Source organism: Oncorhynchus nerka, linkage group LG2 (assembly GCF_034236695.1).
Source record: "Oncorhynchus nerka isolate Pitt River linkage group LG2, Oner_Uvic_2.0, whole genome shotgun sequence".
Classification (NCBI taxonomy): domain Eukaryota; kingdom Metazoa; phylum Chordata; class Actinopteri; order Salmoniformes; family Salmonidae; genus Oncorhynchus; species Oncorhynchus nerka.
In genome coordinates, this window is record NC_088397.1 from 80,749,343 (window position 1) to 80,893,521 (window position 144,179).

General features: G+C 42.2%; 3 protein-coding genes and 1 long non-coding RNA gene across 8 annotated transcripts; 3 read left to right on the forward strand and 1 right to left on the reverse strand.

Moving 5' to 3' along the window:
• The first annotated feature begins 30,788 nt into the window (after positions 1–30,788).
• Positions 30,789–52,632, forward strand: LOC115146255 (uncharacterized). Its single transcript, XR_003866112.2, has 7 exons — positions 30,789–31,014; positions 41,188–41,242; positions 46,529–46,568; positions 46,680–46,821; positions 46,908–47,004; positions 47,093–50,610; positions 50,752–52,632. It is a non-coding gene; the product is annotated as an uncharacterized LOC115146255 (long non-coding RNA).
• Positions 52,633–54,283: 1,651 nt separating this feature from the next.
• zbtb49 (zinc finger and BTB domain containing 49) lies at positions 54,284–60,165 on the forward strand. Of its 3 annotated transcripts, none has more exons than XM_065003380.1 (7): positions 54,284–55,300; positions 55,547–56,724; positions 56,824–56,885; positions 56,990–57,063; positions 57,444–57,526; positions 58,674–58,835; positions 59,060–60,165. In XM_065003380.1, the coding sequence occupies exons 1-7, from the start codon at positions 55,086–55,088 to the stop codon at positions 59,803–59,805; spliced, it is 2,520 nt and encodes an 839-aa protein (XP_064859452.1). In that variant the 5' UTR covers positions 54,284–55,085; the 3' UTR covers positions 59,806–60,165. The 3 variants fall into 3 exon arrangements, with proteins under 3 accessions (XP_064859452.1, XP_064859459.1, XP_029539634.1); XM_065003387.1 differs by having other exon boundaries at positions 56,839–56,885; XM_029683774.2 differs by having other exon boundaries at positions 54,285–55,300; positions 55,550–56,724; positions 56,839–56,885.
• An 855-nt stretch (positions 60,166–61,020) lies between these two features.
• LOC115143404 (neuronal vesicle trafficking-associated protein 1-like) lies at positions 61,021–65,311 on the forward strand. The gene is made up of 5 exons (XM_029683806.2): positions 61,021–61,218; positions 61,553–61,712; positions 62,035–62,151; positions 63,306–63,416; positions 63,721–65,311. The coding sequence occupies exons 2-5, from the start codon at positions 61,584–61,586 to the stop codon at positions 63,910–63,912; spliced, it is 549 nt and encodes a 182-aa protein (XP_029539666.1). The 5' UTR covers positions 61,021–61,218; positions 61,553–61,583; the 3' UTR covers positions 63,913–65,311.
• Positions 65,312–67,807: 2,496 nt separating this feature from the next.
• On the reverse strand, positions 67,808–105,288 carry LOC115143412 (syntaxin-18-like). Of its 3 annotated transcripts, none has more exons than XM_029683820.2 (11): positions 104,772–105,288; positions 81,421–81,488; positions 72,569–72,684; positions 72,375–72,452; positions 72,199–72,265; positions 71,693–71,802; positions 71,330–71,427; positions 69,262–69,320; positions 69,091–69,160; positions 68,915–68,995; positions 67,808–68,645 (listed from the first exon to the last, which is right to left on the reverse strand). In XM_029683820.2, the coding sequence occupies exons 1-11, from the start codon at positions 104,922–104,924 to the stop codon at positions 68,550–68,552; spliced, it is 996 nt and encodes a 331-aa protein (XP_029539680.1). In that variant the 5' UTR covers positions 104,925–105,288; the 3' UTR covers positions 67,808–68,549. The 3 variants fall into 3 exon arrangements, with proteins under 3 accessions (XP_029539680.1, XP_064859489.1, XP_064859488.1); XM_065003417.1 differs by lacking the exon at positions 104,772–105,288 and adding an exon at positions 103,037–103,048; XM_065003416.1 differs by lacking the exon at positions 81,421–81,488 and having other exon boundaries at positions 104,772–104,922.
• Positions 105,289–144,179: the final 38,891 nt, after the last annotated feature.

A 144,179-nucleotide genomic window follows, 5' to 3' on the forward strand; every position in this document is an offset into this window, starting at 1 on the left:
TCAGACCACTCCCAGACAGTCCTAGCAAAGGTTTTGCTTGTGAAATGCCAAAAAGTTTCTTGCCAAAAATCTATTTTTGTTTCTTTTGACGACTTGAATAGAAAACAATTAGAGGAAAGTATTTAATTGTTACCTGGAAATGATTTAATATTGAAATAAAAACAGCTGCATTGGGCTTTTGAAAGGGTTGAAGGTGCTGCCTCTGGTGGCCAGTTCACTAAATTGTATTAATAACCCTAACCCCATTAGAGAAAACCAATGCAATTGCCTACTTGTAATCATATTTGTCCAAAGCTGTCATCAAGGCAAAGGGTGGCTACTTTTAAGAATCTCAAATATAAAGTATATTTAGATTTTTTAATACTTTTTTGGTTACTACATGATTCTGGGGGCTCCCGAGTGACGCAGCGGTCTAAGGCACTGCATCTCAGTGCAAGAGTTGTCACTACAGTCCCCGTTTCAAATCCAGGCTGTATCCCAACCGTCTGTAATTGGGAGTCCCATAGGGCGGCGCACAATTCGCCCAGCGTCGTCCAGGTTTGGCCGGGGTAGGCCGTCATCGTAAATACAAGTGTGTTCTTAACTGACTTGCCTTATTTAAATAAAGGACCAATTTCAAATTTAAAAAATGTAACATTTCCATATTTGTTATTTCATAGTGTTGATGTCTTAAAATAGTCCAAATAAAGAAAAACCCTTGAATGAGTAGCTGTGTCCAAACTTTTGACTGGTACTGTATGTCCCCCTCAAGTTTAAGGTCCACCCTCTAACATCAACTGAACTGTCGTTTTAATATGGTAAAACTATTCCTTAAAGAAATGTAATAGTAAAATCATAGCATAAAAGCAGATGAGCTGGTTCTACTCTTTTTGGTCATTTTCAACACGTCAACCCTGTTACCCATAGATCAAACCTCGTGAGATGGGAAAACATGTTTGTTATGAAGTTATACAGGTGCTCTTTATGACAGAATGTTAAAATTAGGTTAAATAGAATTTGACAAAATTACACTACCCAAAAGGCACACTATTTGTGGAATTACACTTCTGCTTTGGTGAGTATTCTGTGGGGCCTGCACTGAAACAGAATGAAATGGAGCCCTTATACAGGCCAGAAAACACTGTACTTGGAAACTTGAGTAATATCTTTGCTAATACCAAAAATATGCAATGTATAATTATAGGTAAGCACGGCGATTAATGAGAATCAGTGTTAAACTCGGCGGGATTAGCAGGAGCTTCGTAAAACTGGGGAGATTTCCTCCAGCATCTCCCAGTGACTGTGTGTGTGTGTGTCTGCCCACGGTGCAGCACAGGAGTTTGCTGAGGGTTCTACGGCTCATAATAATGGCTGGAATGGTATCAAACATGGAAACCAGGTGTTTGATCAGTTCCATACCATTCCATTTATTCTGTTCCAGCCATTACTATGAGCTCAACCTCCCCAATTAAGGTGCCACCAACCTCCTGTGCTGTGTAGTGAGTGCGTGTGTGTGTAGGTAACAGGCTGCTCATTCGAACAGTGGTAATCAGACAGCATTCAAACTTAACCTGAGGCTGACACCAATGTCTTGATTCTATGGAGCTTCTGTGTACCCAGCCAAGTGAACCCTGTTCTAGGAGCCAAAAATGTGCATTAACCCAGTCCTGTGTGAGTCAAATTCACCTCAGGTACCCTCTCCCCTTGCCCCCCCCCCTCCTTCCACATCCAGTCCCAGAGATAAGTACCGTTTCCCAGCTGTACTGTGGGTTGGGAATGTGAAAAAGAGGCAGTATCCTCCACTGCCATTATTATCCTTAAGTCATATGAAAAAATGTTGGTAAATTCTTCTTGCTCTTGTACCCAAGTAACAGGGAGCGAACAATTAAACAAACAGCCTGCCACAAAACAGTGTTATGCCTGCTGAGCTAAAGCATTAGCTTGGGGTAAGTTCAGGTAGGCCTCCACACTACAGCAAACAAAGGAAAATAGGAGGGGTGCTTGACAACAATGACAGAAATCCATCAAAGGGGCTTACAGTGCCTTGCCGAAGTATTCGGCCCCCTTGAACTTTGCGACCTTTTGCCACATTTCAGTCTTCAAACATAAAGATATAACACTGTATTTTTTTGTGAAGAATCAACAACAAGTGGGACACAATCATGAAGTGGAACGACATTTATTGGATATTTCAAACTTTTTTAACAAATCAAAAACTGAGAAATTGGGCGTGCAAAATTATTCAGCCCCCTTAAGTTAATACTTTGTAGCGCCACCTTTTGCTGCAATTACAGATGTAAGTCGCTTGGGGTATGTCTCTATCAGTTTTGCACATCGAGAGACTGACATTTTTTCCCATTCCTCCTTGCAAAACAGCTCGAGCTCAGTGAGGTTGGATGGAGAGCATTTGTGAACAGCAGTTTTCAGTTCTTTCCACAGATTCTCGATTGGATTCAGGTCTGGACTTTGACTTGGCCATTCTAACACCTGGATATGTTTATTTTTGAACCATTCCATTGTAGATTTTGCTTTATGTTTTGGATCATTGTCTTGTTGGAAGACAAATCTCCGTCCCAGTCTCAGGTCTTTTGCAGACTCCATCAGGTTTTCTTCCAGAATGGTCCTGTATTTGGCTCCATCCATCTTCCCATCAATTTTAACCATCTTCCCTGTCCCTGCTGAAGAAAAGCAGGCCCAAACCATGATGCTGCCACCACCTTGTTTGACAGTGGGGATGGTGTGTTCAGGGTGATGAGCTGTGTTGCTTTTACGCCAAACATAACGTTTTGCATTGTTGCCAAAAAGTTCCATTTTGGTTTCATCTGACCAGAGCACCTTCTTCCACATGTTTGGTGTGTCTCCCAGGTGGCTTGTGGCAAACTTTAAACTACACTTTTTATGGATATCTTCAAGAAATGGCTTTCTTCTTGCCACACTTCCATAAAGGCCAGATTTGTGCAATATACGACTGATTGTTGTCCTATGGACAGAGTCTCCCACCTCAGCTGTAGATCTCTGCAGTTCATCCAGAGTGATCATGGGCCTCTTGGCTGCATCTCTGATCAGTCTTCTCCTTGTATGAGCTGAAAGTTTAGAGGGACGGCCAGGTCTTGGTAGATTTGCAGTGTTCTGATACTCCTTCCATTTCAATATTATTGCTTGCACAGTGCTCCTTGGGATGTTTAAAACTTGGGAAATCTTTTTGTATCCAAATCCGGCTTTAAACTTCTTCACAACAGTATCTCGGACCTGCCTGGTGTGTTCCTTGTTCTTCATGATGCTCTCTGCGCTTTTAACGGACCTCTGAGACTATCACAGTGCAGGTGCATTTATACGGAGACTTGATTACACACAGGTGGATTGTATTTATCATCATTAGTCATTTAGGTCAACATTGGATCATTCAGAGATCCTCATTGAACTTCTGGAGAGAGTTTGCTGCACTGAAAGTAAAGGGGCTGAATAAATTTGCACGCCCAATTTTTCAGTTTTTGATTTGTTAAAAAAGTTTGAAATATCCACTAAATGTCGTTCCACTTCATGATTGTGTCCCACTTGTTGTTGATTCTTCACAAAAAAATACAGTTTTATATCTTTATGTTTGAAGCCTGAAATGTGGCAAAAGGTCGCAAAGTTCAAGGGGGCCGAATACTTTCGCAAGGCACTGTACCAGGAAAAACGTACAAAAGGACTAACTCGACTAATTCATCTCCCTTAAGACGTTTCTCTTGGTAAGCGCTTTTAATGAATAAGCTTGGGATGTTAACACAAGTTTTTCAACATCAGGCAAGGGTTCTTATCATGTGGGAGTGGTTCTAAACCACCTCCGTTTGTCAGTCTTGCTTTTACAGAACACTAGGTCCGTCCACACCAATCATTAAATAAGGGTCTTTATTCAAATTAACTAATTTGGAAAACAGGTTGACTAATGCCTGCACTCCTCCTAGTCTTTAAGAAACAAGACAACATTTGTGTCCAATCAAGAGTCAGTAAAGGGTCATAATTTGGTGTTAAAGATGATTTAATCTTCAATTTAAAGATTACGTTACCTTTACAAAAATGATACGCGTACCATGGAGGACGACGGTGAGTTGTGGTATTAAAATGACCATGTTGGAATTCATGCACGTGTGAAAGTTTTGCATCTACTTTACAAATCTAAATTAATTCTGTCTTTCAATTCTCCAAACTTGGGGTTTCCTTTAATCTTCTTCTTGAAGAGTAATAGCAGCTCCTCTTCTGATTAGACATTTCCCTCTCCACTGAATGAGAAGTCAGCTGACAATACTTTGAAGGAAAATGAATGGTGCCATTGTCACGTTCTGACCTTTATTTCCTTTGTTTTGTCTTTATTTAGTATGGTCAGGGCGTGAGTTGGGGTGGGCAGTCTGTGTGTTTTTCTATGTTGGGGTTTTGAGTTCAGCCTAGTATGGTTCTCAATCAGAGGCAGGTGTCTCTGATTGAGAATCAAACTTAGGTAGCCTGGGTTTCACTTTTGAGTTGTGGGTGTTTGTTTTCCGTGTGTGTGTTTGTTGCCACACGGTACTGTTTTGGTTTCGTTTGTTTCACGTTTATTGTTTTGTAGTGTTCAGTTTATGTCTTTAAATAAACGTTATGGACACTTACCACGCTGCACATTGGTCCTCCGATCCTTCTCGCCTCTCCTCCTCAGAAGAGGAGGAGGAATGCCGTTACAGAAACACCCACCACAAAAGGACCAAGCAGCGGGGTAACGGGCAGCAGCAGCGATCGCAGGACTCCTGGACATGGGAGCGAGATCTGGACTATGTCATTACTTGGGAGGAGACCCAGGGAGAGTGCCGGAGCCTGCCTGGGATTCTCTGGAGCAGTGTGAGGAGGGATACCGGCGAATGGAGTCAGCACGGCGGCGCGGAAGGAAGCCCGAGAGGCAGACCCAAAAATGTCTTGGGGGGAGGCACACGGGGAGTGTGGCGAAGTCAGGTAGGAGACCTGCGCCAACGTCCCGTGCTTACCGGAGAGAGAGAGAGGGACCGGGCAGGCACCGTGTTATGCGATGGAGCGCACAGTTTCCCCAGTGCGTGTGCATAGCCTGGTGCTGTACATTCCAGCTCCTCGTATCGGCCGGGCTAGAGTGGGCATCGAGCCAGGTGCCATGAAGCCGGGTCTATGCATCTGGTCTCCAGTGCGTCTCCTCGGGCCGGCGTACATGGCATGGTGTCCCCGGTTCGCCAGCACAGCCCAGTGTGGGCTATTCCACCTCGCCGCACTGGCCTGGCTATGGGGAGCATTCAACCAGGTAAGGTTGGGCAGGCTCGGTGCTCAAGAGCTCCAGTGCGCCTGCACGGTCCGGTCTACCCAGTGCCACCTCCACGCACCAGCCCTCCGGTAGCAGCCCCCCGCACCAGGCTGTCTCTCAGTCTTCTGCCTACAGGTGTTCCCGCCTGTCCAGCGCTGCTAGAGCCTTCCTCCTCTCCAGCGCTGCCAGAGTCTCCCGTCTGTCCTGAGCTGCCAGAGTTGCCAGAGCCGCCGGTCTGTCCTGAGCCGCCAGAGCCGCCGGTCTTACCTGAGCCGCCAGAGCCGCCGATCTGTCCTAAGCCGCCAGAGCCGCCGGTCAGCCAGGAGCCGCCAGAGCCGTCGGCCAGCCAGGAGCCACCAGAGCCGTCGGCCAGCCAGGAGCCGCCAGAGCCGTCGGCCTGCCAGAAGCCTCCAGAGCCGTCGGTCAGCCAGGAGCTTCCAGAGCCGTCAGTCAGCCAGGAGCTGCCAGAGCCGTCAGCCAGCCAGGAGCTGCCAGAGCCGTAGGCCAGCCAGGAGCTGCCAGAGCCGTCAGCCAGCCAGGAGCTGCCAGAGCCGTCAGTCAGCCAGGTGATGCCAGAATCGCCCTTCACTCCGGAGCTGCCGGAGTCTCCCGCCTGTCCGGCGCTGCCAGAGTCTCCCGCCTGTCCGGCGCTGCCAGAGTCTCCCGCTTGTCCGGCGCTGCCGGAGTCTCCCGTCCATTCGGGACCCATTTCTAGCTTTTTTACATGGCACCTATTGCACATTTACTTTCTTCTCCAAAACTGTGTTTTGCATTATTTAAACCAAATTGAACATGTTTCATTTTATTTATGTATTATATTAAGTTAAAATAAAAGTGTTCATTTTTCATTCAGTATTGTTGTAATTGTCATTATTACAAATATATACATAAAATCGGCCGATGTAATCAGTATCGGCTTTTTTTGGTCCTCCAATAATCGGTATCGGTGTTGAAGAATCATAATCGGTCGACCTCTACTTGGAACCTCTAACCCTGGCAATTTGACTGGTAAACCCATGGGTACACTCGTAATGGTTGTGACTAGAGGTAGTACAGCTACGACCGGAAGTAGCAGGTTAGGAGAGTATTTTTACCTAACCCTTTTCCTAACCTTAACCTAAGTCTTCTAACCTGCCACGTTAATAATACAAACCTGCTGCATGTTTTCCTAACCTGCTACGAAAAACTCACTTCCATACGTAGCTGTACTCCCTCTAGTCAGAACCACTCTGCCTGGAATTGTGTTGCAATCATTTCCATTTTAATCTAGAATATTAATTGAAATTATGTTAACTGATGTGGCTCATTCAATGGGATGTATTTTTTGTAATATCAGTTGAGTTGATATACAGTTGAAGTCGGAAGTTTACATACACTTAGGTTGGAGTCATTAAAACTCATTTTTCAACCACTCCACAAATTTCTTGTTAACAAACTATAGTTTTGGCAAGTTGGTTAGGACATCTACTTTGTGCATGACACAAGTAGTCTTTCCAACAATTGTTTACAGACAGATTATTTCACTTATAAATTCACAATTCCAGTGGGACAGAAGTTTACATACACTAAGTTGACTGTGCCTTTAAACAGCTTGGAAAATTCCAGAAAATGATGTCATGGCATTAGAAGCTTCTGATAGGCTATTTGACATAATTTGGTCAATGGGAGGTGTAGCTGTGGATGTATTTCAAGGCCTACGTTCAAACTAAGTGCCTCTTTGCTTGGCATCATAGGAAAATCAAAAGAAATCAGCCAAGACCTCAGAAAATAATTGTAGACATCCACACATCTGGTTCATCATTGGGAGCAATTTCCAAACACCTGAAGGTACCACGTTCATCTGTACAAACAATAGTACGCAAGTATAAACAGCATGGGACCACACAGCCGTCATACCTCTCAGGAAGGAGACGTGTTCTGTCTCCTAGAGATGAACGTACTTTGGTGCGAAAAGTGCAAATCAATCCCAGAACAACAGCAAAGGACCTTGTGAAGATGCTGGAGGAAACAGGTACAAAAGTATCTATATCCACAGTAAAACGAGTCCTATATCGACATAACTTGAAAGGCCGCTCAGTAAGGAAGAAGCCACTGCTCCAAAACCGCCATAAAAAAGCCAGACTACGGTTTGCTACTGCATATGGGGACAAAGATGGTACTTTTTGGAGAAATGTCCTCTGGACTGCACCGGATTTGCAGCATCATGTTGTGGGGGTGCTTTGCTGCAGTGGGGACTGGTGCACTTCAGAAAATAGATGGCATCATGAGGTTGGAAAACTATGTGGATATTTTGGAGCAACATCTCAAGACATTAGTCAGGAAATTTAAGCTTGGTCGCAAATGGGTCTTCCAAATGGACAATGACACCCAAGCATACTTCCAAAGTTGTGGCAGAATGGCTTAAGGACAGCAAAGTCAAGGTATTGGAGTGGCCATCACAAAGCCCTGACCTCAATCCTATGGAAAATGTGTGGTCTGGAACTAAAAAAGCGTGTGCGAACAAGGAGGCTTACAAACCTGACTCAGATACACCAGCTCTGTCAGGAGGAATGGGCCAAAATTCACCCAACCTATTGTGGGAAGCTTGTGGAACGCTACCCGAAACATTTGACCCAGGTTAATCAATTTAAAGGCAATGCTACCAAATACTAATTGAGTGTATGTAAACGTTTGACCCACTGGGAATGTGATGAAAGAAATAAAAGCTGAAATAAATATTCTCTCTACTATTATTCTGACATTTCACATTCTTGAAATAAACTGGTGATCTGAACTGACCTAAGACAGGGAATTTTTACTAGGATTAAATGTCAGAAATTGTGAAAATCTGAGTTTAAATGTATTTGGCTAAGGTGTATGTAAACTTCCGACATCAACTGTATTCATACAAATTTATATTTGGCAGTTTAAGTAAATCAAACTACTTTTCTGTTAAAAAGAAAACAAATCTGATCCCTACACAGGCTTAAGGGGAGCCTGGGCGGGCGTGGTGACTTTCGACACTAGTACCCCTTGCATGTCGTCCGATATAAACTCTCAGAAGTCCCAAAAACGTTTCTGATGTGGTGACAAAAATGTCCAGTTTCTTTGACTTGTTTGACACTTGAGCCATACAGTTTATGACTATGGCAATGAAAGCCACAAAATCCACATTTTTAACACACAGGGTATTGTCACTTGTTTTCAACTCTTTTAATCGCCTCCACATAGAGAGGTCAATTGAATCTCCTAACTTTTGCCACCCCAATCTCCTTTACCCTTACAGGACACTCTAGGGGCCTCATATATCAATCATACATAGGCACACATCTGTGTGTAAACCATGCGTGGAATCATTCCTGATCATGCTCTTCACTTGTCAGTGTCTTTTTACCTGCACATGGAAACACCATGAGAGAATACATATAAATAAGTGCAGTGGGTTAGTAAGATTTGATTCAATATAACATAACAGATGACTTGGAATGTCATTCACTATCACGGGATGAGTTGCCAAAAATAACTAACTGAAAGCAACACCCCCAACAAACCACGAATATGACTGCATTGAGGCATATGTCACTGTGCTTCTATGGCTATACGTACCATGCCACTGCCCATTTCATTTGTTAATTTAGCGAACAAGATTGCTCATAATCCAGTGCATTTATCACAGTCAGCACACCTCTATTTTAGCTTTAAAAATGCAAAATTTTCACTCAGCCTTATGACAAAATGTGTGGAATAGCATGAGATTGTTGCAGGAAGATAGTTAATTTCTGCAAATCCACCCACCAATGAATTACGCCCACTGGTTGATCCCCATAGAAAAAGTGTGATTTGTCAAACAATCCTATGAGCATCATATGTACACAGGAAAGAGATAATTATTGAAAAAGACCTATTATTCTCAGCCTCAGTGCTATTGCATTTCGTAACACCCCTAATTAACCATATATGGTCAAAATCATCCCTTTAAAGCCTCCGGAATATACAATGCTGTACCATGAAATAGCATACTGCACAACCAAAAACAATGTTGAAACTGAAATTGAAGTGCTAGTGTCAGAGATTTAGTACAAGCAAAATTATTTATTTGGCTTGCTCAATTGTGGTTTGACCAATCAAAATTAAAACATAGATACAAAGAGGACCATTAGGACAATTCGTGTTGCCTTAGCAATGGCAAATATACTTCAAATGAGTAGGCAACACTCACCAATAAGCCATCCGTCCTCAACAACTCGCTCCTGTAGGAGGGACAACGATATACGACAACATTGCTGTTCGGCAGAATGAACAAGGTGTGCGTTCCACCTGGCCACTTTGCCACCACATTCAGCAGTGTTTCTTTGTGCCTAACATCAACTGCATATTAAGAGTGCAAATCTTTTATGTTCACATAGTTGAACTCATTTAGGGATGGCACTTTTATGGCGATGGGGTGCCGTCTATTGCTCTGTTCGTATTTTGTAACCCATTGATGGCAAAGAAACCCCTCTTGACTTCAACCGGTTATCCGATGTTGTAAGCCTAAGGAAATTGTATGTTACAGTTCATTTTTGCTTATGATCCAAAACATTAGCTCATTGAGGGATGTGAGATGCCGATCGGCAAGCTCCCGATGAAAAGTGCCCGTTGCCAAAAACCCAAGAATGTTTTGTATGCTCAGTGTAATATATATGTATATATATATATATATTTTTAAATTAATTCTAAGTGTATATACTGCATAATGAAAACACAGTTAAGGACATTTTTTAAACCTTAGTTACATAGACCTTTCTTGGTTGTAGCTAGGGTTGCAAAACTACTGGTTATTTACCAAAGCTAACCGTAATTTTGGTAATCTGTGGCAATCTATGGAATCCTTGATAATTTATACTTGAATAACTTATATGCTTATACAAGGAACGTTTTAGCTATAATTTTATTCCAAGTAAAAATGTAAGACTACAAAAATCTATAGGACAAGTAGTGCAAGCTAATAGTCATCAAGGCGGGACCCACTAATTTCATTCATACTGACAAATAAGAAATGCCACAATATCCCTGTCAATAGTTGGAGTAGGATGATTGCAGAGCACCCTGCAGAGACTGTCAGGATGTTCCTTTTCTAGCTCACAAACTACATTACTTTGCTGTGATGATTTATTTGATTTATTCCTGTCTCTCACTTTTGTCTCACATGATCTTTCAGGTCTCCTGTGTCCTGCTTCCAGAGATCAACCAAGTGCTATTCACCTAGCATGAGCCGATTCACTCACCTGTGAGGATAACCATCCTACTTCAGTTTGAACTTGCCCTGCTGTCACTATTTAGACTTTGGGACCACATATGCATTTGCCTGTTGTTTTTTCTTTGTGGGTTCTGTCTTACACAGTCTAGTGCATTTGAGTTGAAGAACACCAACTGCAGACAAACATGCTTGTTTGAGCATCTCAGACTAAATTCAATGTAGAATCAGTTGAACGGGTGACAAACAGATTATTTTCCTATTGTAACATGCAGTGGTAATAATTATATTGTTCCCGTCAAGAGGACTGACTTTTGCCATAGATGGTAGTTCTCGTCTCTGGACAACACAAGCTTTAGACCACACAATAATTCTGCTAAGGGGTTTGTTGCTCTCTACATTGGTCAGCTACATTGGTGACCAGGGTGGGATCCTGATGATATGCCAATGGGGCCTGGGCACACCAATGCTCCTAGAGAGAAGGGGGAATACTGAAGCATGCGTTGATGACAGTTCAACAGTCTCCATCAGAGGTACAGGCTTTTGGCATAGATGTTAAAGCTCTCATTTCTGGACTGCAACGTTTTAAGATTGTGCCCTCCACGGCTCAGTCACACAAAATATTGCCAATCCGTTCTTATTCTACTAACTATGACTGAGCCATGGAGGGCAAAATCTACGTTAGTAGAATAAGAACGGATTGGCAATATTTTGGCATCAACTTTTAAATCAAATTTCAGATGACCTGGCCTCCACAATCACCCGACCTCAATCCAATTGAGATGGTTTGGGAGGAGTTGGACCGCAAGGTGAAGGAAAATCAGTCAACAAGTGCTCAGCATATGTGGGAACTCCTTCAAGACTGTTGGCAAAGCATTCCAGGTGAAGCTGGTTGAGAGAATGCCAAAAGCTGTCATCAAGGCAAAGGGTGGCAACTTTGATGAATGTCAAATATAAAATATATTTGTTTAAACCTTTCTTTGGTTAATACATGATTCCATGTGTTATTTCATAGTTTTGAATTGATTCACTACTATTCTACAATGTAGAAAATAGTCCAAATAATGAAAACCCCTTGAATGAGTAGGTGTGTCCAAACTTTTGACTGGTACTGTAAACCGTTTTTTTTTGTTGTTCAAACTCATTAAAAAAAGTATGGTTGGGTTCAGAATTAAATGATTGGAAAATAACTTCAGTTCTAGCCCGTTTACATTTTTTCTGGGCTCAGTGTCTGGTTTCTACACTATTGTGCTCTGGTTTTTCATTGTTGTACTTCATTGTTTGTAATGTTAAATCTTCTTCATATAATATCACGACAGGCCTCCATGCAAAGCTCCAGTGTCTTCCTAAAACCCTGATTCTTTTCTCTTCTGTACAGTGTGCTCAATCTACGGTACCTGCTCTTTGAAAACTCTCTGGAGGCCGTCTTTCGTTTACATTCACCTACTGGTTCTTTTGAGAGTAATTCACCACAAACAATCTGGGGAGTAGAACAATGGCCTAAAAACAGGGAGGCACGCAAACATTTTCAAAAGTGACCTGTCAGTAACCCTACCTGGTTCCCAGGGAATCAGAAATCTAAGCAGTCAAAACAGCATTAATAAAGACAGTGGTGTCATAGCAAGTGTGGTAACTTCAATGTCACAACATTATGTAGGCCCCACTTAGTGCCTACTGTCTACTAGGTATTTTCCTCAGACATAGTTCTCAACCTGTGATTTATGTTCTTCTGTATGTTTTATGTCAATTGGTGTTGTTTTGTTCTATCCCCCTCCTCTCATAGGACAATCCAGTGAAGCTGATCTATGCCTATGGGAAAACTGATGACATCATTGTAGCATTAGTTACAGTGCCTTGCGAAAGTATTCGGCCCCCTTGAACTTTGCAACCTTTTGCCACATTTCAGGCTTCAAACATAAAGATATAAAACTGTATTTTTTTGTGAAGAATCAACAACAAGTGGGACACAATCATGAAGTGGAACGACATTTATTGGATATTTCAAACTTTTTTAACAAATCAAAAACTGAAAAATTGGGTGTGCAAATTTATTCAGCCCCCTTAAGTTAATACTTTGTAGTGCCACCTTTTGCTGCGATTACAGCTGTAAGTCGCTTGGGGTATGTCTCTATCAGTTTTGCACATCGAGAGACTGAAATTCTTTCCCATTCCTCCTTGCAAAACAGCTCGTGCTCAGTGAGGTTGGATGGAGAGCATTTGTGAACAGCAGTTTTCAGTTCTTTCCACAGATTCTCGATTGGATTCAGGTCTGGACTTTGACTTGGCCATTCTAACACCTGGATATGTTTATTTTTGAACCATTCCATTGTAGATTTTGCTTTATGTTTTGGATCATTGTCTTGTTGGAAAACAAATCTCCGTCCCAGTCTCAGGTCTTTTGCAGACTCCATCAGGTTTTCTTCCAGAATGGTCCTGTATTTGGCTCCATCCATCTTCCCATCAATTTTAACCATCTTCCCTGTCCCTGCTGAAGAAAAGCAGGCCCAAACCATGATGCTGCCACCACCATGTTTGACAGTGGGGATGGTGTGTTCAGGGTGATGAGCTGTGTTGCTTTTACGCCAAACATAACGTTTTGCATTGTTGCCAAAAAGTTCAATTTTGGTTTCATCTGACCAGAGCACCTTCTTCCACATGTTTGGTATGTCTCCCAGGTGGCTTGTGGCAAACTTTAAACAACACTTTTTATGGATATCTTTAAGAAATGGCTTTCTTCTTGCCACTCTTCCATAAAGGCCAGATTTGTGCAATATACGACTGATTGTTGTCCTATGGACAGAGTGTCCCACCTCAGCTGTAGATCTCTGCAGTTCATCCAGAGTGATCATGGGCCTATTGGCTGCATCTCTGATCAGTCTTCTCCTTGTATGAGCTGAAAGTTTAGAGGGACGGCCAGGTCTTGGTAGATTTGCAGTGGTCTGATACTCCTTCCATTTCAATATTATCGCTTGCACAGTGCTCCTTGGGATGTTTAAAGCTTGGGAAATCTTTTTTTATCCAAATCTTGCTTTAAACTTCTTTACAACAGTATCAGGTGAAAGCACCAGGTGAAAGCACCAATCTGTAAGTCGCTCTGGATAAGAGCGTCTGCTAAATGACTTAAATGTAAATGTAAATCTTGGACCTGCCTGGTGTGTTCCTTGTTCTTCATGATGCTCTCTGCGCTTTTAACGGACCTCTGAGACTATCACAGTGCAGGTGCATTTATACGGAGACTTGATTACACACAGGTGGATTGTATTTATCATCATTAGTCATTTAGGTCAACATTGGATCATTCAGAGATCCTCACTGAACTTCTGGAGAGAGTTTGCTGCACTGAAAGTAAAGGGGCTGAATCATTTTGCACGCCCAATTTTTCAGTTTTTGATTTGTTAAAAAAGTTTGAAATATCCAATAAATGTCGTTCCACTTCATGATTGTGTCCCACTTGTTGTTGATTCTTCACAAAAAAATACAGTTTTATATCTTTATGTTTGAAGCCTGAAATGTGGCAAAAGGTCGCAAAGTTCAAGGGGGCCGAATACTTTCGCAAGGCACTGTATATTGTCAGCCTTGGTCTTAGAAGTAGGCTACATAGCTGTAGAGTGAAATTAGTAATTGTAATCATAATTTAGTCATCTGGAGTTGTAGGTACTGTATATTGGTTTTCAACACCTCCAAAACCTGTGGAAGATCATATGACTCTAAGTTATGCATCTCCTTGGTGCCAACAGAGATGGTCGCCTTGCTTCGAGTTCTTAGGAATCTATGCAGTATTTTGTTTTTTAATTTATTGTTTCTTACATTGTTACCCCTTGGAATCTTAAGTCTTATTATATACAGCCGTGAAGAACTATTGGATATAAGAGCAACGTCAACTTACAAACATTACAACCAGGAATACAACTTTCCCAAAGCGGATTCTCTGTTCGGACTACCACCCAAGACAATGGATTGAATTCCAGTAGTTGACCCAAAACAACGATGCCGCAGAAGGGGCAGATGAAGCGGTCACCTGGCCAGGCTCCGTAGACATGCACATTGCCCACCGCTCCAGAGTTTACTACTAGACAATGTCCAGTCTCTTGACAACAAGGTAGCTGAAATTCGAGCACGGCTTGCTTTCCAGAGAGACATCAGAGATTGTATCATTCTTTGTTTCACGGAAACATGACTCTCTCTGGATATATTATAGGAATCGGTCCAGCCACCGGGCTTCTCCATGCATTGTGCCGACAGAGATACTCACGTCTCTGGGAAGAGGAAGGGCGGGGGTGTATGCTTTATGATTACCGACTCAAGGTGTAATCATAACAACATACAGGAACTCAAGTCCTTCTGCTCACCTGATCAAGAATTCCTTACAATCAAATGCCGGCCATTTTACCTACCAAGAGAATTCACGTCAGTTATAGTCACAGCTGTGTACATTCCCCCTCAAGCAGACACCAAGATGGCCATCAAGGAACTTCACTGGACTACATGCAAACCCTACATCCTGAGGCGGCATTTATTGTAGCTGGGTAATTTAACAAAGCAAATTTGAGAACAAAGCTACCTAAATTATACCAGCATATTGATTGTGCTACGCGCATGCGCAATACCCTCGACCACTGCTACTCTAACTTCCGAGATGCATAGAAAGTCCTCCCCCGCCCTCCCTTCGGCAAGTCGGACCACGACGCCACCTTGCTCCTTCCGTCTTATAGGCAGAAACTCAAACAGGACGTACCAGTGACAAGAACCATTCAACGCTGGTCCGACCAGTTGGAGCCATGCTTCAATTTTGTTTTGATCACGCGGCCTGGAATTTGTTCCGGTCAGCCTCTGAGAACAACATCGACCAATACGCTGACGTGGTGAGTGTGTTTAAAAATAAGTGCATTGGAGATGTTGAACCCACTGTGACTATTAAAACCTACCCTAATCAGAAACAGTGGATGGTTGGCGACAAACTGAAAGCGCGATTCACCACATTTAACCATGGAAAGAGGTCTGGGGATATGTCTGAATATGAACAGTGTAGTTATTCCCTTCTCAACGCAATCAAGCAAGCGAAATGCCAGTACAGGGACAAGGTGGAGTCGCAATTCAACTGCTCAGACACGAGACGTATGTGGCAGGGTCTACAGGAAATCAAGGACTACAAAAAGAAATCCAGCCACGTAACGGACACCAACGTCACGCTTCCACACATATTCAATCACTCCCTATCCCAGTCTGTTGTCCCCACATGCTTCAAGGTGGCTACCATTGTTCCTGTACCCAAGAAGGCAAAGATAACTGAAATAAATGACTACCGCCCCGTAGCACTCGCTTCTGTCATCATGAAGTGCTTTGAGAGAATAGTCAAGGATCATATCACCTCCACCTTACCGGCCACCCTAGACCCACTTCAGTTTGCATACCGCTTCAACAGGTCCACAGATGACGCAATCGACATTACACTGCCCTATTCCATCTTGACAAAAGGAATACCTATGTAAGATTACTGTTCATTGAATACAGCTCAGCCTTCAACACCATAGTACCCAGATGGTGAAGGTAGGAAACAACATCTTCACTTCGCTGACCCTCAACACTGGGGCCCCACAAGTGTGCATGTCATATATATCCTTGCCACTCCTATCATTTGCCAAAGAGACTGGCCTTTCAATTGTTTATTTTTCCTTTATTTAACTAGGCAAGTCAGTTAAGAACAAATTCTTATTTTCAATGACAGCCTAGAAACAGTGAGTTAACTGCCTTGTTCAGGGGCAGAACAACAGATTTTTACCTTGTCAGCTCGGGGATTCAATCTTACAACCTTTCGGTTACTAGTCCAATGCTCTAACCACTAGGCTACCTGCCGCCCCAATCTTTAAATGTGAACATTAATGAGCTCGAGGAGATCAGAGCATTTAATCCTGATTCGATAACCCTCATAGTTATCCTCCAGGTTATGCAAATATTGGAACTATTTCTACCATTTCTCTTCTTAAAATCAGATTTTAAGCCTAACCCTAAACTTAAATTAAGTCTAAAGCACATTTTGGTTTTCATGAATTTTTAAGAAATAGCCAATTTTGACTTTGTGGATGTGGTAACTAGTGGAAACCACAGCTAGTGGAAACCACAGCATTGTCTCATGTCAAATAGCGTGATGGCTGTCTGCACTGATAACTCGCAAACACTCATGGGGAAGCTAAAAAGATGTTAGGCTACAATATGCTGTCCTAACATTTGAAAATGTTACCAAGTTAACATCATCCACTGAACCACCTTTCATTCTCAATTGAGTCAGAGTTAATCTTACCAAAAACTATAAACCTGTAGATAATATTGACTTTTTTTCACGACCAAGTCTTCACTACCTAATTCTACATCTAGCTAAGGTGTTTTGCAGTGCCCAAAAATTTGCTAGCTGACGCATTCTGCTTGCTGGCTGAACCAGTCACAATTCAATCCATATGAAATAAAAGGCAAGGATGCTGACAATAACAGTTCACACACTCCAGCTAGCTAGCTAGCTAGCTAGCTAGTGTAGCGAAGTTGTAGCTAATGCACAAATGAGTTTTCATGATATCTGTGATTAGTGAGCCGAGTTCTACAAGTGTTACAAAGTAGCGAGGCACAGTGCCAGCTGTCAGAGTCAGTGTTACACACTTCTAGGAGTAGTGGGTGCGAAGTCAGGCGCAGAGAGCAGAGGGTAAAAGACAATCATGTTTATTCCAGCACAGGAAAACGGTCACGCCAAATCACCAGGCGCAAACAAAAATGACCGGCCCAAAAACAGGACCCAAACAGTCTGGAGAAAACAAGAATATAGCTCAACCACAAACATGAACAGAGGAACAAGCCCACACAAAAGCAGGCGGGTATAACCGGCTTAAATAGCCCTAACTAAAACCTAAATAAGAAACAGGTGTAACTAATAAGATAAAACCAACAGAAAAGGAAAAGGGGATCGGTGGCTGCTAGTAGACCGGTGACGACGACATGCCGAGTGTCGCCCAAACAGGAAGAGGAGCCACCTTCGGTGGGAGTCCTGACAGTCATAGAACAGTCCCATAATTTTGGTGCAATACAAATTCCTCCACAAGCTGGAAAACTAGGTAGCTACTATACCCTATGGCAATTCAAACTAGCCTGCTAGCTGGAGTAAGTTTGTTCAGCTGATCGTGCATGGTTTGCCGTAGTAGCCAGTGCTTCATAGCTACTGAGAGTGGAGTGATTTTCAGAATTAGAATCTAGAGTCAGGCGAATGAGCAATTTTTAGAGACGAGTTCCACATCCTTACAAGACAGATCGGTTGAGGGACGAGGATCACATAAGAATGACACTATCTGACATGAGACATTGGCAGTGTTCGAGAGGATCAAAACCATAATGTATCATGAGTAAATTGTGACTGACTGACTGATCTACAAATAATAATGAGTCGTTATTTATGATGGAAGGTGATTTGTAGATCAGTCAGTAGGCAGTCGCCTGCACTGTCAGCTACAATGTCAAACAAGCCCAGTGGCCATGTTAGAGAGGGTCAAAACCGTAATGTATCATGGGTAAATTGTGACTGATTGATCTACAAATAATACTACGTTGTTATTTTTTATTCAAGACTCTTTGTAAATCATTCTGTCCGCAGTCGCCCGCACCTTTGGCTGCAATTTTCCTAAATGTAGTTTTGTAATTGACAAACAAGCAGACAAGAAAATTGCGATTGAAAACCTAGGTAACCACAGGTTGAACAAATCTAATGTTTTCCACAGATCAAGTTGGTGTCTGGTTTCTAAGCAACCGTTTTTTGTTGTCCATACAAAAACCTGTCTGGCAAAAGTTGCTAGGTCACTTCTAAATTCTCAATTTTAATACATACTGTAATTCCAACCACAATATGTCTTAGCTTCAATTTTAAGCTTCAAAATAAAACAAATTGCCAAAACGTTTGCTTTTGACTTTGTTATAATTACAGGGCTGTCAACTCTTACGCACTGGGCGTGAGACACATAGTCTGGTTGCCTTCTCTGTTCAGCTATTACATTCCACTCCTTGCCAAAGAGACTTGTCTTTCAATAGTCCCAGTCAGTATTAGATAGGACTCACGGCCCTGCTGCCTGCCTGTGGGGAAAACAACCTGTGGTTACCTAGGTTACCCTATTGGCTCACAGCAAAAACACGTCAATCGGCATTTTCTTGCTTTCTTGCTGTCTGCTTGTTTTAGCCGAATAGCCTGAAACCAAGGCACAGGGCTCTTCTCCCATGCTCTTTTTCCCTACATGAGAGCATTGCGAACAGTAGGTAGGTATTTTTTTTACCTGGTTACATGTAAATTGAACAACACAGCAGCTTTCCGACATGTTTTGTTATTTCTGTATAATTAAAACTTGACAACGAAGTTGGCTCTTTTACAATTGGGGTCAATGGGAAAGAATGTTTTCCCCAATTTGTGGGCGTGGTTGAGGGGAATTCCTTATTATGACTTGACTATTGACTTGGAGTGTCTACAAATATGAACATTCTATCATTAATGAGCTTGAGCAGATCAAAGGATTTCATCCTGATTTGATAACGCTCATAGCTCATTTATGCACACCTTTGTTATTGAAAAATATATAACTAACTTTTATTTCTCAACAGATATCTGGTTGCCAAGCAACCATGTTTTGTAATCCAGGGGCCAGATTCACAAAACCTTAAGAGTAAATGTATTCTTAAATGACATTATTTCCTTAACTATAGACATGAAGAAAGTTAAGCAAAGTTGCTATTCCTCAATAAAGTTATTGGAAATATTCTACTTTTTTCCCCCTTTGTTTCTTCCTAAGAAAAATAAGATTCTTGAAAATAATGTTCTAGGATTTCTCCTTGTAAATGTACTTAACTTTAGGTTAGCCAAACGATTGTCTTGTGATGAATGGAATGGACTTTTGTAACCATGAAGGTTTTCCTTCATTTTGCGAAGAAGAACTTGGCTAACTTAGCTAACGTTAACGTGGTTAGCTATGTTGGCTATAATGTCATTACGCGTTAGCTAGCTAACTTAACGGTCACGCAGTCCCTCTACCACCATCTCTCCTATCATGGACAACACCTTCTCCTCCAGCTGGTCCACATGAATGGTCTCTCAGCTCCCTTCTTCTTAGCAGTCGACTTGATGTTGGACCACTATCTTTTTGTTTTTTATAAAAATTTGTACCCCTTTTTCTCCTCAATTTCGCGGTATCCAATTGTCTCATTGCTGCAACTCCCATACGGTCTCGGGAGAGGCACTGTGCCCGGCCCGCCACAGGAGTCACTAGTGCGCAATGGGACAAGGACATCTCTGCCGCCCAAACCCTCCCCTAACCAATTGTGCTCCACCCCATGGGTCTCTCGGTCACGGTCCGTTGCAACAGACTCGAACCCAGAATCACTAGTAGCATAGCTAGCCCTGCAATGCAGTGCCTTAGACCACTGCGCCACTCGGGATGCCCTGGACCACTATTTTTTACTGCGGCATCACTGTCCCTTGCCATTGCGCTGACGGCAGAGACAGATTTGCCCAGTCTCGCCCATCCTCTCTTTTTGGTCTTTGCAGTGACCCCACAGTTTTCCAGTCTCCCCAAAAACTTTTTCCAGGGTGCTATTTCCCCCACCATCACTTCAAGCTCTTGTTTGCTGAAGTTTTTTTTTTGCTTTCCTTGGTTATCCATCATTGTTTTTGATATAGCTAGTCTGATGGCTTTAATGTGTGAAAAAAATGACGTTTTGTTTTTGTGCATAAAGGGTTCGCAAGCCAACAAAAAAAGTATAATTTCGAGACATAAAGCAGATAAATAAATGCAATAAAATGGAAATATCAACACTTTATTATAGTTGACCAAATCCTATCATCCCTGTCACATAGGCTTATTTATTGGTTTCAAGAACGTCACTAAAGTCAATGCACATAAGAAGATATTTACAAAGTTCCTAAGAAAACTATGAATTTCTAAGGACATAGAGGAATTGCACTTACAAACTAATTATCTTATGAACTTCTTATTTTTTTCTTTAAGACACTTCTTAAGTTTATTCGTAAGTAATGTTTTGTGAATCCAGCCCCAGAAGATAACCAGTCTGTCAAAAGTTGATAAGTCATGTCTGAATTTCTCAAACTAAATACATACAGCAATTCCAAGCACAAAATGTCTTAGCTTTGATTTTAAGTCTCAAAATACAAATACTTGCCTAAACATCTAGCTAAATGTTTGTTTTTGACTTTGTTATAATTACAGGGCTGCCAACTATTACGCATTGGGCATGAGACACATAGTCTGGTTACCATCTCTTTTCAGCTATTACATTCCACTCCATGCCACTCCTGTCATTTGCCAAAGAGACTGGCCTTTCAATAGTCCCAGTCAGTATTAGATAAGATGTCACGGCCCCGCCTGCCTGTGGGGAAAACAACCTCTCGTTACCTAGGTTACTCCTTTGGCCCACAGCAAACCCTTGACCTTTTTCAACCACAATTTTCTTGTCATCTGCTTGTTTTAGTCAATTACAAAACTACATTTAAGAGAAGTACAACAAAATGTCTAAAGATTACTTTTCAAACTGGCCTGCTCCTGAGCGTTCTAACTATACTAAACAAGTTAAATGTCTTACTTGTGATAAAATGTTTTCCACACACATAGCTACGTGTAGCCTACTTTCACACAGAGTTCCCAAATTACCCACTCTCGAATAGCCTGAAGCCACAGCACAGGGCTCCTTAGACCCTGGGTCCCTACATCTCTTACCTGTGATTAAATATTTTCCACACAAAAAGCTAGATGTAGCCTACTTGGACACTGGGCACCCACATTTCAAATGCCAAATAGCCTGAATCCACAGCACAGGACTCTTATTTCAGGCTCTCTATCCCTACATGGGAGCATTGCGAAGGGCGGTATTTTTGACCTGGTTACATGTAAATTGAACAACACAGCAGCTTTTTGGCATGTTTTGTTATTTCTGTATAACAAAGAAATCTACAATGATGTTGGCTCTTTTACAATGGGGTCACTGGGAAAGATTGTTTCCCCCAATTTGTGGGCGTGGTCGAGGGGAATTCCTTCTTATGATGTGAATATCTACTCAGAGTATCGTCATTAATAACCTTGAGCAGATCAGAGGATTTGATCCTGAATCAATAACCCTCATAGCTATCCTCCAAACACAAAGGTTATGCAAATATTACAACTATCACTTATATCTCCACAGATTGATTTAGTATCTAGTTGCTAAGCAAGCACTTTTTGTTGTCCAGACGAAAACCAGTATGTCAAAAGTTGACGGCTCATGTCTAAATTCTCTAACTAAATACATACTGCAATTCCACCACGAAACGTCTTAGCTTTGATTTTAAGCCTCAAAATATATAAACTTGCCTAAACATCTAGCTAAATGTTTGTTTTTGACTTTGTATAATTACAGGGCTGCCAACTCTCACACATTGGGCAGTGAGACAAATAGTCAATCAATCAAATGTATTTATAAAGCCCTTTTTACATAAGCACTTGTCACAAAGTGCTTATACAGAAACCGAGCCGAAAACCCTGAAAAGTAAGTCTGGTTGCCTTCTACAGTATGTTCAGCTATGACACTACTTGCCACTCCTGTCATTTGCCAAAGAGACTGGCCTTTCAATAGTCCCAGTCTGTATTAGATAGAATGTATTGGCCCCACCTGCCTGTGGGGAAAACAACCTCTGGTTACCTAGGTTACCCCATTGGCTCACAGAAAAAACTTGTCAATTTTCAAATGCAATTTTCTTGTCGACTTGTTTTAGTGAATTTCAGCATGACAATGATCCCAAACACACCGCCCGGGCAACGAAGGAGTGGCTTCGTAAGAAGCATTTCAAGGTCCTGGAGTGGCCTAGCCAGTCTCCAGATCTCAACACCATAGAAAATCTTTGGAGGGAGTTGAAAGTCCGTGTTGCCCAGCAACAGCCCCAAAACATCACTGCTCTAGAGGAGATCTGCATGGAGGAATGGGCCAAAATACCGGCAACAGTGTGTGAAAATGTTTTGAAGACTTACAGAAAATGTTTGACCTCTGTCATTGCCAACAAAGGGTATATAACAAAGTATTGAGAGAAACTTTTGTTATTGACCAAATACTTATTTTCCATCATAATTTGCAAATAAATTCATTAAAAATCCTACAATGTGATTTTCTGGAATTTTTTTTCTCATTTTGTCTGTCATAGGTGAATTGTACCTATGATGAAAATTACAGGCCTCTCTCATATTTTTAAGTGGGAGAACATGCACAATTGGTGGCTGACTAAATACTTTTTTGCCTCACTGTATATAGTAAAAACAATAGTGGTCCTAAAACGGAACCTTGAGGAACACCGAAATTTACAGTTGATTTGTCAGAGGACAAACTATCCACAGAGACAGACTATCTTTCCGACAGATAAGATCTAAACCAGGCCAGAACTTGTCCGTGTAGACCAATTTGGGTTTCTAATCTCTCCAAAAGAATGTGGTGATCGATGGTATCAAAAGCAGCACTAAGGTCTAGGAGCACGAGGACAGATGCAGAGCCTTAGTCTGATGCCATTAAAAGGTAATTTACCACCTTCACGAGTGCAGTCTCAGTGCTATGATGGGGTCTAAAACCAGACTGAAGCGGTTCTTATACATTGTTTGTCTTCAGGAAGGCAGTGAGTTGCTGTGCAACAGCTTTTTCAACAAACTTTGAGAGGAATGGGAGATTCAATAGAGGCCAATAGTTTTTTATGTTTTGGGGTTAAGGTTAGGATTTTTCAAGAGAGGCTTTATTACTGCCACTTTTAGTGAGATTGGTACACATCTGGTGGATAGGGAGATGTTTATTATGTTAAACATAGGAGGACCAAGCACAGGAAGCAGCTCTTTAAGTAGATTAGTTGGAATAGGGCCCAGTATGCAACTTGAAGGTTTAGAGGCCATGAATATTTTCATCAATGTCTCAAGAGATATAGTATTGAAAAACGTCAGGATAACTGAGCTTTGGAGAAATACGCAGATTTAAAGAGGAGTCCATAATTTGCTTTCTAATGATCATGATCTTTTCGTCAAAGAAGTTCATGAATTTATCACTGCTGAAATGAAAGCCATCCTCTCTTGGGGAATGCTGCTTTTTAGTTAGCTTTGCAACAACATCAAAAATAAATTGTTCTTAAGTCTCCTCGATTAAGTTGGCAAAAATAGGATGATCGTGCAGCAGTGAGAACTATTCGATACTGCACGGTACTGTCTTTCCAAGCTAATCGGAAGACTTCCAGCTTGGTGTTGTGCCATTTGCGTTCCAATTTTCTGGAAGCTTGCTTCAGGCTCGGGCATTTTCTGTATAACAGAGAGCTAGTTTCTTATGACAAATGTTTTTTGTTTTTATGGGTGCGACTCCATGTAGGGTATTACGCAAAGTTAAATTGAGTTCCTCATGTGGTTAAGTGATTTTGAACTCTGGCGTCCTTGGGTAGGTGGAGGGAGTCTGGAAGGGCATCTATGAATCTTTGAGTTGTCCGAGAATTTATAGCACGGCTTTTGATGATCCTTGGTTGGGGTCTGGGCAGATTATTTGTTGTGATTGCAAACGTAATAAAATGGTGGTCTGATAGTCCAGGATTATGTGGAAAAACATTAAGATCCACAATATTTATTCCACGGGACAAAACTAGGTCCAGAGTATGAATATGGCAGTGAGTAGGTCCAGAGACATGTTGAACAAAACCCACTGAGTTGATGATGACTTCGAAAGCCTTTTGGAGTGGGCCTGTGGACTTTTCCATGTGAATATTGAAGTCACCAAAAATGTGAATATTATCTGCTATGACTACAAGGTCCGATAGGAATTCAGGGAACTCAGTGAGGAACACTGTATACAGCCCAGGAGGCCTGTAAACAGTAGCTATAAAAAGTGATTGAGTAGGCTGCATAGATTTCATGACTAGAAGCTCAATAGATGAAAATGCAATCATTTTTTTTCGTTCAGTATATTTTTTAATTAATGTTAAAAATATTTTTAGATATCTGTAATTTACATATGCGTAAATATATGTACAATGTTGTGAAAAGTATTTGCCCGTTTCTAATTTTCTCTACTTTTGCATATTTTTTATACTGAATGTTATCAGATCTTCAACCAAAACCTAATATGAGATAAAGGGAACCTGAGTGAACAAATAACACAACAATTATATACTTATTTCATTTATTTCATAAACAAAGCTATGCAATGCCCAATACCCCTGTATGTAAAAGTAATTGCCCACTTACATTCAATAACTGGTTGTGCCTCCTTTTTCTGCAATGACTCCAACCAAAGCTGTCCTGTAATTGTTGATCAGTCTCTCATGTTGCTGTGGAGGGATTTTGGCCTACTCTTCTATGAAGAACTGCTTTAACTCAGCAACATTTGTGGGTTTTCAAACATGGACTGCTTGTTTCAAGTTCTGCAACAAGTTATGCCACAACATCTCAATTGGGATTATCTCTGGACTTCAACTTGGCCATTCCAAAACATTAAATGTGTTGCTTTTTAGCCATTTTCATGTAGACTTCATTGTGTGTTTTGGATCATTTTCTTACTGGATGACCCAGCTGCGCTTCAGCTTCAGCTCACAGACGGATGGCCTGATACAGAGCAGAATTCATGGTTCATTCTCGTCGCCTAGGTCCTGAGGCAGCAAAGCATCCCCAAACCATCACCACCATGCTTGACCATTGGTATAAGGTTCTTACTGTGGAATGCAGTGTTTGGTTTTTCGCCAGGCATAATGGGACCCATGTTGGCCAAAAAGTTATACTTTTGATTGATTTGTCCATAGAACATTCTTCCAAGAATCTTGATGATCATCCAGTTGCTTCCAGTGGATTTTTTGACAAACTTGAGTCAACTTTTTGGATGAGATGGGTCCCATTATGCCTGGGGAAAACCAAACACTGCATTCCACAGTAAGAACCTTATACCAACGGTCAAGCATGGTGGTGCTAGTGTGATGGTTTGGGGATGAACAACATTATCTTACAAGATCTTACATTGACACTGCCTTCCCACAAAAGAATGACCGCAGCAGGTCGTAACGGTATTGTTTATTGATGTTCTTCAAATTATATAATGTGCCAAATAATAATTTATTAATTCTGTGTGTATTCATTGTGTTTTCAATTGTTTCACCAAATCTTTTGAAAACGGAGCATATGCACCTGCATTTCTACAACATGAGCGTTGTAACCCCGGCAGCTTCACCCAGGAGATCTGTCATTTTCCTGCCACCACACTGATCCGTGGCATTTTGAAGCTTGAGATTGGTTTCATAAGGGTCCGGAACCAAGGTGATTGGATAACCATTTGTAAAGAAATGCCTCTCACGGGTCCTCCCGGGTGGCGCATTGGTCTGTGCCACCATAGATTCTGGGTTCGAGCCCAGGCCCTGTCGCAGCCGGCCCGACCGGGAGGTCCATGTGGTGATGCACAATTGGCCCAGTATCGTCCGGGTTAGGGAGGGTTTGGCCAGCAGGGATATCCTTGTCTCATCGCGCACTAGCGACTCCTGTGGCGGGCTGGGCGCGGTGCACGCTGACCAGGTCGCCAGCTGTACGGTGTTTCCTCAGACACATTGGTGCGGCTGGCTTCCGGGTTGGATGTGCATTGTGTCAAGAAGCAGTGCGGCTAGGATGGGTTGTTTTTCGGATCTTCGCCTCTCCCGAGTCCGTATGGGAGTTCCAGCGATGAGACAAGACTGTAACTACTACCAATTGGATACCTCGAATTTGGGGAGAAAAAAGGGGTAAAAAAAAAAAATGCCCCTCACGTCTAGAGTGGCGTGCAGCCACGGCAGACTGGACAGGCAAGTTCATTCTCTCCTGATAAATGTTTATGAACTCAATTGTCAAAAGAGCAGCACGGCAACTTGTAGCGCTGTTTTGTTCATAATAATTGTAACCAAAATAAATGTGCTGTCCCTGTTGCAGAACGCTTTCTTATACCTTATACCTTATACCCCCCAAAAAGTACATGTGAAATATAAAGAATTACAAATACATTTACAAATGTATGTCAGGCACTAAAATACATTTCAAAATGCATAAAAAATGACGTATCCTAAAATGCATCCCAAAAGTATATTTCAAATATATACAGTGGCTTGCGAATCTATTCACCCGCCTTGGCATTTTTCCTATTTTGTTGCCTTACAACCTGGAATTAAAATGTATTTTTTTGTCACGTCCTGACCTTAGTTCCTTTTTTATGTCACTATTTTGGTTTGGTCATGGCGTGAGTTGGGGTGGGCATTCTATGTTTTGTTCTGTGTGTTATAGTTCTACGTGTTTGGCCTGGTATGGATCCCAATCAGAGGCAGCTGTCAATCGTTGTCTCTGACTGAGAACCATACATAGGCAGCCTGTTTTTCCACTATGGGTTGTGGGTAGTTTTCTTTTCTGTGTCTGTGTTTTCACCATACAGAACTGTTTCCATTTTCATTTCTTTCCCCTGCATTGTTATTTTGTATTTTTCGTGTTCTGATATAATAAATTATCATGGACACTTATAACACTGCATTTTAGTCCGATCCTTTCTACTCCTCATCAGACGAAGAAGTTTGTTACATTTTGGGGGAGGGTTGTATCATTTGATTTACAAAACGTGCCTACCACTTTGAAGATGCTAAATATGTTTTATTGTGAAACAAACAAGAAATAAGACAAAAAACAGAACATGAGTGTGCACAACTATTCACCCCCCAAAGTCAATACTTTCTAGAGCAACCTTTGCAGCAATTACAGCTGCAGGTCTCTTAGGGTCTAGTAGCAGTATGCTTAGGGTCATTGTCCTGCTGGAAGGTGAACCTCTGTCCCAGTCTCAAATCTCTAGAAGACAAACAGGTTTCCCTCAAGAATTTCCCTGTATTTAGTGCCATCCATCATTCCTTAAATTCTGACCAGTTTCCTTGCTGATGAAAAACATCCCCACAGCATAATGCTGCCATCACCATGCTTCACTGTTGGGATGGTGATGAGAGGTGTTGGGTTTGCGCCAGACATAGTGATTTCCTTGATGGCCAAAAAGTTCAATTTTAGTCTCATCTGACCAGAGTACCTTCTTCCATATGTTTGGGGTGTCTCTCACATGCCTTTTGGCGAACACCAAATGTGCCGCTTGCTTGGTGGTGCCCCTTGCATAGTGGTGTTGCAGACTCTGGGGCCTTTCAGTACAGGTATACTGAGATCATGTGACAGATCATATGACACCTAGATTGCACACAGGTGGACTTTATTTAACTAATTATGTGACTTCTGAAGGTAATTGGTTGCACCAGATCTTATTTAGCAAAGGGGGTGAATATATATGCATGCACCACTTTTCAGTTTTTAATTTTTTTAATTTCTTTTTAACAAGTCATTTTTTTTCATTTCACTTCACCAAACTGGACTATTTTGTATGTCCATTACATGAAATCCAAATAAAAATAAATTGAAATTCCAGGCTGTAATTGAACAAAATAGGAAAAACTCCAAGGGGGATGAATACTTTTGCAAGGCACTGTATACACTACCGTTCAAAAGTTTGGGGTCACTTAGAAATGTCCTTGTTTCCATGAAAACATACATGAAATGAGTTGCAAAGGGAATAGGAAATATAGTCAAGATGTTGACAAGGTTATAAATTATGATTTTTCATTGAAATAGTAATTGTGTCCTTCTGACTTTGCTTTCGCCAAATAATCCTCAATTTGTAGCAATTACAGCCTTGCAGACCTTTGGCATTCTAGTTGTCAATTTGTTGAGATAATCTGAAGAAATGTCACCCCATGCTTCCTGAAGCACCTCCCACAAGTTGGATTGGCTTGATGGGCACTCTTACATACCATACGGTCAAGCTGCTCCCGCAACAGCTCAATAAGATTGCGATCCGGTGACTGTGATGGTCACTCCATTATAGAAAGAATACCAGCAGACTTATTGACTTACCAGCAGACTTACCAGCTTCTTCCCTAAATAGTTATTGCATAGTTTGGAGCTGTGCTTTGGGTCATTGTCCTGTTGTAGGAGGAAATTGGCTCCAATTAAGCACCATCGACAGGGTATGGCATAGCATTGCAAAATGGAGAGATAGCCTTCCTTCTTCAAGATCCCTTTTACCCTGTACAAATCTCTCACTTTACCACCACCAAAGCACCCGCAAATCATCACATTGCCTCCACCATGCTTGACAGATGGCATCAAGCACTCCTCCAGCATCTTTTCATTTTATTCTGCGTCTCACGAATGTTCTTCTTTGTGATCCGAACTCTTCAAACTTAGATTTGTCTGTCCATAACTCTTTTTCCCAATCTTCCTCTGTCCATTGTCTGTGTTCTTTTGCCCATCTTGATATCTTCTTTTATTGGCCAGTATCAGATGACGTCAACAGTGCAGTTAGATTGACAATAATTTAATCTTTCAACCGATATAAGACACCTATATTTACCTAAATATTTAATATCCATAATTGTTATTATTGTTTATTTGAATTGCGCGCCCTCCAATTCAAATAAAGGTGAATTGTGTCCCGCCCACTAGCGGGACACCTAGCCCTAAGAAGTAAAAAAAACAAAAAAACACTTGCTATTAAAATAGCAGAGCAATCAGCCAAGGCTGCCATAAGGGTGCCATGGCAACTATGTATCATAATGTCATGCATTGTCTTTCATCCGATGGCGTCATTCCTACGTGATGCTAGTCCCTCAACCGATCTGTCTTGTAGGACTTGTAACGTATATGAAAATGTTTATATTCCAGAGCATCCACCATTCAAAAATGAAAACATAGTTCCTAATTGTCCCCCACAATGAAATCAGGGAGGGAACTTTGGATCTGTCTCCGTACGTTAGTACGTTTGTATGTTCATTCATCACACAATATCTCAGACAGCATTGGCACAATTTTGATGAAACTTGGGTGAATGAGGCATCTTGCCATGGAGATCCGGCATTTACAAAATTACTGATTGGGCCAAGGGGGGCACTGCATCATCCATGACATTTTTACTGTTGCCTTGTTTATAATATCACTGCACTCGCGCATACCTCTACACAAATTAAACAGAATAACTAGCTAAATTGTTTTAATCGTTTGCAATTGTGAGAAAATACAAGCAAAGCGGTGGATTTGAAATTCATGCCAGCTCTCGTGCCCATTGTCAAACTTCAGAAATAAGGCTCATTGAAGCACACAACTCCTTAGCAAAATGTGAAAAGGTGCAACTAAGACTTCACTAACCAAAACAAGTTAACATTATATCATTGCTTCAGGTACTGAGCTAGAGGCAGTTAGATTTGGGAGTCAGATGTCATTTTAGGCAGAAATTGAAAAAAGGGTCTGATCCTTAACCACAACCCTGACAAATAGGATCTGCTCCTATTAACATTCCTGGGTTTCAATGCCTAGTTGAAAGTGTGTTACCCTTTTCTCTGGGCTCAATGCCAGGTTTCTATGCTATTGTGCTCTGGTTTTTCATTGTTGTACTTCATTGTTTGTAATGTTAAATCTTCTTCTCATATTCTCACTACATGCCTCCATGCAAAGCTCTAGTATCTTGGAGTAGAATAATGGCCTGAACACAGGGAGACAGGCATATATCTTCAAAAGTGACCTGTCCATAACCCTATATCAGGGCTGCCCAACCCTCTTCCTGGAGATCTACTGTCCTGTGGGTTTTCAGTCCAACCCTAAATTAACACACCTGATTCTACTAATTAGCTGCTCAACAAGACCTTAACTAGCTGAATCAGATATGAAATTAGAAATTAGGGTTGGACTAAAAGCCTACAGGATAGTAGATCTCCAGGAAGAGGGTTGCGCAGCCCTGCCCTACATGTTGCCCAGGGATTCCGAAATCTAAGCAGACAAAAGATCATTCATAAATAATTAACGGTGTCATAACAAGTGTCATAATTTCAATGTTACAATATTATGTACGCCACACTTAGGGCCTACTGCCTACTAGGCCTTTTCTTCACACATAGTCCTCAACCTGAGATTTTTGTTATTTTGTGCTCTTGTGTGTTTTATGTCAATTTCTGTTGTTTTGTTCTATCCCACCTCCTCTCATAGGTCAGCCCAGCTGATCTATACCTATGGGAAAATGTATGATATTATTGTAGGAGTAGCAGTAGTTATAATGTAGATCTAGGCTACTGTAATAGTAAAGTGGTATTAGTCGTCTAGTCGTCTGGAGTTGTAGGTGTATTGGTTCTCAACACCTCCAAAACCTTTGGAAGATCAAATTACTATTTAAAGGTTCATGTGTCGCTCCTCCTCAAGTTTTAGAGAAGATATCTCCACAACATTGAAGTGTATTAACACAGAACTCTAGAAGGCTTTATAGATACTCATGATAACATCAGTCTGTGTTGTCTCTCCTTCAGGATCATCATATCACAAATAACTGGATTACCCTGGTGGATAAGAAACTGAGCTGCACCATCCTGTCCCTGGCTGAGGCAGACGGTCAAACCACCATAACCTTCTGGAGATCCATGCAATCATGTGATGAGGATGACTTACACATCACCGTGAGTCAACTTTTTCCCACAGAGACACAAACTACAAGTAATGTGTAATGGAAGTCTTAAAAGGGTTGAAGAGGACAACCATGTTTGTTTACAAATATCTTAGCAACCTAAAGCCTGTTTTGAGAGTTGTTCCCCTTTTCCCTAAATAGATGTATTCTGTAGAATAAAGTTAGAGATGAGTTGAGGGTGGCAGGTAGCCTAGCTGTTAAAGAGCATTGGGCCAGTAACCGAAAGGTCGCCGGTTTGAATACCTGTGCCGACGAGGGGGAAAATCTGTCGATGTGCAAGGCACTTGCTCAAATGTAAGAGTTATCTCACGCACATGTCCTGTAACAGGAACCAAATTGTCCAACGTGGATCAGGCACTTCGTCTTTTAATTTATTATTGGCGTTGAACAGGTCAAATATGATTGAATTCAATGAAATTTAATTTATATTGTGATACATGTTATATGGAAGGTTGTATCCTTAGCCTACAACAGGTGACTGTGGAACAGACCCATATGGAAAAATAATCATGAAAATGAAATAAGAATCTTGTATGGCAGAAGAATATTATTTGTACAGAAATCTAATAAATAATCTGGTAGGATCTGGTAAGATTGTGTATGTTTTTCCATGTGTTAACTTAACTAGCTAGCTATATGCCTTACATGACATCTATATTATAATATGCTAAGGAATTCAAAGCTGCTGAAAGATCTCCTACTATTTTGGGATGATTTTCTTCATTTTAGGCTCAAAAGAGGCATGTCTTCCCCGCACATGGGATTATCTACTTTATATTCCGCTGTGTTTTGCATTTGTGTTAATTTTCCTGTTTTTGTGTTTGGAATGGCATGGTTACTATTGCATCATCCTGACAATACTAGGCTACAATGACGTAACTGAAGACAGGAGTTTTTCAAATTCAAACTGTCATAATTATTGCATCATATAATTTATACCATGATGATGTCACTCGGCCTATTAATTCACTATGCTCATTGACTGGAAATGATTTCAAATTACCATGGCAATTATGCTTCACAATAGTTCTATTATTTGTGCAACATGCAGCAATCCACATATAGTAGTAGTATTAACTGTGCAGCTGTGCTTATATTTTGTGGTGGGCCCGTGCATAAAATCTTCAACAAATCTCATGACCCGCTGCCCTGTTTTCACCAATTCTTAGATTATCCCTCAAAATCCTATCAAATAATGCTGTTAAATAAAGCAAGGTGTATAATGTGTCAGATAAGCACTAGGCCTAAAACATAGGAAATAAACGTGAGCTGGTAGATAAACTGGAGAGATGGAAATTAGGCCTACTCCAACGCTTGGATGTGATCGCATCAGTGTGAGCTACAAATTATAGCTGGTCACTTCACTCAAAATGTTCTATTTTTGGGGCAGCTAAAACTATGATTTGGTTAAACAGTAGCATCCTGATTCCTGAATGAAAGTGTTTGCTCTGCCCCTGTTTCTCTCTGTGCGCTCAGGGGGTAGCCTATGTGGAGAGAAGGGTAGAAAGAGAAAAAAATTCAATAATTGTGCAACATTTGAAAATGTTATGATTTTAGTTTCCAGTTTCCCCTTCCTAATTAATAAGATGGCACCGACAGATATGGTAGCTCTGCTTCTAGCTCCTAAGCAACTTTGCAATTCTAAGATAAAAAATAAATAAAATAAATGTTAACTAGGCAAGTCAGATAAGAACACATTCTTATTTACAATGACAGCCTACTGGGGAGAAGTGATTAACTGCCTTGCAGAATGACAGATTTTTTACCTTGTCAGCTTGGGGATTTGAGCCAGCAACCTTTCGGTTACTGGCCCACCACTCTAATCACTAGGCTACCTGCGGACCCAAATACTACTGCACTGTTGTTAGATACGACTGCACTGTTGGAGCTAGGAACACAAGCAAGTTGCCTATCTGTTTGTATACACTATATATACAAACGTATGCGGACACCCTTTCAAATTTGTGGATTCAACTATTTCAGCCACACCCGTTGCTGACAGGTGTATAAAATCTAGCACACAGCCATGCAATTTCCATAGACAAACATTGGCAGTAGAATGGCCTTACTGAAGAGCTCAGTGACTTTCAACATGGCATCGTCATCAGAGGCCTCCTTTCCAACAATTCAGTTCGTCAAATTTCTGCCCTGCTAGAGCTGCCCTAGTCAACTGTAAGTGCTGTTATTGTGAAGTGGAAACGTCTAGGAGCAACAACGGCTCAGCCGTAAAGTGGTAAGCCAGACAAGCGCACAGAACGAGACCACCGATGCTGAAACATATAATGCGTAAAAATCAACTGTCCTCGGTTTCAACACTCACTACCGAGTTCCAACCTGCCTGTGGAAGTAACGTCAGCACAAGTACTGTTCGTTGGGAGCTTCATGAAATGGGTTTCCATGGCCGAGCAGCCGCACACAAGCATAAGATCATCATGCTCAATGCTAAGCATCGGCTGGAGTTGTGTAAAGGACTCTGGAGCAGTGGCAACCCGTTCTCTGGAGTGATGATTCCCTGCAACAATGTTCCAACATCTAGTTTAAAGCTTTTCCAGAAGAGTGGATGCTGTTATAGCAGCAAAGGGGTGACCGACTACATATTAATGCCCATGATTTTGGAATGAGATGTTCGATATCATTTGATGTACACAACATGTCTACAGTTTGAAGAGTTTGAAACAAGCAAGAAATAAGAAAAGAATAACAGAAAACTTGAGCGCGTGCATAACTATTCACCCCACCAAAGTCAATACTTTGTAGAGACACCTTTTGCAGCAATTACAGGTGCAAGTCTCTTGGGGTATGCCTCTATAAGCTTGGCACATCTAGCCACTGGGATTTTTGCCAATTCTTCAAGGCATAACTGCTCCAGCTCCTTCAAGTTGGATGGATTCCGCTGGTCTACAGCAGTCTTTAAGTCATACTACAGATTCTCAATTGGATTGAGGTCTGGGCTTTGACTAGGCCATTCCAAGACATTTAAATGTCTCCCTTTAAACCACTCAAGAGTTGCTTTAGCAGTATGCTTAGGGTCATTGTCCTGCTGGATGTTGAACCTCCGTCCCAGTCTCAAATCTCTGGAAGACTGAAGCAGGTTTCCCTCAAGAATTTCCCTTTATTTAGCACCATCATTCCTTCAATTCTGACCAGTTTCCAAGTCCCTGCCGATGAAAAATATCCCCACAGAATGATGCTGCCATCACCAAGCTTCACTGTGGATGGTGTTCCAGGGTGATGAGTATTGTTGGGTTTGCGCCAGACATAGTGTTTTCCTTGATGGCCAAAAAGCTACATTTTAGTCTCTTCTGACCAGAGTACCTTCTTCCATATGTTTGGGGAGTCTCCCACATGCCTTTTGGTGAACACCAAACGTGCTTGCTTATTTGTTTCTTTAAGCAATGTCTTTTTTTCTGGCCACCTTTCTGTAAAGCCCAGCTCGGTGTAGTGTACGGCTTAAAGTGGTCCTATGGACAGATACTCCAATCTCCGCTGTGGAGCATTGCAGCTCCTTCAGGGTTATCTTTGGAATCTTTGTTGCCTCTCTGATTAATGCCCTCCTTGCCTGGTCTGTGAGTTTTGGTGGGTGGCCCTCTCTTGGCAGATTTGTTGTGGTGTCATATTCTTTCCATTTTTTATAATGGATTTAATGGTTCTCTGTGGAATGTTTAAAGTTTCAGATATTTTTTTATAACCCAACCCTGATCTGTACTTCTCCACAACTTTGTCCCTGACCTGTTTGGATAGGTCCTTGGTCTTCATGGTGCCGCTTGGTTGGTGGTGCCCCTTGCTTAGTAGTGTTGCAGACTCTGGGGCCTTTCAGAACAGTTGTATATTTACTGAGATCATGTGACAGATCATGTGACACTTAGATTGCACACAGGTGGACCTTATTTAACTAATTATGTGACTTTTGAAGGTAATTGGTTGCACCAGATCTTATTTAGGGGCTTCATAGCAAAGGGGGTGAATACATATGCACACATCACTTTTCAGTTTAAATATATATATTTTTTTTTAAACAAGTAATTTTTTTCATTTCACTTCACCAATTTGGAATATTTTGTGTATGTCCATTCCATGAAATCCCAATAAAAATCTATTTAAATTACATTTTGTAATGCAACAAAATAGGAAAAACGCCAAGGGGAATGAATACTTTTGCAAGGCACTGTATTCTGTAAAACAAAGCTGGAGATCAGTTGGTTTCTCAAGGAAGTGTGAGCCAAAACATTCTTCCTCAGGAGACCATCAGTGCAACGGTAACAATGGCATGGCTTTTAGGACTCAAATGAGCTCACACCCCTGAGAAATAGGACATTACTGAGGTTTAGTTCCTAGTTTAAAGTGTGTTACATTTTCTCTGGGCTCAGGGCCAGGTTTCTACGCTATTGTGCTGTGTTTTTTCATTGTTGTACTTCATTGTTTGTAATGTTTAATATTCTTCTCATAATATAACTACAGGCCTACATTACAAAGCTCCAGTTTCTTACTAAAATCCAGATTATTTTATTTTATGAACAGTTAGTTCAATCCATATCCGCAGGAAGCAGGGGTTCTTTAAACATTTTGTATTTAATATATATTGTGCACTATGCCTTTATTCCGCATGTATGAGTGGAGATAAATACTAATCAGCAGAGCACAGATAAAAAATACCCCTCCCCCGACATAAATGTTCCTCTCCTCCTCCTTCCCCCGCTCCTCCACTACCCGCCTCATGTCCTTCTCCTCTTCTCCTGTCCGCTATTCTATCTTGCCAAAGCAGCGTAAACCCTGCCAGCTGTATGTTATTCATGTCGTCGTTCAGCCACGACTCTGTGAAACATAAGATATTACAGTTTTTAATCACCCGTTGGTAAGATATTTGTGATCGTAGCTTGTCTATTTTGTTATCCAATGATTGTACGTTGGCTAATAGGACTGATGGTAGAGGCAGATTACCCACTCGGATCCTTACAAGGCACCCTGACCTACGTCCTCAATATCTCCATCTCTTTCTCATGCGAATCACAGGGATTTTGGCCTTGTCGGGTGTCTGAAGTAAATCCTTCATGTCTGACTCGTTAAAGAAAAAATCTTTGTCCAGGACAAGGTGAGTAATTGCTGTCCTGATATCTAGAAGCTCTTTTCGGTCATAAGAGATGGTGACAGAAACATTATGTACAAAATAAACTAAAATAACGTGAAGAAACACACACAATTGGTTAGGAGGCCGTAAAAAGGCAGGCATCTCATCTGGCACCATTTACTTCATTTTACTCTCAAAGGAAGTGCGTTGTCCTCCCACCACATGGTGTTGTCCACTTTATATTTAGGAATCCAGAGTGGCACAGCGGTCTAAGGCACTGCATCGCAGTGCTAGAGGCACCACTACAGACCATGATTCGCTTCAGAAAGACAGCAGAGAGTGGAAAGGCAGTTTGCCAGTTACATCAGCGTGTCCCCTGAACGATAATGAAGAGTTAGGTGAGAAGCCTGTCGCCCGCGACGGGGGTCAGAAGGTGAAGAAGCGTACTTCATGTAACCTAAAAACAACTGACATTTGGAAAGTTTGAGGTGAGGGAGCAAGTGTGGTGGAACAAGAATTGTTAGCATTGTTAAGTATCTTGCTAGCTGGATCAAATTCTCTGTTAGATAGCCATAGAAATGTTGAGCAACATTAGCCAACTTAGCTTATCAAATAATTGAGTTTATGGTGTGAAAATTTGCTGGCTAGTAAAGTCAGACAGCTAGCAAGCTAATGTTATAATGCCAGATGAGCTAACGTTAGTAACCTAACCAATTCGCTATAGTATTAACTTGGCTACGACTCCTTGCCGTTCCTCAAATTATAACATTAGTTGTTTACTGGACCCTGGCTGTCCACACAAAATGTGTGAAATGTTAACTAGTTAACTAGCTAACAAACTAACTGCTATCTATGAACTAATACTTTCCCTTTACAATATGTGGTTAATTTTCAGAATGAGAGAATTAGGTGAAAATGAGGCATTGCTTGTTAAACAAGTGGATTTGTATTTGTATTTATTATGGATCCCCATTAGCTGCTACTCTTCCTGGGGTCCAGCAAAATTAAGGCAGTTATACAATTTTAAAAACATTACAATACATTCATTACAGAATTCACAACACACTAAGTGTGTGCCCTCAGGCCCATACTTGCACAAGCATACTACCACATATATACAACGCAAAATTGTGTACGTGTGTGTATAGTACATATGTTATCATGTGTGTATACATGTGTCTGTGCCTATGTTTGTGTTAGTTCACAGTCCCCGCTGTTCCACAAGGTGTATTTTTTTACCTGTTTTTAAAATCTGATTCTACTGCTTGCATCAGTTACCTAATGTGGAATAGAGTTCCGTAGGACTTTGCGCCTCCCATTTTCTGATCCGGACTTGGTGAAGAGACCTCTGGTGGCATGTCTTGTGGGGTATGCATGGGTGTCCGAGCTGTGTCTAGTATTTTAAAAAGACACCTCGGTACCTTCAGCTTGTCAACACCTCTTAAAAAAAAACAAGTAATGAGGAAGTCAATCTCTCTTCCACTTTGGAAGAGGGATGAAGTGTTGCTGGAGCAGGGCCTGGCTTAAGCTGGATGGCACTATAGAGGTGAAAGGAACACCACCCACGTTTCCTCTTTCTCACTTGTTCAATACAGTGGATAAAAGGGGTTTGCCAGGTGTACTCTGCCTGAGAGATCAATTATGCCAACAAAGGGTCTCATGCTCTGCTGCTGGCACATTGTAGAACAGATGTCCACAGGCAGAAAGTGTACAATGTAATACTGTGCAGTGAAGCCCAAAGTTATTGTTTTTGTTGTGTTGAACATGACAGTAACACTTGTGAGTGAGGGGGGATTATAAAAAATGTACTCAGTGAACCTTATTTTTGCCCACATGTAGCCTTGTGCACTTGATCGATGTCTACTATAGTGGCCACTATAATAGAGAAAAAATAGAATGACTGTGTGTTTCATTCTATTTTAACTATAAGATGGGGTTTTTTCCCCCACGTGCAATATTCAGACGTGTGTGATCACAAGTGTTCTATTATAAAGGCTGCCATGGCTAACTGCAATATTAATGTATTGTTTTTTTCTCTGGACTTGAGTGTAATTTGCAGTCAAGTCTAGGCAACAAATAACATTGGATGACTTTCCTTACATTTTCTAGCTGTGAGTTAGGTTCACATGAATCACTTTTTATTTTACACACAGAGACTGATCATGTAGATCATATGATGTGTTGTTTAATTAGTTAGAACCTGCATTTCAAGATGGGATCCAGCCTAAATCACTAGAAATTAGCATTTTAAAGCTGATATTTTTTATTTATTTTTATCCCCCCTAGCAGGGATTTTTTTTGGCATGTTTCAGTGTCACCTTTTTGAGCCCTAACCAGTTTACATCCCTGTTCATTACAAAACCAGAGAGCTACATCTGTTGTTGTGTTGGTCTGGTGAAGTCCACAAAACATATTGCATGACTTACAGCATGGTCAAGCAAGATAATGTATCCAACATTTTCGGACTACTAAACAACTATTGATTTAGAACTATGGAGAGTTAGCACAAGTCACAAAGGAAACCGAGATGTCTCCACTATTCCAGCACCATTTCAACATCATCTAATCACCTATGCTTAGTCTAATACAGTGACAACCAAATTATAAAAACGATTTGGTCCAATCAACGGAAGCTAAATATTTGGCTGTCCATGATACTGATTTCTATATCACAATAGTTATATAAACATGCAACATGCGATCCGTTATATCCAAGATAGGCTACTGTATGCCTATCAACTGCACTACTGCGCTTTAGTTTGTGTAACATCTTTAATAGCTTCCCATGATGACGGGCTGCCCTGTTTTCTTAAACTAACCCTCAAATTCTTTCAAATAATGTTGTCAATTAAAGCAAGGTATATAGGCCTATTGAGTCAAATAAACACGGGCTCTAAAACATATAGGTGTAACGTTCTGTATTTATTTTCTTGGTCAACCTTGCGTTCTGTTTTGTTGTGTTCTCGAACGTAGCCCTGTCTTTCATTTTTGTTCATTATTTTCACCTGTGTTAGTTACTCACCTGGTCTCATCAGCTCCTTATTTAGTTCAGTTCATTCTGTTTGTGCCTTTGTGAGGTATTGTTCGTTTTGACTCTACAAAGCCTTTTCCTAGCTCGTCTGTGAGAACCAGTTCTAGCCTTCAGTCCTAGATTTAATTCACCTGCCTGTTTGCTCACCTGTGTATGACCATTGCCTGCCTGTGACCACAATTCCTGCCTTATGTGAAGGCAAAATAAACACGTGCCGCGCTCTGTGCGTGAATCTACACCTTTTCTCCTTGAGTATTCGTTACAATAGGAAACAAGATTCAGCTGGTAGATATACGGGAGAGGTGGAAATTATACTTCCACGCGTGGATGTGATCGCATCCGTTCGAGCCACAAATTCTAACGGTTCACTTCACTCAACTTTTTATTTTTGGAGCAGCTAAAACCATGATTTAGTCAAACAGTAGCATCCTGATTCCTGCACGAAAATATTTCACCTTCCCCTGTTTCCCACTGTGCTCACAGAATAGCCTAGATGCAGTGGTGGAAAAAGTACCCAAATCTCATACTTGAGTAAAAGTAAAAATACCTTAATAGAAAATGACTCAAGTAAAAGTGAAAGTCACCCAGTAGAATACTACTTGAGTAAAATTCTAAAAGTAATACCTCACAACACTTAAGTATAAAAAGTAAAAGTATAAATCATTTCAAATTCCTTATATTAAGCAAACCAGACGGCACCATTTTCTTATTTTTCTAATTTACGGATAGCCAGGGGCACAACATTCAGACATAATTTACAAACGAAGCATGTGTGTGTAATGAGTCCACTAGATGACCAAGGATGTTCTATTGATAAGTGTGTGAATTGTACCATTTTCCTGACCTGCTAAGCATTCCAAATGTAATGAGTACTTTTGGATGACATGGAAATTGTATAGAGTAGACATACAATATTTTCTTAAGGAATGTTGTGAAGTAAAAGTTGTCAAAATTATAAATAGTACAGTACAGATACTCCCCAAAACGACTTAAGTAAAAATACTTTAAAGTACTACTTAAAGTACTTTACACCACTGCCTAGATGGAGAGAAGCAGAGGAAGAGAAAAATGCAATCGTGGGAAAAACAGTAGGGTACTGTAATGGTTTTGGTTTCGAGTTTCCCATTCCCCGTCAATTAGCCCCAAGTGAATTAGCTTATATGATTACCTATTTTTACACAAAGTTGAGTTGAGAATATTGGTATATCCAGAGACCAAAAAGCTGAACAGATGAACACATTTTTGATTTGCAGGAGGGGGAAATTGCATTAAATAAAAGTATTATTGTTCAATGATTTACTCTAGACAGGTGCCACTAGTTGTTTATTATAAATCAACATATTAAAAAATGACAATTATAAGAAAAAATACCATATTTGTATGTAAATGTTCAGGTATGAGTTTCCAAAGTTCCGGCTGCGCAGCACCTCATACTGGACAGTTACGCCTGCTTATCTTTGATTTTGTCACTGACTACTTCTAACGTGCTATCATGAGAATTATTGTTGAGAGATCTCCAATTAATAACTAAATAGATTCACTGCTGCTATCAGTCATTCCTTCTCCTCCTGTCCTCTTGTCCTCCTACTACTCTTCCACCTCCTCTCCTCCCCGTTCTTCTGCTTTGTCCCCTTCTTCTTCCTGCTCCTCCTCACGGCACACTTTGCTTCCTTATTCAATGTGTCACATTGCATGCATCAATAACGTCAGACAGTGGTATGCAACTGCTTTGAAATGTGTTTGTCCCATGTATGTGAGACCTTAGAAGGCTTAGCTTACATGCCTCTTGTATGTTTTTTATATAATACATGTAACATTTCTGTTATGGCTAAATGTTAACCACCCATATAAGTCAGTGTATTCACTGCCATATGTATTAGTGACATCTTCCAGGTAGACCATATAAGACTCTTAAATTATTCTCAATTTTTTTCCATATGATTTTTCCATTCCATTTTTCCTTATAATACAGACAGTATTAATAATAACAATACATTTCTATAGCGCTTCTTACAGAATCTCAAAGCGCTTCAAGAGCAAAAAAACTAACAAGCAATATCTCATGACAGGTCAAACAATAGAGGTCAAGACTTTAGAAAGCTGCATCCCACGAAGATGGAGACGGTAAGTTTGTGGCTTGAGCGAAGGGAGCTGGACAGATGATGATGTTGATGGAGTCTGTTCATGATCTTGTAGAGGGTAAGTCTGGGAACCAGGAGTCTTATAGCCACTGGACTTCTCCTCTTCCTCTCTGTGTAGCACCCATCAGGGTGATGTCTCTACAGCTCTGGGTGGCAGAAAGCTCACCACACAAAGTTCAGAATGGTAGCCTGTCGTCTTCTCTACGAATCGTCTGCCCTCAGCACTGCTGTACTCCTCTATCTCCTATTCCTCTCACACCTCAGGTGACTCTTCAAATTATGTTCTCAAAGATCAGGTATTGGCAGCCAGGTAAAACAAAAAAGATGGCACTGTGTCCAGATGCATTTTTTCAAACAATCACAAGCTAGCCAAGCCAAAAGGTGTTAACCTGTCAGTCAATCTGACAAATGAACACAGTAGTTCCTCTTCCATTGCAGATTACTGTCCCTGTAGAGCATGTACTGTATGTACCACTGCAAGGTCATGAAGGTGCCAAAGCTCAAAACCCTATCACTCGGGTGATATGGTGTCTCATCAGCAACAATAAGAAAGTACTGCCAGACGCATCACCATCTGGCAATCCGACTGACAATCTGGGTTTTGCGGATATCAGAATGCTACCTGCCCGAATGTATAGTTGCAACCGTAAAGTTCGGTGGAGGAGGAAAAATGGTCTGGGGCTATTTTTCATGGTTCAGTTTAGGCCCCTTAGTTCCAGTTAAGGGAAATCTTAACACTACAGCATACAATGATATTCTAGACAATGCTGTGCTTCCAACTTTGTGGCAACAGTTTAGGGAAGGCCCTTTCCTCTTTCAACATGACAATGCCCGGTGCACAAAGCGAGGTCCGTACAGAAATGGTTTACTCGAGATCTGTGTGGAAGAACTTGACTGGCCTGCACAGAGCCCTGACCTCACCCCCATCAAACACATTTTGGGATGAATTGGAACGCCAACTGCGAGCCAGGCCTATTCACCCAACATCAGTGCTCGACCTCACTAATGCTATTGTGGCTGACTGGAAGCAAGTCCCTGCAGCAATGTTCCAACATCTAGTTTAAAGCTTTTCCAGAAGAGTGGATGCTGTTATAGCAGCAAAGAGGTGACCAACTACATATTAATGCCCATGATTTTGGAATTAGATGTTCGACAAGCAGGTGTCCACATACTTTGTTAATGTAGTGTATGTGATTCTCTTATGTGATGAGTCCAAAAAGGGGCGGCAGGCTAGCCTTGTGGTTAGAGCATTGGACTAATAAGGTTGCAAGTTCAAATCCCCGAGCTGACAAGGTACCTAGTTAAATAAAGGTCAAATAAAAAAATAGTATACAAATAAAGCAAGGTTTGAAGTGATTATGTTTTAGTCAAATGGTATATCTGTTTGGGCTGGTAGCGGTCTAAAATTTTAATAAATGTCCCACAGCTGAATCTAGTTGATGATCCCAACTATAGAAGCTACTGATGACCGTGAACCAGACATACAAGCAGAAATGTCACACGAGACGACCAGCGAATGAATACCAGTGTCTCATCAGCAACAATAAGAAAGTACTTCAAGGTCAAAAGGTTATTTCTCACATGCTTCACAAACAACGGGTCTAAAGGGCCCTGAGAAATTGCCATGAAAAAAAGTCAGAATTGCTGCAGCAAAATTAAGGATATCTGCCTACAGATATCACCAAAATATTGGTGAGAAGCCCTGGAGGGGTTGTAAAATGGGGAGACTAGATACTATATGGTACAAACATTCAGAAAGGTTTATTGACAAATATCAACCTACGCCCGTTTTGAGATTTGCTCCCCTGTACCTAAATATACTGTCACAGGCATACTAGACACCCCCGCAACCCTGCAAGGCTGAGGGCCCACGAGCTTTGGGGGCCCATGTGCCTATCATCATATGAAGGTTATTCCTCACATGCTTCACAAACAATGGGTGTAGACTAACAGTGAAATGCTTAGAAACGGGCCCTTCCCAACAATGCAGAGAGAAAGAAAATAGAGAAATAAGAGAAAAGTAAAGCGTGTAATAATAAAAGTAATAAATACACAATGAGTAATGATAACTTGGCTATATACACGGGGTACCAGTACCGAGTCGGTGTGCAGGGGTACAACGTAATTGAGGCAGATACGCACATATGGTATATATACAAAAGTATGTGGACGCCCCTTCAAATTAGTGTATTTAGCTATTTCAGCAACACCCGTTGCTCACAGGTGTATAAAATCAAGCAAACAGTCATGCAATCTCCACATACAAACATGGGCAGTAGAATGGCCTTACTGAAGAGCTCAGTGACTTTCAACTTGGCTCAGTCATAGGATGTCACCTTTCCAACAAGTTAGTTCGTCAAATTTCTGCCCTGCTAGAGTTGTCCAGGGCAACTGTAAGTGCTGTTATTGTGAAGTGGAAACGTCTAGGAGCAACAATGGCTCAGCCGCAAAGTGGTAGGCCACACAAGCTCACAGAACGGGACCGCCGAGTGTTGAAGCGCGAAGTGTAAAAATTGTCTGTCCTCGGTTGCAGCACTCACTATCGAGTTCCAAACTTCCACTGGAAGCAACATCAGCACAAGAACGGTTCATCAGGAGCTTCATGAAATGGGTTTCCATGTCCGAGCAGCCGCACACAAGCCTAAAATACCATGCACAATGCCAAGGGTCAGCTGGAGTGGTGTAAAGCTGGCCGCCATTGGACTCTGGAGCAACGGAAACGCATTCTCTGGAGTGATGAATCTGGCAGTCCGACGGTCGAATCTGGGTTTGGTGGATGCCAGGAGAACGCTGCCTGCCCCAATGCATAGTGCCAACTGTGAAGTTTGATGGAGGAATAATGGTCTGTGGCTGTTTCTCATGGTACATGCACCTTAGTTCCAGTGAAGGGAAATCTTAATGCTACAGCATACAATGACATTGCAGACGATTCTGTGCTTCCAACTGTGTGGCAACAGTTTGAGGAAGGCCCTTTCCTGTTTCAGCAAGACAATGCCGTGGTGCACAAAGCAAGGCCCATACATAAATGTTTTTTCGAGATCGGTGTTGAAGAACTTCTGTGTTGAAGAACTGGCCTGCACAGAGCCCTGACCACAACCACATTGACCATCTTTGGCATGAATTGGAACTCCAACTGTGAGCCAGGCCTAATTGCCCAACATCAGTGCCCGACCTCACTAATGATCTTGTGGCTGGCTGAATGGAAGAAAGTCCCGCAGAAATATTCCAACATCTAGTGGAAAGCCTTCCCAGAAGAGTGGAGGCTGTTATAGCAGCAAAGGTGGGACCAAGTCCATATTGGGGCGGCAGCGTAGCCTAGTGGTTAGAGCGTTGGACTAGTAACCGGAAGGTTGCGAGTTCAAACCCCCGAGCTGACAAGGTACAAATCTGTCGTTCTGCCCCTGAACAGGCAGTTAACCCACTGTTCCCAGGCCGTCATTGAAAATAAGAATGTGTTCTTAACTGACTTGCTTGGTTAAATAAAGGTAAAATTTTAAAAAAAAATTAATGCCCATGATTTTGGAATGAGATGTTTGATGAGCAGGTGTCCACATACACCTGGTAATGTAGTGTGTACAACTAGAAATAAAGTGACAGATTATAATCAGTAGCAGCAGTTTATGTGATGAGTCCAAAAAGTTTGTGCAAAAAGAGTCAATGCAGATAGTTAAATAGTTAACCAAATAGCTTTCCGGACTAACAGTCTTATGGCTTGGGGTTAGAAGCTGTTGGTTCTAGACTTGGTGCATCGGTACCGCTTGCCTTGCGGTAGCAGAGAGAACAGTCTATGACTTGGGTGGCTGGAGTCTTTAACCATTTCTAGGGCCTTCCTCTGACACCATCTGGTATAGAGTTACTGGATGGCAGGGAGCTCGGCCACAATGATGTACTGGGCTGTATGCACTACCCTATGTAACGCCTTGCAGTTGGATGCCAAGCAGTCAATTGTGGTTGCGGTTGTTATCTCTATATATTTCGTTTGAATCATTTTGTAAGTAACTCCCCAAAACTCATTCATAAAACGTTTTAATTTCCAAATGTACTACACTCTAAAAATTAGGGATTCAACTGGAGTTCTTCTAAGATCCTTAAAGATCCCCGAAGAACATTAGGGTTCTTGACAATGAATAACAACCCCAAAAGGCTATTCAAAGAACTTCTTAGGTGGTGGGGTTCATCGAGGAACCCCCATTGTTGCTGGAGTTCTTCAGGGAACTGAAAACGCTCATGCCAAGTTTGAATGCGACAACAGTTTGGTTGATGTTTGGCTCTGAATATGTATTGAAATCATTTATATAATAATATAAAATACTAATGAATAACGAAGACAATTATGGTCTTCTGTGAATATCTTCCATAACGTTACTATAGCTATAGTTCAGAAGAATTAACGTAAATATTAGAAAGCCGGGTTTGACCTTTGCCATTGTATGAGCTACAGTACAGTAACTTTAGCTAGCTAGCTAATGTTATGTCCTAACTAGGCAGAACTAGATTTGTATTATTTCCTGAAGTATATTCTCTCCCATATATTGTATATCGTTTCCATAAAGCCAACATGGCTTTACACTCATTAAAGTAAGTTTCCAATCTAGAGCAGTTCTCACTTTTGTGAGAATTAACTAGCTAACGTTAGCTTCGTTGACGTTAGCTAGCTAGCTAACCAACTAATTAAACTAACTAACTAAAGATGGTGACATGTCCAGACAAGATGTTACAACGAACTGAATCGTCAATGGAGGTCTTCCTCTTTATATAGCCTGGTACAGCATTCAATATTATTAACTCACAAGGAGGCATAACGTTTCATGTACAATACTATCCCATTTTGGAAACATTACATGTATGCCCCCTTGTGAAGAGAAAATGAATAGTTTAGGTGGTAGCTGTAGTTGGGATTAAAATGTATAATGGTATTAATACAGTGACTAGACTACCTCTTTTGTATATATGCATGCCCTTCTTAATCCAAACACGGTATTGGCATGCAGAAAAATGTTGCGTATAATCTTTCAAGTCAGCCTGATAAAATACTGAAGAATTTGTGTACAAAGATAGCTTGAAATTTGACATTATACCTGTATGGCAGTAGTTATACTGTATGGCAGTGCTGTATTAGCAAGTGCTTTCTCCAATATGTTCTTATATTTTGCATTCAATTGTATGTCGATGCAATTTATCTTTCAATATTTATTTAATATATATATATTTTTTTATGCTTGTAAGACTATTCTTTGACACATTTTCTCTTCCTTTGAAATTATTATAGGAAAGACCATGGACACAATGCATCTGGGATCAAGAAGAAGGTATCGATATGTTGTAGGACTGCTGCATTTGAAGTGTACATTTAACCCACAAAGCAGTCAATACAAACTGAACACTATTAGCATACAAATGTGTGCAAATGATCTTTTCAGATCTTCGCAGAAATTAATCAAATCCATGTAATGGATATAGACAAAAAGATAATTCAAGGACTATCAGAGGTAGAGAGGTGAGGCAGGGGTGAGGACATCATCCTTGCTATTTTGACAGTCCCTGGAGGACAATACAGAAGAGGTATTTGCTCTTATTTGTTCCATTTCTCTAATGTATTTTGTAATAAAATGAGCAAGTGTAGTAAGATCATTGCTTTACCTTACTAGGACTCGAGACCACAGCAGCGATCCTGCTCTTGCCCTACTTCTTCAAAGAGGACCAGAGTGGCCTTTGCACAAATGATCTGTTTCTTCATAAACATAGGTGTGTATGCTTTTAAAGAAAACTACAGCTGAACATTTGTTATGTTCTTTGTATGTGTATTCATCTTTTCTTACTTTTGTTGACACAGGTTTCACCGCTCTTCACTCCTTTACTGCACATTGGCGGAAATCCATTTCACCATGAGAGTGAAATCTCGCTGGCCTTTGATGGAGAGAACATCCACGCCCTAGAGGACGTCCCCATGGGACTTGGGGCTCTGTTAGGGCTGTATTTAAAAAAAAAATTCCCTTAAAATTCCCAAAAATGTCAGAAAAACACTTATGTTCTTAAGTTACTGTGTTCTGGGTTAAGACAATTTGGGGTGAAGTTACCAGGGCCGGTCATAAAGATGACAAACTTCCTAACATAACTAAGTGGTTGTTGGGCAAGTGGTTGTTACACACACACACACACACACACACTAAAGCTAAAAAATCTGTATTTAGCAAGTCTACAAACATAATAAATAATACATTAACTTTGTATAGTGCTTTTCATTACATTTAAAATGTTTTTTTAATAATGATGTACAATAAAAACAACATACATTAAAAATGAATCATAGGTACACTAACAACTAGTCAACTAGCAATTTCGTAGTGTGTTTTCTTTGGTAAAGTGTTTTGTAAATATTATTTCACATTTGTGGTGCCACTAAATAAACAATTAATTATTTAATATTATTATTATTAAAATATGCAGATGCAGATGAATTAGCTACCTGACCCATGAAAAAAGTCACAGCGGGGCTGATGGAAACAGGATGTGCCGATAGAATTGTAAAAATACCGACAGACAATTTGTTCGTTCGACATGGTGGGATCTTTTTGTGTCGGCAAAAGTAATAATGCGTGAAATTTCGGTGGAAACGGATTTATGCGCAAATATTGATACAGTATAATAGGCTATACCTATCACGCGATGATATGTCGTTTGGTCCTGCCTCTACGACTCCGGAAACTATACAGTTTATTAGGTTACAGATGAAATAAATGATGATGAACTTTACAGTGGTGTAAAAGTGCACGTGATGAGCTTGATGCTCCAATAAATAAATCCAATAAATATCTGTGCCACGGTAACAATGGCGTGGCCTCCAGGACACAAAGGATCTCACACCCCTGAGAAATCGGACATTACTTTTAAAAGAGTGTTACCTTTTTTTCTGGGCTCAGAGCCAGGTCTCTAGGCTATTGTGCTTTGGTTTTTCATTGTTGTACTTCATTGTTTGTAATGTTACATCTTCTCATAATATCACTACAGGCCTACATGCAAAGCTCCAGTTTCTTCCTAAAACCCTGATTATTTATGTCTTATGTACAGTTTGTTCACCCATAGCCACAGGAAATAGGGGTGTTTTAAACATGTCTTTCTATCCTATCTATTTTTTTTTAAAGTGTGCACTAGGCCTTTATTATTCAAGTATGAGTGGAAATAAATACTAATCAGCAGAGCAAGGAGGAAAATATCCTTTCCTCCTCCTCCCCCTCATCTTCTTGTCCTGCTTCTCTCCGATCCTCCTGTCATCCTCTCTCCTCCTCCTGTCCTCCTCTCTCCTCGACCTTCATCCGCTCCTCACTACCCTCCTTCTGTCCTCCTCCTCCTCCACCTACTCCTACTGTCCTCCTCCACCTACCCCTCCTCCTTCTGTCCTCCTCCCCCCTCCTCTCCTCCACCTTCTGCTTTCCCCCTTCCTCCTCCAGCTCCTTGTCCTTGAGGCGGACTTTGCTTATTTTTTCAATACGTGTCACTTTGCATGCATCAATGACTTTAGACAGTGGTATGCAAGTGCCTTTAAATGTGTATGTTCTATGTTCAGTTGAAGTCGGAAGTTTACATGCACCTTAGCCAAATACATTTAAACTCAGTTTTTCACAATTCCTGACATTTAATCCTTGTAAAAATCCCCTGTCTTAGGTCAGTTAGGATAACCACTTTATTTTAAGAATTTGAAAAGTCAGAATAATAGTAGAGAGAATTATTTATTTAAGCTTTTATTTCTTTCATCACATTCCCTGTGGGTCAGAAGTTTACATACATTCAATTAGTATTTGGTAGCATTGCCTTGGGTTCAACTTTTCGGGTAGCCTTCCACAAGCTTCCCACAATAAGTGAATTTTGGCCCATTCCTCCTGACAGAGCTGGTGTAACCGAGTCAGGTTTGTAGGCCTCCTTGCTAACACACTTTTTCAGTTCAAACCCACACATTTTCCATCGGATTGAGGTCAGGGCTTTGTGATGGCCACTCCAATACCTTGACTTTGTTGTCCTTAAGCCATTTTGCCACAACTTTGGAAGCATGCTTGGAGTCATTGTCCATTTGGAAGACCCATTTGCAACCAAGCTTTAACTTTCTGACTGATGTCTTGAAATGTTGCTTCAATACATCCACATAATTTTTCAGCCTCATGATGCCATCTATTTTGTGAAGTGCACCAGTCCCTCCTGCAGCAAAGCACCCCCACAACATGGTGCTGCCACCTTCATGCTTCATGGTTGGGATGGTGTTCTTCGGCTTGCAAGCGTCCTCCTTTTTCCTCCAAACATAACAATGGTCATTATGGTCAAACAGTTCTATTTTTGTTTCATCAGACCGGAGGACATTTCTCCATTTGCAGTTGCAAACCGTAGTCTGTCTTTTTTATGGTGGTTTTGGAGCAGTGGCTTCTTCCTTGCTGAGCGGCCTTTCAGGTTATGTCGATATAGGACTCATTTTACTGTGGATATAGATACTTTTGTACCTGTTTCCTCCAGCATCTTCACAACATCCTTTGCTGTTGTTATGGGATTGATTTGCACTTTTCGCACCAAAGTACATTCATCTCTAGGAAACAAAATGAGTCTCCTTCCTGAGCGGTATGACAGCTGCATGGTCCGATGGTGTTTATACTTTCGTACTATTGTTTGAACAGAAGGTACCACGTTCTTCAGGTGTTTGGAAATTGCTCCCAAGGATGAACCAGACTTGTGGAGGTCTACATTTTTTAAATGATTTCTTTTGATTTTCCCATGATGTCAAGCAAACAGGCACTGCGTTTGAAGGTAGGCATTGAAATACATCCACAGGTACACCTCCAATTGACTCAAATGATGTCAATTAGCCTATCAGAAGCTTCTAGCCATGACATCATTTTCTGGAATTTTCCAAGCTGTTTAAAGGCACAGTCAACTTAGTGTATGTAAACTTCTGACCCACTGGAAGTGTGATACAGTGAATTATAAGTGAAATAATCTGTCTGTAAACAATTGTTGGAAACATTACTTGTGTCATGGACAAAGTAGATGTCCTAACCGACTTGCCAAAACTATAGTTTGTTAACACAAGAAATTTGTGGAGTGGTTAAAAAACGAGTTTTAATGACTCCAACCTAAGTGTATTTAAACTTCCGACTTCAACTGTATATGAGACCTTAGAAGGCTTAGCTTACATGCCTCTTGTTTATATTTTTAAATAATACATGCAACATTTCTGTTATGTCTAAATGTTAACCACCCATATAAGTCAGTGTATTTGTATATACACAGATAATATTAACAGAACCTGCATATTACCACTGCAAGGTCGTGAAGGTGCCAAAGCTCAACAGGAAAAATCATATCACTCTGGTAAAGGACCCCTTTCTCTTTTCATGGTCTAAACCTTTTACAATTATGACATACGTTTGTTAGAGTCCATAGAGGTTTCTGACGTCTCTTCCCTTCGCTGCTCCTTCTTTCTCTGCCTCCCTCTCTCTCTGCCGGTCTTAGATGGAGCTGGCGATCGATCAACTGGACCTGGTCCATCACATGGTGGTCTATGGCTGCAAATTGTCTGTAAACCAGACCTATGAGCAGAAATGCCACATGGGAGAACCAGCTGATGAATACATCTGTGTAGTCTGCCTGTGGTGTAAGAGGGGTGACAGACTGCCCCCTTCTGGAGACTTTAATACATACACACATGCATGCACGAATTAACACCCACACACATTAGTCTGCACTCTGTCTCTTCATTATCGATTAGTCTTCTCTGGCTTTTTAGCTTCTAGAAAACACTGGCATCCCTATTGGAGGACAGGATAATGATGAGTTCTACAAGCTGGAAATTCACTACAACAACACGGTCCAAGAAGCAGAAAACATTTTACTAGCTACAAGCTAGTATAACCATTTTCCAAACTACTGATAATGGATCAACAGGCTTTCCATGCTCCAATCTTAATTATTGTGTGTGACATGCAAATTGTGTGTAGGTATGTATTATGTGTATAATGAGGGAGGAGTTTTTGTTGTGTGCTTCGTCTTGGCTTGTTAGTTTCAATCCATTTCTTTCTCTTGCACTGACATCCCTCCCCGCATATCTTCTGTCCTGCTACAGGCAATCAGGACCAGAGATAGTGAAATATAGGACACAACCGGCATCAGCTGTGAATTTGGAAACTAGAGGTGTAATATATATGTTCAATATGTCAGAATCTAACTGGTTTTCCACAGATAAATGACCACAAAATTCACAGCAACATGTAAACCAGAGGAGGCTGGTGGGAGGAGCTATATGAGGACGTGTTCATTGCAATGGCTGGAATGGAATCAATAGCATGGTATCAAACACATGGAAACAACGTGTTTGACTCCATTCCAGCCTCCTCTGGTGTAAACTCTGTGGATTTGGAAACTGGAGGTGCTCCTGAGAAGAATGGGCCCTCATTTACTGTGACACATTGTACAGGAAATTGTGTACAGTGCAATATGAATGACAGAACGTTGTGTGCAGTGTAATACAAATGGGCTAAATAACAAACAAAAAATAGATGTGCTTTCTAAAGTTGAATATTCTAATGATATTATTATTATTGTTATTACTATTATTATTATGAATAATAGCAATATAAATCATGTTTTGTTATTTTGTATTACTGTTGTTACTATAATAACTATCTAGCAATTTGTATTTATTTTATTGAACCTTTATTTAAGTAGGCAAGTCAGTTCAGAACCAATTCTTATTTACAATGATGGCCAAACTGCGCCGCCCTATGAGACTCCCAATCACGGCCGGTTGTGATACAGCTCAGGATCGGACCAGGGACTGATCACTGAGATGCAGTGCCTTAGACCGCTGCGCCACTTGGGAGCTGTAATCATTACTGTTGATGCTGTTAACAATATTGTCAATGCCATATTATAATTTGTGCTATTTAAAAAAAAATGTATTGCTAAACAATATTCGAAGTATGCTAACATTTACAAATAAAATGTTAAGAGTTTCAACCATTAGTGTTTTTTTGATCATCTTCATTGGGGGACTAAAATAAAATAAAAAATGTCACATGCGCCGAATACAACAGGTATAGATAGACCTTGCTGTCACGCCCTGACCATAGAGAGCCTTTTGTTCTCTATGTTGGTTTGGTCGGGGTGTGACTAGGGTGGGTGCTCTAGTTTTTCTATTTCTATTTCGGCATGGTATGGTTCCCAATCAGAGGCAGCTGTCTATCGTTGTCTCTGATTGGGGATCATATTTAGGCAGCCTTTTCCCACTGGGTTTTTGTGGGATCTTGTTTGTGTGTAGTGGCCTGTGAGCACTTCATGACGTTTCGGTTTGCTCTTTATTGTTTTTGTGAGTTTAATTTCAATTAAACATGTGGAACTCTACGTACGCTGCACCTTGGTCCATTTATTCCAACGTTCGTGACACTTGCAGTGAAATGCTTACTTGCAAGCCCTTAACCAACAATACATGTTTAAGAAAAGTGCTAAGTCAAATAAATGTGCAAAAATAAATACAAAATATTACAAATAACTAATAATTAAAGAGCAGCAGTAAAATAACAGTAGCGAGGCTATATATGTAACTTCTGCTTCTAACTCACACCCTCAAACACTGTTCTCAATTGGCCTACCTGGTTAAATAAATAATAAAACAATAGTGATGAGCTTTGAGGGCGCTATGATGTTGAACGCTGAGCTATAGTCAATGAATATCATTCTCACATAGATGTTCCTTTTGTCCAGGTGGGAAAGGGCAGGGTGGAGTGCAATGGAGATTGGCATCATCTGTGGATCTGTTGGGGCGGTATGCAAATTGGAGTGGGTCTAGGGTTTCTGGGATAATGCTTTTTATGTGAGTCATGACCAGCCTTTCAAAGCCCTTCATGGCTACAGACGTGAGTGCTACGGGTCGGTCGTCATTTGGGCAGGTTACCTTAGTGTTTGGGCACAGGGACTATGACGGTCTGCTTGAAACATGTTGGTATTACAGATTCAGGTTGAAAATATCAGTGAAGACACTTGCTAGTTGGTCTGTGCATGCTCAAGAGTACATGTACTGGTAATCCGTCTGCCCTGCGGCCTTGTGAATGTTGACCTGTTTAAAGGTCTTACTCACATTGGCTGCGGAAAGTGTGATCACACAGTCATCCGGAACAGCTGATGCTCTCATAAATGCTTCAGTGTAGCTTGCCTCAAGCGAGCATAGAAGTCATTTAGCTCGTCTGGTAGGCTCATGTCACTGAGCAGCTCGCGGCTGGATGTCCCGTTGTAGTCTGTAATAGTTTGCAAGACACTTCTATTTTTAACAGAAATTGTTGAGGTCACGACCTTCATGTTAGTTTTTGCTTACCCTGCGTTCATAACCAGTGAAAAGGTTATGTTTATAGTGCGTTCAGGACAGCTGCGAATTAAAAAAAATACGAGATCAAATCATGACGTCGGTGATCGTCAGGTCAGAAATACAGAGCTCCAGAAAGAGACCAGAGTTCCCGAGTTAGAATTGTTTTTTAAACAATATAATTTGTTTACAAATGTGATATCTGTAATTTTAGTTCATGGGTTATGCAGCTCGTTGGTCATTATCCAATCGGCATTTCTCATCGAGTTCCAAGCACCGGAATGCATTCAACTGATATTTACGGCTTTACACTGGTACATTCCCACCTCCCACTTCGTGACGAACGCAGCATAACCGGTCAACGCACACGTGACTTATTTTTAGACAGGAAGTGTTACATTATTTACATTCCGAAAATACAGCAGATGGTTTGAGGGGTTCCAGTTTATGAATCTTAAAGACGTTCAAAAAAATGCTACTTTAGTGTGTAAGTGTTTACCCAGAGATGAACATAGTATAATGGTCGTTCCTACATAAAGTAGAGGTAATCTTGTCTCGTAAGAGTTGGTATTACGCATATTCTCTTTGGCTAAGTGTGGAAAGTCACACCGGAAGTTATGTAACATGTTTGAAAGGGACCAATCATCCAAATGAAATATAAATTATAGAGGTAAGTCAGCGAAAGAAGTATTACATAGTTATGTCGTGGCTGAATAACATCAGTATATGTTGTAATTAGGACCATGTCTATTAGTACAGTTTCAGGGGTGGGTTTAATTCGTGGAACGTTCCAACAGGAATCTGTTCCAATAACTTCGTAAATAATAAGGTTGCCAACAAACAACGCGTACAAAGTTGTATAGCAACATAATAAAATACAGGGTAGGGAGTGAGCTATTTTATTATGTTTTTCACTCATGTTTATTCCGAAAAATGTCTACTCTGGTAGGCTATTGACAAACATTCAAAATAAATTACATGGTGAGTTGATGCCTATTCGGCAGCTAGTTAGCTAGGTGGCTTGATCGTGTTACTTTGTATGTGTCGTTTGTTGGCAACCTTGTACTTCAAAGGTTTTGGAACAGATTCCTGTTGGAACGTTCCACAAATTATACCCATCCCAGTTTCAGGTCGCTTAATGTAACTTGTTTTCGATGTGGCACATCGGCAAAGGACAGATAGTCCCGTATTGGTAAAATGTTCTCGTGGTTGCTCTCAAAACAGTAATAGGTGTTTGCGCTGTCCATACAATGTTATCTTCCTAAATTAATTATGTTGCCTAAATATTCTGCACTTGTCCATCCCCATATAATTGAGTTGTAGTTTCATAAATAGGCCTACTGCTGTCATGTTTTCCCGCTGTCTAAATAACTCGAATTCTATCCAGGGGGCCCATGGTAATACATTTCAACAATTAAGTGGTACCATTTCAATGAGAGGCAGTACATTGCTTGTTTGTAAATAATATATGCTCAGTTCTTCTGTTTTATGAATGTTTTCTAGTTGTTTTGATGGTCATACTTCCCTGGATCACCTGAAGACTGCTCTTAAAAGCATGGAAACGTTGTCCAGTCACAGTGCTTACCTTCTCCAGCAGTTACAGGAGCAGAGGATACAGGGGCTACTCTGTGACTGCATGCTAGTAGTCAAAGGAGTATGCTTCAAAGCCCACAAAAATGTACTTGCTGCATTTAGCTCCTATTTCAGGTGTGTCATTAATATTAATCATCCACAAGTCATGTAGTGTATATATTCAAGAATATATACTAGATGAATACCTTGATTCTTAGGATTTTGTTTTTCCCTTACTACTACTGCTGCTATTAAACAAAACAGACATGAAATGGAGATTCAACATGCTTTGTGTTCTCATATTATTGCCTGATAGAGCTCCACAGGGATAAATTAGCAATGTGTCGACATTGTAAAATAACCTTTTTACTTTTGTCCCAGCAGGTCTTTGTTCCAAAATTCGCCAAGTCAAAAAAATGATGTTTTTCAACTGGTCATTCAGGATGTGGGAGGTATAGGCCAGATACTGGACTACATGTACACTTCCCATCTAGATGTCAACCAGGACAATGTACAAGCACTGTTGGACATCGCCCAGTGCTTACAGGTCCCAAATGTACAGAGCATGTGCAACACTTTCCTGAAACCCAGCGCTCCTGCTGTGGAGGCCCCTTCTTTCTCATTGTCTGGTGTCTTGACCTCGGAACACGACTACCTCCTCGGGACTGGCCTTGCCCAAGACGTGGACCTTCCTTGCCCTTCTTCGGTAGGCCAGAGGTCTGCCTTTGGCAGTGGGGCACCAATGTCTCATGGTGGGAACGCTACCTCTGAGACTACAGCCATTACCCAGCCAGTCCCAGAGAAGCAGCTAGTACACGGCTACAAGCTACGCAACTTCTACAGCAAGCAGTACTTCAAGCAGAGTGCTGCTGCTGAGACTAGCAATGCAGCATTAAACCAAGGCCCAAGTCCCCTGGTGCTGGTTGAAGAGCAGCAGTTCCAATTTGGGGTCACACAACCATGCGCAAATGCCCCTGTATGTTCAGGCAATGCGATTCAGTCAAACCCACCCTGTCCCCAGGCTATACCAGCTGAGAAGGAGTTTGGTTCAACGTTGCCTGCTGAAGACTTGTCAACCACAGCCAACCCAGGAGGAAAAGTCTCTCCTGTCAACAAGCCCATGCGGCCAAAGAAAGCCGTCTACCTGAAGAAATACAACTACCTACGCCCTCAGAAGGCTCTAGAAGAGATGTGCCTGGAACAGAGCAGCGAACCAGTCAACCACTGCCCAAAGGAGACTCACCAAGAGGAGGTAGTGGTCCAGAGTGAGACACCTGAAGCTCCCGTAGACTGCCTACCTCCCATAGACTGCCTACCTCCCATAGACTGCCTACCTCCCATAGACTGCCTGGCCAGAGACAGGGAAGTGGTGTTGGAGACCGCAATGGATTCTCAACTTCCAAGTCCACCTCCTGTTGACCAAGAGGAGGAACCGGACCCACCAACCATCAGTGATCCAACAGAACCAACTGGGCATAAGGTGCAGTACTGCTGTGAGATGTGCGGGAAGACCTTTAAACACCCAAGCAACCTGGAACTTCACAAGCGCTCACACACTGGTAGTTTGTTAATTTCACTATTGTGTCATTACTGAATTTTGGAGCCTTAAAATGTGTGGGAAAAATGCTGACTTTTTGTAAGGTGAAAAATTGTTTTAGTTTTTTTTCTCACAGGGGAGAAACCATTCCAGTGTAATGTTTGCAGGAAAAACTTTTCACAGGTAAAGGTGCACAATTATCCTTTGTTCAATCAATTTATGAAAGTAATTTAGTGTGTCTACTAGGAAAATAAGGAGGTTTACATGGACACTGTTTTTTTTGACAGGCGGGTAATTTGCAGACCCATTTACGACGCCATTCTGGAGAAAAACCTTACATTTGTGAACTCTGTGGGAAAAGGTATACATTTATTTTTTTTACAATTTAGAAAAGTTTTCCATATTGGGTGATCTGTCACCATACTGCTTGAATGGACAGCTCTAAATCAGTTGTCTCCAACTCTGGTCCTGGTCAATTACTTGGTGGGCAAGGCTTTTGATCTAGTTAACATTTGTAGACCCTTGCTCCAGATAGCACTGTGGAGGGCACTACATATACATAACACATTTACAAACAATACATTAGACCTTCATAAGCAGTAACATAACATCATGAATGTGCATGTGCCACAGCTGTCTAGATAACAATGGATGTGAGTCATAACATGGACTCAGCTATCTAATGTGGTGTATTTGTGTTATGCTGACTACTTCTCCTTCCGTCACTGTGGCATTTCCCAGCTTTGCTGCCTCGGGGGATGTTCAGCGTCACATTGTGATCCACACGGGAGAGCGGCCACACCTGTGTGACATATGTGGACGCGGTGAGTGCTACAACCAACAAATGACTTGTCCCAGTATGGATTCCTGGCACAATATAAACATGGATTCTTAGATATTAGTGTTCCTATGTGCGTTTTAAGGTGGGCAGTATATAATGTTTGAGAAATCAAACATCAATGAATAATTCTAACATTCTCATAACATTACAAGCCCTGCTATATATAAGCATTTAAAAATGTAAAGAAACAACAATTAAACGTGTTTATAATGGTGATGGAAAGTTTGGCTCATTTTTACTAATCTTTGACTTGTTCAGTCAAAAGAACAAATCTTTAGACCCATTTGGTTCATTTGAGTCAATGGCCAGAGCACGCTGGACCCCCTACTGGCGGAAGGTGAACTGAAAACTTGAAAGAGTCATGAGTCTTCAAGCCTGTCTCTTTCACATGTCGTTCACCATAGCGGGCTTAGCGTAATTTGTGACTGAGACTTATAAATGTGTTCTTTATACAATTGATTGCTAGGCACACAAATAAGATTATTTATTGATCTATTTGAAACAAGGTCTAGTTGTGGCAACAACCGGACTAGATTGTGAACGACTCTTGGCGGAATGCATTGCTTGACTGCCGTGAGGCTCAAGCACAATGTCGCTTGCAAACCGTACCTCCTGAACACATTTTTTTTCTCAAGTTCGAATTTGTTGACCAGGGGCTGTGTATGTTTTGGTTCTTCAAAGCTGTGTCCATCATAAAATTCAATAATAAATTAATTGCATTAATTCTTGCACCATGCAATCTATTATCAGTTCTAAACATGTATTTTTCTTCTCTGTGCTCATGATGTATTTTCCTGCATGCGTATATGACAGCCAGTTAGTGGTCGAAGCACGTCTCTGGAGCCGCTGAGCTGGAGGAGCGTGTATTAATCCTGCTGAAAGACTCATTGCTACCAGCACTAGCAGGTCAAATGAACGACTAAAACGAATGAGTCACTCAGAAAAACAAATCGTGACTCTCGAGTCAGTTACAAGAGTCGTTCAAAAAAGACTAATTGTTTGCAAACTGCACATCACTAGTTTTATAAACATGCATTTATTAAGGATGATTCATGTCGATCTATCTATCCATTATTATTAAGTGTTACCAAGTCCTCTTTTGAATGCATGTTGTATCCTTCCTTACTCAGGGTTCAGTAACATCAGCAACCTGAAGGAGCACAAGAAGACTCACACTACAGACAGAGAGTTCACCTGTGACCAGTGTGGCAAGTCCTTCAACATGCACAGGAAACTGCTGAAGCACAAGATCAGACACTCTGGGGAGAAACCTCACACCTGCCAGACCTGTGGTGCGTATCAACCTGTATTAGGACAGCTTCTGAGGGGACAGACCCTGAGGCTGTCCGAATATGGATACTGTGTTTTATAGATACAGACATGAAGACCACAAGAAAAGTTTGGTAGAAAAAAGTGTCTATGAATGTAGTTTTTTTTTGTTGAGAGCACAATGTCAATGGATGGTTGATTGTGTTGGTTGGGTACATATCATGACTCATATCAAACCGTACCGCAGGGAAGAGCTTTGCAGGGTCGGGCGACCTGCGTCGCCACGTGAGAACGCACACGGGGGAGAGACCCTACCTCTGCAACACCTGCGGCAAGAGCTTCACCCGCTCGGCTGTCCTTAGGAGACACTGCAGCATGCACTGCAAGGCCACGCCTGACGACTCCAGCCCTGACGTAGAGGACCCAGAGCAGCCTGGCAGTAGCAGTACTGACGGAGGAGGAGGAGGCCCATTCCACAAGCCTGTCAGCCACAGTAAAGCACCTGAGCCCAGGCAACCACCACCAACCTCCAATACTGTGATGGAGCTCGATAAGCCTTCGCCCCCACCAGCACATACTGAAGCCCCGTCGACTAGCATCCACCTCATTCCGTCTACCTCAACGTCCTTCCCCGAGCTGCGCTCCATCGTGCCCCAGCACCTCCCCTCCGCCCCCTCCCAGCAGCAGGAGAAGTGCCCTCTAGCAGACTCCCTGAAACTGGGCAAAGCTCACCTACCTCAAGAGGCCCTTGTGTTTGGCCCCTATGTGGAGAATGGGCCGGTGGGTGTGGAGATACAACAGCAGGGGTCTGGGGCCTCGGTGGTGGCCCGGCCGTACCTCTCAGCCCCAGACAGTTACTGTGGGGCCCTCCCAGGGGCTAGCCGCCCCAGTGGTACCCCCTACAGGGCAAGTGAGGGACCCTTCTTTTCCAGTGTAACACTATGGGGGCTGGCCATGAAAACACTGCAGAATGACAATGACCTGGAGCAGTGAAAACTGGAGCAAGTAGTGCGTCTAATGTGGCTTCCTTTCCTCATCTTTTGTCAGCACTGATTTGAAGACACACATGATGATCCCTACTGTTGATCATCATTTGTCTGTTCATTTCTTTCACATCATTGTAGATGACGGGAAGGAGATGAGGAAAGGAGGTCACTAGTCTATTCAGAACTAGCCATAGAGTTCCCTTATGATGGAAGACTGATTAGCACTATGATATTATCTAACTTCAATGAATAGAATGTAACACTCAGGTTTTTCCTTTTATAGGATATTGTTATTAAGATGGCAAAAAATGTATATTCTTTCTGGATAAGTATGCACTGTTTTGAAATAAAATATGCCAAAAATATATTTCTTTAGTTTAAAATATATTGTATTTTCATGCAGTAATGTTACAATGGTGTATTGTGTAAGCCTGCTCTGTCAACCACACAATAGAGGAAATTTATTTCTGGTTCATTATGGCTTCAATAAATGTCTCCTTTAGTTGCTCCAAGCCAGTGGCTAAATTCTGTCTTCAGAACAGGGATTTAGTCTGCAGTCTGAGGTCTCTGACCCCCATGAAGATAACATTAGGCATGAACGTGAAGTCATGAGAATGATCACAGTTAAAGTCTATGGAATGAGAATAGGCACAGACGATGTTGCAGCAGTGCATAGAATATATCAAAAAGTCTGAAATATTGCTATTATAATGTAATATTTACTATAAATTCACAATAAAGTGGAATGGGAACAATGGCAAAGCATAGCAAAATGTCTATCCCGCAGCCACTGCCCTAAAACAGGTTCATGTGAGCTGGGCTCGGCGCTGTTCAGCAGCTATGGAGCTGAAATTGGAGATCAGTCCTCCACTTCGCGTTGATCGCAGTACTGTTTTTGGTGCTTGACACAAGGACTATATATTTCTCAAACTGATCACAACTATTCACTTTTGGGCTGAAGAACTATAGCTAATTGTAACTAAACGGCCACCTACACATTATGATAAAGTTGTTTATTTCCATAACAGGAGTAATTTTTGTATAATTCTAAATATTGTGTAATAGACTAACCCTAAAAAAGTCACAATAGGGAAAACGGCAATCCAAGTTGGTGAGAATAATAACACAAAATGTTTGTTTTGTTAATGTAACAATTTTCTTGCCCTGGACCTGCTCTCAAGAGTTCATGTCTTGTGTTGCCTATGTATGGGATGTAATGTTGTTACATCACTTACGCTGCCAACAGCAGCATCCATAGCTCGAAGGGACGCCTTTGAGGAGCATCAACGAGAGCTTGGCCATATTGTGCACCCAGCTTGTCGTAAATCGTCTGCGTCACACCTACACCGGCGTTCTCAGTTAATAAAGCAATAAAATAGGACAACAAAATAAATACGGACTACAAGTAAAAACGTTACAGGTAAGTGCTGATGTATTAGTCAATAGCATATACAGGTTTATCGTTCGTATCATTAAAATTGTGCTTATTGCAGCCGTAACATTCATAGGATACAATGGATGTGTTATTTTCGAGCGCTCCTTGGTGTATTTTTAATGAAATCAACGAAAAATAATCCACCTTGCATACAGTGTATTTTATCAATTGCAATGTGATATGTAGGTCTGATTTTGCTTAATCTCAGGGGTGATTCGCTACGTTAAAATAAAAGAAACAATCACATGCCATTCAATTTTGACGACGCATACATGTATTTCTCAGACAATCACTGAACGATTTGTATCTCTCCGAGCAGGTTATACATTTACAGCCTTTCGTCTGGGAAAATGGTTAAATTGGGGAATAATTTCAGTGACAAAAACAACGCTAAAGCCGTCTCAGAAGATGGTTTCGACACCATTCCCCTTATAACACCCTTAGATGCCAGTCAACTGCAGTTCCCTGCACTCGACAAGGTAAGATTTATTCAAGTGACTTGAATGCCTATTGATGCAATAGATCTACGCTACCCATTGTCAAATATTGTCATGGGGTCCGTTTTCTTTATAGTCTGAAATAATATGAATGTGGTCAAATAAGGACCCAAAAGGAAATAAACGTGTCTAGAGATAATATAATCACTGTTTGGTCAATAGCCTCAAATAAACATATGTAAACCTATTCTCCATTACACACATGAAGGAAATAGCCCACAATTTATTCTACTTGAATAAACACCTTCATGCAGGCCTATGAGCTCATTGTTTATACATATTGGTATTTTTCCTTGTGTTTCAGGTGGTGGTAAAGACCAAAACAGACTATGATGGGGGGAACAAGAAGAGCAGACTGCGGTCGCCAAAAATAGCAGAATTCTCAATAAGCATAATTGAAGGGGTATCTGAACGACTCAAAGTAAGACATGTTACATTCTTCTTCACCCCATCACCTCAACCTCATGATTATTAAAACTGCTGCCATGGCAATGGCCTTTTAATGGTTTTGTCACACTCAGTACACTCAGGCAAATTCGTATCCTCTTTCACTAATTGGTCTTTTGACCAATCAGATAAGCTCTGATGTGATTTGTCAAAAGACCAATTTTGTAGCAAAAATCCGAATTGGGCTGCCTGTCTAAACACAACCATAGAGGTCTTTGAGAAGCAAATTGTTCGATTGCTACAGATCATCATCTTAAAAAGCCATATCTGCTCTGATTTGCAAGCTATCAAAGTGTCGGCCATCAACACCAGTGGAGCAAATGAATCCCATGACATCCCATAGCACTTGATTTCTATTACTGTAGTGCTCTTCGTGGTGTTTCCCAGCTTAATAAGGCGAATGTTATCATTTGTAAGACATGCACTGTAGATGAAAGGGACATTAATTACATGGGTTCTTCTCTGACGCCAAGACTGGTTTTGCATAGCATCCCCTCATTTACATTTTTTTTAAATTATTTTTGCAAGATGTTTCTAACTCTGAGAAATATGACATCTATATCCTGGAAATCAGAAGAACTTTTCTTAAACCTCTGTCAAATAAAATTCACTATGTTTTGCCCCCCGACCAAGACAAGATCAGGGTCTATATTCATAAAGTGTCTGAGAGTAGGAGAGCTGATCTAGGACCAGTTTTGCATTTGATTATAATGATCCTAGATCAGCACTGCTACCGAGACTTTTAATGAATATGGCCCAGGCCTCATCACTGAGTGATTTCTCCAACACCTCTCTCCCACTCCCCGCCTCCTCAGTTCCTCAAAGTGCCAGTAGTCATTGCGTAACACCCTAGGGATGTCAGTGCAATGTTCTTGTGCAGACTCTTTTAAAGACGTCATGTTTCTCACTCTGTTCAGTTTAATATCAAATTCATATTCCCTAATCAAACCCTCAGCCACGTCTTGATGAGCTCTTGTAGATCTGAACAATAGAATAGGTGCAATAAGAAATATGGTAATAACTCCACCTAGCCTTCTGGCCCTGTATCCATAAAGCACCACAGAGTAGTATCGAGGGGCTAGGCACCTTCAGTAACCCAGAGGTGATGTTTGTGTCTCATCTTCCCAGGTCACTCTGCTGGTGATTTGTGCTTTGGCGTTTCTGGTTTGTGTGGTGTTTCTGGTGGTCTATAAAGTCTACCAGTATGAGCAGCCCTGTCCAGATGGCTTCGTGTATGTGGTAAGCAACTAAGCATGCCTCTTTTTTTCCCTCTTAAGTATTCAATGTACCAATGAAGACCGACATCTTTAAGAAATCCACTAATCATATCAATGGCAGCATACAATTGCATCTGCGAGATAGAACTTGCTGTGGTAAATCAATTCTCTCTCTGTTATTGGCAACTTGATGTTTGGTAATTTTGGAAATGACAGGTTTTCACAGGCACTTCCTAGACTCCAAGTCTTGCTTCTCTTCACATTTTTATAGTTATTCCCTTTGTTCCTCTGTTAAATCTCTCTCCCTCTCTTTCCCTGTCTTGCAGCAAGGTCGGTGCATGCCGACGGGGATGTACGGTTACTACCCCCCTGGCGGGCGCGGGCGTCTCTTCACCATCATCAACCACTACAACATGGCCAAGCAGACCATCACCCGGTCCGTGTCCCCGTGGATGACCGTCATGTCTGAGGAGAAGGTCACCCAGCAAGAGACAGAGACCCACCAGAAGCTGGCCTAACGCACTGGGCTGTATGTAGGTGAAATGTTACAAATAGAACTACAATAAATAGAGCTCACCTGATGCCCAATTCAACATGAGCGATAATCACATCTGTTCTACAAAATGTATTTTGTAACGTTGCACCCTTCTGAACAGACCCTAGGATCACCATCCAGCCGTGTGAAAAATAGTATACACGGTGCCGTTCAAGCAAACCCAAAATCTGGAAAAACGTTCTTTAGCTAAAATGGTTGTTCTTGAGCTACGCCAGTTTTAACCGATATGATATAACTGCAATGTGTTTTAATCAGTGAAATTATTTGACAAATGCATTTGTGTAAGCACAGACAGGAACTGTGGTTGGATGGGTATCTGGTTTGTTTGAATACATACACAAACAAGTCTTGCCACACAGACAGACACTTGTTGACAAAACATCTTTGTACATAAACATAATGGGGAATAAAATCTCACTTCAGTATCCCACATATAAACTGACAACCATTCTAGTGTCTACAGCGCTGGTTTAAACACATGCACGGTTCATTTTGTAAGGCTTCTGTATTTCACACAACCATACTTTGTCTTCATTACTACAAAACATTTGAATTACTGTCAGAGCATGTGCCATTTAACCCTTGAGATACAGAAATTTATAACTTTTTGCTCCTAGACTGTTTTGCCTCTCCCATTTGTGGATGAATGGGTGTGTGTGACTAACTTGAAGATGTATTTTAAATGACTTTAATTGACTCCTCCATTTGTGTAGAGGACTTTTTTAATTCTGACTCTTGTCCAATAGGAAAAAAGGGCGGTACTACCTAAACTAGTCCAATAAGAAATGCTCATTTTTGTTTTCCATTTCAAAAGGCCTGAATTCGACACAGGTATGATGTTCTTTATATTTATCGTGCATAATTGAACCCTCTGTAGTTTATCCGTCTCCACATGCAGCACTTAGAGCTCTTCTTTATTCGGAACTACACTATATTTGATCAGGCACTATGTCAATGCCTTCATAAAGCATGGGAATGCTTATTGTCACTGAATAGCATATCCTGTTTTCTTCTCATTGCTATTGAATGTAAACGTGTAATGCTATATGAATAGGATTCTGTAGCTGTCAGTCACCATAGAACGCAGTCAAGTCATAAAGTGATATGTAGTAGAACTCAAGAACTCTAAAAAAGAAACCTCTGAAAGGAGTGATTAATACATCGCTTTTCTTTTCAACATGTCATTTAAGAGTAATGCCTTCTGTTCTCACTGATTTTTTTATACAATGACGTAAACAGAAGTACATTTGATGCTGTTTTTTTTGTTGGGACAAATGAGTAATAGGCTTTGAGCTGTAAACCAATGTAAACAAATATCTATTAAAATGCACACATTTCAAAAACGTTTGAGTAATCCATCATATCTCAACACGATGAAGTTCATTCATGTATTTACGAGCATGGTGTAATAATGCTTAATCTTGTATCAGTTCAGTAGTGTTCAATTAAAGGAAATCATGGCTTTTAACAGTATTTTCCCCAGGGCCTTGATCAAAGTGAGATATTGGAGTGATAATCCTTTTGCTGGGATATAGGATCATCCAAATGAACAGATTTTCAGAAGCATAAATCTGAGAATGAAATCTCTAAAGCTCATTGTTCCAAAGGCCATTTTCTGGATTGAGTTTCATGCCGTTGGCCCAGAGTTCTACATCTGGGTACTGTTGGTTTGTCATACACTAGACTGGAGAATAGCTATAGTACAATTTGTATAATATACAGGTAACTGCCAAAATAATGTAAACACTTGAGTAAATGAGGGATACAAAGTGTATTGAAAGCAGGTGCTTCCACACAGGTGTGGTTCCCTAGTTAATTAAGCAATTATCATGCTTCAGGTCATGTATGAAAATGCTGGGCAGGCCATTATTTTGGCTAACATGGCTATGGATCACAATGACCCTATCCACAGGGCACAAGTGGTCACTGAATGGTTTGATGAGCTTAAAAACTTTGTAAATAATCTGCCATGGCCATCTCAGTCACCAGATCGCAACCCCTTGGAACACTTATGGGAGATTCTGGAGTGGCGCTTGACAGCCTTTCCCACCACCATCAACAAAACACCAAATAATGGAATTTCTTGTGGATGAATGGTTTTGCACAGTGGTGTGTATTTGTGGATGCCAAGGGAAGCCATGCTTCCCACAAAAACATACCCCTCAAATATTTATTTTTCATCATTTTCCTTCAATTTGCAAGAAGCTGATGACTGTATCACACAGGATAACATCAGAGCGAGCGAAACAGTGCCCCTCTGTCTCTCTACGTGTAGGCCATCTATCTGATACTGTCTGGTCCAAACGAGTATGACGTTGTTGCCGCCCGTAGCATTGAATGCAAGGGAAGCCAGCAAGCATTTGGCCTCCCTTGACAAAAAAAGCTTAACGAAATTGCCAATCAGTGTTAAGCTAAACTGAGCGAGCTCAACTGTTAATGTTCCTGGCGGGGGAAAAAAAGTGTCAAGGGAAGACAGCTTGGATTTGGCATCTCTCCTATCAAATCGCTTTGAGGACATAAGTCATAAACAGAAGCAACTTGAATTGTTGCATCGTGTGTTGTTGTCCACCGGTGGCTAGATAACTAGCTAGCTAAAATGATCCCTTTCCTAAATTAGACATGAGAGGAGATAAGGATTTGGACTTGTGGTTTTACCTAATTCTCCGTACTGGCCAATGATTATAACGGCAATTCTGAGCCAACCATTAATTAATACATTGTTGTGCCCCTGGCCTGAGAGGATGGAAGTCCAATATGTAGCTAGATGTAGAAGGCTAATGTTAACTAGCTAACGTTGCCCATGAAGGGAAGTTTGTCTAGCGAGCAAGTATTTTAGCCAGGTTGCCTAGGACAACAAAAAATAAGTGTGTACTGTATGACAGAGTGATAGACCATTTTGTCAACATGAAAGAGAGGGGGATGGCATTGGCGTTTCTCTACAAGTAGGGCGAGTCAACATGTTTTTCTACTTGCGCGAACGCAAACAGAAATCAGAATGAAGGACATCATATTTAGCTTCTGTTGACTGGACTAAATTGTTTTTGGTATCTTTTAGATGTCACTGTATTAGACTAAGCAGAGGTGATTTGAGGATGTTGAAGTTGAAATGGTGCTGGAACAGAGGAGGCAGTTCCTGTTTTCTTTGTTCCTGTGGTTCTAAACAAATAGTTGTTTAGTGGTCCGAAAATGTTGGAAACATTTACTTACTTAACCAGGTTGTAGGTCATGCAATATGCTATCTGGTTTTGTGATAAAACAAAGGTGTGGTTGAAGTTATTCTGTCACTGTCTTCTTATTGTCTTGGCCTTTAGATCTATATAACACAGTCTCAAGGCATATGAATTAGCAGCAAACAACGCAATTATCACAACACATACAGTGTAGGTTGTAATATGGCTTTTTTTGGAGGGGGGGCTTGACTTCCCCAGTGATCTTACCCACACACCGCTGCTGGTGTCTCATCCATCCAATAGAGTTCCAGACACTTGTAGAATCTATGCCAAGGTGCATTGAAGCTGTTCTGGCTCATGGTGGCCCAATGCCCTATTTATGACACTATGTTGGCATTTCCTTTATTTTGGCAGTTACATGTATCAACTAGTACAGTATTTCTCAATGCCAATCCTCGAGTACCACCAAGAGTACACATTTTTGTTGTAGCCCCAGACAAAAAACTCCTGATTCAACTCATTGAGGGCCTGATGATTAGTTAACAAGTTGAATCAGGTGTTTCACCAGGGCTACAATAAAAAGGTTTACTCTTGGGGGTACTCGAGGACTGGTGTTGCGAACCACTGAACTAGTGAATGTGTGGATCTCTTGCTGTAATTTGGAGAAATAAGAGAAAATAGTCACAATTTCTTTCACAAGCAGTGCTTCAATTTATTTGTCTTAGGACTAGGTTTCAACACAAGCAGCAAGTGCCAAGTGGAGTTATACCAACAAAAATAGTCTCATTGATTGATCATAACTACCATATTTACACAAACAAAAGGCTTACATGGTCTGTGTAACTCATAACCCTTTTTTGAAAATAACCCATCTTCAAGAGACATGGTATGTGGTTCTCTCATATCTTTTCCCTTGAACGACAAAAATAAATACATATGAAAGAAAAATCATTTTCTTCATCTCAACAAAGCGTAAGTCTACAATGTGTATGGTCAAGACCTCAATACAAACAAAGAATGATGAATCGCTCAAAAACCACTTACTTCCTTTGAGAAAGACGGCAGAGGACAGTTGCTGTTGATGCAATAACAAGCATTGTGGTCAGTATGTGATACTGATCGCCCATATATGCACACAGTACATGTGGACGACAGCACTTTGCATTCAGCCAACTGTGTACTTTACTGCATTTGTAAACATGCGTTTACACTGTCCTCTTGTGGATCGAGTACGGTTGACAGTAGTGAAGTCGTCCTCAAAGCACATGTCTGGGGTCAGTTCTCTTCGGAGTAGGACAAGCTGGTCCTAAACCCAACATTTCGTCCATCCAACCATATACTTCAATGTGATAACCACTTAAGCCCAGGCTGATGTCACTTCCTGCTGATGGAAGTCACTTACTTCCTGGTTCTGCCATGTTTAAGGGGTTTAGCTGTCATACCAATCCAGGAAGAGCAGAGAGAAGGAGCACATGACGAGGAAGAAGAGAATCCAGACACGGAATCCAGCATTGTTTTGGATGGCCTGGAAACGCAAGGCAAGCATACGATGAAACCACAGAGTTAAAAGACATCACTGGCTGTGCTAAGCACCTCAAGAGTCAGTCACAAATATTTGGTACATTTGTTTTTCTAAAAGTTACATCCACCAAAGGAAACATATGGACACCCTCATAATAAAAAATATTTAGATAAATATTTCAAAATATGTTTAATATCTACATACAATAATATACTGTACAGTATAAAGAGCAGGGGAAACTACTGGGGTTGTTTAGCATAACCTTCCATTACCTCTCGGATGTCCTCGTTTCCCTCTTTGACGTTTTCAGTGGCTCCCACGACTAGCTGATGGATACTGTCTATCTCAGTTTCCTGTGAAGAACACAAAACAGGAAATAATAACACATCAATAACACTTCATTAAGTGGGATGGGCATTGGACCAGGGGGAATAAGGAAGTCGCTCACTTGCATTAGCACCTTCTCTGCAAAAATCTCCTGGAGACGTGAAATTTCGACAACCTTGCCTTCGATTTGCCTGAAAAACATTGGGAGGAGATGAATTAATCTTTGCGTCACCTCAGTCATATTTAGGAATGTAGTGGTAAGAATGGTCTGAAGGGCTGATTAAACACTAACCTGACTTCATCTACTAGGTTGCTCATCTCACTCACCAGCCTCTGGTTCTCCTGTTCAAACTAGACAGAGTGAAACCCAATCAAATCAATATTTATTTTTCATTTGCAAAGGATACAACATGTGTAAACAGTACAGCTAAATGCTTACTTACAAGCTCTTCCTCAACAATGCAATGTCTAATATCAAAATACGAAAATAGAAAATCAGAATAGGATTTTAAAGAGCACGGAATCAATACTAGGTCAGATATCTACAAATAAAAACAGGGGAAGTAAAACACATGAGAATGTACACAATATACACAAGGTCAGTACCAGTATCATATCAATATGCAGTTGGTAGATAGTGCATTCGGACCCCTAGACTTGTTCCACATTTTGTTACGTTAAAGCCTTATTCTAAAATGTATTAAAACATTTTTTCTCCCTCAATCTACACACAATAGCCTATAATGACAAAGCAAAAACAGGTTTTTAGAAATGTTTGCAAATGTATTCAAACTAAAATACTTAAATATCAAATTGACATTGGTATTCAGACCCTTTACTCAGTACATTGTTGAAGGAGCTTTGGCAGCGATTACAGCCTTGAGGCTTCTTGGGTATGACTCTACAAGCTTAGCACACCTGTATTTGGGGAGTTTCTCCCATTCTTATCTGCAGATCCTCTCAAGATCTGTCAGGTTGGATGGGGAGCTTCGCTGCACAGCTATTTTCAGGTCTCTCCAGAGATGTTTGATTGGGTTAAAGACCAGACTCTGGCTGGGCCACTCAAGGACATTCAGAGACTTGTGCCAAAGCCACTCCTGTGTTGTTTTGGAAGTGTGCTTAGGGTCATTGTTCTGTTGGAAGGTGAACCGTCACCCAAGTCTGAGGTCCTGAGCGCTCTGGAGCAGGTTTTCATCAAGGATTTCTCTGTCCTTTGCTCTGTTATTCTTTTCCTCTATCCTGACTAGTCTTCCAGTCCCTGCCACTGGAAAAACATCCCCACAGCATGATGCTTCCACCACCATATGGATGGTGCCAGGTTTCCTCCGGATGTGACGCTTGGCATTCAGGCCAAAGTTCAATCTTGGTTTCATCAGACCCGAGAATCTTGTTTCTCATGGTCGGAGAGTCCTTTAGGTGCCTTTTGGCAAACTCCAAGTGGGCTGTCATGAGACTTTTACTGAGGAGTGTCTTCAGTCTGGCCACTCTACCATACATGCCTGATTGGTGGAGTGCTGCAGAGATGGGAGAACCTTTCAGAAGGACAACCATCTCAACAGAAGAACTCTGGAGCTCTGTCAAAGTGACCATCGGGTTCTTGATCTCCTTCCTGAACATGGCCCTTCTCCCCCGATTGCTCAGTTTGGCCATCCGGCCAGCTCTATGAAGAGTCTTGATGGTTCCAAACTTCTTCTATTTAAGATTGACGGAGGCCACTGTGTTCTTGGGGACCTTCAATGCTGCATAAATGTTTTAGTACCCTTCCCCAGATCTGTGCCTCCACACAATCCTGTCTCGGAGCTCTACGGACAATTTCTTCGACCTCACGGCTTGTTTTTTTTGTATGACATGCACTGTCAACTAAGGGACCTTAAATAGACAGGTGTGTGCCTTTCCAAAGCATGTCCTATCACTTGAATTTACCACAGGTGGACTACAATCAAGTTGTAGAAACATCTCAAGAATTATCAATAGAAACAGGATGCACCAGAGCTCAATTTCGAGTCTCATAGCAAAGGGTCTGAATACTTACGTAAATAAGGTATTTCTGTTTTTATTTTAAAGTAATTATCCCCCCAAAAAATGTAAACTGTTTTCGCTTTGTCATTATGGGGTATTGTGTGTAGATTGATGAGGAACAACATAATTTAATACATTTTAGAATAAGGTTGTAACATAACAACATTTGGAAAAAGTCAAGGGGTCTGAATACTTTCTGAATGCACTGTACATGTAGGCAGGGGTAAAAGTGACTTGAATCACATGAGATCAGACAACAACGTAGATACAATAATAGAAAAGTGCATTGAGGAAAGAGAGAGCAAGCACATGTTAACATACACAACATTTCTGTTCCATACCATCTGCATCTCCTCAGGTGAGAGCTCGTCATCCACACGACCCTGGCCCTCTTCCCACAGGCTCACAGTGTTATCCGGGACCTCCATCACGCTCCGCTCTTCAGGGAGAAAACAAGGAGATGTACATTTCACTTCACTGTAAATAGACTTTTTCTAATGTATGTTTGTTTATTCCATGTGTAACTCTGTGTTGTTGTTTGTGTCGCACTGCTTTGCTTTATCTTGGCCAGGTCGCAGTTGTAAATGAGAACTTGTTCTCAACTAGCCTACCTGGTTAAATAAAGGTGAACAAAAATAGTCAGCTGTTCTCAAAATAGATTTTCTTTCCACTCAATGGGATCACCTCTTGGTCTCTGTACTCACCAACGCTGCTGCTCTCCTCCTTGGATGTTTTCTCCTCGCTGTGCTGTTCCACCTGTGGGCTCTTCTCCACCACCATCCTACTGTGGTGGTGCTCTGGCTCTAGTCGGGACCTAGAAAAATATCAAAACGCCAAAGGCAAGCTCAGTCTTCTTAAATGTCAAGAAAAACACTAAAGGGATAGTCCGTGTGTTTGGCAGTGTGTTTGGGATATAAAAATGGTATTGACGAGTTCATCTGACTCCGGGGAAGTAGATAAAATCTCAAACTATCCCTTTAAGGCTAGGTCACAACGTGTTTTATGGAGATAGATTACTGTCATAATGTTGTAAATGAATGAAGAATAATGCACAAATAAATTACATTTAAAAATACAGACTAATAATACACATTTGTCAGAATTCAGCTCAAGCGTCCCTAAAATCAAGAATTTCTAACAATAAATGAATAATTCAAGGTATTTTTTGTTTTATCCTTCCATCGAGAATAATAGCTGCTCGAACACTCACAGTCTCTTCTTGTCTACCACTCTCTTCACTCGTATAGCCCTCTGCTCGGAATAAAGCTTGCATACTCCTGCAAACAATGATTGACACAAATCATATATTGTCAACATTACTACAAAGTACAGTACTTACAATACGCACCGACATCAAATATATACCGGCATCACTAACGAGCCCACCTTTCAAATACATCTCGATTAGGTCGAGGACCGCCCCCCTGTGTTCTTTAATCTGGGTCGATATGACCCGTTTCTCAGCTGGAAGGGCGACAGAAAATTAGAAAAAAAGTGTTATTAATATTGTGTATTTAAGCAGTACACACACACACACGCACACACACGCACACACACACACACACACACACACACACAACCTTCAGAGCGGAGCTGCTTGATGGCTTCAGAGCAGGTTCTCATGAAGATCTGGGCGTCCTGGTCGATCTGGTCTCGCTCATTGTCTGTCATCCGGGTTAGATCTGATGAGATGAGACTGTAAACACACAAAGCAATAAAATAAAAAAGACATATTTCAAATACAAGTTTTTTATTACATTCATATAGTCAATACAATCCATGAGCATACAACATATCATAAATGCAAGTAATTTAATTAAACAAAACCAATATTAAAAGTGTCAGGATAGATAGTCGCGAGATGGTATCGAGAGCTAGATAGTATTGATCCCAGATCTGCTATAAACCAGATCTGCTGATTCTGTGCAGTTAAATTAAATCAGTTACTCTGCTGACTGACACACACACACACACACACACACACAGTTATCTTCATTTTCTGTCAAAGAAACATGAAAAGGGCGCCCAGACCTTTGCCGTGTTTAATAAAGAAACAATATACGTACATATTATACAAGTCTATGGGAAGATAATGTCATAGAATGTACTTCTTCCCATTTAAACTAATAATATGTTTCATTCACAGCATTTTTATGTAATATTCTCCATTGGACACAGGTTTAAAATAAATCATATTAACAATTTGGCTAATGGATCTAAATTGCTGGCTCATACTGAATTTCGGCGTAGGCCCATACTACATTTTATTCCGCTGCTCTATCGCTACATACAGGTAACTACCAAAATAAAAGGAGACACTTGAGTAAATGAGGGATCAAATTAAATAAAATTATATTTATCACATGCACCGAATACAACAGGTGTAGAACTTACAAGCCTTTAATTAACCAACAAAGCAGTTAAAGAAAGAGTTAAGAAAATATATACTAAATTAAACTAAAGTAAAAAATAATATTAAAAAGTAACAAGAAAATGACATAATAACGAATAAATAATATGACATTGAAGGCAATATGTTTCAACAAGTAAAAAAGAAAGTAAACCTAGACTATAGACGTGCCAGCATTCAGTCATAACTTCCCTAAGCTAGGGAAAGCATACATACACTGTACAGCGAAACAGGCTACAGTAACCTAACCACAATACATCCATGAACGTAACACAGTAGCCTGTGTGACACAGCACAGGCAATGACAAATATCATTAGCGCCATTAGTACCAGCATTACAAGTTAATACAATCATATTTTTTTATTTAACCAGGTAGGCCAGTTGAGAACAAGTTTTAATTTACAACTGCGACCTGGCCAAGATAAAGCAAAGCAGTGTGACAAAAACAACACAGAGTTACACATGGGATAAGAGTTACACAGGTCAGAAAGAGGAGGCAAGTCATGGAACGTGCGATTGATGTAGTTAAAGTTACTGGTAAATGTGGGCTTAGCTACAGAGGACACAGACATGAAGCTGCATATAACTTGGTAAACATGGCCGACAATCATGGCTAGTTTCTTGAGCTTATGTTGATCCTAGTGGTAATTACTTACTGGTTACTCTGAAGTAGCTATGACTCTTCCTTAACAGGCTGACAAGGGTGAAAGAACATTTGCTGTGATTTAAAGCTTTTGTGCGGAGGCCTGTTTTTTGGACTTTCGTATTATACTTGCAGTTATGTAGCCAATGCTCAATTTCATTGACTCAGTGTATAGATGTGTTTATTTTTGTGCTGTTTGCTTTATGGACAACAGTGAGTGAACATTGTAATATACACTGCTCAAAAAAATAAAGGGAACACTAAAATAACACATCCTAGATCTGAATGAATGAAATATTCTTATTAAATACTTTTTTCTTTACATAGTTGAATGTGCTGACAACAAAATCACAATTTTTTTTCAATGGAAATAAAATATCAACCCATGTGTTACGTTCCCCAGTTTATGTGTTGTATTTGCATGTGTTTATTTCAGGAAATGGCTTCCTGAAATCCCTCAAGCAGCTGATTCGTCGACTCCATGGCTAATTGGAGAGCTGACCCCGCCCCCTCATCAAGACGCAGCTGTCTCCAGTTACACATTCATTCTGAAGCTATATAAAAGCCAGTGTTCTGTTCAGGAGAGATTCATTGCTGGGGATCATTGCTGGGAGGTCATTGCAGAGAGATTGAATGTGATAGAGAATCATTGCTGAGAGAGGAGGCTGATGGCTGTGGATAATTTACTATGTTAGTTGTTGGTGGCACTTGGTATGTTCTGTGAGTTTGTTGCTCAGAGCTTATTTGATGTCCTTTGTTTCTTAGTTTGTTTGAGAAATTATTTGTTCTCCTGTTTCATTTGTTCCCAGGGGGGAAGGCACCTAGGGAGTGCTTAGGCAAGAGGCCCGCGGGCATACATACCCGTAGTATATTCATTGTCTAGGCACAATAGTTAAGACCTGGGCGGACCACCCCCTGTATTTTGGTTAGGGCACCAGGTGGTGCTAAATTAGGTAAGTATTGGTTAGGCAGGTAAGATAGAGGGGGCTTTGAGATTTACTTTCTTTGCTTTGGTTCTGTCCAGCCCCTTTTCCCCATATTACCGTGTAAAGGAATAAAGTCCTTGTAAACGGTACCACATTCTACCTGTTGTCATCCTTGCTTACGTCTACAGTCCATACCTTTTTCACTTCACGGAGAGTTTAGTTGTAGCAGGGTGTTGCGTTCCCTCTTCATAGAGGTGTGCGTAACACCATGGAGGTCTGGATTTGGAGTCACACTCAAAATTAAAGTGGAGAACCACACTACAGACTGATCCAACTTTGATATAATGTCCATAAAACAAGTCAAAATGAGGCTCAGTAGTGTGTGTGGCCTCCACATGCCTGTATGACCTCCCTACAACGCCTGGGCATGCTCCTGATGAGGTGGCGGATGGTCTCCTGAGGGATCTCCTCCCAGACCTGGACTAAAGCATCCACCAACTCCTGGACAGTCTGTGGTGCAACGTAGCGTTGGTGGATGGAGCGAGACATGATGTCCCAGATGTGCTCAATTGGATTCAGAACGGGCGGGCCAGTCCATAGCATCAATGCCTTCCTCTTGCAGGAACTTCTGACACACTCCAGCCACATGAGGTCTTGCATTAGGAGGAACCCAGGGCCAACCGCACCAGCATATGGTCTCACAAGGGGTCTGAGGATCTCATTTCGGTACCAAATGGCAGTCAGGCTACCTCTGGCGAGCACATGGAGGGCTGTGTGGCCCCCCAAATAATTGCCACCCCACACCATGACTGACCCACCGCCAAACTGGTCATGCTGGAGGATGTTGCAGGCAGCAGAACGTTCTCCACGGCGTCTCCAGACTCTGTTACGTCTGTCACATGTGCTCAGTGTGAACCTGCTTTCATCTGTGAAGAGCACGGTGCCAGTGGCGAATTTGCCAATGTTGGTGTTCTCTGGCAAATGCCAAACGTCCTGCACGGTGTTGGGCTGTAAGCACAACCCCCACCTGTGGACGTCGGGCCCTCATACCACCCTCATGGAGTCTGTTTCTGACCGTTTGAGCAGACACATGCACATTTGTGGCCTGCTGGAGGTCATTTTGCAGGGCTCTGGCAGTGCTCCTCCTGCTCCTCCTTGCACAAAGGCGGGGGTAGCGGTCCTGCTGCTGGGTTGTTGCCCTCCTACGGCCTCTTCCACGTCTCCTGATGTACTGGCCTGTCTCCTGGTAGCGCCTCCATGCTCTGGACACTACGCTGACAGACACAGCAAACCTTCTTGCCACAGCTCGCATTGATGTTCCATCCTGGATGAGCTGCTCTACCTGAGCCACTTGTGTGGGTTGTAGACTCGGTCTCATGCTACCACTAGAGTGAAAGCACCGCCAGCATTCAAAAATGAACAAAACATCAGCCAGGAAGCATAGGAACTGAGAAGTGGTCTGTGGTTATCACCTGCAGAACCACTCCTTTATTGGGGGTGTCTTCCTAATTGCCTATAATTTCCACCTGTTGTCTATTCCATTTGCACAGCATGTGAAATTTATTGTCAATCAGTGTTGTTTCCTAAGTGGACAGTTTGATTTCACAGAAGTGTGATTGACTTGGATTTACATTGTGTTGTTTAAGTGTTCACTTTATTTTTTTGAGCAGTGTGTGTGTATATGTATATATATATATATAGCATGAGTATATATAGCATGTGTGTGTGTGTATGTATATATAAATAAAACACACGTACGTATGTGGATACCCCTTCGAATTACTGGATTCAGCTATTTCAGCCCCACCCGTTGCTGACAGCTGTATAAAATCGAGCACACCGCCATGCAATCTCCATAGGAAAACATTGGCAGTAGAATGGCCTTACTGAAGAGCTCAGTGACTTTCAACATGGCACCATCATAGGATGCCACCTTTCCAACAAGTCAGTTTTGTCACATTTCTGCCCTGCTAGAGCTGCCCCAGTCAACTGTAAGTGCTGTTATTGTGAAGTGGAAACGTCTAAGAGCAACAACGGCTCAGCCACAAAGTGGTAGGCCACCTAAGCTCACAAAACGGGACCGCTGTTCTCGGTTGCAACACTCACTACAGAGTTCCAAATGGTCCCTGGAAGCAACGTCAGCACAATTAATGTTCTTTGGGAGCTTCATGAAATGGCTAAGCAGCCACACATATGCCTATGCCAAGCCAGCACCCAATGTCACAGGAAGGCCAAAAAGATCATCAAGGACATCAACCACCCGAACCACTGCCTGTTCACCCCGCTATCATCTAGAAGGTGAGGTCAGTACACGTGCATCAAAGCTGGGATCGAGAGACTGAAAAATAGCTTCTATCAAGGCCATCAGACTGTTAAACAGCCATCACTAGCACATTAGAGGCTGCTCCTATAGCCATAGACTAGAAATCACTGGCCACTTTAAGAAATGGAACACTGGTCACTTTGATAATGTTTACATAGCTTGCATTACTCATCTCATATATATGTATACTGTATTTGATACTATTCTACTGTATCTTAGTCCATGCCGCTCTGACATTGCTCGTTCATATATGTACAGTTGAAGTTGGACGTTTACATACACCTTAGCCAAGTACATTTAAACTCAGTTTTTCACAATTCCTGACATTTAATCATTGTAAAAATTCACTGTCTTAGGATCACCACTTTATTTTAAGAATGTGAAATGTCAGAATAATAGCAGAGATAATTATTTAGTTCAGCTTTTATTTCTTTCATCACATTCCCAGTGGGTCAGAAGTTTACATACACTCAATTAGTATTTGGTAGCATTGCCTTTAAATTGTTTAACTTGGGTCAAACATTCTGGGTAGCCTTCCACAAGCTTCCAAAAATAAGTTGGGTGAATTTTTCCCACAGTTGAGATGGTGTTCTTCGGCTTGCAAGCCTCCCCCTTTTTCCTCCAAACATAACGATGGTCATTATGGCCAAACAGTTATTTTTGTTTCAACAGACCAGAGGACATTTCTCCAAAAACTACAATCTTTGTCACCATGTGCGACTAGCTTGGAAAGACAGTACCGAAGAGCCCTTACTGCTGCTCGATCATCCTATTTTTCAAACTTAATTGAGGAAAATAAGGAAATTCCTTTTTGATACTGTCGCCAAGCTAACTAAAAAGCAGCATTCCCCAAGAGAGGATGACTTTCACTTTAGCAGTGCTAAATTCATGAACTTCTTTGAGGAAAAGATTATGATTATTAGAAAGCAAATTACGGACTCCTCTTTAAATCTGCGTATTCCTTCAAAGCTCAGTTGTCCTGAGTCTGCACAACTCTCCCAGGACCTAGGATCAAGAGATACGCTCAAGTGTTTTAGTACTATATCTCTTGACACAATGATGAAAATAATCATGGCCTCTAAACCTTCAAGCTGCATACTGGACCCTATTCCAACTAAACTACTGAAAGAGCTGCTTCCTGTGCTTGGCCCTCCTATGTTGAACATAATAAACGGCTCTTTATCCACCGGATGTGTACCAAACTCACTAAAAGTGGCAGTAATGAAGCCTCTCTTGAAAAAGACAAACCTTGACCCAGAAAATATAAAAAACTATCAGCCTATATCGAATCTTCCATTCCTCTCAACATTTTCAGAAAAGGCTGTTGCGCAGCAACTTACTGCCTTCCTGAAGACAAACAATGTATACGAAATGCTTCAGTCTGGTTTTAGACCCCATCATAGCACTGAGACGGCACTTGTGAAGGTGGTAAATGACATTTTAATGGCATCGGACCGAGGCTCTGCATCTGTCCTCGTGCTCCTAGACCTTAGTGCTGCTTTTGATACCATCGATCACCGCATTCTTTTGGAGAGATTGGAAACCCAAATTGGTCTACACGGACAAGTTCTGGCCTGGTTTAGATCTTATCTGTCGGAAAGATATCAGTTTGTCTCTGTGAATGGTTTGTCCTCTGACAAATCAACTGTAAATTTCGGTGTTCCTCAAGGTTCCGTTTTAGGACCACTACTTGTTTTCACTATATATTTGACCTCTTGGGGATGTTATTCGAAAACAAAATGTTAACTTTCACTGCTATGCGGATGACACACAGCTGTACATTTCAATGAAACATGGTGAAGCCCCAAAATTTCCCTTGCTAGAAGCATGTGTTTCAGACATAAGAAAGTGGATGGCTGCAAACTTTCTACTTTTAAACTCGGACAAAACAGAGATGCTTGTTCTAGGTCCCAAGAAACAAAGAGATCTTCTGTTGAATCTGACAATTAATCTTAATGGTTGTGCAGTCGTCTCAAATAAAACTGTGAAGGACCTCGGCGTTACTCTGGACCCTGATCTCTCTTTTGAAGAACATATCAAGACCATTTCAAGGACAGCTTTTTCCCATCTACGTAACATTGCAAAAATCAGAAACTTTCTGTCCAAAAATGATGCAGAAAAATTAATCCATGCTTTTGTCACTTCTAGGTTAGACTACTGCAATGCTCTACTTTCCGGCTACCCGGATAAAGCACTAAATAAACTTCAGTTGGTGCTAAATACGGCTGCTAGAATCCTGACTAGAACCAAAAACTTTTATCATATTACTCCAGTGCTAGCCTCTCTACACTGGCTTCCTGTCAAAGCGAGGGCTGATTTCAAGGTTTTACTGCTAACCTACAAAGCATTACATGGGCTTGCTCCTACCTATCTCTCTGATTTGGTCCTGCCATACATACCTACACGTACGCTACGGTCACAAGACGCAGGCCTCCTAATTGTCCCTAGAATTTCTAAGCAAACAGCTGGAGGCAGGGCTTTCTCCTATAGAGCTCCATTTTTATGGAACGGTCTGCTTACCCATGTCAGAGACGCAAACTCGGTCTCAACCTTTAAGTCTTTACTGAAGACTCATCTCTTCAGTGGGTTATATGATTGAGTGTAGTCTGGCCCAGGAGTGGGAAGGTGAACGGAAAGGCTCTGGAGCAACGAACCGCCCTTGCTGTCTCTGCCTGGCCGGTTCCCCTCTTTCCACTGGGATTCTCTGCCTCTAACCCTATTACAGGGGCTGAGTCACTGGCTTACTGGGGCTCTCTCATGCCGTCCCTGGAAGGGGTGCGTCACCTGAGTGGGTTGATTCACTGACGTGGTCATCCTGTATGGGTTGGCGCCCCCCCTTGGGTTGTGCCATGGCGGAGATCTTTGTGGGCTATACTCAGCCTTGTCTCAGGATGGTAAGTTGGTGGTTGAAGATATCCCTCTAGTGGTGTGGGGGCTGTGCTTTGGCAAAGTGGGTGGGGTTATATCCTTCCTGTTTGGCCCTGTCCGGGGGTGTCCTCGGATGGGGCCACAGTGTCTCCTGACCCCTCCTGTCTCAGCCTCCAGTATTTATGCTGCAGTAGTTTGTGTCGGGGGGCTAGGGTCAGTTTGTTATATCTGGAGTACTTCTCCTGTCCTATTCGGTGTCCTGTGTGAATCTAAGTGTGCGTTCTCTAATTCTCTCCTTCTCTCTTTCTTTCTCTCTCTCGGAGGACCTGAGCCCTAGGACCATGCCCCAGGACTACTTGACATGATGACTCCTTGCTGTCCCCAGTCCACCTGGCCGTGCTGCTGCTCCAGTTTCAACTGTTCTGCCTTATTTCGACCATACTGGTCATTTATGAACATTTTAACATCTTGGCCATGTTCTGTTATAATCTCCACCCGGCACAGCCAGAAGAGGACTGGCCACCCCACATAGCCTGGTTCCTCTCTAGGTTTCTTCCTAGGTTTTGGCCTTTCTAGGGAGTTTTTCCTAGCCACCGTGCTTCTACACCTGCATTGCTTGCTGTTTGGGGTTTTAGGCTGGGTTTCTGTACAGCACATTGAGATATCAGCTGATGTACGAAGGGCTATATAAATACATTTTATTTGATTTTGATTTGAGTTGCAAACCTTAGTCTGGCTTTTTTTATGGCGGTTTTGGAGCAGTGGCTTCTTCCTTGCTGATAGGACTCGTTTTACTGTGGATATAGATAATTTTGTACTTGTTTCCTCCAGCAGCTTCACAAGGTCCTTTGCTGTTGTTCTGGGATTTATGTGCACTTTTCGCAAAAAACATTACATCCACAGGTACACCTCTAATTGGCTCAAATGATGTCAATTAGCCTTAGGAAAAATTACGTGTGTCATGCACAAAGTAGATGTCCTAATGACTTGCCAAAACTATAGTTGACAAGAAATTTGTGGAGTGGTTGAAAAACGACTTTTAATGACTCCAACCTAAGTATGTAAACTTCCCGAAACATCAATTACTTTGTCAACGGTTAAATATATCACAATCCACACGAAGGCCGAGCTGAAACCTTGGTGGGGGCATTTTTGGGGTCAAACGTGAAAATGGATTAGCCACATGAAAGTCATACAGTTGAAATGGACAGAAAACAGACAGTAAACAGGACATGGTTCGGTAACCTGATAGGAGGCTTACCTTCCAGCATTGACATAGTCCTTCCTGTGCTGCAGTAGAAAGTCTTTCAGCTTGGTGATGTTAGAGATCTGTCAATATGAATAGAAAATAAATAACATGAACATTTATCAATTTCTTCATGTCTCCTTCTCCATTTGTTGACTACATCACAGTTCCTCTTCATGATTTTGGCCATCATTGTGGACTTTCATTGGTAAGATGTACCTGGAACCCCTTTGTTTTTTATTTTTACCAAACCAGTGTAAACATCTAAAGGGCTTATGAGATAACGATGCGGTATCTTGAGAAGTAGGCCTCTCTCTCAACGATGTCTCGCACACCATGTCTCGCACAACCAAATGCTGGTAAGAAGTCAGAGGTTGGTGGATTTCATTCCTTCACTGGTGGACCAAAGAGTTAATTTCAGGCCTTGCTCACACGTCTCAAGTTAGGCCAAAAAAACAACACAACTTTGCTTTCATTGACTGACAGGCAAACCTTGTCCATGTGTCTCTCTATCCATTCGGAATGTTTACCAATTACTATTAGTTAACGGCAGGACATAGCAAATTCAAACGGGCAATTTCCTTGTTAAATAGTACCAGTAAATAAAATGATACGCTTCTATATAGCTGCCCTGACAGAAAACATTCAAATATGCCTAATCTGTCAACTATTTATCACAGATAAAATGTCAGAGTAAAGATGTGCGCAGGAAAACCAGAGGAAACTCGGTGGAATCCAATATTTAATCCTGTAATACAGGCAACATCGAAAAAGACCTAATTGTTCCCCATCCACAGAGTGGAGCGCGGGAAGGACAGAAGTGTGTGTGAGTCCACACACAGCAGGCTCTGTTTGAGAAAAGAAAGAAAAAACGGAAAATAATCCAGACAAGCGAAGTATTGAAAATGACACAATGACTTTGACTGTGACAGAAGCCCATGGTGAGCTGGATTGTTTTGGTAAAGCCAAAGCCCACTGTCTTCGATCCAATCTTTTTCTTTTAGTGACCAAATCGCTGTGTTAACAGGGTTTTCTGAGAATATTTTTTTACTTTTCATACAGAGCTACAATTTGCTTGAAACCCATCTCCTCTCCCAGAAAACAAATAGGCCTAGACGTCTTGTATTTGTATTTATTATGGCTCCCCATTAGTTCCTGCCAAGGCAGCAGCTGCTCTTCCTGGGGTCTGGCAAAATTAAGGCAGTTATACCATTTTAAAAACATTATAATACATGAATTAATGAATTCAGAACACACTAAGTGTGTGCCCTCAGGCCCATACTCCACTACCACATATCTACAACGCAAAATCCATGTGTACAGTCGTGGCCAAAAGTTTTGAGAATGACACAAATATTACATTTCCACAAAGTTTGCTGCTTCAGTGTCTTTATATATTTTTGTCAGATGTTACGGAATATTGAAGTATAATTACAAGCATTTCATAAATGTCAAAGGCTTTTATTGACAATTACATGAAGTTGATGCAGAGTCAATATTTGCAGTGTTGACCTTTCTTTTTCAAGACCTCTGCAATCCACCCTGGCATGCTGTCAATTAACTTCTGGGCCACACTGATGGCAGCCCATTCTTGCATAATCAATGCTTGGAGTTTGTCCTATTTGTGGGGTTATGTTTGTCCACCCGCCTCTTGTGGATTGACCACAAGTTCTCAATGGGATTAAGGTCTGGGGAGTTTCCTGGCCATGGACCCAAAATATCGATGTTTTGTTCCACGAGCCACTTAGTTATCACTTCTGCCTTATGGCAAGGTGCTCCACCATGCTGGGAGAGGCGTTGTTCGTCACCAAACTGTTCCTGGATGGTTGTGAGAAGTTGCTCTCGGAGGATGTGTGGGTACCATTCTTTATTAATGGGTGTGTTCCTACGTAAAATTGTGAGTGAGCCCACTCCCTTGGCTGAGAAGCAACCCCACACGTGAATGGTCTCAGGATGCTGTAATGTTGGCATGACACAGGACTGATGGTAGCGCTCACATTGTCTTCTCCGGACAAGCTTTTTTCCGGATGCCCCAAACAATCGGATTGGGGATTCACCAGAGAAAATGACTTTATCCCAGTCCTCAGCAGTCCAATCCCTGTACCTTTTGCAGAATATCAGTCTGTCCCTGATGTTTTTCCTGGAGAGAAGTGGCTTCTTTGCTGCCCTTCTTGACACCAGGCCATCCTCCAAAAGTCTTCGCCTCACTGTGCATGCAGATGCACTCACACCTGCCTGCTGCCATTCCTGAGCAAGCTCTGTACTGGTGGTGCCCCGATCCCGCAGCTGAATCAACTTTAGGAGACGGTCCTGGCGCTTGCTGGTCTTTCTTGGAAGCCCTGAAGCCTTTTTCACAACAATTGAACCGGTCTCCTTGAAGTTCTTGATGATCCGATAAATGGTTGATTTAGGTGCAATCTTACTGGCAGCAATATCCTTGCCTGTGAAGCCCTTTTTGTGCAAAGCAATGATGACGGCACATGTTTCCTTGCAGGTAACCATGGTTGACAGAGGAAGAACAATGATTCCAAGCACCACCCTCCTTTTGAAGCTTCCAGTCTGTTATTCGAACTCAATCAGCATGTCAGAGTGATCTCCAGCCTTGTCCACGTCAACACTCACACCTGTGCTAACGAGAGAATCACTGACATGAGGTCAGCTGGTCCTTTTGTGGCAGGGTTGAAATGCGGTGGACATGTTTTTGGGGGATTCAGTTCATTTGCATGGCAAAGAGGGACTTTGCAATTAATTGCAATTCATCTGATCACTCTTCATAACATTCCGGAGTATATGCAAATTGCCATCATATAAACTGAGACAGCAGACTTAGTGAAAATTAATATTTGTGTCATTCTCAACTTTTGGCCATGACTGTACATACATTACATTTACATTTAAGTCATTTAGCAGACGCTCTTATCCAGAGCGACTTACAAATTGGTGCTTTCACCTTATGACATCCAGTGGAACAGCCACTTTACAATAGTGCATCTAGGTCTTTTAAGGGGGGAGAAGGATTACTTTATCCTATCCTAGGTATTCCTTAAAGAGGTGGGGTTTCAGGTGTCTCCGGAAGGTGGTGATTGACTCCGCTGTCCTGGCGTCGTGAGGGAGTTTGTTCCACCATTGGGGGGCCAGAGCAGCGAACAGTTTTGACTGGGCTGAGCGGGAACTGTACTTCCTCAGTGGTAGGGAGGCGAGCAGGCCAGAGGTGGATGAACGCAGTGCCCTTGTTTGGGTGTAGGGCCTGATCAGAGCCTGGAGGTACTGAGGTGCCGTTCCCCTCACAGCTCCGTAGGCAAGCACCATGGTCTTGTAGCGGATGCGAGCTTCAACTGGAAGCCAGTGGAGAGAGCGGAGGAGCGGGGTGATGTGAGAGAACTTGGGAAGGTTGAACACCAGACGGGCTGCGGCGTTCTGGATGAGTTGTAGGGGTTTAATGGCACAGGCAGGGAGCCCAGCCAACAGCGAGTTGCAGTAATCCAGACGGGAGATGACAAATGCCTGGATTAGGACCTGCGCCGCTTCCTGTGTGAGGCAGGGTCGTACTCTGCGGATGTTGTAGAGCATGAACCTACAGGAACGGACCACCGCCTTGATGTTATTTGAGAACGACAGGGTGTTGTCCAGGATCACGCCAAGGTTCTTAGCGCTCTGGGACGAGGACACAATGGAGTTGTCAACCGTGATGGCGAGATCATGGAACGGGCAGTCCTTCCCCGGGAGGAAGAGCATATGTGCATATGTTATCATGTGTGTGTATTCATGTGCCTGTGTTACTTCACAGTCCTCACTGTTCCATAAGGTGTATTTTTACCTGATTTTTAAATCTGATGTGGAATAGAGTTCCATGTAGTCATGGCTCTTTGTAGTACTCTGCACTTCACATAGTCTGTTCTGGACTTGGGGACTGTGAAGAGAGCTCTGGTGGCATGTAACAAATAATGATGAAGTCAATCGCTCTTCCACTTTGAGCCATAAGAGGTTGACATTCATGTCATTAATGTTAGCTCTCCATGTACTTTTAATGACCAGCCGTGCTGCCCTGTCCTAAGCCAACTGCAATTTCCAAAGTCCCTCTTTGTGGCCCCTGACCACACTACTGAACAGTAGTACAGGTGCGACAAAACCAAGGCCTGTAGAACCTGCCTCGTTGATAGTGTTAAGGCAGAGCAGCGCTTTATTATGGACAGACGTCTCCCCATCTTAGGTACTGTTGTAGCAATATGTTTTGACCATGGCAATTTACAATCCAGGGTTACTCCAAGCAGTTTAGACAGTTTAGTCTTAAGGTGTGCCATTGCTTCAGGGCAATTAGAATCAAGCAGGTTTAAGGGATCAAATGTTATTTAGAGCACCTGTGCTTGTAAAAGGGTTGAGTGAAGCGAAACATTCCCATGGTTGAAAGGCGTGTGTTGTCACTGTGTCTGGGCATCTCCAACCGTCAAAGGCCTGAGTGTTTGTTGTTTTTCCAATTCTCCCAGGCACTTTCACTATTTTTCTCACAGCTATAATCCCATAACATGCTAATTATTGTAAATAAAATACAATTCTAGTGAAGGTTTATTGGTCGCGTACATAGATTTGCAAATCCCGCAAGTGCAGCAAAATGCTTGTGTTTCCAGCTCCAACAGCGCAATAATAATACCCAGCATTTTTTTTTAAACAATACACACATAGTAGACCTACAATCCAGGGTCACTAGACCACTGGTCTGCTATTTGAAATCTACTTCAAATCAAAATGACAAACATCATATTCTTAAATTCCATACAAGCCAACGTGTCTCTGCTTTGCAACACCTCACCAGCATGTGGCAGTAGGTCCCTAGTGTAAGAGCCCCACTAGCTTTCAGGAGAGAACAGAGAGAAGATGCTGCTGGTTTGGAAGGGGGTGATACATCTCCTTTGTGTATACATTTAGGTTCAGAGGTGCAGTTTAAAAGTAAAAAAAAAAATACAGATAAGAATAAGAAATAAAAGTAACAAGTAATTAAAGAGCAGCAGTAAAATAACAATAGTGAGACTATATACTGCGGGGTACCGGTACAGAGTCAATGTGCGGGGGCTCCAGTTAGTTGAGGTAAAATGTACAGTTGAAGTTGTAAGTTTACATACACTTAGGTTGGAGTCATTAAAACTCGTTTTTCAACCACTTAACAAATTTCTTGTCAACAAACTATAGTTTTGGCAAGTTAGTTAGGACATCTACTTTGTGCATGACAAGTCATTTTTCCAACAATTGTTTACAGACAGATCATTTATTTTATAATTCACTGTATCATAATTCCAGTGGGTCAGAAGATTACATACACTAAGTTGACTGTGCCTTTAAACAGCTTGGAAAATTAAAGAAAATTATGTCATGGCTTTAGAAGCTTCTGATAGGCTAATTGTCATAATTTGGGTCAATTGGAGGTGTACCTGTGGATGTATTTCAAGGCCTACCTTCAAACTCAGTGCCTCTTTGCTTGACATCATGGGAAAATCAAAAGAAATCAGCCAAGACCTCAGGAAAAATATTGTAGAACTCCACAAGTCTGGTTCATCCTTGGGAGAAATTTCCGAACACCTGAAGGTACCACGTTCATCTGTACAAACAATAGTACGCAAGTATAAACACCATTGGACCACGCAGCAGTCATACCGCTCAGGAAGGAGACGCGTTCTGTCTCCTAGAGATGAACGTACTTTTGTGTGAAACGTGCAAATCATTCCCAGGACAACAGCAAAGGACCTTGTGAAGATGCTGGAGGACACAGGTATATCCACAGTAAAACGAGTTCTATATCGACATAACCTGAAAGGCTGCTCAGCAAGGACGAAGCCACTGCCTCAAAACCGCCATAAAAAAGCCAGACTACGGTTTGCAACTGCACATGGGGAAAAATATCATACTTTTTGGAAAAATGTCCTCTGGTCTGATGAAAAAAATATATATAACTGTTTGGCCATAATGACCATCGTTAGGTTTGGAGGAAAAAGGGAGAGGCTTGCAAGCCGAAGAACACCATCCCAACCGTGAAGCACAGGGGTGGCAGCATCATGTTGTCGTGTTGCTTTGCTGCAGGAGGGACTGGTGCACTTCACAAAATAGATGGCATCATGAGGATGGAAACCTATGTGATATATTGAAGCAACATCTCAAGACAGGAATTTAAAGCTTGGTCACAAATGGGTCTTCCGAATGGACAATGACCCCAAGCATACTTCCAAAGTTGTGGCAAAATGGCAACAAAGTCAAGGTACTGGAGTGGCCATCACAAAGCCCTGACCTCAATCCCATAGAAAATGTGTGGGCAGAACAGAAAAAGTGTGTGCGAGCAAGGAGGCCTACAAACCTGACTCAGTTACAACAGCTCTGTCAGGAGGAATGTGCCAAAATTCACCCAACTTATTGTGGAAAGCTATCCGAAATGTTTGACCCAAGTTAAACAATTTAAAAGGCAATGTTCCAAGTGCATGTAAACTTCTGACCCACTGGGAACGTGATGAAAGAAGTGAAAGCTGAAATAAATCTCTACTATTATTCTGACATTTCACATTCTTAAAATAAAGTGGTGATCCTAACTGATCTAAGACAGGGCATTTTTCCTAGGAATAATGCAAATACTTTGGGTAGCCATTTGAATAGATCCACAAAATCCCTGTGGGATGCAGAAACTGGCAGATAACTTTTCTGTGCAACAATGTCTATGGAAAACTTTCACATTATTTCCAGGCTTTGATAACCAAGACACCAGACGAGCTCGGCGGCAGAGAGACAAGCTAGCTGCAATCAGGTCAGTGTGGGACAAGTGGGTGGACCGCCTTCCCCTGTCTTACAACCCTGGGCCCAACGTTACGGTTGATGAACAGCTTATACCATTTAGGGGTCGCTGCCCCTTCAGGCAATACATGCTCACAAAATACGAAACCAAGATCTGGGGTGCCTGTGATGCAGCTTCATCTTATGCATGGAATTTGCAAGTGTATAGGGGGAAACCAGATGGAGGAGCCCCTGAGAAGAACGAAGGAATGTGGGTTGCCCTGGATGTGATACAGGGACTCCGTGGCTACATCATCACATACGATAACTTTTATACATTGCATAAGCAGGGACATAAGCTGGGACAGGAGCTCCTCAAGAGGAAGCTGACGATGGTAGGAACAGTACAAAAAAACAAGCCAGAGCTCCCACCTCAGCTGTTGAATACACAGAACAGGACTATCAATTCCTCTAAGTTTGTGTTCACGGCCTTGTCCAACGTGCCAAAAAAAGGCAAAAATGGGGTACTCATGAGTATGCTGCATAGGGATGTGAAAATCTGTGGCCGGGAACATCAAAAAATAATGGATTGCAATGCCACAAAAGGAGGGGTAGATATTTAGACAAGCTGGTGACTGGCTACAGCTGCAAAAGAAGAATGCTTAGCTGGCCACTTGTGATATTCTTCAACTTTTTGGACAGCTCGGGATACAACGTTTGACATCTGGATGGTGTTGAACCCAGATTGGAACAGAGGGAAGCTCCAGAGGAGACCGCTCTTTGTCGAGGAGCTGGGCAAGGCATTGGTAAGACCTCAAATCCAGAGGAGGCAACATATCCCAAGAACCCCAGCTTCTGCAGCCATCGTGAAGAGAATTCAGGAGGAGGATGCTGGTGCCTCATTCGCCAGACCCACAGTACCAACAATACCGATGTCAAAGCTGACGTGCATACCTATATAACGTAGGTACATGACGTAATGGCGCCATGTAAAATTTTGCGCAACACAGCATTCCTAACCTAGCCCACAATGTCTGTTGTATGGATCGAGCAGTCAACATGTCGAGTAGTCATTTGAAAGAGTAAGAACATTTCAGCGAGACAACTCAAAAGGCGAAATCCATTAAAGCTAAGATAATGGAATTCATTGCCCTTGACAATCAACCGTTCTCTGTCATGTTTGATGTTGGCTTTCGCCGACTATTTTTCAGACGTTGCCCTACTGGAGTTACACAATAATAGCGTCAATGCTATTAGCTTCACGACATACTATGGACCTCTGTTTGGGTCTTTGCGTGTCAAAAAAGATACACATCAAATAACACTATTTGACCCGTTAAATATTTAAATTTGACACGTCAAATAACACAGTTCTATTATAGAATATTGTGTGTTCTGAATTTGCATGTGCAAGCCAAGCACGACCACTATCAGTAGCACTGTCGCCCGCAATGTCTGGGGTAGCTAGCTTTAGCTTGGTACCTAGCTAGCACCAATACAACCAGCCGGAAAACAATGACCAGTAGAAACTGCAGTCATTTTCATTATTCTTAGCAATGATTTAGGAATCTTGTGAGTAAGTATTAGCTAGGTAGCCACTTGTTGTTCGCCTATTGAAATTGAACTTCAGTTCATGAAAATAAATAGCTAGCCAGCAACTTAACCTTGTTGCCCAAAGCTAACGTTATAAGCAGCCAGCTAGCTTTATCTGGCTAGTGAGGCTCGACCGGACCATGTTATGTGTTGTGAAGCTAGCCACAATAAGGATTAGGCACAATAGTGGAATTTGTGGGTTACCTTCAAAAGTACCTCTTTAAAAGTGCTTAAAAAGAGTCTAGTACAGTTTTTTGGCATGTAAAATAACACATATCGGTATCGGCCAAAAATCAATAATCGGTGGATCACTAGTTTTCATCATTCTAGATTGCAACCGGTAGCAACAAGAAGAAGCGCTGCCATGTGGGTGGAACCAAGAAGGACAGGAAGACACAGTACACATGCATCAAGTGCAAGAAATACATTTGCAACACACACACAGTAAAAACTCTGTCCCTCATGTGGTGTGTAGACCAGCCCCCATTTGTTTTCAATTGGGCTCATTTATTATTTCCATAAAATACTGTATGTAAAATGTGTCCTTCCAATTTGTTCAGTTCAAAGCAAAAAACATCTATAGCGATGAAAAACGTGTTTCATTTATATTTGTTCAAGATACATGATTTATACCACCCACGTCTTAGATTGTTTACAAAAATAATTTAATTTAAAAAAAAATGAATAGCGCTTTTATTGATAAATGTGATCTACCAGAGGTAAATGGCAAATATTAACCATGTATGCGGTCTATATTGCTTATAATTTATATAAGGGTCAAAGACGAGACGTGTAAATTTGGTGTCCAAAGACCATTCATTTAACATAGAAAAATAAATATAATATTAAATCACTCAACTCTTACCCCCCTTTTGACCCAGAAATATCTGTGATGCAAACTATTAAATTAAGGGAGTTATTAAGCTCTAAAAGTGTCAAAATGTCCTTCAGTGTAACTGTCCGGGTAAAAATTCTAATAACAAAAAATTGTTTTTAAAATGTAGAAATTCATCCTAAAAATATAAATGAACACCCATGGCATAATTGTGTTAGTGTTTGGAACAATATATAGAATAATGGCCAACATACTGTATCGAAAAAATATTTTAACTTGAATAACTTTTGTCCGGACATTTTCACTTCATCAATGTCATTCAGTATAACAAAGGTACAAATAAATTCTAAAGCATATCTCATGATAATCAGCCTTCAGCTGATTGTGCCTTCAGCACAAAAAAAGTTTAATGTTATACCACAATGTCACCCGTTATGCTGAATGACAGTAGATTTGTTATCCCATGTTCTCACTAGTTTACAACATTTAATCATGCAATTCAAATGTACTTGTTGTATGAATACTGAATATCATCATTTTAAAACTATTTTATGGCATTTTAAGGTGTTACAAGGCACATTATCTTTATACTGTAGATGTCGTTGTCTAATAAGAAGTGGCTGCACGGCACAGACAAAAAATCAACGCAGATCCAGTTGCTAGGGAGGAAAGACTAGCCAGAAATAAAGCAAGGTATTGTTTTCATGGTTTTATGCTACTGTCGGCAACAGAATAGGATATAATACGATATAAAGCTGGGTGGATAACACTTAACATTAAGTTGCACTATTACACTGTAGTTAATGTTTTATTGCACTGCAGTTAAGGTATAATTGATAGATTATATTATTTCATATAATATCAAACACACAAATATTGGATTAAAATGGATTATGAATTATATTAGTTAATAGCTGCTTCACATTTGGGGCACTTTATGAAAAATCGAGACTTTATAAATTTGAATTGAAGTAGTTTGATGGGCATTTTATGTAGGTATCTTGAAATTGCATTTGTGTACCTGCATTGAATAGAAATGTACCAGTTTGTTAATCTTGTAATTATGCATTGTTAAACTAACATGTAATAACCATGTAATAATGCAACTAAATGCAACGTAAAGCAGGCTCAAATTATAGTAAAGTGATCAATATTAACATTAGCAATGAAATAGAAACAAAACATGTTTGAGAGAGAAAGGGAGAGTTGATTTAAATTTTAAACGTTGATTAAGTGTTATCATTGTATTGCCTACTATTAACAGACTACTAAACATTTAATGGATGCGAATCCTATTCTGTGCCAGTGTCATAATTTGCCATCAGAGAAGGAAGAATGATGTCACTCCTGATCATCCACCAATCCATACAATGACACAATCTGATGCTGAAAAAAAAGAGGGGGAAAAAATGCAGATTAAATCAAAGGAGCTGTGAAAAAAAAATGACCACAAATAAATGTGGTGATGAATTTAACTCCAGTATCCACTGAAGGAAACTCTTTTGAGCAGCCCCCTGAACAACTTCTACAAGTACAACATGAACCTGCGCCTCCAGAGCTGGAGCAAGCATCTGAATCCTTGACTCCCAAGGAGCAATCCCTTGAGACTCAATCTCAAACACTGGAGCAACCACTTGCTTCCTCCATTCAAGAAAAATATTTTAAAAAAGGTATCAAAGCGTTGCAAGTGGCTGCAGAAGGAAAAAGGAGAACTAAAGAAGACAATTCTCCAACTGGAAATGCAACTAAAACAATCACACCAAAAAAGTGACAAATTCCGAAAGGGCATGCAAAAGGTCAAATAAACTCAAATGCAATCTAAGTGAAAAATCAGGCCACGGGGGGAAAAGAAAAATGTCTTTAGTGAGGAAAACACAGGTCATTGCATTTCTCAGTAGAGATGAAAATAGTCATCTTCTCTCAGGGAAGAAAGACACGGTCACGCAAAACAAGAAGGTTCAGAGGCGCATACTCATTAAATCTCTAAAATAACTTCATGCAGAGTACAATTCAGAGGTGGATGGGACACTCGCTGTCATACAGACAGTTTTTACGACTGCAGCCATTTTACATTACAGAGACAAAGGCACATGACCGCAACACCTGAGCGTGTCTCAATCACGAGAATGTGAAACTTCTAGTTGACAGGTTGAGCCAAAGCGGGTTGCTGAAAACCTCAAGCGTTTCCATGTTACTGTATTCCATTGTGATCTCAAGAACAAACAATGCATGTACCGTGTTTGTGCAAAGTGTTGCTATGATGAAGTAGAGCTGGCCCTACCTGAAGAGAATGCACCAATTTTCATGGCAACAGTGGCAAAGGGATAAATCAAACAATGGAGAAAGTTCAAAATGAGGGAAAAAAAATCCTGAAAATCACATTGTAGGATTTTTTATGAATTTATTTGCAAATTATGGTGGAAAATAAGTATTTGGTCACCTACAAACAAGCAACATTTCTGGCTCTCACAGACCTGTAAACTTCTTCTTTAAGAGGCTCCTCTGTCCTCCACTCATTACCTGTATTAATGGCACCTGTTTGAACTTGTTATCAGTATAAAAGACACCTGTCCACAACCTCAAAACAGTCACACTCCAAACTCCACTATGGCCAAGACCAAAGAGCTGTCAAAGGGCACCAGAAACAAAATTGTAGACCTACACCAGGCTGGGAAGACTGAATCTGCAATAGGTAAGCAGCTTGGTTTGAAGAAATCAACTGGGGGAGCAATTATTAGGAAATGGAAGACATACAAGACCACTGATAATCTCCCTCGATCTGGGGCTCCACGCAAGATCTCACCACGTGGGGTCAATATGATCACAAGAACGGTGAGCAAAAATCCCAGAACCACACGCGGGGACCTCGTGAATGACCTGCAGAGAGCTGGGACCAAAGTAACAAAGCCTACCATCAGTAACATACTACACCGCCAGGGACTCAAATCCTGCAATGCCAGACGTGTCCCCCTGCTTAAGCCAGTACATGTCCAGGCCCGTCTGAAGTTTGCTAGAGAGCATTTGGATGATCCAGAAGAAGATTGGGAGAATGTCAAATGTCAGATGAAACCAAAATGTAACTTTTTGGTAAAAACTCAACTCGTCGTGTTTGGAGGACAAAGAATGCTTAGTTGCATCCAAAGAACACCATACCTACTGTGAAGCATGGGGGTGGAAACATCATGCTTTGGGGTTGTTTTTCTGCAAAGGGACCAGCACAACTGATCCGTGTAAAGGAAAGAATGAATGGGGCCATGTATCGTGAGATTTTGAGTGAAAACCTCATTCCATCAGCAAGGGCATTGAAGATGATAGGTGGCTGGGTCTTTCAGCATGACAATGATCCCAAACACACCGCCCGGGCAACGAAGGAGTGGCTTCGTAAGAAGCATTTCAAGGTCCTGGAGTGGCCTAGCCAATCTCCAGATCTCAACCCCATAGAAAATCTTTGGAGGGAGTTGTAAGTCCGTGTTGCCCAGCAACAGCCCAAAACATCACTGCTCTAGAAGAGATCTGCATGGAGGAATGGGCCAAAATACCAGCAACAGTGTGTGAAAACCTTGTGAAGACTTACAGAAAACGTTTGACCTCTGTCATTGCCAACAAAGGGTATATAACAAAGTATTGAAATAAACTTTTGTTATTGACCAAATACTTATTTTCCACCATAATTTGCAAATAAATTCATTAAAAATCCTACAATGTGATTTTCAGGATTTTTTTTCTCATTTTGTCTGTCATAGTTGAAGTGTACCTATGATGAAAATTACAGACCTCATCTTTTTAAGTGGGAGAACTTGCACAATTGGTGTCTGACTAAATACTTTTTTGCCCCACTGTATAACCTTGTGATTATGAAAAATGAGCATACATTTTTTTTAAACACTTAGTGTTATACTGAATGGATACATTCATATGAATCACAATAAAAATGAATTATTGGCTTTATTCTTGAATAGAAATAATAAGTGCATAGGTGACACTCCAATGAACACACAAAAAAGCCTTTTAGGGAATTGGAATGGCTGTTTATTTGTTTTGCTACTTTGAAGTCTTTGCGTAAATGGTTATGGCTGTATCATTTTAAAAACCCAATAATGTTGTGGGTTCAACAGACCTGCAAACATTGGGTGAATAACAAAAAAAAGTGTTTAAATCTTGTTTGGGTTACTAAACTCAGCAAAAAAATATTCGTTAAATATAATTCGTAAAAATTATATTAAATTATCCAAATAACTTCACAGATCTTCATTGTAAAGGGTTAAAACACCATTTCCCATGCTTGTTCAATGAACCATAATTAATGAACATGCACCTGTTGAACGGTCGTTAAGACATAAACAGCTTACAGGCGGTAGGCAATTAAGGTCAGCTATGAAAAATTAGGACACTAAAGAGGCCTTTCTACTGACTCTGAAAAAAAAAAAAAAGACCGGGAACGCAAAATCCTCCATCAGTGCTCAGACTGTCCGCAATAGGCTGAGAGTCTGGACTGAGGTCTTGTAGACCTGTTGTAAGGCAGGTCCTCACCATTCATTGATCATTGATCATCATGACAGCTGATGCAGGTTCATTGATCATCATGACAGCTGATGCAGGTTCATTGATCATCATGACAGCTGATGCAGGTTCATTGATCATCATGACAGCCGATGCAGGTTCATGGCAATTATTGTGGGGTGACTTGTGAAAACTTGGTCTGTGTCAACTGGAAGAAATGGGGTGAAGAGATTTATTTACTGCTCAAATTAGGATTCTCATGTAATAGGGCCAATAAATATAGCCTAGGGTACGGTATTCTAATTTCAGAGCAGCTAAATTCCACCAGAGCGTCACATTTACGGCGCTGTAGAAGCACTTAAACTTTCTGACAGAATCCAAAGTTATTCTGTTCAAGAGCCCGAGGTTCTCCAATAGGAGAGACGTTCACAGCTCACTGCAAACACAAAACAGAGTTTTCCAAATGTAACTCAATGTTTTGAGAATTTAACAGATTATCAATTCCATTTCAAATTCGCCATATGAGATCACCCCCTGCCTCGCTCCAGTTTAGCAATAATGCATACTTCTAAGCACTGGCTGATCGCCGCACTTTTTGGAGATTCAAAGAATACACAGTAAAAAACTGTTCCGTTTTGGAACAGCACTGCTGAAGGCACAGTGGGTAGCCAAAGGCTATTTTTCTACACACAATTTAACCATTTTGGGGTGACCTCCTCCATTTAAACAGGAGAAGGCCAGCCTGCTGTGAAGACCAGTAGGAGAGCGGTGAAACTGAGATCACAGTGCCCCCAACAAGGTAAAAGATTCCCCCCCCCCCCCAACCACCGCACCCTGCACACACTAACCCTCTTACTAGTCCATAGAGCCTTTCGCTTCGCCTTCTTCAAAAATAACTTTCCACAAAGGGTTACGTTTTTAATGAAAAAAGCAATCTATACACATTACTTTATATTTGTTTACTTTTTTTTTGTTTTTTTGCTATCTGTTTAGTGAAGTGTCACTGAAAACTGAGAAGGCAGTACATGTGTTGGGAGGGCGGCCACATCTGTTCAGCATTAGGAACCGGCCATCAACATTGTTACTGGGGACCTAATTTAATATTTTCTCTTTTTTGATCTTCCACCTTTAATCACTGGCTCTTGGGAGGATCGGCTTTCCTCAAGAAATTGTTAGAAAGCAGAAAGAAAAATGTTATTGCAGCATGTTTATGGAATCAAACATGCGAAGAGAGGGCTCGCACACACAAAAAATGTAGCCCGTATCTGAAGTTGTACAGAGAGGACGATGAGCGGGTGGGGGCGGATGAAAACCACAACATAACTGTATGTAGTCAGGACATTCCAAAGTCACAATTGAAAATTTTCCAAACGTTAGTTCACCGAGATCATTTCAGATGATATCGGTAGCAGTAGGGCAGACAGCGGGAGGGTGTGGGCCCGGGGTGGGGAGAGTATGGACAGGCACCACAGGCTAAGTTTGAGTTCCCTCAAATCAGCATCCCTGCTTTTATTACACCACCATTTCCAATATCATTGCAACAGGGGTGAGCAAAGCATAACAAAGTATAGTTGTGTGGAGCTGTGTGACTGGGCTCGTTTCTCCTGCCGATGATGGGTGGGAACATCAGGAACGGATCAAGAGCTGAAGCCCCTGGGAAATCCAGAGGAGTTGTTCAAGGGGCCTTTGATGGGACTTGTATCCATGACACTCATGTCGGGGAACTGACCTCTCCATATCACAGTGGTCATGCTGCATGCGGCACACTTATTCTCTTTATTTCAACACCAATGATGTGTTTGCGATCTAGGCCTGAAAAAAAGCTGAAAGAAATCCAGGGGAAGGCACATGCACGTACCGATATGACGCATCGGAGATGGTAACTCCGTCATGTACCGTCAAAACTGTGTTTATATGTAGAAGCCAGACAACATAGTTTAAATTAAGCTTTTAAGGGCCACCCGGGTGGCGCCAGCTGTGCCACCAGAGACTCTGGGTTCGCGCCCAGGCTCTGTCGTAACCGGCCGCGACCGGGAGGTCCGTGGGGCAACACACAATTGGCATAGCGTCGTCCGGGTTAGGGAGGGTTTGGCCGGTAGGGATATCCTTGTCTCATCGCACACCAGCGACTCCTGTGGCGGGCCGGGCGCAGTGCACGCTAACCAAGGTTGCCAGGTACACTGTGTTTCCTCCGACACATTGGTGGACACATGACTTTCAACTTTCGTCTCTCCTGAGCCCGTATGGGAGTTGTAGCGATGAGACAAGATAGTAGCTACTAACAATTGGATACCACGAAATTGGGGAGAAGGGGGTAAAATTTAAAACAACAAAACAAAAATTAAGCTTTTAAAATTGATAGATCAACTTACAAGCAAGCTTCTAGTAAGTTGAGACAATATTCCCTCCCCCTAATAGAATTTAGACTATTGTCTCCAAGTAACTGTTCTTCTCTAGAAAGTAATGTTATAATTAGCCAATGCCAATGAGATACGGGGACACTGAAAATACAATATTAAAAAGAGGATTTATAAACTGGGTGGTTAGAGCCCTGAATGCTGATTGGCTGACAGTCGTGGTATATCAGACCATATACCACGGGTATGACAAAACATGTATTTTTTACTGCTCTAATTACGTTGATAACCAGTTTATAATAGCAGTAAGACACCTCGGGGGTTTGTGGTATATGGCCTATATATATACCGTATACCACATCCCCTCGTGCCTTATTGCTTAAATATAGCATGTAAGTCAATAACTGTTCTATGGATGGGTGTGTGTGGGCAAGTGGGTATGTGTCTGCATATGTTCGCCTCGAGGCAAGCAACACTGAAACAAGCATGAGAGCATCAGCTGTTCCAGATGGCTGTCCTCACGCGCTCTGTAGCCGATGTAAGAACTTTAAACAGGTCAACATTCACAAGGCCACAGGGCCAGACAGATTACCAGGACATGTACTCCGAGCATGTGCTGACCAACTGTCAAGTGTCTTCACTGACAACTTCAACTTGTCCCTGGCCGGGTCTGTAATACCTACATGTTTCAAGCAAACCACCATAGTCCCTGTGCCCAAGAACACAAAGGTAACCTGCCTAAATGACTACCGACCCCGTAGCACTCACGTCTGTAGCCATGGAGTGCTTTGAAAGGCTGGTCATGGCTCACATCAACACCATTATCCCAGAAACCCTAGACCCACTCCAATTTGCATACCGTCCCAACAAATCCACAGATGATGCAATCTCTATTGCACTCCACACTGCCCTTTCCCATCTGAAGAAAAGGAATACCTATGTGAGAATGCTATTCATTGACTACAGCTCAGCATTCAACACCATAGTGCCCCCCAAAGCTCATCACTAAGCTAAGGACCCTGGGAATAAACACCTCCCTCTGCAACTGTAAACTGGACTTCCTGAAGGGCCACCCCCAGGTGGTAAGGGTAGGTAACAACACATCCGCCACCCGGATCCTCAACACGGGTACCGCCCCAGGGCTGCGCGCTCAGTTCCCTTATGTACTCCCTGTTCACTCATGAATGCATGGGCAGGCACAACTCCAACACCATGATTAAGTTTGCCGATGACACAACAGTGGTAGGCCTGATCAAGGACAACGATGAGACAGCCTATAGGGACGAGGTCAGAGACCTGGCCGTGTGGTGCCAGGATAAGAAACTTTCCCTCAACACGATCAAGACAAAGGAGAGGACTGTGGACTACAGGAAAAGGAAGACCGAGTATGCCCCCATTCTATTCGATGGGGCTGTAGTGGAGCAGGTTGAGAGCTTCAGGTTCCTTGGTGTCCCCATCACCAACAAACAATCATGGTCCAAACACACCAAGACAGTTGTGAAGAGGGCATGACAAAGCCTATTCCCCCTCAGGAGACAAAAGTTTTGGCATGGGTCCTCATCCTACAGCTGCACCATCCTGACTGGTTTCATCAATGCTTTGTATTGCAACTCCTCGGCCTCCGATCGAAAGGCACTACAGTTGGTAGTGCGTACGGCCCAGTACATTTACATTTACATTTAAGTCATTTAGCAGACGCTCTTATCCAGAGCGACTTACAAATTGGTGCTTTCACCTTATGACATCCAGTGGAACAGCCACTTTACAATAGTGCATCTAGGTCTTTTAAGGGGGGTGAGAAGGATTACTTTATCCTATCCTAGGTATTCCTTAAAGAGGTGGGGTTTCAGGTGTCTCCGGAAGGTGGTGATTGACTCCGCTGTCCTGGCGTCGTGAGGGAGTTTGTTCCACCATTGGGGGCCAGAGCAGCGAACAGTTTTGACTGGGCTGAGCGGGAACTGTACTTCCTCAGTGGTAGGGAGGCGAGCAGGCCAGAGGTGGATGAACGCAGTGCCCTTGTTTGGGTGTAGGGCCTGATCAGAGCCTGGAGGTACTGAGGTGCCGTTCCCCTCACAGCTCCGTAGGCAAGCACCATGGTCTTGTAGCGGATGCGAGCTTCAACTGGAAGCCAGTGGAGAGAGCGGAGGAGCGGGGTGACGTGAGAGAACTTGGGAAGGTTGAACACCAGACGGGCTGCGGCGTTCTGGATGAGTTGTAGGGGTTTAATGGCACAGGCAGGGAGCCCAGCCAACAGCGAGTTGCAGTAATCCAGACGGGAGATGACAAGTGCCTGGATTAGGACCTGCGCCGCTTCCTGTGTGAGGCAGGGTCGTACTCTGCGGATGTTGTAGAGCATGAACCTACAGGAACGGGCCACCGCCTTGATGTTATTTGAGAATGACAGGGTGTTGTCCAGGATCACGCCAAGGTTCTTAGCGCTCTGGGTCGAGGACACAATGGAGTTGTCAACCGTGATGGCGAGATCATGGAACGGGCAGTCCTTCCCCGGGAGGAAGAGCAGCTCCGTCTTGCCGAGGTTCAGCTTGAGGTGATGATCCGTGATCCACACTGATATGTCTGCCAGACATGCAGAGATGCGATTCGCCACCTGGTCGTCAGAAGGGGGAAAGGAGAAGATTAATTGTGTGTCGTCTGCATAGCAATGATAGGAGAGACCATGTGAGGTTATGACAGAGCCAAGTGACTTGGTGTATAGCGAGAATAGGAGAGGGCCTAGAACAGAGCCCTGGGGGACACCAGTGGTGAGAGCACGTGGTGAGGAGACGGATTCTCGCCACGCCACCTGGTAGGAGCGACCTGTCAGGTAGGACGCAATCCAAGCGTGGGCCGCGCCGGAGATGCCCAACTCGGAGAGGGTGGAGAGGAGGATCTGATGGTTCACAGTATCGAAGGCAGCCGATAGGTCTAGAAGGATGAGAGCAGAGGAGAGAGAGTTAGCTTTAGCAGTGCGGAGCGCCTCCGTGATACAGAGAAGAGCAGTCTCAGTTGAATGACTAGTCTTGAAACCTGACTGATTTGGATCAAGAAGGTCATTCTGAGAGAGATAGCGGGAGAGCTGGCCAAGGACGGCACGTTCAAGAGTTTTGGAGAGAAAAGAAAGAAGGGATACTGGTCTGTAGTTGTTGACATCGGAGGGATCGAGTGTAGGTTTTTTCAGAAGGGGTGCAACTCTCGCTCTCTTGAAGACGGGAGGGACGTAGCCAGCAGTCAGGGATGAGTTGATGAGCGAGGTGAGGTACGGGAGAAGGTCACCGGAGATGGTCTGGAGAAGAGAGGAGGGGATAGGGTCAAGCGGGCAGGTTATTGGGCGGCCGGCCGTCACAAGACGCGAGATGTCATCTGGAGAGAGAGGGAGAAAGAGGTCAGAGCACAGGGTAGGGCAGTGTGAGCAGAACCAGCGGTGTCGTTTGACTTAGCAAACGAGGATCGGATGTCGTCGACCTTCTTTTCAAAATGGTTGACGAAGTCATCTGCAGAGAGGGGAGGAGGAGGGGGGGGAGGAGGATTCAAGAGGGAGGAGAAGGTGGCAAAGAGCTTCCTAGGGTTAGAGGCAGATGCTTGGAATTTAGCGTGGTAGAAAGTGGCTTTAGCAGCAGAGACAGAGGAGGAAAATGTAGAGAGGAGGGAGTGAAAGGATGCCAGGTCCGCAGGGGAGGCGAGTTTTCCTCCATTTCCGCTCGGCTGCCCGGAGCCCTGTTCTGTGAGCTCGCAATGAGTCGTCGAGCCACGGAGCGGGAGGGAGGACCGAGCCGGCCTGGAGGATAGGGGACATAGAGAGTCAAAGGATGCAGAAAGGGAGGAGAGGAGGGTTGAGGAGGCAGAATCAGGAGATAGGTTGGAGAAGGTTTGAGCAGAGGAAAGAGATGATAGGATGGAAGAGGAGAGAGTAGCGGGGGAGAGAGAGCGAAGGTTGGGACGGCGCGATACCATCCGAGTAGGGGCAGTGTGGGAAGTGTTGGATGAGAGCGAGAGGGAAAAGGATACAAGGTAGTGGTCGGAGACTTGGGGAGTTGCAATGAGGTTAGTGGAGGAACAGCATCTAGTAAAGATGAGGTCGAGCGTATTGCCTGCCTTGTGAGTAGGGGGGAAGGTGAGAGGGTGAGGTCAAAAGAGGAGAGGAGTGGAAAGAAGGAGGCAGAGAGGAATGAGTCAAAGGTAGACGTGGGGAGGTTAAAGTCGCCCAGAACTGTGAGAGGTGAGCCGTCCTCAGGAAAGGAGCTTATCAAGGCATCAAGCTCATTGATGAACTCTCCGAGGGAACCTGGAGGGCGATAAATGATAAGGATGTTAAGCTTGAAAGGGCTGGTAACTGTGACAGCATGGAATTCAAAGGAGGCGATAGACAGATGGGTAAGGGGAGAAAGAGAGAATGACCACTTGGGAGAGATGAGGATCCCGGTGCCACCACCCCGCTGACCAGAAGCTCTCGGGGTGTGCGAGAGCACGTGGGCGGACGAAGAGAGAGCAGTAGGAGTAGCGGTGTTGTCTGTGGTGATCCATGTTTCCGTCAGAGCCAAGAAGTCGAGGGACTGGAGGGAGGCATAGGCTGAGATGAACTCTGCCTTGTTGGCCGCAGATCGGCAGTTCCAGAGGCTACCGGAGACCTGGAACTCCACGTGGGTCGTGCGCGCTGGGACCACCAGATTAGGGTGGCCGCGGCCATGCGGTGTGGAGCGTTTGTATGGTCTGTGCAGAGAGGAGAGAACAGGGATAGACAGACACATATTTGACAGGCTAGAGAAGAGGCTACGCTAATGCAGAGGAGATTGGAATGACAAGTGGACTACACGTCTCGAATGTTCAGAAAGTTAAGCTTACGTAGCAAGAATCTAATTGACTAAAATGATTAAAATGATACAGTACTGCTGAGGTAGGCTAGCTGCGTTGTTGACACTACCCTAATAAAGTCGTTCCGTTGAGTGTGAAGTTTCTACAATGCTGCTTTTCGGGGGCAAGCTGGCTAGCTAGCAGTGTTGGTTACGTTACGTTGCGTTAGGAGAACGACAATAGCTGGCTAGCTAACCTAGAAAATCGCTCTAGACTACACAATTATCTTTGAAACAAAGACGGCTATGTAGCTAGCTACGATCAAACAAATCACACCGTTGGGACTGTAATGAAATGAAATGAAAATATGATACTACCTGTGGAGCGAAGCGGAATGCGACCGGAATGCGAAAGTTCTATTCAGTAGACGTTGGCTAGCTATTGGCTAGCTAGGAGTGTCTCCTACGTTAAGGACGACAAAATAGCTGGCTAGCTAACCTCGGTAAATTAAGATAATCACTCTAAGACTACACACTCTAACTACACAATTATCTTGGATACGAAGACAGCAAAGACAACTATGTAGCTAGCTAACACTACACTAATCAAGTCGTTCAGTTGAGTGTGATAGTTACTACAGTGCTACGGTAGACGGTGAACGTGTTGGGCAGATAGGAGACGACGAAATACGATAATTACGCAATTATCTTTGATACAACGACGACTATGTAGCTAGCTAAGAAGAAATTGCTAAGATTAGACAAATCAGACCGTTGTACTATAATGAAATGTAATGAAAAAGTTATACAACCTGCAGACCGAAGCGCGGATGCGACCGGCTCGCTCCAACCCGGACCTCCAGGACCTCTTATACCAGGCGGTGTCAGAGGTAGGTCCTAAAAATTGTCAGACTCCAGTCACCCAAGTCAGACTGTTCTCTCTGCTACCGCACAGCATTTTTAACAGAATGTGACTGGCAAAACAATTGTGTTGTATGTGGAGGATGAGGGCTGCAGTAGATATCTCAGATAGGGGGGAGTGAGGCCTAAGACGATTTTATAAATAATCAACAACCAGTGGGTCTTCCGAGGTGTATACAGAGATTTACAGAGGAGTATACAGAGCAGTGATGTGGTCTCTGATGGTCAAATGGTGAAGGACATCTAGCCGCTCGAGAGCACCCTTAGCTGCCGATCTATAAATGACATCTCCGTAATCAAGCATGGGTAGGATGGTCATCTGAATCAGGGTTAGTTTGGCAGCTTGGGTGAAAGAGGAGTGACTACGATAGAGGAAACCAAGTCTAGATTTAACCTTTTCCTGCAGCTTTGATATGTGCTGAGAGAAGGACAGCGGACCATCTAGCCATGCTCCTAAGTACTTGTATGAGGTGCCTACCTCAAGCTCTAAACCCTCAGATGTAGTAATCACACCGGTGGGGAGAGGGGCATTCTCCTTACCAAACCACATGACCTTTGTTTTGGAGGTCCACAAGTATGGAAGGATCTACCTCATCAATAGCTTTGACAAAGTGAAAAATAGCATCACAACATTGCTTAGAATCAAGGACAATGGTGACATCATTTTAGACCATTAAGGTTGCAGTGACACATCCATAACCTGAGCGGAAACCAGATTGCATACCTGAGAGAATACTACAGACATCAAGAAAGTCAGTCAGTTGATTATTGACAAGTTTTCCCAACACTTTTGATAATCAGGGCAAAATAGAAATTGGCCTATAACAGTTAGGATCAGCCTGACCTCCCCCTTTAAATAAAGGACACACAATGGCTGCCTTCCAAGCAATGGGAACCTCCCCAGAGAGTGGCAGAATAAGTGTCATGCTAATGTTTAGTTGTTGTGACAGCCAAGTATGTTAATAAAGACAAATGAGGCTTCTGAAAACGTTTGTTGAAACGAAAAAAATAATGTGTCAGTAGTTTACTCAGGATACCGCCAAAGTTAGGCTAATTACATGGGAGTAGCAGGAGTGCACTAATGCTGTACCCTACTCGGGGGCGTGGTCACGTTAAACCACAGCTCGTCTTGTTTATCTTTCTGGAAGACACCACTAACCTGTCAAATGCTGCCAGGTAGCTAATTAGTTACATGCAAAGTACTGAACGTTTGAGCAACGTTGTATTGGTTTGGTAACTTAGCAAGTTAGAGGTCAAATAATATAAGCAGCGAGCACATCATAGACCTAACTTTAGGCCTAAATTAGATAGCTAACCAACGTAGATGGCTAGGAAACGTTCATGACTAAGAGCACATCATAGACCTAACTTTAGGCCTAAATTAGATAGCCATCTACGTTGGTTAGCTAGGAAACGTTCATGACTAAGCTAGTTAAGAAACCTTTAGCTAACGTTACCTATAACGGCAACCGAACTCTATTGATTTACCTACATTTTATTTCCCCCGTCTATAGCTACAAATGTTATGGAAATAAATTACAACAACAAATATCTTAGCTAGCTAAATGAACTAGTTAGCAAGACTAACGTTAGCCAGTGCAGTATTGCCAGTGAATGGACACTCACCACTTCTTTCGCCTTGAGAGAAAATCCGTTATTCGGTCTGCTCTTCTTGAATATTTCATCTTTAGGCGAATCAAACACTACTCCCATAGCTTTATTTCGGGTTTTGACCGTTTTTACACTGGCTTTGAACAGTAAAGTTATATCAACAGCCATTCTGTTAGTAACACCGAGGAGGTCCACTGTCAACACAGAGAGGAGGTTCGATTAATTTCAAGCGGGCGCCCGTGTTGTTTTGATTTTCACTGGCTAAAAGTTGATCCCATTCGATAAGGAAACGGCCTGCCTCCCGTGCTTGAGCCGGGTGCCCTGCTCTGTCCGATAGCGAAATCGGCTCAAAACAAAATTATGTAATGAGCAGGATTCTGTGTTTTCACATGCAAAAGTGACTGCTTTTGAAAAAAACGTTTTATCTGCCTTCCCAATGAAAAATAGTTTGACAATTCAAACATGTGTTTTATGGAAAAGGGATGTTATATGTTTCTGGACGATGCACCATGCTGCCTTGTCAACAACATTACCGAACTGCTAAGATTACCTCACCGCTTTCACCCGATGATTGTAAGGCACATTGCCCGGTTGAACCCGCGTAATAGAACTCCCTCAGACATGTAAGCAATTTTGACGTCATATTTTTGCGACACATGGGCGTGTTTGAGACAAGTATGAGATCATGGTAGCAATATTCCAGTGAAATATTATTTAGGGATCAAAATAAGAAAATAATAGAATGAATGGACTTAGCTAGTTTTACTCCAGTAGGTTCAGATATTATAAATGCATTCAGTGGGAGGCAGAGATGTATCCTTTCAAGGAATAGTTAATGTATCAAGTTTTAATGTCACAATAATAAATACAGTGAAATGCTTTTCTTGCAAGCTCCAAACCAAACAATGCAGTAAACAATATCAATGTAGCACTAAAAAATAACATAAGGTGGAACAAAAACACACAATAAATGAACATGAGAAATAAGAACACGAGAAACAAAGCATTCATATATAGGATCAATGGTCCGTTTCAATATCATATTTGCGATGTGCAGGTAGTTGCTGACTATTAGGCCAATACAAGTGTGGCCTTCCTTCACATGAGGCTGCCGAGGGGACAATGACTCATAATAATGGCTGGAATGGAGAGAGTTTGATGTGTTCGATACCATTCCATTGATTCCATTCGAGCCACTATGAGCCCGTCCTCCCCAATTAAGGTTCGGCAGCCACGTGTGGTGGCCTTAATATGTTGGACAGATTTATTTTATTAAAGGCCCAATGCATCCGTTTTTATCTCAATATTAAATCATTTCTGAGTAACAATTAAATAACTTACTGTAATTATTTTCGATCAAAATGGTCAATAAAAAAAGAAGCTTCTTAGCAAGAGCAATTTCTCATGCAAAAACTTAGCTAGGACTGTCTGGGAGTGGTCTGAGTAGGGAGAGGAAATACGAAAACTAGTTGTTATATTCTTTGTACTGTATGTATATATATATGTATTTTCTTTAACTGACAAATAAAATCAATCAATCAATTGGCAGAGAGGTTTAAAACTCTTTCTTATCGGTCTATTAACTCATTTACCACCTGGTGATGTCACAAAGCAGGCCAAAACTCCATCCCCACCTAAACAGACTGACATTTTAGACAGTCTTTTCAAACAGATCTTAAACTAAAAGTTAATTATTGTAATTTAAACAATTTCACAGTATTATCCCATATGAAAAAGTAATATATGGCCTTATATATTTAAAAAAGTGACATATATTTAAGCAATAAGGCCAGAGGGGGTGTGATGTATAGCCAATATACAACGGCTAAGGGCTGTTTTTATGCTATATTGGCTATATACCACAAACCCCCGAGGTGCCTTATTGCTATTATAAACTGGTTACCAACATAATTAGAGCAGTAAATATACATGCTTTGTCATACAAGTGGCATACGGTCTGTTATAAACTGAGCTGTTATAATATATGGCCCTATATATATAAAAAAAAGTGGCATATATAGTATTTAAGCAATGTGTGATATATCACCAATATACCACGGCTAAGGGCTGTTCTTATGGTACTATACTTATTGGCTATATACCACAAACCCCCGAGGTGCCTTAATGCAATTATAAACTGATTACCAATGTAATTAGAGCAGTAAAAATACATGTTTTGTCATACCCGTGGTATATGGTCTGTTATTAACTGGGTGGGTTGAGGCTTGAATGCTGATTGGCTGACAGCAGTGGTATATCACGGCTGTTGTACGTAAGATCAGCCATTAGCCGTGGTATATTGGCCATATATTATAAAAAATAAACCAGTACAGCCACCTCAATACTGAGCCAGCTAATGGTAGCTGTTTAGCTAATAGCAACCCTACCCTCCTCGTGCCTTATTGCTTAAATATACCACGGCATTCAGCCAATCAGCATTCAGGGCTCCAACCACCCAGTTTATAAATTAAAATATATGATCATGTATTTAAAACCAATATATAAAAGTGACATATTTTCAAACATATGATCATATATTTTAATAACATATATAAATCTCACACACTCCCCCATACATACAATTATCATATGGATATGCATTTTAATTATGAAAAATGTACTCAAAACATTTGTTTATTTGTGTTCCAGAATTTTTATTTTTTATTTTTACATGGCATATATTTTTAAAACATACATAAATCTCACATGATTCATTATCTTCTAATTGCATTCAGTATTAGGCAACCTTAAATCTACTTTGTCGTATCTATCCACTATAGATGATACTTTCCATTTCATTTTATGGAATCACATTGTATTTATAAAACATGATATTCTTGTAGTCAACAATGGTTGCAATCCATTATTATTTTGGGCTGAGTCATCCAAGGATTTCTATTGGGAACTGTTGATGCCTGTTGCCACCTGCAGGGGGCGGGGGAGCACAGTGGTTTGCATCTCCCCTCGATGACACTTGTGACAACTCTACTGTTTCTGCTCCTGTCTCTTTTTTCTTTCTTCTCTTAAACAGTTGTGTTTTAGCACATTATCTATAGAAAATGTTAGAGTCTAAATGGTTATCTGAGTGATAATTACCTTTTATGTTGAAATTGTAAAGTTTAAATGTGTAAATGGATCTAGTGGATACTGTTAGCTAGCAATCTTGACATAAGAGATGACTGGGTTTGTGGCTAAGCATAGCGAGTCCATAGAATAACAAGAACAAATGGCGCAAAATAATATTTCGATTTCAATTTATTGATCTATTGGGGTTTTTGTATTCCCTTTATATGGTCTAGGCACGGACATCTCCCTACCCAAGTGTTATATATTACAGAGTTTTAAAAAGCTGTATACGCTAATGCTAGCTTGTCAAGGTTAGGGTTGCTATTAGCTAAACGGCTACCATTAGCTGGCTCAGTATTGAGGTGGCTGTACTGGTTTATGGATCATTTAGCTATGTAAAGGCATTTTTATTGAAAGATAGTACATGAGGTTAAGATAAATACTGAGAAAGTACACTAAGGAGACGGAGCGACCTACAGGTCAGACTCAGAAGGCCAAGCACACCGTCCCCTGCTGACTCGTCAATGTCCAATTTCTAGATAACAAGGTGGACGAAATTAGGGCACGAGTTGCATTCCAGAGAGATAAAAGAGATTGTAACATTCTCTGTTTCACGGAAACATGGCTCACTCGGGATATGTTGTCAAAGTCGGTACAGCCATCTGGTTTCTTCACGCATCGCGCCAACAGAAACAAACATCTCTCTGGTAAGAAGAAGGGTGGGGGTGTATGCCTTATGATTAACGACTCATGGTGTAATCACAACAACATACATGAACTCAAGTCCTTTTCTTCACCTGACCTAGAATTCCTTACAATCAAATGCCGACCGCATTATCTTAGACAGAAACAAAAACAGGAAACGGCCGTGCTCAGGTCAATACAACGCTGGTCTGATTCCACGCCTCAAGATCGCTTCGATCACGTGGACTGGGATATGTTCTTGATAGCCTCAGACAACAACATTGATGTATACGCTGACTCGGTGAGTGCATCGTAGATGCTGTACCCTCTGTGACTATTAAAACCTTCCCTAACCAGAAACCATGGATTGATTCGCAAAACTGAAATCGCGTTCCATCGTTTTTAATCATGGCAAGGCGACCGGAAACATGACCGAATACAAACAGTGCAGCTATTCCCTCCCCAAGGCAATCAAACAAGCAAATTGTTAGTATAGAGACAAAGCAGAGTCACAATTCAACAGCTCAAACACGAGACGTATGTGGCAGGGTCTACAGTCAATCATAGATTACAAAAAGAAAACCAGCCCCATCGCGGACATCGACTTCTTGCTCCCAGACAAATTAAACAACTTCTTTGCTCGCTTTGAGGAAAATTACAGTGCCACTGACACGGCCCGCTACCAAAGCCTGTGGACTCTCCTTCTCCGTGGCCAACGTGAGTAAAGCATTTAAACGTGTTAACCTTTGCAAGGCTGCCGGCCCAGATGGCATCCCTAGCCGCGTCCTCAGAGCATGCGCAGACCAGCTGGCTGGTGTGTTTACGGACATATTCAACCAATCCCTATCCCAGTCTGTTGTCCCCACATGCTTCAAGATGGCCACCATTGTTCCTGTTCCCAAGAAAGCTGAACTAAATGGCTATTGCCCCATTGCACTCACTTCTGTCATCATGAAGTGCTTTGAGAGACTGGTCAAGGAGCATATCACCTTCACCCTATCTGATACCCTAGACCCACTCCAATTTGCTTACCGCACCAATAGGTCCACTGACGATGCAACTCGGTCCTGGACTTTCTGACAGGCCGCCCCCAGGTGGTGAAGGTAGGAAACAACATCTCCACCCCACTGATCCTCAACACTGGGGCCCCACAAGGGTTCGTTCTCAGCCCTATACTATACTTCCTGATACCCAATGACTGTGTGGCCCTGCACGCTTCCAACTCAATCATCAAGTTTGCAGACGACACTACAGTGATGATAGCCTGCAGCCTGATTACCAACAAGGAGGAGGTGAGGGCCCTCGGAGTGTGGTTTCAGGAAAATAACCTCTCACTCAGCGTCAACAAAACAAAAGAGATGATCGTGAACTTCAGGAAACAGCAGAGGGAGCACCCTCCCATCCACATCGACAGGACAGTAGTGGAGAAGATGTACAGTTTTAAGTTCCTCGGCATACACATAACGGACAAACTGAAATGATCCACCCACACAGACAGAGTGGTGAAGAAGGCACAACTGGCGTTGAGGTCAGGGCTTTGCCACAAAGTTGGAAGTACAGAATCGTCTAGAATGTCATTCTATGCTGTAGTGATAAGATTTCCATTCACTGGAAAAGGCCTAGCCCAAACCATTAAAAACAGCCCCAGACCATTAATCCTCCTCCACCAAACTTTTCACCTTGCACTATGCATTGGGGCAGGTAGCGTTCTCCTGGCATCCGGCAAACCCAGACTAGTCTGTCAGACTGACAGATGGAGAAGCCTGATCCATCACTCCAGAGAACACGTTTCCAATGCTTCAGAGTCTCATGGCAGCGAGCTTTACACCATTCCAGCTGACGCTTGGCATTGCGCATGGTGATCTTAGGCTTGTGTGCGGCTGTTCAGCCACGGAAGCCCATTTCATTAAGCTCCAGACAAACAATTGTGCTGATGTTGCTTCCAGAGGTAGTTTGGAACTCAGCAGTGAGTGTTGCCAGTGAGGACAGACAAGTTTTACTTGCTACGCACTTCAGCACTCTGCTGTCCTGTTCTGTGAGCTTGGGTGGCCTACGATTTCGCGGCTGAGCCGTTGTTGCTCCTAGACTTTTCCATTTCACAATAACAGCACTTACAGTTGACAGGGGCAGCTCTGGCAGGGCAGAAATTTGACAAACTGAAGTGTTGGAAAGGTTCCATACTATGACGGTGCCACGCTGAAATTCACTGAGCTTTTGAGTAAGGCCATTCTACTGCAAATGTTTGTTTATGTTAATTTACATGGCTGTGTGCTCAATTTTATACACCTGTCTGCAATAGGTGTTGCTGAACTAGCCAAATCCACTAGAAGAAGACAAAAATGCCCTACTCTGTTGTTTATGATTTTGATTTTGTTGTCATGGAGGACTGATTTGGCTCATTGTTTCAAGTTGAAAAATAAATTCTGCGCTCATGGAATGGCATGCTTTGAGCACTACTGAAAAGTGCTATTTACATGTGAAAAATGAATGCCATATGCTGCATTCGCTATAGGCCTATTGTTTACCTTTTGTTGGTGATACTTTCATATCTTGATTATATGCAGCTGTTAAAAGGGCAAATAAAACAATAACAAAATTATTGCCCCGCCTCTGTTTTGGTAAATATCTGAGGGATGGGCCTGGAGAAATGTAACCACTCTCAGATTAATAGACAGAGTTATGGATGCAAGGACTGACCATCCATTATATAAAAAAATATTATTTTAACCATGTTATGAGGCTAAACAGTGTTTGTTTACATTTACAATGTTTACAAACATTGGAGAAAAACAAGCTCATATTTTGGGTTCTCATGGATTGTGAGCTCATGTGGCATTTATAAATTATATTCTTCAAGTATCAATGGATATACATATATATATATATATATATATATATATAATTTACAAGTCCAAAAATTAATGTAGCAACTACAGATTGCCCCTTTAAATCTATCAAAATTGTGCAAGATTGAGCATGTGTCCATTAGGCCTATGGATATATTTTTGTTATCAGCATGAATTAGATTGAGAAATAAAAGCCCCACTTTTATTCCATAGGCTTCGATCCGCAATATGCAGCTGTTGCAAGAGCGCATTTTTCACTGGCTGTCCACTGGTTTCAAAAACAATGATTGATAGTCAGTTTAAACTTCTTGAATTGAACCATTATTGGGTTCAAATACACATTTATATTTGTGAACAGCCATCCACAACAACCACAATCCGTAAGGTGCAAATAACTAAATGAGAGAGCACAGAGCAGGAGTGTGATTCACATCAATGCGCTTTGTAGATGTCAATAATAAGTGATATCACTGTAGACTACACCACTACTGTCATCCTTACCTCCAAGCCTTTACTCAAGTTGGATAATCTTTGGATGCCGACAGCAGTTGCACCATTGGAAGACATAGTTTGCACTGTACTGTAGCCTACAAAAGCCCGCGATCCATCAAAGACATTTGGCGTGTCATCGTAGTGGTACATGTAAATTTGCGCCTTTTTTCAATGCTGATTTGAATGTCATTGAGAAAACAGAGAAGTGTCAAAGATTTTTTTTCTAAAATGTCCTTTCTGAATTTAATAGAAATCCTCGAAGTAATCATCCAGTTTTTCAAAAGTATCGGTAACCTGATTACAATATTTTTCTGGTAATGTAACTGATTACATTGACCGTTTTTGTAATCCTTTACATGTAACAGATTACATGTAATCCATTACTCCCCAACCCTGGTTATTGCACACCTGCACCTAACAGAGTAGGGGTTCCCCTAGGGGAAATATGCAAATACATCACTAGCTCGTGTTTGGCTCTGCCCACCTCCTTGCTTGTTCTGCCCACTATGATTAGTTTGCTCCCATTGGAAACGACAGACTGTGGTCTATCTTGGTTTAGTTATACAAATATTTAGTAGGAGTGCTTCTTTAGGAGTCTTACCTAAGTGCACTGTAGAATGTGGGATCCTGAGCCTTCTTCAGCATGTGAATAGTTCTGCATTGTTCAAAAAGTAATTTAATTGCTGGGGTTGAAGTAGGCTGTGTAATTTATGCTTAAGTGCACATTTGGATGCTGTAAATGTTTGACATAAACCAATATACATATTTATAAAAATTACACTACAACATTGCCAAGGTAAGTAAAACTAAAATAATGTCCTGTCTAGACAAATGTAGTAATTTGTACATAATATTTTTCACTTGGGTTGGCACCCAGATGTAAGTGGAGGGAGGGGCCCAAAATGTTGAATAAAACACTGTTATTTGCTGAGCGGTTTGCTCATTTCCTTTGTTAGTGTTGCGCCAGACATTTACAGAGCGCTGTGACTATGTCTTCTGCAGATTCAGCACTCAGCTGCTTCCATGTCAGCTGTTTTTCCACCTCGGCAAGCATTGCCTGTCAAAAGAGAGGCTCCTTTCATGAACTGAGGCTATATGGACACAAGACTGTGACTGGTGGTTTGACGTCCATATGTTCATTTGAGGGGTATCCAAATATGGTATTCCAAATAGAGGAAAATCATGCATTCTTGAAGAGTTATGGTAGTTGCTGTTAACTTAAGCTGCCTTGAAAAATTCAGTTTGTGTAAAGATTGCCCAGAGGAGAAATAAAATGTTGGAATATATAGACAAACATTTAGGTCTAGTTCAAAGCTGCTTGAAATTGGCATGATAGATGTGACAGTTACTGTATGTTTTATGTCAGGTTTCTATAGCCTCCTGTACCACTGTTAATTATTTGACTTATTTGCAGGCAAAAATCCATTCTCATCATAACAACATACAATCTCTGCTTTACCATGTATATAGCAATGTAAAGTAGGCTGATGAGCAAGACAAAAATACATCATGCTATTACATTCAACATAAAGGCTATTAACTGCAGATTTGGTGAAAATATACAATTATTCTATCAATTGCACCTTCTAGCATTTTAGTATAAATTCAAAAATCTCATGGTCATCTACAGGATTTTAGTGGGTTTGACTTTCAGTACCATGTCATATGAAGTCCATAAACTGCCAAAATAAAAAAAATGATTTGATGCTGTGTAGAACAATACTTGCCTTCGGAACGTTTTCAGACCCCATGACTTTTCCCACATTTTGTTACATCACAGTCTTACACTAAAATGTATTAAATATTGAAAACAATCCTCAGCAATCTACACACAATACCCCATAATGAAAAAGCAAAAACAGGGTTTTTAGACAAACAGGCTTTTAGACAATTTTAGAAAATGAATCAAAAATCAAAAACATAAATACCTTATTTACATAGGTATTCAGAACCTTTGCTATGAGACTTGAAATTGATCTCAGGTATATCCTGTTTTCATTGATCATCCTTGAGATCCTTGATGAAAACCTGCTCCAGAGCACTCAGGAGCTCAGACTGGGGCGAAGGTTCAACTTCCAACAGGACAATGACCCGAAGCACACAACCAAAACAACGTAGGAGTGGCTTCGGGATAAGTCTCTGAATGTCCTTGAGTGGCCCAGACAGAGCCAAACTTGAACCGGATCAAATATCCATGGAGAGACCTGAAAATAGCTGTGCAGCAACGCTCCCTATCCAACCTGACAGAGCTTGAGAGGATCTGCAGAGAGGAATGTGAGAAACTCCTCAAATACAGGTGTGCCAAACTTGTAGCGTCATACCCAAGAAGACTCGAGGCTGTAATCGCTGCCAAAGGTGGTTCAACAAAGTACTGAGTAAAGGGTCTGAATACTTATGTAAATGTCATATTTCTGTTTTTTATTTATAACAAATTTGCAAACATTTCTAAAAATCTGTTTTTGCTTTGTCATTATGGGGTATTGTGAGTAGATTGATGAGCATTTAAAAAATAATAATTTTAGAATAAGGCTGTAACGTAATTTTTTGGGGAAAAAGTCAACGGGTCTGAATACTTTCCGAATGCACTGTATATCTATATTTATTTTGACAAGAGAGAAGCCTAGCTTGGTGAGTGGAGCAGTGGTCTGAAGCACTGCATCTCAGTGCTAGAGGTATCACTACAGATACTCTGGTTCGAATCCAGGCTGTATCACAACCGGCCGTGATTGGGAGTCCCATAGGGCGGCGCACAATTGTCCCAGCGTCGTCCGGGTTTGGCCGGTGTAGGCCGTCATTGTAAATACGAATTTGTTCTTAACTGACTTGCCTAATTAAATAAAGGTACAAAAAAATAGTATTCAGTCACTCTCTCTGTGTGACAGATGAACCATGTTGTTGAGTGGCCTCTGGGCAGACAACTTAACTCTCTGAAAAGGAGCCTTAACTCTTACGCTTAATCTTCACTTTCTATGTCTGGACCATTATCTGGCCTGTCAGTCCTCACCACTTTATCTTCAGAGGGCTCATCTATTGACTGTTTCAACATGGTTAGATTATATCAAAGGCCCTTTGGTCCCTGCAGCTATATCCTTCCTCGTGTTTCTGAACGGTTGGAATGGTTTTAGGATTAGAAGACACTGATTTGGGGTGTATATTGTTTGCTGGTTCATCTCATCTTTTGGATATCAATCAATCAAATGTATTTATAAAGCCCTATTTACATTAGCATCATATGTATTTTAATACAGTGCCTTCAGAAAGTATTAACAACCCTTAACCTTTTCCACATTTCGTTGTGCTATATCCTGAAATATTTTGTCACGGGCCTACATACAATACCCCATAATGTAAGTCTTATTATGTTTTTAGAAATGTTTACAAAGTAATCAAAAATGAAGTGCTAAAATGTCTTGAGTACATAAGTATTCAACCACTTTGTTATGGCAAGCCTAAATAATTCAGGAGTAAAAATGTGCTTAATTAAGTATCCAACCCTTTTTTTAAACATTTTTGCCAAAACATACCCAAATCTAACTGTCTGTAGCTCAGGACCTGAAGCAAGGATATGCATATTCTTGATACCATTTGAAAGGAAACACTATTAAGTTTGTGGAAATGTGAAATGAATATAGGAGAATATAACACATTAGATCCGGTGAAAGATAACACAAATAAATTTTTTTTTTTTTTTTTTGGTACCATCATCTTTGAAACGCAAGATAAAGAGATAGAGGCCATAATGTGTTATTCCAGCCCAGGTGCAATTTTCTTAGCCACCAGATGGCAGCAGTGTATGTGCAAAGTTTTAGACTGATCCAATGAACAATTTTTTATCTGTTGAAAATGTTGTATCAAGACTGCCCAAATGTGCCAAATTGGTTTCAAGTTCATAATTGTGCACTCTCCTTAAAAAATAGCATGGTATTATTTCACTGTAATATCTACTTTTTTTTTGGGGGGGGGGGGGGGGATAGAGCGATTCTGTAGAGCAGTTGTTCCCAAACTTTTTATAGTCCTGTACCCCTTCAAACATTCAACCTCCAGCAGCGTACACCCTCTAGCACTAGGGTCAGCGCACTCTCAAATGTTGTTTTTTGCCATCATTGTAAGCCTGCCACACACACGCTATACAATACATTTATTAAACATAAGGATGAGTGTGAGTTTTTGTCACCACTCGGCTTGTGGGAAGTGACAAAGAGCTCTTATAGGACCAGGGCACAAATAATAATATAATAATAATCAATAATTTTGCTCTTTATTAAGCCTTCTTACATATTAAACTTTATTGGTTCATCGAAAATTGTGAATAGCTTACCACAGTTTAATGAGAAGAGTATGCTTGAAAGGATGCACATAACTCTGCAATGTTGGGATGTATTGGAGAGAATCATTTTCCACCCGCAGTCTGTGCCTGTATTTAGTTTTCATGCTAGTGAGGGCTGAGAATCCACTCTCACGTAGGTACGTGGTTGCAAAGGGCATCAGTGTTTTAACAGCACTATTTGCCAAGGCAGGATACTCTGAGCGCAGCCCAATCCAGAAATCTGTCAGTGGCTTCTGATTAAATTAAAATTTCACAGGACCGCTTCTGGCAATTTCGATGAGGCTCTCTTGTTCAGATGTCGGTAAGAGGACTGGAGGCAGGGCATAACAGCCAACTCACTCAGATGCTTCGCTATATCACATTTGACATTGTCTGTAAGCTTGAGTTCATTTGCACACAAAAAATCATACAATGATGGAAAGACCTGTGGGTTATCCTTGTTAATGCAGACAGAGAAGAGCTCCAGCTTCATAATCATAGTCTCAATTTTGTCCCGCACATTCAAAATAGTTGTGGAGAGTCCATGTAATCCTAGATTCAGATCATTCAGCAGAGAAAATAATCCACCCAAATGTTTAGCCCCGTTGGAAAATATAAATGGACTGTTTGAAAATGTGAAGAACATTCTTATTTTTTTTTATAATGTTTTATATATATACAGTACAGTTGAAGTCGGAAGTTTACATACACTCATTAAAACCCGTTTTTCAACCACTCCACAAATTTCTTGTTAACGAACAATAGCTTTGGCAAGTCGGTTAGGACATCTACTTTGTGCATGACGCAATAAATATTTCCAATTACAGACATTATTTCACTTATAATTCACTGTATCACAATTCCAGTGGGTCAGAAGTTTACATACACTAAGTTGAATGTGCCTTTAAACAGCTTGGAAAATTCCAAGAAATTATGTCATGGCTTTAGAAGCTTCTGATAGGCTAATTGACATAATTTGAGTCAAATGGAGGTGTACCTGTAGATGTATTTCAAGGCCTACCTTCAAATTCAGTGCCTCTTTGCTTGACATCATGGGAAAATCAAAAGAAATCAGCCAAGACAAAATTGTAGACCTCCACAAGTCTGGTTCATCCTTGGGAGCAATTTCCAAACGCCTGAAGGTACCACTCTCATCTGTACAAACAATAGTACGCAAGTATAAACACAATGGGACCACGCAGCCGTCATACCTCTCAGGAAGGAGATGCATTCTGTCTCCTAGAGATGAACGTACTTTGGTGCGAGAAGTGCAAATCAATCCCGAACAACAGCAAATGACCTTGTGAAGATGCTGGAGGAAAAGGCACAAAAGTGTCTATATCCATAATAAAACAAGTCTTATATCGACATATCCTGAAAGGCCACTCAGCAAGGAAGAAGCCATGGCTCCAAAACTGGCATAAAAAAGCCAGAATATGGTTTTCAACTGCACATGGGGACAAAGATCATACTTTTTGGAGAAATGTACTCTGGTCTGATGAAAAAAAAAATTGAACTGTTTGGCCATAATGACCATCGTTATGTTTGGAGGAAAAAGGGGAAGGCTTGCAAGCCGAAGAACACCATCCCAACCGTGAAGCACAGAGGTGGCAGCATGTTGTGGGGGTGCTTTGCTGCAGGAGGGCGTGGTGTACTTCACAAAATAGATGGCAACATGAGGTAGGAAAATGATGTGGATATATGGAAGTAACATTTCAAGACATCAGTCAGGAAGTTAAAGCTTGGTTGCAAATGGGTCTTACAAATGGACAATGACCCCAAGCATACTTCCAAAGTTGTGGCAAAATGGCTTTAAGGACAACAAAGTCAAGGTATTGAAGTGGCCATCACAATACCTTGACCTCAATCCCATAGAAAATGTGTGGGCAGAACTGAAAAATCAAGGAAGCCTACAAACCTGACTCAGTTACACCAGCTCTGTCAGGAGGAATGGGACAAAATTCACCCAACTTATTGTGGGAAGCTTGTGGAAGGCTACCCAAAACATTTGACCCAAGTTAAACAATTTAAAGGCAATGCTACCAAATACTAATTGGGTGTATGTAAACTTCTGACTCACTGGGAATGTGATGAAAGAAATAAAAGCTGAAATAAATAATTCTCTCTGCTGTTATTTTGACATTTCACATTCTTAAAATAAAGTGGTGATCCTAACTGACCTAAGAAAGGGAATCTTTACTAGGATTACATGTCAGGAATTGTGAAAAACTGAGTTTAAATGTATTTGGCTAAGGTGTATGTAAACTTACGACTTCAACTTATTTGACAATATATCAACGCAGATCATTTGTGTCTTCATTCATTAATTCATAGGAATAGTCAGTCCTTAAAATGGACAGCAATTGCCGCACCAGTAAAAGGGAATCCTCTTTGTAATTACGTTCAACAGAAAATGGCATAATTTTTTGCACAGACACTTTTCACATTCCTAGGTAATATGGCATTTAAGGCATTTGAGTTACCAAGGCAGTTCCAAATTAGACCTTTCTTCAAACAATCATTAGAAAATGGCTGTCTGACATCCTCAATAGCAACGTGCTTTGATCCTGAATTCCTGTAATTTATGATACTTTGTATGAGAGCACAACCTTCATTCACCATGCAAGGAACACTGATTATTTCACAGATGTGGTGCACCAATAAACACATTATAGTTGTTAATTATAAAAGGATTTGAGTTTTATGTTAGTGGCATTCCTTCATTCATTCATTTATGTATCAATTTTTATTTTATTTTACCCCTTTTTCTCCCCAATTTCGTGGTATCCAATTGTTTTGGTAGCTACTATCTTGTCTCATCGCTGCAATTCCCGTATGGGCTCGGGAGAGACGAAGGTTGAAGGTCATGCGTCCTCCGATACACAACCCAACCAAGCCACACTGTTTCTTAATTGAACTATAACGGTGACAAATGGTGCTCGCAAACTGTTAGGGCCTACATAAAGCTGTCCCAATAACAGAGTCCCAACAGAAATTCCAACACCTTATCATTGTTACACTTGGCTATCAGCGAAGCCTTGTCTGGCAGCGAAACAGTTCATTCAGCCTCATTTACTGCCTTTAAAAAAACATAGCTGAAATAGCTGACTTGCTTAAACAAATGTGGCTTCTACTGACAATTGAGATGTACAAACTATGGCATAAGGGGACGACGAGCGGATAAGAGGCAATCTGTAATTTCGATTAGGACATTAATGAGCGAGCTAGGATAGATGTAGTCAATATAGCTTTTTGTTCAGCACTTTTGAAATGTACAGTGACAGAATTCAGAACATGGGCCATTACAGAATTCTCCCTGCACACCAAGTCAGAACCGTAGGATAAATAAAGGGGGCATATAAGCAGACAATGAAAGCTTTTACAATATTTGATGATGACATTTCTCTAAAACAGGCTATAAGCTACATGTGCACCACCAAGTCAGAACAGTAGGCTAAATTATAATGGGAAAAGGGACCAAATAAATAGGGTGAAGCACATGGTCAACTAACAGCTTACAACACAACATACACTTAGTATTACTTTATTAACTACTGTATACACATCTCGCTGGCACATTACATAATTTATGAAACAGCATATAAGCCATTTTTGGACTAACTTTGTTGTGCTGTGCTCATTTGAACATGAAGGTCGCTCGCAGTGTCTTTGTGAGGTGCACAGATGATCTCTGCATGTGTGGTTCCCACCATGAGGCATGGAGGAGGAGGTGTGATTTTTAATACTTTATTTAACTAGACAAGTCAGTTAAGAACAAATTCTTATTTTCAATGATGACCTAGGAACAGTGGGTTAACTGTCTGTTCAGGGGCAGAACGACAGATTTGTATCTTGTCAGCTCGGGGATTTGAACTTGCAACCTTCCAGTGACTAGTCCAACGCTCTAACCACTAGGCTACCCTGCCACCCCAGGCTAGCCTAGTGGTGGTGACACTGTCAGTGATTTATTTAGAATTCAAGGCACACTTAACCAGTATGGCTACCACAGCATTCTGCAGCAATATGCCATCCCATCTGGTTTGCGGGACTCATTTGTGGGACTCATTTGTTTTTCAACAGGACAACGACCCAACACACCTCAAGGCTGTGTAAGGGCTGTTTGAACAAGAAGTAGAGTTAATGTATTGTTTGATGTTGTGTTGTGTAGTGACTTTGCTGGCATGCATAAAAAAAGTGTTTTATTTGCCCCACAAAGATGAAATACTAAAATCGCCAGTTGAGCACTGCATTTAACAATTCCTGCTAAAGTGGATAAAAATGTCAAGCAATGAAATACATAAAGTCATTTTTAACAGTAAGACACGATCAATGAAAGTAACTAATTAGAAAGATTAAGTAGATCTAATGTACAATAGCAGTTTTTTTAATGCTGGACGTGATATGAGTGTTTGTGAAAAAGTAGAAGTAAAGTATATTATACATAAAAATACATAGTTGGAAATACCAAAAAAGCTGATGAAAATAGTTGCTTCAATTTTTTTAAGTGGAAGTTGCACAATATTTTTGACAGTGTGTTTCTGGGTGTATTTGTGTGTGTGCGTGCGTTCACGTGCCTGATTGAATGTGTGCGCGTGTGTGTGCATGCATGTGAGAATACTGTGCTTTGAGAGGATACGGAGTCCTGAAAGGCCCTTTAACTTCAGTAAAACAGAGAGCTGCATCCTGATATCCTGGTGTGACTGTCTGGTTCCAGGGGATAATCTGCTCCCTCAGAAACACAGCCTTTTAGAGGTTCCACATGTGCCTTGGCACCAGACAGCAAGAAGGCCGGGAGGTTCATTAATTGCAGCAACATTCCTGTAGCGTTGTCACACAGTTTTAGTCGTGTTAGAGCCGCCTCGGGCCCTGTCATTACCTCTTTCACTCAACTCTTCCCGTTCCTGTCCGCTCATTATAGCTGACAACCACAAAGAGTGAACGATAGGACAGTAAAAACGATGCCATAATGCACCTATAGTTCATATTTTTTTAAGTTCACCTCCAATGGCATGATGCAATTGGCTGCCCAGGTAAACCCATGTACCAATCAGGAATCGCCTAATGCCAAAGAAGACATCAGCGGACCCATTAGGTGGGACCGTTGAGTAAAAGCTCGAACTCTGAACATTTTGATTTGTTTAAAAATGTTATAGTCCTGATAGCTTTACCAAACCCTGTTTCGTTGTCAACTTTAAATGTTTGTACTAGCAACCAGTTTGGCAGTATGCCGCTCTATACCATCACTCATTCATGTATCTTTATGTACATATTCTTTATCCCTTTACACTTGTGTGTATAATACTGAATACTGAATAGTGAATAGTGAATAGAACTGAATAGTGAATAGAACTTTCGCATTCCGGTCGCATTCCGCTTCGCTCCACAGGTAGTATCACATTTTCATTTAATTTCATTACAGTCCCAACGGTGTGATTTGTTTGATCGTAGCTAGCTACATAGCTAGCTACATAGCCGTCTTTGTTTCAAAGATAATTGTGTAGTCTAGAGCGATTTTCTAGGTTAGCTAGCCAGCTATTGTCGTTCTCCTAACGCAACGTAACGTAACCAACACTGCTAGCTAGCCAGCTAGCTCCCGAAAAGCAGCATTGTAGAAACTTCACACTCAACGGTACGACTTGATTAGGGTAGTGTCAACAACGCAGCTAGCCTACCCCAGCAGTACTGTATCATTTTAATCATTTTAGTCAATTAGATTCTTGCTACGTAAGCTTAACTTTCGGAACATTCGAGACGTGTAGTCCACTTGTCATTCCAATCTCCTCTGCATTAGCGTAGCCTCTTCTCTAGCCTGTCAAATATGTGTCTGTCTATCCCGGTTCTCTCCTCTCTGCACAGACCATACAAACGCTCCACACCGCATGGCCGCGGCCACCCTAATCTGGTGGTCCCAGCGCGCACGACCCACGTGGAGTTCCAGGTCTCCGGTAGCCTCTGGAACTGCCGATCTGCGGCCAACAAGGCAGAGTTCATCTCAGCCTATGCCTCCCTCCAGTCCCTCGACTTCTTGGCTCTGACGGAAACATGGATCACCACAGACAACACCGCTACTCCTACTGCTCTCTCTTCGTCCGCCCACGTGCTCTCGCACCCCCGAGAGCTTCTGGTCAGCGGGGTGGTGGCACCGGGATCCTCATCTCTCCCAAGTGGTCATTCTCTCTTTCTCCCCTTACCCATCTGTCTATCGCCTCCTTTGAATTCCATGCTGTCACAGTTACCAGCCCTTTCAAGCTTAACATCCTTATCATTTATCGCCCTCCAGGTTCCCTCGGAGAGTTCATCAATGAGCTTGATGCCTTGATAAGCTCCTTTCCTGAGGACGGCTCACCTCTCACAGTTCTGGGCGACTTTAACCTCCCCACGTCTACCTTTGACTCATTCCTCTCTGCCTCCTTCTTTCCACTCCTCTCCTCTTTTGACCTCACCCTCTCACCTTCCCCCCCTACTCACAAGGCAGGCAATACGCTCGACCTCATCTTTACTAGATGCTGTTCCTCCACTAACCTCATTGCAACTCCCCTCCAAGTCTCCGACCACTACCTTGTATCCTTTTCCCTCTCGCTCTCATCCAACACTTCCCACACTGCCCCTACTCGGATGGTATCGCGCCGTCCCAACCTTCGCTCTCTCTCCCCCGCTACTCTCTCCTCTTCCATCCTATCATCTCTTCCTCTGCTCAAACCTTCTCCAACCTATCTCCTGATTCTGCCTCCTCAACCCTCCTCTCCTCCCTTTCTGCATCCTTTGACTCTCTATGTCCCCTATCCTCCAGGCCGGCTCGGTCCTCCCCTCCCGCTCCGTGGCTCGACGACTCATTGCGAGCTCACAGAACAGGGCTCCGGGCAGCCGAGCGGAAATGGAGGAAAACTCGCCTCCCTGCGGACCTGGCATCCTTTCACTCCCTCCTCTCTACATTTTCCTCCTCTGTCTCTGCTGCTAAAGCCACTTTCTACCACGCTAAATTCCAAGCATCTGCCTCTAACCCTAGGAAGCTCTTTGCCACCTTCTCCTCCCTCTTGAATCCTCCTCCCCTCCCCCTCCTCCTCTCTGCAGATGACTTCGTCAACCATTTTGAAAAGAAGGTCGACGACATCCGATCCTCGTTTGCTAAGTCAAACGACACCGCTGGTTCTGCTCACACTGCCCTACCCTGTGCTCTGACCTCTTTCTCCCCTCTCTCCAGATGACATCTCGCGTCTTGTGACGGCCGCCCGCCCAACAACCTGCCCGCTTGACCCTATCCCCTCCTCTCTTCTCCAGACCATCTCCGGTGACCTTCTCCCTTACCTCACCTCGCTCATCAACTCATCCCTGACCGCTGGCTACGTCCCTCCCGTCTTCAAGAGAGCGAGAGTTGCACCCCTTCTGAAAAACCTACACTCGATCCCTCCGATGTCAACAACTACAGACCAGTATCCCTTCTTTCTTTTCTCTCCAAAACTCTTGAACGTGCCGTCCTTGGCCAGCTCTCCCGCTATCTCTCTCAGAATGACCTTCTTGATCCAAATCAGTCAGGTTTCAAGACTAGTCATTCAACTGAGACTGCTCTTCTCTGTATCACGGAGGCGCTCCGCACTGCTAAAGCTAACTCTCTCTCCTCTGCTCTCATCCTTCTAGACCTATCGGCTGCCTTCGATACTGTGAACCATCAGATCCTCCTCTCCACCCTCTCCGAGTTGGGCATCTCCGGCGCGGCCCACGCTTGGATTGCGTCCTACCTGACAGGTCGCTCCTACCAGGTGGCGTGGCGAGAATCCGTCTCCTCACCACGTGCTCTCACCACTGGTGTCCCCAGGGCTCTGTTCTAGGCCCTCTCCTATTCTCGCTATACACCAAGTCACTTGGCTCTGTCATAACCTCACATGGTCTCTCCTATCATTGCTATGCAGACGACACACAATTAATCTTCTCCTTTCCCCCTTCTGACGACCAGGTGGCGAATCGCATCTCTGCATGTCTGGCAGACATATCAGTGTGGATGACGGATCATCACCTCAAGCTGAACCTCGGCAAGACGGAGCTGCTCTTCCTCCCGGGAAGGACTGCCCGTTCCATGATCTCGCCATCACGGTTGACAACTCCATTGTGTCCTCGTCCCAGAGCGCTAAGAACCTTGGCGTGATCCTGGACAACACCCTGTCGTTCTCAAATAACATCAAGGCGGTGGCCCGTTCCTGTAGGTTCATGCTCTACAACATCCGCAGAGTACGACCCTGCCTCACACAGGAAGCGGCGCAGGTCCTAATCCAGGCACTTGTCATCTCCCGTCTGGATTACTGCAACTCGCTGTTGGCTGGGCTCCCTGCCTGCGCCATTAAACCCCTACAACTCATCCAGAACGCCGCAGCCCGTCTGGTGTTCAACCTTCCCAAGTTCTCTCACGTCACCCCGCTCCTCCGCTCTCTCCACTGGCTTCCAGTTGAAGCTCGCATCCGCTACAAGACCATGGTGCTTGCCTACGGAGCTGTGAGGGGAACGGCACCTCAGTACCTCCAGGCTCTGATCAGGCCCTACACCCAAACAAGGGCACTGCGTTCATCCACCTCTGGCCTGCTCGCCTCCCTACCACTGAGGAAGTACAGTTCCCGCTCAGCCCAGTCAAAACTGTTCGCTGCTCTGGCCCCCCAATGGTGGAACAAACTCCCTCACGACGCCAGGACAGCGGAGTCAATCACCACCTTCCGGAGACACCTGAAACCCCACCTCTTTAAGGAATACCTAGGATAGGATAAAGTAATCCTTCTCACCCCCCTTAAAAGACCTAGATGCACTATTGTAAAGTGGCTGTTCCACTGGATGTCATAAGGTGAAAGCACCAATTTGTAAGTCGCTCTGGATAAGAGCGTCTGCTAAATGACTTAAATGTAATGTAAATGTATAAGGTAGTAGTTTTGGAATTGTTAGCTAGATTACTTGTTGGTTATTACTGCATTGTCGGAACTAGAAGCACAAGCATTTCGCTACACTCGCATTAACATCTGCTAACCATGTGTATGTAACAAATAAAATGTGATTTGATTTGATTTGGACCATTTCAGTTTGTCTGTACACCGAGAAACTTAAAACTTTCCACCTTCTCCACTTGCTGAGCTGTAGTCAATGAACAGCATTCTTACATAGGTATTCCTTTTGTCCAGATGGGATAGGGCAGTGTGCAGTGTGATGGCGATTGCATCGTCTGTGGACCTGTTGGGGCGGTATGCAAACTAAAGTGTGTCTATGGTGGCCGGTAAGGTGGAGGTGATATGATCCTTGAATAGTCTCTCAAAGCACTTCGTGATGACAGAAGTGAGTGCTATGGGGCGGTAGTAATTTAGTTCAGTTATCTTTGCCTTCTTGGGTACAGGAAGAGTGGTGGCCATCTTGAAGCATGTGGGGACAGCAGACTGGGATAGTGAGAGATTGAATATATCTGTACACACACCAGCCAGCTGGTCTGCACATGGTCTGAGGACACAGCTAGGGATGCCGTCTGGGCCAGCAGCCTTGCTAGGGTTAACACGTTAAAATATTTTACTCATGTCGGCCACAGAGAAGTAGAAGTGGGGCGCAGTCCTTGTTAGCGGGCCGCAACGCGACACTGTATTTTCCTCAAAGCGGCAAAGAAGGTGTTTAGTTTGTCTGGAAGCGTGACGTCAGTGTTCGAGACGTGCTTGGTTTTCTTTTTGTAGTCCTTGATTTCATGTAGACCCTGCCACACACTTCTCATGTCTGAGCCGTTGAATTGTGCCTCCACCTTGTCCATGTACAGGCATTTTGCCTGTTTGATTGCCTTCTGGAGGGAATAACTACACTGTTTATATTCAGCCATATTCCCAGACCTCTTTCCATGGTTAAATGCGTTGGAAAGCACTTTTGTGCGAATGCTGCCATCCATCCATGGTTTCTGGTTAGAGTAGGGGGTGCAACATCTCCAATGCACTTCCTTATAAACTCACTCACCGAGTCAGCGTATAGATCGATGTTGTTCTCTGAGGCTGACCGGAAAAAATCCCAGTCCGCTTGATCAAAACACTCTTGAAGCGTGGAATCCGAATGGTCAGACCAGCGTTGAATGGTTCTAGTCACTGGTACATCCTGTTTGAGTTTCTGCCTATAAGACTATAGGAGCAAGATTGTGTCATGATCGGATTTGCCGAAGGAAGGACGGGGGAGGGCTTTGTATGCATCACGGAAGTTAGAGTAGCAGTGATTGAGTGTATTATCCCTGCGAGTACTGCAATCAATATGCTGATATAATTTAGGTAGAATTTGGCTGACTTTTTATTTATTTTCCCACGATGTCAAGCGAAGAGGCAGTGAGTTTGAAGGTAGGCCTTGAAATACATCCACAGGTACGCCTCCAATTGACTCAAATTATGTCAATTCGCCTATCAGAAGCTTCTAAAGCCATAACATAATTTTCTGGAATTTTCCAAGCTGTCAATTTAGTGTATGTACACTTCTGACCTACTGGAATTGTGATACAGTTTATTATAAGTGAAATAATCTGTATGCAAACCATTGTTGGAAACATTACTTGTGTCATGCACAAAGTAGATGTCCTAGCCGACTTGCCAAAACTATAGTTTGTTAACAAGAAATTTGTGGAGTGGTTAAAAAACGAGTTTTAGTGACTCCAACCTAAGTGAATGTAAACTTCCGACTTAAACTGTATTTAAAACACAATAAATCATGTTTTTGACTGCACTGGGCCTTTAACAGTCCATGGTAGACTAAAAGCTCTATTCAATCTGTAAAATCTGTTCAATCTGTTAAAGCTTGGACACACCGGTAGGATTGTCAAACGTTTGCCTGCCGACATTACTTAGCACCTCTGAACAGTTTTGACAGACAGTCTTTTTTGTTCACACAGCAAAGACCTTGGATGTCGTCAGCCACTCAGCCTTGTGAAAATACTCCAAACCAGAAGGTGGCAGTAGCGTTGTTTGGCAATGCTCTCTGCACAAGATGACAAAGCAACAATGTAATTCACCCTCCATAATCCCATACTGCCAGTGCCAGCCCATAGCCAAATGTATAGCTAGCTTGCTAACATTAGCATATTCACTAGCTAGCATAACATAGTTAGCTAAAGACACATCACTGCACTATGCACTTAGTTACCATATGAATTGTGACTGCCTCATCCATGGGTGTACAGAGAAAATGCCAAATGTTCTCAGTATTTTTATTGGCTCATCCATGTGCTCTCTGATTGACTCATTGTCAAGTTTTCGGTAGGTTCATCGCTACTGGATCAGAATGCAGTAAGCACCACTTCGGTTCTATCACGAGGACAATTGGCCTCCCACTGTGATAAGTATCTACCAGCAGTCTATAGACAGTACATTTTCACAGTGTCCTATTTCTCCAAACACAACACTGTGTCTACCTACCACCCAATTAGCATGTCAGCTAGTTAGCTATGTGTGCCTAAGCCCTCTGTACTCTGGAGAGAGTTGAGAGGTGAGGAGTGAGTGCATACCACAGCAGGACGGCCATGAGATCCAATACACATCATTGAGTGGAGGTGGTGGCAAGTCAGCCGACAGAACGACAACCTGTCAGAACAGAACTCCATCTCAGCTAGGGGCAATTACCAGAGTTTGCTTCAACTTTGGGAACATGCTGTCAACTGCTGGGTCAATTACACCCTTTTGACTCCCCTTTCTAGCACCGGGGGGGATTATTCCTCATTAGGACTTGGACATGAGAAATCTTTAACTGTTTTTTTGGATACTGTATGTATCATGCACAACATAACCTCCAAAGCAAAAGGAGGTTGCCATAACTGCAGGCAACAAAGATTACGGAGTGTCTTGCCCTTTTAATATGCAACAGCATGTCTCATTGGAACACTTGTATCTGTAATCCTGCTCAATATTCTATCTTCGTAGCGACACAGTAATTTCCATAGTAAGAATCTTGTATTAATACTGTATGTAGTTACATAGTAACTGCTTTGATTTTATTTATTAGGATCCCCATTAGCCAATGCCAATGGCGACAGCTATTGTTACTGGGATCCGACAAATTTAAAAAAGATATTACAGACAAAAGACTACAATTTACATACATTTAAAAACATGAATATGTAGTGTGTTTGTGCATCTATCGGGTATTGCTTTATTCGTTTTTTGAAACCAAATAAATACATTTGACATTGTAATAGATTTTAGCATTATCTAAAAGGTATGGTCCTTGGGTACCCATTCATTGTGCTTGCGGCGATATAGAGTACATTATCTTAATCTCCATTTTTGTTTGTGGATGTATCCAACATTCAGCTATACATTCTAACATTTACATCTCCTAAATGATTGTTGTTACCTGTATAGTGCCTCTTTCTCCTCTGCAATTACATAAATATGAATTTCCAAATACCAAGTTTACAAAACTGTTAAAATAGTGTCTGTGAGTATAACAGAACTGATTTAGCAGGCGAAAACCTGAGAAAAATCCATTCAGGAAGTAGTTTTTTGGGGGGTTTTGTAGTTTTCTATTCAATGCCATTACAGTATCCATTGACTTAGGACTCCATTTGCAGTTCCTATGCCTTCCACTAGATGTCAACAGTCTTTAGAAATCGTTTCACGCTTGTATTCTTATGAGGGAGTAAGACCAGTCTGAACGAGTGGACCCTAACTTGACGCAGAGTTTTTTCAGGCACATGTGCATTTCTTGTTTACCTTTTATATTGACGACGTTATTGTCCGGTTGAAATATTATAGATCATTTAGGCTAAAAAGCAACCTGAGGATTGAATATAAACATTGTTTGACATGTTTCTATGAACTTTACGGATACAATTTTGATTTTTTTGTCTGATTGTTTTGACTGAGTTTGAGCCTGTGGATTACTGAAGAAAATGTGCTAACAAAAGGTTTTTGGATATAAAGAGACTTCATCGAACAAAAGGAACATTTATTGAGTAAATGAATGTCTTCTGATTGCCACCATATGAAGATCATCAAAGGTAAGGGATTAATTTTATCTCTATTTCTGAGTTTTGTAACGCTTCTGCTTGGCTGGTTACTGTTTGTAATAATTTGTCAACTGGACTATGTTCTGGGCTAGGTATGTTCTGGGCTAGGTATGCTTTCGCCGAAAAGCATTTTATAAATATGACACTGTGGTTGGGTTAACAAGAAGTTAATCTTTAAACCTATGTAAAATATGTTTTGTTTTCTGAATTTGTATAATGAGCATTTCTGTCATTTAATTTGGTGCTCTGCAACCTCACTGGATGTTGGCCAGATGGAACACTAGCGTCCCACATACCCTAGAGAGGTTAACACAGTGTCCAAAGAGGGGCCAGAAGTGTACAGAATGGTGTCGTCTGTGTAGAGGTGAACCAGAGAATCACCAGCAGCAAGAGCAACATCATTGATGTATACAGAGAAGGGAGTCGGCCCGAGGATTGAACCCTGTGGCACCCCCAATAGAGACTGCCAGAGGTCCGGACAACAGGCCCTCCAATTTGACACACTGAACTCTATCAGAGATGTAGTTGGTAAACCAGGCGAGGCAATCATTTGAGAAACCAAGGCTGTCGAGTCTGCCAATAAGAATGTGGTGATTGACAGAGTTGAAAGCCTTGGCCAGGTCGATGAATACGGCTGCAGAGTAATGTCTCTTATCGATGGAGGTTATGATGTCGTTTTGGACCTTGAGCGTGGCTGAGGTGCACCCATGACCAGCTCTGAAACCATATTGCATAGTGGAGAAGGTACTGTGGGATTCGAAATGGTCTGTAATCTGTTTGTTAACTTGGCTTTCAAAGACCTAAGAAAGACAGGGTAGGATAGATATAGGTCTGTAGCAGTTTGAGTCTAGAGTGTCACCCCCTTTGAAGAGGGGGATGACCGCGGCAGCTTTACAATCTTTGGGAATATCAGACGATACGAAAGAGAGGTTGAACAGGCTAGTAATAGGGGTTGCAACAATTTCGGCAGATCATTTTAGAAAGGGAGGGTCCAGATTGTCTAGCCCGGCTGATTTGTAGAACCCCTCGGAGGCAGTGTGAATGGGTTTATTGGGATTTTTTAGCTGTCAGCGATTAAGTGAATGGATAAGGTGGAGTCAGGCGCAGGACACAGGTATGAGTAATAATCAGAGAATTTACTCAAAAATTAAGCAATGTTCCAACAAGGAAAAACACAAATATCCAGAGCACAAAATAACAAAACCACATGACAACGACAATCACGCACAAAACAGAAAGGGAAGCCAGAGGGTTAAATAATGAACACTGATTATGGAATGGAAACCAGGTATGAAACATGGATCGGTGGTGACTAGAAAGCCGGTGACGTCGACCGCCGAACGCCGCCCAAACAAGGAGAGGGACCAACTTCGGCGGAAGTAGTGACATTAGCATAAGTAATTATCTATAGTAATTTCCCTTAATTCCACCCACTCCTGATAATCTCCCAGGTTATGTATAGCTGCAGGGAAAGCTCTGTGTCACTGCTTGTCATAAAGAAGTGTGATGTATGGGAAACAGAACTGAATAACTCCATGGGATAAAGGAGGGGGCAAGGAATGGTTATGATGACAAGGAATAGTAAAACATTTCCCAAGTGAAGCCTACTATTGGACTAAAAGTATGCTCAAGTATACTAACTCTGACACTGATGGTCTCTCTCTATCTCTCTCTCCTCCCTCTGATGGTCTCTCCTTCTCCCTCTCTACTCCATCTACTGCCTCCTCTCTCTCTACTGCCTCCTCTCTCTCTCTCTCTCTCTCTCCCGACCTCCTCTGGCTATCTTGTAGTCATGTTTTGATTAACACAGGGGGCTTCCTGCCGACAGGCTCAAGCAGACAGGATGTCAGTGCTCAGTGGGAGGTTGCTAACTAGGGAGACCATCAAAGAATGACTAAATATTTTAATTCTGATGACTCGCTTTGTAAAAAAGTGTCAAAAAGAACAATGTTGTCTAAGGACCAGACTTAGATCTCATTAGAAATATGTCAGAATGGTGGCATTTAACCATGGTAGTTATATGTCACTTTGGTGACATAATAGGACATAAATGTTTTCTCTGACTTGGTAGTGAAAATAAGAAATTTTGAAATTGATCCTAAAGAAATGCTTTCTCTTAGCTATTCTATTCTCCTTGCTGTTTTTGATTATTATTGCATATCTTGACAATTACAAAGATGACGGATTGCAACGATGATTCATTATACGTTGTTCAATCAAGACTTTCAGAAATGCCCTTGAAAGCCAAACTCTATTGTAAGCCAGAACATCCCACTGAGTACCCACTTGTCAAAAACTGGTTGAATACACGTTGTTTCCTAAAACAAAAATTCTATGTGATGACGTTGAATCAATATGGAAAATTGATTGAACTGACATCTGTACCCAGCAGTGGTGTAAAGTACTTAAGTAACAATACTTTAAAGTACTATTTCAGTAGTTTTTTAAGGGTATCTGTACTTTACTCTTTATATTTTTGACAACATTTACTTTTACTTTGACTCCACTATATCATATTCTGTTCCACGTTTGCGTAGCAGTCTGACGTGTATTTGTCTTGTCCCGTCTTGTCCCATGTACATAGCAGTTTTCCTCGTTTTTTCGTATATATTTAGTATATATTTTAATCTCACTTTCTATCCACGAACTGAATATACTTTCCTGCAACCCGCCTCACCCAATGTGGTACGGATCTGCTATTTTTATACTTTACAATCAGAACTTCCATCAGAAGCTAGCCAGCTAACTAGCTACTAGCTAGTAGTCAGTCAGCCACTGCTAGCGGTCTTCAACGTTAACTCGGACTCCAGCCAGCTTCTGCTCGGTCAATACCTGCCAGTCTGCACAGCGCGATATTAACCCAGAGAATATCGGACTGCTTAACCTATACCTCAACACCAGATTCCTGCCGCAAGCCTGGGTCGATTTCACCGGATCATCCCAGCTAGCCAGCTGCATTCAAGTGGCTACTGCTGGCTAACGCCTCTGTCCCGAAGCAAGCACCAGTTAGCCTTGAGCTAGCCTCAAGCTTGGCACATCTCCCGGCTAGCCGAAGAGGTCTACCAGCTAATTCTTGGGCTACAATACCGCTATTGCCAATTGGATGCTTTATTGCCGACACGGAGCCCCACCAATCCATCACGACTTGTCTGCCGACGTAATTGTCCTAGGTGGTTTCAACAGGCTCTTCCGTTGCGACGCAGCCGAAGGCCCATCTGCTAGCCCCGGCCCGCTAGCTGTCTGAATCGTCATGTCTCCAGCTCACCTAGCGTAGTAACGACCACTGAACGGCTCCCTGACTCACCTATTGCTGATCATTGGACCCTATGATCACGCAGCTACACATGCCTCTCCCTAGTGTCAATATGCCTTGTCTATTGCTGTTTTGGTTAGTTATTGTTGTTTTATTTTACTGTAGAGCCCCCAGCCCTGCCCTACATGCCTTAGATAGCCCTTTTGTCCCACCCCCCACACATGTAGTGACCTCACCTGGCTTAACTGTTGCCTCTAGAGACAAAACCTCTCTCATCGTCACTCAATGCCTAGGTTTACCTCCACTGTACTCACATCCTACCATACCCTTGTCTGTACATTATGCCTTGAATCTATTCTTCCACGCCCAGAAATTTTCTCCTTTTACTCTCTGTTCTGAATGCACTAGATGACCAGTCCTTATAGCCTTTAGCCATACCCTTATCCTACTCCTCTGTTCCTCTGGTGATGTAGAAGTTAACCCAGGCTCTGCAGCCCCCAGCACCACTCCTTTTCCCCAGGTGCTCTCATTTGTTGACTTCTGTAACTGTTAAAGCCTTGGTTTCATGCATGTTAACATCTAAAGCCTCCTCCCTAAGCTTGTTTTATTCACTGCTTTAGCACACTCCGCCAACCCTGATGTCCTAGCCGTGTCTGAATCCTGTCTTAGGAAGGCCACAAAAATGCTCAAATTTCCATCCCCAACTACAACATTTTCCGACAAGATAGAACTGCGAAAGGGGGTGGAGTTGCAATCTAATGCAGAGATCTGTCTTACTATCCAGGTCTGTGCCCAAACAATTCAAGCTTCTACTTTTAAAAATCTACCATTCCTGGAACAAGGCTCTCACCGTTGCCGCTTGTTATAGACCCCCCTCAGCCCCCAGCTGTGCCCTGGACTCCATATGTGAATTGATTGCCCCCTATCTATCTTCAGAGTTTGTACTGTTAGGTGACCTAAACTGGGATATGCTGGGTTAACAAAAGGCTAAGCTGTGTTCCAATATATTTCACTTGTGATTTTCATGAATAGGAATATTTTCTAGGAAGATTTATGTCCGTTGCGTTATGCTAATTAGTGTCAGATGGTGACAACGGTCCCGTTCATGTCACTACAGGTTAACACCCTGGTCGGCCTACAATCTAAACTAGATGCCCTCAATCTCACATAAATTATCAAGGAACCTACCAGGTACAACCCTAAATCCGTAACCATGGGCACCCTATTAGATATCATCCTGACCAACTTGACCTCGAATTACACTTCTGCTGTCTTCAACCAGGATCTCAGGGATCACTGCCTCATTTCTTGTGTCTGTAATCGGTCCACCGTCAAACGACCACCCCTCATCACTGTCAAACGCTCCCTAAAACACTTCACTGAGCAGGTCTTTCTAATCGACCTGGCCCGGGTATCCTGGAAAGATATTGACCTCATCCCGTCAGTAGAGGATGCCTGGATGCTGTTTAAAAGTGCTTTCCTCACCATCTTAAATAAGCATGCCCCGTTCAAAAAATGTAGAACTAAGAGCAGATATAGCCCAGCACAAAAACATCCTGTGGTGGTCGGCATTAGCATCGAATAGCCCCCGAAATATGCAACTTTTCAGGGAAGTCAGGAACCAATATACACAGTCAGTTAGGAATGCAAAGGCTAGCTTTTTAAAACAGAAATTTGCATCCCATAGCACTAATTCCAAAAAGTTTTGGGACAATGTAAAGTCCATTGAGAATAAGGGCACCTCCTCCCAGCTGCCCACTGCACTGCAGCTAGGAAACACTGTCACCACCGATAAATCTACAATAATCGAGAATTACAGTAAGCATTTTTCTACGGCTGGTCATGCATTCCACCTGGCTACCCTTACCCCGGCTAACAGCTCTGCACCCCCTGCAGCAACTTGCCCAATCCCCCCCCCCCTCCCCCGCACTTCATCTTCATCAAAATCGAGACAGCTGATGGTCACCATAGAAGCTCGCTGGTCACCATAGCATCACCCACCTGTAGCACGCGCTCCAGCAGGTATATCTCTCTGGTCACCCCCAAAACCAATTCTTTCTTTGGCCGCCTCTCCTTCCAGTTCTCTGCTGCCAATGACTGGAACGAACTACAAAGATCTCTGAAACTGGAAACACTTATCTCCCTCACTAGCTTTAAGCACCAACTGTCAGAGCAGCTCACAGATTACTGCACCTGTACATAGCCCACCTATAATTTAGCCCAAACGACTACCTCTTTCCCAACTGTATTTAATTAATTTATTTATTTATTTTGCTCCTTTGCACCTCGTTTTACTCCATGTGTAACTCTGTGTCGTTGTATGTGTCGAACTGCTTTGCTTTATCTTGGCCAGGTCGCAATTGTAAATGAGAACTTGTTCTCAACTTGCCTACCTGGTTAAATAAAGGTGGTAAAAAAAAGGAGGAACCCAGGGCCAACCGCACCAGCATATGGTCTCACAAAGGGTCTGAGGATCTCATCTCGGTACCTAATGGCAGTCAGGCTACCTCTGGCGAGCACATGGAGGGCTGTGCGGGCCCCCAAAGAAATGCCACCCCACACCATGACAAACCGGTCATGCTGGAGGATGTTGCAGGCAGCAGAACGTTCTCCACGGCGTCTCCAGACTCTGTCACGTTTGTCACATATGCTCAGTGTGAACCTGTTTTCATCTGTGAAGAGCACAGGGCGCCAGTGGCGAATTTGCCAGTCTTGGTGTTCTCTGGCAAATGCCAAACGTCCTGCACGGTGTTGGGCTGTAAGCACAACCCCCACCTGTGGACGTCGGGCCCTCATACCACCCACATGGAGTCTGTTTCTGACCGTTTGAGCAGACACATGCACATTTGTGGCCTGCTGGAGGGCTCAGGCAGTGCTCCTCCTGCTCCTCCATGCACAAAGGCGGAGGTAGTGGTCCTGCTGCTGGGTTGTTGCCCTCCTACGGCCTCCTCCACATCTCCTGATGTATTGGCCTGTCTCCTGGTAGCGCCTCCATGCTCTGGACACTACGCTAACAGACACAGCAAACCTTCTTGCCACAGTTCTCATTGATGTGCCATCCTGGATGAGCTGCACTACCTGAGCCACCTGTGTGGGTTGTAGACTCCGTCTCATGCTACCACTAGAGTGAAAGCATCGCCAGCATTCAAAAGTGACCAAAACATCAGCCAGGAAGCATAGGAACTGAGAAGTGGTCTGTGGTCACCACCTGCAGAACCACTCCTTTATTGGGGGTGTCTTGCTAATTGCCTATAATTTCCACCTGTTGTCTATTCCATTTGCACAACAGCATGTGAAATTTATTGTCAATCAGTGTTGCTTCCTAAGTGGACAGTTTGATTTCACAGAAGTGTGATTGACTTGGAGTTACATTGTGTTGTTTAAGTGTTCCCTTTATTTTTTTGAGCAGTGTATATAATACAAGAAAATCACATTTTTGTCCGCACTGGGCCTTTAACATTGGTCTCCAGTACTACAGCTGTCTTCACTTTGCACTTTATTATTCACCATTTTCATTGGCCTGGCAGGCAGCCGTAGTACAGTAATAGCCATCAGGATGACTTTACACAAACCGCCATTCTCAAAACCACATACTGTATAACACTCAGTACCAAAAAACTGAGGGCTTCACCAACTCTCACCCCTGTTGAGTTGCAGAGCAGAAGTCGCCGTAGACACGAAAATAATGACACATTTATTTGGTGACAGCTTCTTTCTCTGTCTGTATCCACCGCAATTCAAAAAGTGCCTTCATAAATGACCAAATGAAAGTTGTGAACATAGACACCAAAAGAGCTGTTCTGCTGCCAGATGTTCCACAATTCTCAGTTTCTCATTATCTCTGTCATAGATGATGCAGCCAGGCAGTGTTTTGACAACACAAGCCTCCCCCTTCTCTTACACGTTGAAACCATCCCTAGGTGTGTGTGAGTAAACATTGACTCTATTTCATTGTCCAGAGTGGGTTTTTGGCCTCTCCGTTTCATAGGCTCACCATTGTGCCCTACTGCCTTTTCTTTTCTCATTCATTCCAAAGGACCCCTTATGACTTTTTCCACCATACCCCACCCCCTACCACCACCCATTTTAAAGTCTTGAAGTGAACCCCCCCAGTCTGTCAAACAGAACAGGTCCTGCTTTGACTGTCAGTTAATTACACACCGTTTTACTCCACTGTTTACCAGTCAAAGGGAGAGCTGGCAGGGCTTGCATGGGACATGCGTGGCATCCCCTCCATCAATGTCGGTGGGCCCACAAAGGCCACAATGGGGATGACTGCCTTAAAACCGTGGCGTGTCCACTACTCAAAGCCACCCATTCCTAATTACCTTCAGAGATGCCTGATAATGGCTACTTTGAAGTGGAAATGAGCCCTAATGAGAGGAGAGGAGGGAGGGAGGGATCATGGAGTGATAGGGAGTGGAATAGGGGTGCTGTCCTGGCCTGGATGGGAGCCCGGAGAGGTCGGGGAGACAGGGACCTCGAGACGGACTCCTGGCAGGGCTCCCTCTCCATCCATCTTCTGGGCCCCGTTGGCCCCAGGCTCCCCTGCCGTTGTTAGAAGTGTCTCTATCTTTTCTCTCTTTCCCTCTCTCTCTCCTTTGGTTCCTCCACCCCCTCTCTCTTTCTGTATGAAAGCCTCTGAGGAAAGGGTGACAATATCAACGCCACTAGGTCTGGCGACTGAAGTTCCCTTAAGAACTACATGCCTCGCATTCTTTGCATTGTGTTACACCCTTTCACATGGTGTTGAGGTGCCTCGCAGACTGCTGAATTTGCATACAAAGCATTTTTTTCTCAACCTTTGTTTAAAGCTCTTTGCTCTTCTTACCTTATTAATGCTTTGATTTTGCCACTCTTTAATCTTCTAATTTCATCTGATTTGGTTTCGTTCTCAGTAAAATACTATGCTTAATATTGACATAAATCGGGCATACAATCTAGCTTCCTAAAGCATATCTTTACACAAATGAGATTTTGTAAGATGACAAATCCTAACACGAACATTTGCCGAACAGAATGCCTACAAAAGGATATCTGAATCACAACATAAAATACATGTACATCCAGCACTTTGTAACTTGATATAACCTAAGAAGAGGGTTTCATACACTCATAGAAGTAAAGGTGCCTGAAGAACCTTTTGGGTTGCCACACCGGTGGAACCTTTCTAACATTCCTCAAGGAACCCCTCTCAAAAGGGTCTTCGAGGAAACCATGTGTAAAGGTTAAAACTGGAACCTTTTTAATAATATATGGGAGAGGTTGCAGCCAATCAGATTGGAGGCGTGCCTAATTAGAGGTCATTTGTTAGCATAAATATCATTCCAGTTCATCATATTACGTTTGTACACCGCAAATAGTAAAACATCCTTGATCTTGTCTCATCGCTGCAACTCCCCAACGGACTTGGGAGAGGCAAAGGTTGAGAGTCATGCGTCCTCTATCTTAACACACTGCTCGCTGAACCCGGAAGCCAGCCGCACCAATGTGTCAGAGGAAACACCGTCCAACTGACAACAGAACCTCCAGGAACCTCCAGGAACCTGTCGCTACATTGAAAGTTCTACCAAGAACCCCTTAACTAACCGAAGGTGCAAATATGAACCATTGACTAGCAATGGTTCCTTGAGGAACTCCAGGGTTCTTTGAGTCACCACTATTCTTACAGGCCTATTTCTATTTTGCCCTGTTTATCAAAAGTGTTGGAAAAACTTCAATAATCAACTGACTGGCTTTCTTGATGTCTATAGTATTCTCTCTGGTATGCAATCCTGTTTCCACTCAGGGTATGGATGTGTCACTGCATCCTTAAAGGTCCTCAATGATGACACCATTGCCCTTGATTCTAAGCAATGTTGTGCTGCTATTTTTATTGACTAGGCCAAAGCTTTTGATACGGTAGACCCTTCCATTCTTGTGGGCCGGCTAAGGAGTATTGGTGTATCTGAGGGGTCTTTAGCCTGCTTTGCTAACTACCTCTCTCATAGAGTACAGTGTATAAAGTCAGAAAATCTGCTCTCTCAGCCATTGCCTGTCACCAAGGGAGTACCCCAAGGCTCGATCCTAGGCCCCATGCTATTCTCAATTTACATCAACAACATAGCTCAGGCAGTAGGAAGCTCTCTCATCCATTTACATGCAGATGATACAGTCTTATACTCAGCTAGCCCCTCCACGGATTTTGTGTTATATGCTCTCCAACAAAGCTTTCTTGGTGTCCAACAAGCTGTCTCTACCCTTAACCTTGTTCTGAACACCTCCAAAACAAAGGTCATGTGGTTTGGTAAGAAGAATGCCCCTCTCCCCACCGGTGTGATTGCTACCTCTGTGGGTTTAGAGCTTGAGGTAGTCACCTCATACAAGTACTTGGAAGTATGGCTAGATGGTACACACTCCTCTCAGCACATGTCAAAGCTGCAGGTTAATGTTAAATCTTGACCTGGTTTCCTCTTATCGTAATCGCTCCTCTTTCACCCAAGCTGCCAAACTAAGCCTGATTCAGATGACCATCCTACCCATGCTCGATTATGAAGACATAAGTTATAGATCAGCTGGTAAGGGTGCTCTCGAGCGGCTAGATGTTCTTTACCATTCGGCCATCCGATTTGCCACCAATGCTCCTTATAGGACACATCACTGCACTCTATACTCCTCTGTAAACTGGTTATCTCTGTATACCTGTTGCAAGACCCACTGGTTGATGCTTATTTATAAAACCTTCTTAGGCCTCACTCCCCCTATCTGAGATATCTACTGCAGCCCTCATCCTCCACATACAACACCCGTTCTGTCAGTCACATTCTGTTAAAGGTCCCCAAAGCACACACATCCCTGGGTCGCTCATCTTTTCAGTTGTATGCAGCTAGTGACTGGAACGAGCTGCAAAAAACACTCAAACTGGACACATTTATCTCAATCTCTTCATTCAAAGACTTAATCATGAACACTCAATGATAGTTGTGGCTGCTTTGTGTGATGTATTGTTGTCTCTAACGTCTTGCCCTTTGTGCTGTTGTCTGTGCCCAATAATGTCTGTACCATGTTTATGCTTCTACCATGTTGTGTTGCTACCATGTTGTTGTCATGTTGTGTTACTACCATGCTGTGTTGTCATGTGTTGCTGCCTTGCTATGCTGTTGTCTTAGGTCTCTATTTATGTAGTGTTGTCTCTCTTGTCGTGATGTGTGTTTTGTCCTATGTTTATTTATATATATGAAAAAATGTCATCCCAGCCCCCGTCCCTGCAATAGGCCTTTTGCCTTTTGGTAGGCCATCATTGTAAATAAGAATTTGTTCTTAACTGACTTGCCTAGTTAAATAAAGGTTAAATATATATATATATATTTTTTTATATTCCTCAGAGTGTAGATTGTGTGGAGGCTACAGAGGCAAGAATCAAACTAGTCATCCCATCCTTTGAAACCAGTTTTTGGTGGTAGCAGGTAGCCTGGTGGTTAGAGTGATGGGCCAGTAACTGAAAGGCTGCTAGATCAAATTCTTGAGCTGTCAAGGTAAAAATCTGTCATTCTGCTCCTGTTCTTAGGCTGTCATTGTAAATAAGAGTTTGTTCTTAACTGTTTTGCTTTGTTAAATAAAAAATAAAATTCAGTTAATAAGAGCCTCAGTTATGTTGCGACATGCCCTCATTACAGCATAATACAGAACCTGTTGGGATAATGAAAGACAGTTAACTGTAATCTCCCTTTATCTGGCAAAATCATCCATTGTGATCCACATAGGGATGTATTCCTGTGGCCTGGCATTTCAAAGGAACTCTCTCCTCAGACAAAGACCAGAGCCACTGGGTTTTAAATGACAATGCTTTCAGGAATCAGTCAGTATTTACTACCAGAGTAGTTTAGTGCATTAAGGCTCAGGCCTGCTTGTCTGCTCTGTTTGCCTGTACTAATTGCCTGGAAAGCAATTGGTGTTGATACAACACAGACAAAAACAGTGATCAGAAGGGAGGAGAGGATAGAGAGGCTTACAAGGAATACTAATGTGGAAAACATGCAATAGTATAAGGGGTCACCCATACAGAAGACGGATCCTGAAACAAATGGGAAAGGTAAAGGTTTTATAATCTGGTGGGTGTGACAGGCTTCAAAGGCATGTAACCCCAGTTCATTGCATGTAGGTGAAGTGTGGCGTTGAAGCATAATTCCCATGCACGCCTGTATGAGACCCAGTGGCCATACCAGGGCAGCGTACTTGAGCACTGGCCTGACAAAGCAGGTGTACACTGTCAATAGGTTCTCAGAGGGAAATTCAAAGGTGATATCATCCTTACGACTGTGGATGGTCCCCGTAACCAGTCATTAAGTGAGAAATTACCATTATTTTGAATCATCACACAATCATTTACGTTAGAACTGAATGATAATACAGTATGTTCTGTCTCTGTCTGCTGCCTGTGCAACATTTGCAGGGGTCCCTTGCAGTCACATCCCCTGTCCTTTAGGAAACCCTCATAGGCCATCACATCAAAACATGTAGGGGGGGAAACAAGCGGCCAGAGGTTTGGTTCCATCTAACCATGGGCTCTAGTCTGGTTAGTAATCAAGACAAGCTGTGCGAAGACTTGGCCACAATCCAGAAAAGCCCAACCACGATTTCTGTCTCTGAGTGGGAAGATGAGAAGAAATACCAAAAGGAAAACAGGGGAAAAATACAAAAAAAATTGGCTAGAAGAGATCCTTTTAATGTTTAGGGAGAAGGCAAGCCACAGGTCTAGATGGTGAGGTCGGGGTTGTATGGAGGCGTGCATCAATACATTTTTTTGCGAGCCTCTGAAAAACAGAGAAGCTACTCATCAGCTTCTAGGTCAGAAAGAGCCCAAATTGACCTTGTGACAGACAGAGAGGGCTCGATGCGAATGCCAAAAAGGCAGTTTCCAAAACGGTCATAGTTGAAGCCAGTATTCACAGAGAATTCCCAGCCACAGTGCCCTGTCTAAGTCCCCTGATTATTTTCTGATCCGGGGTTGCTTCAATTCAAAGGCCCTCTACCCTCATCTATGATTTGGTATTTTTAAGGGGTCTATGTTTCATTGGAGAAACACACAAAGACCTCAAATTAAATAAAAATGACTATCAATCATATAGGGTCGACTGTATACAGTTGCTGTACAGTGTATACCTCAGTCCACAGTCTGTGTCTAACATTGCCTACTAATACAAGTATTTACTGAGTGTGTTTTTCCTCTAGCTCCACAATGAAATAGGGTGCAGGTCAGGCAGCAGGCCGTTAGCCAGCCTGCCAGCATAGTGGAGTCTGCTACTAGCACAGTCAGTGTAGTCAGCTCAGCTATCCCCATTGAGACCGTGTCTGTGCCTCGACCTAGGTTGGGCAAAACTAAACATGGCAGTGTTCGCCTTAGCAATCTCACTAGGATAAAGACCTCCTCCATTCCTGTCATTATTGAAAGAGATCATGATACCTCACATCTCAAAATAGGACTACTTAATGTTAGATCCCTTACTTCAAAGGCAATTATAGTCAATGAACTAATCACTGATCATAATCTTGATGTGATTGGCCTGACTGAAACATGGCTTAAGCCTGATGAATTTACTGTGTTAAATGAGGGCTCACCTCCTGGCTACACTATTTAAAAAATGTTTTACCTTTATTTTACTAGGCAAGTCAGTTAACAACAAATTCTTATTTTCAATGACAGCCTAGGAACAGTGGGTTAACTGCCTGTTCAGGGGCAGAACGACAGATTTGTACCTTGCCAGCTCGGGGAATCGAACTTGCAACCTTTCGCTTACTAGTCCAACGCTCTAACCACTAGGCTACCCTGCCGCCCCACTAGTGACCATATCCCCCGTGCATCCTGCAAAGGCGGAGGTGTTGCTAACATTTACGATAGCAAATTTCAATTTACACAAAAAAAAATGACATTTTCGTCTTTTGAGCTTTTGAGTCTACAGACCCACTCCAAAAGGCTTTCGGAGCCATCATCGACTCAGTGGGTTTTGTCCAACATGTCTTTGGACCTACTCACTGTCACAGTCATACTCTGGACCTAGTTTTGTCCCATGGAATAAATGTTGTGGATCTTAATGTTTTTCCTCATAATCCTGGACTATCGGACCACCATTTTATTACGTTTGCAATTGCAACAAATAATCTGCTCAGACCCCAACCAAGGAACATCAAAAGTCGTGCTATAAATTCACAGACAACACAAAGATTCCTTGATGTCCTTCCAGACTCCCTCTGTCTACCCAAGGACGCCAGATGACAAAAATCAGTTAACCACCTAACTGAGGAACTCAATTTAACCTTGTGCAATACCCTAGATGCAGTTGCACCCCTAAAAACTAAAAACATTTCTCATAAGAAACTAGCTCCCTGGTATACAGAAAATACCCGAGCTCTGAAGCAAGCTTCCAGAAAATTGGAACGGAAATGGCGCCACACCAAACTGGAAGTCTTCCGACTAGCTTGGAAAGACAGTACCGTGCAGTATCGAAGAGCCCTTAATGCTGCTCGATCATCCTATTTTTCCAACTTAATTGAGGAACATAAGAACAATCCGAAATTCGTTTTTGATACTGTCGCAAAGCTAACTAAAAAGCAGCATTCCCCAAGAGAGGATGGCTTTCACTTCAGCAGTAATAAATTCATGAATTTCTTTGAGAAAAAGATCATGATTATTAGAAAGCAAATTACGGACTCCTCTTTAAATCTGCGTATTCCTTCAAAGCTCAGTTGTCCTGAGTCTGCACAACCCTGCCAGGACCTAGGATCAAGAGAGACACTCAAGTGTTTTAATACTATATCTCTTGACACAATGATGAAAATAATCATGGCCTCTAAACCTTCAAGCTGCATACTGGACCCTATTCCAACTAAACTACTGAAAGAGCTGCTGCCTGTGCTTGGCCCTCCTATGTTGAACATAATAAACAGCTCTTTATCCACCGGATGTGTACCAAACTCACTAAAAGTGGCAGTAATAAAGCCTCTCTTGAAAAAGCCAAACCTTGACCCAGAAAATATAAAAAACTATCAGCCTATATCGAATGTTCCATTCCTCTCAAATTTGAGAAAAGGCTGTTGCGCAGCAACTCACTGCCTTCCTGAAGACAAACAATGTATACGAAATGCTTCAGTCTGGTTTTAGACCCCATCATAGCACTGAGACTGCACTTGTGAAGGTGGTAAATTACCTTTTAATGGCATCAGACCGAGGCTCTGCATCTGTCCTCGTGCTTTCACTGCTATGCGGATGACACACAGCTGTACATTTCAATGAAACATGGTGAAGCCCCAAAATTGCAGTCGCTAGAAGCATGTGTTTCAGACATAAGGAAGTGGATGGCTGAAAACTTTCTACTTTTAAACTCGGATAAAACAGAGATGCTTGTTCTAGGTCCCAAGAAACAAAGAGATCTTCTGTTGAATCTGACAATCAATCTTAATGGTTGTACAGTCGTCTCAAATAAAACTGTGAAGGACCTCGGCGTTACTCTTTACCCTGATCTCTCTTTTGAAGAACATATCAAGACCGTTTCACGGACAGCTTTTTCCATCTTCGAAACATTGCAAAAATCAGAAACTTTCTGTCCAAAAATGATGCAGAAAAATGAATCCATGCTTTTGTCACTTCTAGGTTAGACTACTGCAATGCTCTACTTTCCGGCTACCCAGATAAAGCACTAAATAACTTCAGTTGGTGCTAAATACGGCTGCTAGAATCCTGACTAGAACTAAAATGTTTTATCATATTACTCCAGTGCTAGCCTCCCTACACTGGATTCCTGTCAAGGCAAGGGCT

Bases quoted from the DNA above. Each gene is read 5' to 3' on its own strand.
- zbtb49 (XM_065003380.1), top strand. From the start codon at position 55,086: ATGTTTTCTAGTTGTTTTGATGGTCATACTTCCCTGGATCACCTGAAG. The intron at 55,301-55,546 runs GTGTGTCATTAA...CTTTTGTCCCAG, and splicing joins GCATTTAGCTCCTATTTCAG to CAGGTCTTTGTTCCAAAATT. The intron at 57,064-57,443 runs GTATACATTTAT...GGCATTTCCCAG, and splicing joins TGTGAACTCTGTGGGAAAAG to CTTTGCTGCCTCGGGGGATG.
- LOC115143404 (XM_029683806.2), top strand. From the start codon at position 61,584: ATGGTTAAATTGGGGAATAATTTCAGTGACAAAAACAACGCTAAAGCC. The intron at 61,713-62,034 runs GTAAGATTTATT...CTTGTGTTTCAG, and splicing joins AGTTCCCTGCACTCGACAAG to GTGGTGGTAAAGACCAAAAC. The intron at 62,152-63,305 runs GTAAGACATGTT...TCATCTTCCCAG, and splicing joins GGGTATCTGAACGACTCAAA to GTCACTCTGCTGGTGATTTG.
- LOC115143412 (XM_029683820.2), bottom strand. From the start codon at position 104,924: ATGGCTGTTGATATAACTTTACTGTTCAAAGCCAGTGTAAAAACGGTC. The intron at 72,453-72,568 runs GTTGTGTGTGTG...TCGCCCTTCCAG, and splicing joins CAAGCAGCTCCGCTCTGAAG to CTGAGAAACGGGTCATATCG. The intron at 71,803-72,198 runs GTGAGTGTTCGA...ATATTTTTCTAG, and splicing joins GTGGTAGACAAGAAGAGACT to GTCCCGACTAGAGCCAGAGC.